Genomic DNA, 116,192 nt, shown 5'->3' with positions numbered 1-116,192 from the left:
TTTCACTCACTTATACATTTAACAATTATGTGTGCTCCAAAAAACAAAACAAAACAAAACAATTAAGTGTGTGCCAGAAACTGCTCACTGGGGATAAAGCAGAGAAGACAAAATTCCTGTGCCCATCAGCTTACATTGTAGAAGAGGAGGACAACAAACGAGTGGCTTTCCAACTTTGTTATCCCCGCCCACAGATGCAACACATTTTACATCCCTTTCCAGTACACCTACACACACACCCCCCGTAAAACTAAATCTCAAGTTTCACAGAGCAGTACTTACCTTGTAGATTGGCAGCTCCTCAAAAGACAACTAGAAAACCAAGCACAACTAACTTTGTTGGACTTGCTGCCATAATGGAGAATGCTACCTTGACAATCTCAGTAGTATCTCAGAATGGGGGGACAAGGAAAGGAAATGTATAGGGTTGGGGTTTGGGCTTGGGTAGTTCAAGCAGGTCTTTCAAGGCAAGAAGTGATTGGGAATCCATGAGACTCTAATAGGCAAGAAAGCTGTTACAAAGCAGGTGGAAAGATTGAATTTTAGAAGGGTATTTTTATTTCCTTTAGTTTATCAGCTATCAATGACTGAGTCAAGGCTATAGAACTTCCTCTTTAGTAATATATCCTTTTTCTAAAAAAATTATTTATTTATCTGAGAGAGAGCACAAGCACGGGGAGCGGCAGGCAGAGTGAGAGGGAGAAGCAGGCTCCCCGCTGAGCAAGGAGCCCGATATGGGGCTGGATGCCAGGACCCTGGGATGATGACCTGAGCCGAAGGCAGATGCTTAACCAACTGAGCCACCCAGGCGCCTTGCCTTTTTTTTTTTTTTTAAAGTAAGTTCCACGCAGAGCTCAAGGTGTGGCTCAAACTCACAACCCTGAGATCAAGACCTGAGCTGAGACTGAGTTGGTCGCCCAACCAAATGAGCCACCCAGGCACCCCATGATAATATAGCTTTAATGAAAAACATCCTCCTAATTTAATTATTTTTATTTTTATTTATTTATTTCAGAGAGAGAGAAAAAGCACGAATGGGAAGGGGGGGCCAGAGGGAGAGGGAGAAGCAGACTCTCCGCTGAGCAGGGAGCCCGATATGGGACTCGATCCCAAGACACTGGGATCATGACCTGAGCCAAAGGCAGACACATAACTGACTGAGCCACCCAGTCACCCCATTCTCCTAGTTTTAAAGAAATGTTAAATGTAATTTCCTTGATATTTATGTACTAAATAAATTATAAATTTTCAATTATTTTTAAAAACGGATTGTTTGGGATTGGGCAAATGTCTTGACATAAATTTTAGGATTAGTGAACACAGCAAAGCAAGGGTTTTAAAGCAAGTCTCGATAAGTAAGACTGCTGTTTGATAGGCAACTTGTTTTCCCGGATGAGCAGCCCCGATGGAATTCCCAGTGTGAGAGCCCATCCTGCAAACTGTCCAGAAAAATAGGTTTGAACAAATTCCTAAACCAAACAATTATTTATTGGTTTATAGCCTTATCTTACTGAGCACAGCATCATTTTTGCTGTATTCTACAGGTCAAAGCAATAGCAAAGAGCACACAGACTCAAGGAAAGGGGAACAGACCCCATCTCTTGATGTAAGGAATATCAAAGAATGTGACCAACTTAAATCTTCCACATTTGAGGGCACCTGGTTGGCTCAGGGAATAGAACATGTGACTCTTAATTCTGGGATTGTGAGTTCAAGCCCCATGCTTGGTGTAGAGATTACTCAAAAAATAAAATCTTTAAAAAAAAAATCCTCCACATTTGGATTATTTAGAAAATAAGGAGTTCCGGGCGCCTGGGTGGCTCAGTTGGTTGGGCGACTGCCTTCGGCTCAGGTCATGATCCAGGAGTCCCCTGGCTCGAGTCCCGCATCAGGCTCCCTGCTCGGCGGAGAGTCTGCTTCTCCCTCTGACCCTCCCCCCTCTCATGTGCTCTCTCTCTCTCTCTCATTCCCTCTGTCTCAAATAAATAAATTTAAAAAAATCTTAAAAAAAAAAAGAAAATAAGGAGTTCCTTCTTCTGAGCTAAAGAAAGAATAGGGATGAGGAGAGGCAGGCCACATGGATTGGCTGATCATTGTCAATTAAACTTTCCTTCTGGGGGCACCTGGGTGGCTCAGTCAGTTAAGTGTCTGCCTTCGGCTCAGGTCATGATCCCAGGGTCCTGGGATCAAGTCCCACATCGGGAGCCCGTTTCTCCCTCTCCCTCTGGCCCTCCCCTTGCTCATGCCCTCTCTCTCTCACTTTCTCAAATAAATAAAATCTTTTAAAAAAAATTTAAAAATGAAATAAGTAAACTTTCCTTCTGGCAGGGAAACCTAAATATAACTTCTCTTGCACTCTTAGTGCCAACCTTGGGTCTTAAAGTTGGGTCCCATTTCCCCAAATACATTTTTCTTTTCTGCAAACCACAACATAACATGAATTAGGCTGGTGTTCCTTAGCTCTATGACTGTATCGACTTTCAAAAAAGTCATATTCCCCCATGTTTTTGTCTCTGAAAAGGTGTTTTCCTGTTTTGGCTAGGAAATGGGGAATATTGGAAAGTGACCAGCATACAGAGCAAAATGGAAATATGCATAGTGATCAGTTTTCTCTAAAGACTGGATATTGAATGAGCCATTTGTAACCAGCTATAATGTCATACCCAGGAAAAAAAGATAAACATAAAAAAAAGGTTAACATAAAAGCAGTTCTTTCCATCTTCATGTTATAGTAAATGGGCAGAGAATGAAGAGCAGCATGACTAGAATAAGCCTAAGAAGATTTGAAAAGCAAAACCGGAAAGACAAGCTGGGAGTTTGATTCAGAATTTGGAAAGTACTCTTCATTTCATCTACTTGGTCTGATGGCCCTGGAGTAGCTGTTTTTCTTCTCATACTGTTGGCTTCTAGAGGATTCTGAGAATCTTCAGATGGCAGCCCAATTGTCAAAAGGTAATGAATGGATAATAAAATGTGATAGATACATACAGAGGAATATTATTCAGCCTTCAAAGGGAAGGAAATTCTGACACATTCTGACACATCCATGACAATGTGGATGCACCTGGAGGACCAAATGTTAAGTGAAATCAGTCATTCACAGAAGGGCAAAATACTACTTGATTCCACTGACATGAGGTACTTAAAGTCAAAATCATGGAGACAGAAAGTAGAATCGTGGTCAGCAGGAACTGGAGGGAGGGGAAGTTAGTGTTTAATGGGTACAGTTTTAGTTTTGCAAGATGAAAAGTATTCTGGAGATGATGGTGGTGATGGTTACACAACTATGTGAATGTACTTAATGCACCAGAATCATACACTTAAAAATAGTTAAAATGGGGCGCCTAGGTGGCTCGGTCAGTTGGGCATCTGCCTTCAGCTTGGGTCATGATCCCAGGGTCCTGGGATGGAGCCCTGAGTTGGGTATCCTGCTCAGTGGGGAGTCTGCTTGTCCCTCTACCTCCCCTCAGCCCCCATTCATGCTCTCTCTCACTTTCTCAAGTAAATAAATAAAATTTTGGGGGCGCCTGGGTGGCTCAGTTGGTTCAGCATCTGCCTTCAGCTCAGGTCATGATCTCCGGGTCCTGGGCTCGAGCCCCACATCAGGCTCCCTGCTCAGCTGGGAGCCTGCTTCTCCCTCTCCTTCTGCCCCTCCTCCCTGCTCATGCGCGTGTGCTCTCTCTCTCAAATAAATAAAATCTTTAAAAACTAAATAAAAACTAAAACTAAAAATAAAAACTGTAGTCCCAGGGCGCCTGGGTGACTCAGTCATTAAGCGTCTGCCTTCGGCTCGGGTCGTGATCCCAGGGTCCTGGGATCAAGCCCTGCGTCGGGCTCCCTGCTCGGCAGGAAGCCTGCTTCTCCCTCTCCCATTCCCCCTGCTTGTGTTCCCTCTCTCTCTGTGTCTCTCTGTGAAATAAATAAATAAAATCTTAAAAAAAAAAAAACTGTGGTCCCTTGGAGTGCCTGGTTGGGTCAGGCGGGAGAGTGTGTGACTCTTGATCTTGTGGTTGTGAGTTCAAGCCCCACAATGGGTATAGAGATCACTTAAAAATAAATCAACTTTAAAAATAAATAAATAAATATGGGGTGCCTAGGTGGCTCAGTTGGTTCAGCATCTGCCTTCAGCTCAGGTCATGATCTCCGGGTCCTGGGATCGAGTCCTGCATCAGGCTTCCTGCTCAGCAGGGACTCTGCTTCTCTCTCTCTCCCCCTCTGCCCCTCCCCACCACTCATTCTGTCTCTCTCTCTCAAATAAATAAAATCTTAAAAAAAAAACAAAACTAATGAAATAAATAAATAAATAAATAGAAACTATTTTCTAACTAAATGGACCAACTTAACCAAAAATAATTTCAAACACCAATGCCCCTTATAGGGAAACTTCAGTCTCCCCAGACTTACTTTTCTCAAAACTGAATTGGACAGCCCTGGTTTTAAAGTTGTCAAAGCTGGATGGGATGCCTGTTTTGATTGGTATTTTGAAGCTTCCTAACATTATCAGGAATCTAAAATCACCTCTCTGCAAAATACAATTTCTAGATTAAGTGAGGCAAACAATTAGAAAAAGACAAAAAGTTTTCTGGGGGACCAAATAAATCCCAATTTCTTATGTTCCCTGGATTAAAGCTGGATGTGAGCCATAGAAAGAGTTTCCTAATGTTACTAAGGACCCCTATAGATTTGCTGAAGAATTTAACATGGTTATTCAAACTTACCAACCTGGTTTCTCAGATTTATATCACTTAGCCCACATGCTAGTTAGTGACAGCCAAGCCAAACATTGGATGAAATTTGCCCATGGGAGCATGCTGAACAGGATTTAGAAAAACAAACCCCTAACTTTTGGTAAAAAAACTAAAAACACATGCTGAAAACTTCCACCAAGCAACTGCAGTAGCTTTCTCTAAGCCTGTTGACTAGAACAAAATTCAAGCTTGCACACAAAAATCTGAGGAACCTGTTTATGACTATTATACTTCAGATTGTTTTCAAAGAAAATTCTGGTCTTCCTTCAGATGTTGAATCCACTTGGGTAGCCTTTAACTCCATATTTATTAATGGGCTGAACCAGGAAATTTCTCTTTTAAAGGACAAGGATGGGGGCGCCTGGGTGGCTCAATCGGTTAAGTGTCTGCCTTAGGCTCAGGTCATGATCCCAGGGTCCTGGGATTGAACGCCGCATTGGGCTCCCTGCTCAGCAGGGAGTCCGCTTCTCCCTCTCCCTCCTCTTGCTTGTGCTCTCTCTGTCTCAAAACAATAAATAAAACTTTAAAAAATAATAATAAAGAACAAAGATTAAATGGGAAACTGTGTCTGCTCCAGACTGAGTCAATTTGGCAAAGCAGCTCACTCGCATGCTAGGTGAGTCACCTAAAAGAAAGACCACTAAAATTGGGCGCCTGGGTGGCTCAGTTGTTAAGCGTCTGCCTTCAGCTCAGGTCATGGTCCCAGGGTCCTGGGATTGAGCCCCACATCGGGCTCCCTGCTCGGCAGGAAGCCTGCTTCTCCCTCTCCCACTCCCCCTGCTTGTGTTCCTGCTCTTGCTCGCTCGCTCTCTGTCAAATAAATAAAATCTTAAAAAAAAAAAAAGAAAGACCACTAAAATTCTTGATTTTGAACTCTGACAAATGGAGTCCCCTAAACAAAACCAAAAACCTCATGGTCTCTGCTGTTATTGCAAAGAGCCAGAACATTGGAAAAAGGATTGTTACAAACTTACGGCACCTTCAGCCCTCCAGCCAGCCTTTCCAATGGCCTCCTAATTCCCAATGATGGGGTTCAGAAGAACTATTGAGGATCTTCCCAATCCTCCCTCCTACTCAGCTTTGAGAAAAAACTCTCCAGATTAGGAATGAATCTCTCTCTGTCCTTATTGACACGAGAGCTACACAGTCAGTGCTTCACGCCACTGATATAAAGCAGGCCCTGGCTCAGAGTACTAAAATAGTTCCAATAGTGGGGATCTCTAATAAACCTCAACAGGTTCCTATTTCTGATCCCATTCCCTTTTGTTTAGGCCTCTTAAGATACCCACCCTTTTCTCCTTAGTTCCTCTCCCCCTATTTTTATGGGACAGAGATTTCTTAGAAAAATATTATGCTGGAATTTCTTTCTCCCAAAAGGGATAAATAATTCTAGAAATTGACAGTAGTAATCAAAATAGCCAACTGGGTGAATTAAAGGACACTTCAACATCTTTTATTTGCTCTATCTCTGACAGCACTATATGTGAGTGGGGGACACTCATCATGTGTCCTTACTGGATAAGCTACCATCCTATTTATGGGCAAAATCTTCAACTGATACTGGTAGAATCCACAGTGCATCTCCCATAGATCACTCAAAACCTCTTCCCAGAACTAGTCAGTACTCTATAAATCAAGAACCCCTTCGAGGTATTAAGCCCATAAGAGAGGATTACAAGATTCAGGGCCTCATTATCCCCTGCACTCACCCCTGTAATACCCCAATTTTACCCGTGAGAAAACCCAATGACTGAGAATGAAGTTTTCTCCAGGCCTTCCGAGTAATAAATAACATTGTTATCCCTTGGCACCTCATTGTTCCTAAGCCCCATCTGCTACTGATATCCATTGCCACTGAAAGTGAAATTTTTGCTGTCATTGATCAACACAGGGCATTTTTTAGTATTCCAGTCGATAAGTATAGTCAATCTCTTTTTGCTTTCACCTGGGAAGAACAGCAATACATCTGCACAGTGATGGCTCAGGGTTTCAGAGAGTTCTTATTTTTCACAAATCTTACAAGCTGATTTGCATGATATAGAGTCTTCTGCAGCATCTACCTTGTACAATGCATAGACTGCTTCTCTGCTCCACTTTTCAAACCTCTTCACAGGAAGACAGTCCACCTGTTAAACTTTCGGCCTTATGGTGCCTGTGTGACTCAGTTGGTTAAGCATCCAACTCTTGATTTCAGCTCAGGTCATGATCTCAGGGTCCTGGGTTCGAGCCCTGCACAGGGCTCCACATTCATCGGGGAGTCTGCTTCTCTCCCTCTCCCTCTGCCCCTCCCCCTGCTCATGCTCTCTCTCTCTCTCTCTCAAATAACAAATCTTTAAAAAATAAAATATAAAAAAATGTTTGGCCTTAAAAGCACATAAAGTCTCCAAAGGAACATTGCAGTTTGCTCAAGCTCAAGTTTGATACTTAGGGCACCTGATCTCAGAACAAGGGTTACATTTGGAACCAGGTAGATTTCAAAGCATCCTGAACTTCCTTAAGCCTAAAACTAAGCGTTAATTATGAGGTTCTCTTGGACTAGCTGGCTTCTCTCAAAACTGGATTCCAAACTTGTCTTACGGCTCAACTTCTATGCGCTTTACTAAGAAACAACAAACCTAAAAAAAAAAGAGAGAGAAAAGAGAAGAAACAACAAACCTTGACCCTATTATTTAGAAAGATTGGGATGACACAACTTTTGGGACTTTAAAGAAAAGTCTAAATAAAGCCCCCTGCCCTTGGCCATCCTATCAGCTCCTATTTCCTTTTTTTTATGTGAGAGGGAAGGACATGCCCTTGGAGTGCTCACCCCAAAACGCAGGGACCATCATCAATCCATATGGCATTATAGGCAACAACTGGACCCTGGGGCTCAGGGACATCCCCCTTGCCTTAGAATCATTCCTGCCACTGCCCTATTAGTTAAGGTGACTGAAGAAATTGCCATGGGATCTTCTTAACCATCCTTGTGCCACCTGCAGCAGAAGCCCTCCTGAATTCTCATCACTCAACACTTTGGGGACAGTCACCTCACCTCCTATGACATCTTCCCACTAACTGTTCCTCCTATAACTCTTCTTGCAACAATAACCTTCACCCTGCTATTCTACTCCTGGCCTCCACAGATGAGACCCCTCATGCCTGCTTAATGCTGAATGATCACCTTTTGCCTCCCCCCTGACAATTTATAGAAAACTCCTCTAGCTGCAGATTTTTCATGGCTTACTGATGGGTCTTTTTTTCAGATTTTTTTTTAAAGTAATCCCTACACCCAACACGGGGGCTCAAACTTACAACCCCAGGATCGAGAGTTGCATGCTCCACTGAGTGAGCTAGCCAGGTGCCCCCTGATGGGTCTTATTTAAAGGATGAAAATGCTAAATATTGTGCTGGGCATGATATTGCAACTCTATTTGATGTCAATGAGGCAGTACATTTGCCTTGGGCTACTTCACCCAATGGACTGTGATACAACTTTACTCAGGCTTGTACCTCAGACAAAAGTAAAAATGCAGACATTTATACTGATAGTTGATATCCCTTTGGGGTAGCTCATGACCTGGGAATGGTATGGAAACAGTGACGTTTCCTTACCTCTAATGGGAATGAAATTTAAAATGGCTCCTATATCCAAAATTTATTAGATGCCACAATTTTGCCAGCTGTTCCAGCTATTAACTCTCCTTGGCGTTGCAGACTCAACTCCCTGGAGGCCAGAAGAAACCACCTCACTGATATTTCCAGCCAAAATTCTGTTTCTCAAGGAAACCGAGAGTCCAACCTCTGCCATGGTCCAGAGGGATGTTCTCTCAAATGACAATTTGAAAAAATTGACAGAAGACACTCAACAATTGGCCCCAGAAAGGAAAAACAATATTGGAAATCTAATAAATGTTGGTTCAATAAAAAGGGAGAACTGGGGTTTGGACCAAATACCACCGCAGCCCTTCAAGAAATTCTAAAATTCCCACTACTTACTACTGTGCTTTAAACCACCGGTCTACTGACAACATGATAGCATTTCTGAACCAATAATGGTGGAGAAATATTAATAAGGCTGCAAAAAGCGCCTACCTCTCTTGTCCCACCTTTCCCAAGTCCAATCCAAGGAAACCTGTTCAATCTGCACCCGGACACTTTGAACTGCCAACGGCCCACTCGAGGTTTGGCGAATCAATTTCATACAGCTCCTCCCATCTCATGGATATAAGTATGTTTCAGTCATGGTTTGTATGTTTCCTCATTGTTCCAAAGTTTTCACATGTAAATGGGCCACTGCCTGGGTGGCTCCGTTGGTTAAGTGTCTGCCTTCAGCTCAGGTTGTGATCTCAGGGTCTGGGATTGAGCCGCATCGGGCTCCCTGCTCAGCGGAGAGTCTGCTTCTCCCTCTCTCTGACCCTCCTCCCCACTTATGCACTCTCTCACTCTCTCTCTCTCTCTCTCTCTCTCTCTGTCTCAAATAAATTAAAAAACACTATACTTAGGGCGCCTGGGTGGCTCAGATGGTTGGGCATTTGCCTTCAGCTCAGGTCATGATCCCAGGGTCTTGGGATCGAGTCCCGCATCGGGCTCCCTGCTCCTTGGGAGCCTGCTTCTCCCTCTGCCCCTCTCCCTCTCTCTCTCTGTCTCTGTCTCTCATGAATAAATAAATAAAATCTAAAAAAAAAAAAATCCATATGAAATCAAATTAAAAAAAAAAACAACACTATACTTATCTGGGAACCCTTCTTGCATTTCATGGTGATCAGCGAACCCATTTTACCAGTCAGGGGCTTCAATAAATCTGTGCTATTCAGCCAGTTTTACAGCACTTTCATTGTGCATGCCATCCTTAATCTTCCAGTTCAGCTGAATGCATTCATGGCACCATTAAGATTCAATTGGCAAAATGTGTAAAAATCCTCCAAATACCTTTTAGGGCACCTGGGTGCCTCAGTAGGTTAAGTGTCTGCCTTTTGCTCGGGTCATGGTCCCGGAGTCCCAGGATCAAGCCCCACTTCTGGCTCCCTGCTCAGTGGGGAGTCTGCCTCTCTCTCTGCCTCTCCCCCAACTCATGCTCACGCTCTCTCTTTCTCTTTCAAATAAATAAATAAAATCTTTAAAAAAAAAGAAATCCTACAAATACATTGGTCACAAGCATTGCTGTTGGTCCTTCTAAGTCTAAGATCCACATTTTTTGGAACTCACTGAGTCTCATCCTTTGAGACAGTCATAGAACATCCAATGTATTTGGTTCCTGCTGCCTTTGAGCCTCAGCTAATAAAGGATATGCTTCAATAGTATAAAAGCCTAATTGCTTCTATTAAAAATAACCATGCTGGGGGGCACCTGGGTGGCTCAGTCATTAAGCGTCTGCCTTCCACTCAGGTCATGATCCCAGGGTCCTGGGATGGAGCCCTGCATGGGGCTCCCTGCTCGGCGGGAAGCCTGTTTCTCCCTCTCCCACACCCTCTGCTTGTGTTCCCTCTCTCGCTGTGTCTCTCTCTGTCAAATAAATAAATAAAATCTTAAAAAAAAAAAAAAAACCCATGCTGGGGTGCCTGGCTGGCTCAGTCGGTAGAGCATGAAACTTTTTTTTTTTTTAAGTAGGCCTCACACCCAGCATGGAGCCCAATGCAGGGCTTGAACTCATGCCCCTGATATGAAGACCTGAGCAGAGATCAAGAGTCGGATGCTTAACCAACTGAGCCACCCAGGCACCCCTAGAGCATGCAACTTTTGATCTCAGGGTCGTGGAGCCTACTTCAAAAAAAAAAAATGCTTTGGTAAAGGAGTCTTATTACAGCGTGCTCAGAAGACGGAGATCTTAAAGCATCACACCTTACAACCCAAAGATTTTATCTATTAAAGACACCTCCAAAAGACTTCTCAACCTCACTGGAAAGACCCCATCAGGTACTGCTAACCAATCTTTATGCCACCAAATTCCAGGAACTAGACTCATGGATTTACATGAGACAGTTAAGGAAAGTACCAAACCCTGACTGGACCTGCACACCATCTGGTGACCTAAAAGTAAGTGTGTCCCAGAATTGAAGACATTTGATCATGGGGTACCTGGCTGGCTCAGTTGGTGGAGTATGCAACTCTTAATCTTGGGGTCTTGGGTTTGAACCCCATGTTGGGTATAGAGATTACTTGAAAAAATGAAATCTTAAAAAAAAAAAAATCTGGTAAGATGACATCTGACAAGATAGTTTTCCCAAAACAACGAGACCAGGCTGGTTACAAGGTTCAGGATTCAAAGAAATCTGTCTTTTTCAACTGGACTATTAGCTGATTCTGGGTTCATTTGGTTGTATTTTTTTTTGAAGATTTTATTTATTCATTTGTTGGGGCACTGCGCTCTTTCTCAAATGAATAAATAAAATCCTTTCTTTTTTAAGACGTCATTTATTTATTTATTTGACACAGAGACTAAGGAAGCTTTCCAACAAGGAGAAAAAGTTTCAAATCTGAGCACCTCATCAGAATCCTAAAATGGCTCCCGTGAGGAAATGGAATGACCCAATGCAGAAAAAAATAAGACAAGATAAGCTCAACATTTAGGAGCATCATGTAGAAGTGTCTTTGCAGGGTGCCTGGGTGGCTCAGTTGGTTGAGTATCTGCCTTCGGCTCAGGTCATGATCCCAGGGTCCTGGGATCGAGTCCCGAGTGGGGAATCCCTGCTCAGTGGGGAGGCTGCTTCTCCCTCTGCCTCTGCTCATGCACTCTCTCTCTCTCTCAAATATATAAAATCATAAAAAAAAAAAAGGTGGGGCGCCTGGGTGGCTCAGTCATTAAGCATCTGCTTTCGGCTCAGGTTGTGATCTCAGGGTCCTGGGATCGAGCCCCACATCAGGCTCCCTGCTCCGCGCGGAAGCCTGCTTCTCCCCCTCCTACTCCCCCTGCTTGTGTTCCCTCTCTTAATGTGTCTCTCTCTGTCAAATAAATAAATAAAATCTTTTAAAAAAAAAGTGTCTTTGCAGCTGTAATTAAGGTTAAGAGTCTCCGGGTGAGATTATTCTAGATTATCTGAGTGGGCTCTAAATCCAGTCACAAATATCCTTATAGGAGAAGGGAAGGTGAGAAGACACATAGAGAAGGTGATGTGAAGGCAGAGACCCAGATTGGGGTGTTATAACCACAGTCCAAGCAAGGAATGCCAAAGATAGCTGGCAGCCGCCCAGAAGCAAGCAGATGCATGGGAGAGATTCTCCCTCAGAGCCTCCGGAAGGAACCCACCCTGCCAATGCCTTGATTTCAGACTTCTAGCTCCAGAACCATGAGAATAAATAAATTGCTGTGGTTTGAAGTTGCGATAATTTGTTAGAGGAGCCCTAGGAAATGAAGAAAGAGGGATTGGAAGGTAGGGATATTTTAGATGGACAGGAAGACTTTTCTGAGGAGGTAACACGTAAGTGAAGTTTTGGATGAAAAGTTGTCAGCCTTTTGAAGAACGGAGGGGAAAGAGATCCAGGTAAAGAGAACATGAAACAGGGGCGCCTGGGTGTCTCAGTCGTTAGGCGTCTGCCTTTGGCTCAGGTCACGATCTCGGGGTCCTGGGATCAAGCCCCGTGTTGGCCTCCCTGCTCGGCGGGAAGCCTGCTTCTCCCTCTCCTTCTCCGCCTGCTTGTGTTCCCTCTCTCACTGTGACTCTGTCAAATAAATAAATAAATAATCTTAAAAAAAAAGGGAGAGAGAGAGAGAACATGAAATGCAATAGCTCTGAGGCAGGACAGGCTTAATATGTGCAGGGAGCCAACAGAAGGCCCAGTGCACCTCGGGGACAGAGAGAACTCTTGCAGTGAAGAACAGAAGGCTGTGAGGAAAGAGCATTCAACAGGAGAAGTTGGTCTAATCCGGGTCGGGGGTCGAGGGAAAGATAGGTAGAGGAACAACTAAGAACCAGCGTTGTGGGGAAGAAGTGAATTCCAGGCTGTTAAGGAGCATGTGCAAAGGCCCTGAAGCAGAAAAAGCAGAGATTTAGAGGAACACATACTCAAAGTGATTTTCCCTGGACCACACGCCAAGCATGCCCAAACTCACCCTCAAATACAACTGAAGAGAGCCCGCATCTCTGTTAGGTTGGCCAGTGATGCGGGTGGCAAAGAATTGCACCAAGAGTAGAGCCACAAGCAGGACAGAGTTTATTCACCCTCCAAGAGAGGAGATGGCCAGACATCCAGAGAAATGTCAGCCCCAGTTCCCATCAGGCTGGGCCCTTTAAGGGGTTTTTAAGGGTGTGAGAGTGTTTCCAGGACGCCCACAGTGGGGGGTGTGGGGAGGTGGATCAACACCTGGCAGGGTAAAGTGGGAGGTGGCAGGTTTTAAAGGGGCTCTGTCCAGGATGTGGGTTGTGGTCAGGCCAGAGAATATGTTTTATAGTTGGGGCCTACTTCCCAAGAATGTAGGGCACCGCTACCTAGAAAAAACAAGAGTCAGGGCCAAGTGCAGACATCTGTGATTATGGCAGGGCAAGGGGAGGAGGGGGAGCACTTTGAAGAGACTCCTTTCAATCTCTAGTCTGTAACTTCTTAGGAGCATAATGTGGCCTCATCTACCTATCGATATTTAAATGTTCATATTCCTCGAAACAGCAATTACGTTGCTAGGAATCTAGTTCGTGTAAAAATTTATACAAGGGGCGCCTGGCTGGCTCAGCCAGTAGAGCCTGAGACTCTTGATCTGCAGGTTGGGAGTTCCAGCCCCACATGGGGTGTAAGGAGTACTTAAAAATAAAGTCTTTAACCAAAAAAAAAAAAAAAAAAAGGAGGGGGTTTCTGGGTAGCTCAGGTGGCTAAGCATCCAACTCTTAACTTCAGATCAGGTCAGGATCTCAGGATCGTGAAATCGAGCCCCGTGAATGGCTCACACCGGCTCACCCGCTGGGAATGGCGGCCTCTTAAGATTCTCCCTCTCCCTCTCCCTCTGCCCCTCCCCTCTCTTAAAAAAAGTTTATGTGAGATATATAAAGATATATACGTATATTTATATGTATATGTATGTATACATACATATATATATACACAAGATATATGTTCATGAATGTGACAGTTAATTTTCTGTGTCAACTTGGCTGGACCAAGGTGCCCAAATACTTGATCAAACATGAGATTAACATTTAAATTGGTGGGCTTTTGGGGCACCTGGGTGGCTCAGTCGGTTAAGCATCCACCTTCGGCTCAGGTCATGATCCCAGGGTCCTGGGATTGAGCCCCACGTTGGGCTCCTGGCTCAACAGGGAGTCTGCTTCTCCCTCTCCCTCTGCCCCTCCCCACCCCCGCTCATGCTCTCTCTCCCCCCCATCTGAAATAAATAAATATTTTTTAAAAATAATAAAATAAATAAAATAAATTGGTGGGCTTTGAGTAAAGCAGATTGCTCTCCATAATGTGAGTGGCCTCCACTATACCTATAGCCACAGGCCAGAATAAAACAAAAAGACTGGCTTCCCCTAAGCAGGAGAGAGTTACCCTAGCAGATGACCTTCAGACTTACTGCAACATCTTCCCTGGGTCTCCAGCCTGACGGCCTGCCCTGTAGATTTTGGATTTGCCAGCCTCCATAATCACATGAGCCAATTCCTTAAAATAAAACTGTCTATATGCATATTTCATTGGTTCTGTTTTTCTGGAGAACTCTGACTAATACAATGCACATTCACTTGAGCCTTGTTTATAATAGTGAGCTATTTCAACATACTAAATGTCCACCAATTGGGAGCTGGTTAAATATCAACCTAAACTGAAATGGAAAGATTTCCATATCATATTTTTATTTTTATTTTTTTAAGATTTTATTTATTCATTCGAGACACAGAGATACAGAGAGAGAGAGAGCGAGAGAAAGCATGAGCAGGGAGAGAGGCAGAGGGAGAGGGAGAAGCAGGCTCCCCACTGAGCCAGGAGCCCGACGTGGGGCTCAATCCCAGGACCCTGGGATCATGACCTGAGCCAAAGGCAGACGCTTAACCATCTAAGCCACCCAGGAGCCCCTCCATATCATATTTTTAAATGAAGAAAGCATGTCACACAACAACTAGTAAAGGATGATTCTATCTATGATTGTAAAAAAGAAAAATAAATCTGTATGTATATAAACATATTTGGTATATATGCAAAAATGTATAAGTAGATAGAAAAGAGCTAGGGGCGCCTGGGTGGCTCGGTCGTTAAGCGTCTGCCTTCAGCTCAGGTCATGATCCCGGGGTCCTGGGATCGAGCCCCGCATCGGGCTCCCCGCTCAGCGGGAAGCCTGCTTCTCCCTCTCCCACTCCCCCTGTTTGTGTTCCCTCTCTCGCTGTGTCTCTCTCTCTCAGATAAATAAATAAAATCTTAAAAAAAAGAGTTATAAAGATATTTACCAAACTAGCAATAAATGTGGCTACCTTGGAGATAGGGTGTGGGTTTGAAGAGGGGGTGGTGAAAAGAAACTTAAATGTATATTCCTTATATTTCTGTATCATTTGAAGCTTTGACAACTATAATATATTCCATATTGCATAAATGACATGATTTTTTTTTTAAGATTTTATTTAGTTATTTGAGAGAGAGAATGGGAGAGAGAGCACAAGATGGGGAAGGGTCAGAGGGAGAAGCAGGGAGCCCAGTGTGGGACTCAATCCCGGGACTCCAGGATCATGACCTGAGCCGAAGGCAGTCGCTTAACCAACTGAGACACCCAGGCGCCCCAGTGACATGATTTTTAAAACCTATAACCATCAAGGCCTATACTCCACCACCTTTTTTTTTTTTTTTAACTAAACTCTACACCCAACATGGGTCTTGAACTCAGGACCCCAAGATCAAGAATCACATGCTCTACCAACTGAGCCAGCCAGGCGCCCCTCTACTACCTTCTTGAAACCCAGCCCTATTTTGCTCTTTGCATCCCTTATTTGGCTTTGTTTCTGCTTTCCAAGCTATAGGAAAGAAGTCCCTCTCTCCCTTCCTCTCTTCTTTCCTTTGGTCTTTGACAAATATTTACTGAGTATGCCTTATGTGCTAAACAATGCACCCGGCGCCATGGTGAGCCAACGAGCCAAGGTCTCTCAGGGAGCTTGCAGGCTGTTCAAGAAACGAGACCTCAGGGAGCATCTGGGTGGCTTAGTCAGTTAAGTGTCTGCCTTCAACCCAGGTCATGATCCCAGAGTCCTGGGATCGAGCCCCGCATCGGGCTCCCTGCTCACCGGGAAGCCTGCTTCTCCCTCTCCCTCTGCTGCTCCCCCTGCTTGTGCTCTCTCTCCCGCTCTCTCAAATAAATAAATAAAATCTTAAAAAAAAAAAAGAAAACAGACCTCACACAGACAGACAAATGAACCAAGCAACTACCAAAGACAATAGAGTTGGAAGGGAAAACAACAGGGCACTCTCTGGCTATGAAAGGGCATAACTGAATGATTTTGAGTAGGATGTTCAAAAACGGTCTCTATGAAATAGAGATTTGAGCTGGATGCTAGCCAGGCAGCAGGTGGACAGTGGGGCAATGGAAAGCCTTCCTAGCAGAGGGGAAACACTGACTGACTATTGCAACTTCCTTGAGGTAAGCAAGAGGAACTGACCAGAAGCCTGTGACGCCGGCCAGTTCTGGGTGAGGGTGGCAGTTTTATAAGATAAAATTGAAGAAATAGACAAGGCCAGGTTGTATGTATTCAGGTAAAGAATTTGGGCTTTATTTCAAGGGCAATGGAAAGCCATTATCAAGTTATAACCAGGGAAGGAAGAAGATCTAATTTACATTTTTTTTACAACCCTCTCCTAAAATCTACCCTACGTAGAAAAAACAAATCATTATTGAAGGATCTTTTAATGAAGATCCAAAAAAATGGAGAGCTAGCCGAATAGAGCCCAGAAATAAACTCATGCATATATAGTCAATTAATTTATGACAAAGGAACCAAGAATGTACAATGGGGAAAGAATAGCCTCTTCATGAAATGTTGTTGGGAAAACTGGACAGCCACATGCGAAAGAATGAAACTGGACCACTATTTTACACCACACAAAAATTAACTCAAAATGGATTAAAGGTTTGAATATTAAGACTTGAAATCATAAAAGTCCTAGAAGAAAACATAAGGAGTAAGGTCCTTGACATCAGTCTTGGCAATGATTTTTTTGGGAGCTGATGCCAAAGGCAAAGGCAACAAAAGCAAAAAGAAACAAGTGGGACTACATCAAATTAAAAAGCTTCTGTAAAACAAAGAAAAACATCAACAAAATGGGAAGGCAACCTATGGAGTGGGAGAAAATATTTGCAAATCATATATCTGAAAAAGGGTTAATGTTCAAAATATATATGAAGAACTCACACAACTCAATGGGAAAAAAATCTAGTTAAAAATGGATAGAGGGCCGCCTGGGTGGTTGTCAGTTAAGCATCCTCCTCTTGATATCAGCTCAAGTCTCCATCTCAGGGTCATGAGTTCAAACCCCACATTGGGCTAGGCATGGAACGCTGGGCATGGAACCTACTTAATTAAAAAAAAAAAATTAAGTAGAGCAAGGCACCTGGCTGGCTTAGTCAGAAGGGCATGTGACTACAACTCCTGATCTCAGAATCATGAGTTAGAGCCCCACATTGGGTGTAAAATTTACTTAAATAAGTATTTTTAAAAATAGGTGGGGGGGGGGTGCCTGGGTGACTCCGTCGGTTAAGCTGAAGCCCCCATGGAAGATGGTATTGGAGGTTCCTCAAAAAATTAAAAATAAGAGGGGTGCCTGGACCGGCTTAGTAAGTTGAGCTTCTGACTCTGGGTTTCAGCTCAGCTTATGATCTCAGGGTATTGGGATCAAGCTCTGCATGCAAGTTGGGCTGCAGAGCTTGGCAGGGAATCTGCTTGAGATTCTCTCCCTTTCTCTTTACCTCCCCCTCTGCCCCTTATGCTCTCCCCACTTGGCTCTTTCTCTCTCTCTAAAATAAATAAAATATTTATTTTTAATTAATAACCCTTTTTAATTAAAAATAGGGACCTGGCTGGTTCAGTTGGTAGCACATACAACTCGGGGTCATGAGTTCAAGCCTCACGTTGGGTTTAGAGCTTACTTTAAAAAAAAAAATTGAGGGGCGCCTGGGTGGCTCAGGCGTTAAGCGTCTGTGGCTCAGGTCATGATCCCAGGGTCCAGGAATCGAGGCCCCATGCTCCGCGGGAAGCCTGCTTCTCCCTCTCCCACTTCCCCTGCTTGTGTTCCCTCTCTCGCTGTGTCTGTCAAATAAATAAAATCTTTAAAAATAAATAAATAAATAAATAAATAAATAAATAAATAAATAAATAAATTGAGGGGCGCCTGGGTGGCTCAGTTGGTTAAGTGTCTGCCTTCGGCTCAGGTCATGATCCTGGGGTCCTGGGATCACATGGGGCTCCCTCCTCAGCAGGGAGCCTACTTCTCCCTCTCCATCTGCCTGTCCCCCTGCTCATGCTCTCTCTCTCACTCTCTCTCTCTCTCAAATAAATAAATAAAACCTTATTTATTTATTTATTTATTTATTTTAAAGATTTTATTTATTTATTCATGAGAGACAGAGGGAGAGAGAGAGGGAGAGAGAGAGAGAGAAAGAAGCAGAGGGAGAAGCAGGCTCCCAAGGAGCAGGGAGCCCGATGTGGGACTCGATCCCAGGACCCTGGTATCATGACCTGAGCTGAAGGCAGACGTTTAACCATCTGAGCCACCCAGGCGCCCAATAAAACCTTTTTTAAAAAATGAAATAGAATAGTATAGAAAATGTGAAGGTATATCACCAAAAGCAGGATAAATATATGTGTCTATGTGTACTGGGTCACGACAAAGCATGGAGAGGAATAGAGAGGGGGAAAATGAAGGCCACTACTTAGAAGAAACCCCTATAGGAGTGCACCAGGAGACATGTACAAGCATTGTTCATTATAGGAATAAGAGAGAAAAGAGAAAGTAGTAATCAAAGTGTCTATCAGTAGTAACAGGAATAAATAAATAATGGATCCTACATTGGATTACTAAGTAGCAAAAGAAATGACTGTCCAGTAGCTACATGCATCAACACAAATGGATCTTAGAATTAGTACTGGTAAATAAGCCAATCAATTCTCAGAGTATTATTCACAACATGACACTATTTTTGTAAAATTTGCAAGCAAAAGCAAATAATAAATTGCTTAGGAATACATATATATGTGGTAAAACTATAAAAGAAAGCATGGGTGGGGTGCCTGGCTGGGTCAGTCAGAAGAGCATGCAACTCTTGATCTCCGGGTTATGAGTTCAAGCCCAACGTTGGGTGTAGAGATTACTTAGATAGATAGATAGATAGATAGATAGATAGATAGATAGATAGATAGATAGATAGATAGATAGAGAAAAGAAAGCAAAGGAATAGTTTTAAAAGAACAATTAAAAACAAAAAACAAAAAACAAGTTCCCAGTAGTGTTGAGGACACTCAGGACATCAAAGGACTTACTACTGTACCATTTCCTAGGTAGTGAGGTGGGCTCAGACAGATTGTTCTTTGGTCATACTTCTTAACCTCCACATGCGGTCCTTCTATATTTTTGTACATATCAAACATTATGTCATTTTAAAAGAGGAAAGTGGTATCTTGGATTGCACTAAGTGATGTGGGAAACAAAGGCAGAAGAAAAATTGTTAAATTTCCTTACTGCCCATTGACAAGTCCTTGAAACAGGCAGAGTAATATTCCTCTAGAGGCTCAACTGCCTGGATATTGATACTTTGCTAAGGGCAAAAGGAAATCTTAGCCCCACCCCCAAGACCCTGTAAGTGTACTTTAACATATAAAAATTCCTTTGGAAACTTCCTTTATCTCTACCCCCCTCAAGATACATGTTGGCAATCATCCCCCAAGCATGTGGCCCACCGATATACATCTGAAGGGTCTCATGACTAAAGTTTTCTTAGATGATAATAAAATGACCCTTTCCCAACAATAGCTAGCCCCCTCAAGGTTCTGGAAACCTTGCTTCCAAAATTCCTTAGAGATTTACGCTATCCCTAGCCCCCTCCCAACTTGAAAGGATATAATGGGCCACTCCTCATGACCCTAGTACGGCTTTCTGCCCACGGGTCCTGTCCCGGGCTTTAATAAAACCACCTTTTTGCACCAAAGATGTCTCAAGAATTCTTTCTTGGCCGTCAGCTTCAAACCCTAATGTCCTTCCTACATCACTAAGGAGAATGGCCAGAGGCAGGGGAGTTCCATAGGGAAAGGGGAGGGTAGGCAGTAGATCGGAGCCATTGCGATGGTCTCTGAGAAATGATGGTGGTGTGGCAATGCACGGAGAAGACAGATTTGAAAAGTGTTTCAGAGGTAGGACGGACTTGCTGATGGGGTGCCCGTAAGGAATGAGGAAGGAAAATCAGTAACAATTGGCCAGTGGAACAGACTCCAAAGACAGACCCTTGCAGATAGAGAAACTCGTTAGAGCACAGCGCTATCCAGGCAGATCAACAAGGAAAAGGATGAGCTATGAGTAAATGGCAACGGAACAACTGGTAGACCACAAGGAAATGAAGAGACGTTGGATATGTCTCTGAACAAGCTAAAGACAAGAAGGAAAGTCAAAACTTGAGAATATTTAGAAGAAAAAGTGAACGGCTCTAAGATCCATTCTGAAGACTGAAAATGGGGGGAAAGAAAGGGCATGAACAACTAGATTTTTGGCTTAAGTAACTGGATGGATAATAAAAACATTAATAGCTAAAACTTCCATAACACTTATTATGAACAGGGTGGGACTTCTCTAAGCATTTTGCATGCTTTATCACGCTCAGCCTTCACACCAGTCCTGTAAGAGAGTTTTTCTTATTGTTATTAACAGAAGCAGAGGAAGCCCGGGTAACTTACCTGAGATCAAGCAGCAGGGAAGTGGCACAGTACTTACTGATCGGCTGCAAAAACTCTGTCCATGGAAGAGTGACAAAACCCGTGTGTAGAGCTCAGCCTGCAGAGGGGTCCCCAAAAGCACTACATGAAGAAAGCCAGATTCTTCTCAGGGCCTTCAACCTCGGAGGCAGGAGTCCCGGGATTTCCTGTCCCCACCTCCGCTCACCTCCCCAGGAGGGCATGCATGCTGATAAGCATAATGAAAAGGTGGAGTGTTATGTTAAAAAAAAAAAAAAGTCCCTGAAAACTGCAATCCCAAACTGCCCCCTCAGAGAGGAGCTAACCATTCCTAGGATGCTCTGACTTAGCGTCATTCCATTTTCTTTTTTTATAATTAACAAAGCTATCAAATGTATATTATGTGGCATTAGGTGTACATTTTCTTATTGTGGTAAAATACACCATTTTAGCTATTTTTAAGGGTACAACTAAGTGGCATTAGGTACACTCACATTGTGAGCAAACATCAAACTTCATTCACATTTAACAGGTCTTGAGCTTTTTTTTTTTTTAAGATTTTATTTATATATTTGACAGAGACAGAGGCAGCAAGAGCAGGAACACAAGCTGGGGGAGTGGGAGAGGGAGAAGCAGGCTCCCCACTGAGCAGGGAGCTCGACGCGGGGCTCGACGCGGGGCTCGATCCCAGGACCCTGGGATCATGACCTGAGCTGAAGGCAGACGCTCAACGACTGAGCCACCCAGGCGCCCAGGTTTTGAGGTTTTGATATGTGCCAGGCAACTATTCTAGGCACTGAAGGACATAAACCTGATCTTCAGCTGAAGGCAGCTCACATCCTAGTTAAAGGCATACAATCAACGTGAAATTAGTAAGTATATAAATGTGATTGTATCGAATATTGACCGGTGCTGGGAAGAAAACAGGACAGGGCAATAATCACGGTTGCTATGAAGCATTTCCTATGTTTCAGCAGTGATTTGAGACCCGAGCAAGGGGTATCTCATTGTACCCACCACTCCAGCCCTTTGGGGATAATGCCTGTCTTCGTTTTGTGGGAAAAAAAGTGAAGCACAGACAGCTTCACATTCCACAGTGAATAACTAGGAAGAGGTGGGGGCCTGAAAATCATGGTAAAAGCTGGAGTGATCCAAGGCCTCTTTAAGGAGGGAACATTGAGCTGACGCCAACATGCAAGAGCAAGCCAAGGGCAAAAGAGCCACAGAGAGGGAATAGCAGTGCAAAGGTCCTGAGACACATGTGCCTCTCAAGGAACAACAAAGAGCCCACGCAACTGGAGCCAACTAAACCAAAGACAGAAGTGAGGGAATGGGGGAGGGGGCGGGGGTGACAGGAAAGTCTTGTGAGAAGTAAGCACGGAGGCTGTCAGGGTCAGAGCCCACCAAGCCAAGCCGTGAGAGTGATCAGTTGTCCTGGTTTGGCCCAGAACAAGTTGATCACCCTAGTAAGTAATATTATTCAAATTTATGCTAAGTGCAAAGAAAAGCAATGGAAAGTTTTACATAAGGGAGGTACAGGACCGGTCTGGCTACAGTCCGGGGGAAGACTAGCAGGACGGGAGGCAGGAGAAAGGAAGACAGTTGAGAGGATCTTGCAATCTTCCAGGCAAGGGTGATGGTGGCCTGGACTTGGGTGGTAGAGGTGGAGGTGAGAAGTGAGAAAATTTGGGATTCATTTTGGAAAAAAAAGTGATGGGACTTGATGGACGGGCTTAAGGAGTGTTGGGGGAGGGGACAGGAGAGAAATCAAAGATGACCCACTGGTTCTTGGCTGAACACCCAGCAGATGCTGGGCTGTTTACTAAAATGGTGAAGATGGATAAACAGCAGGTTTGGGAGAGAATCCAAGTTAATGCATGTCCTCTGAGAGGTCCCCTAGCCCCCAGACTGAGACAGCGAGGGAGGGAAGCTCCAAAGAACCTGGAAGCCCATTCCCTTGCTCTGGGACTGTGGTTCTCCTCTCCGGCACCCCCCCCCCGCCCCCACAAAGCTCACTTTACAAAACAAAGGCCCATCTCCAGCCACTCTGAATTAACAATGGAGCAGGGCCCTGGCAGGGAAAAGACGGGGTGGGGGGGAGGGACAATCAGGACACCATATGTATTATTTTTATTTTTATTTATTACTTTTTTAAAAGATTTTATTTATTTATTTGAGAGAGAGAATGAGATGGAGAGAGAGCATGAGAGGGGGGAGGGTCAGAGGGAGAAGCAGAACCCCTGCTGAGCAGGGAGCCGGCCGTGGGGCTCGATCCCCGGACTCCAGGATCATGACCTGAGCCGAAGGCAGTCGCTTAACCAACTGAGCCACCCAAGCGCCCATATGTATTATTTTTAATTAAAGATCTTTCAGGGCGCCTGGGTGGCTCAGTTGGTTAAGCGACTGCCTTCGGCTCAGGTCATGACCCCGGAGTCCCGGGATCGAGTCCCGCATCGGGCTTCCTGCTCGGCGGGGACTCTGCTTCTCCCTCTGACCCTCTTCCCTCTCGTGCTTTCTATCTCTCGTTCTCTCTCTCTCTCAAATAAATAAAATCTTTTAAAAAAAAGATTTTTTAAAAAGTAATCTCTACAACTCTCAGATCAAAAGTCGCATGCTCTACAGACTGAGCCAGTCAGGTGACCCCAGGACCCCTCATTTGAAATTGGGCACCTCGGAAGCCTCCTAAAACAAGGCACATTAAATCCATCCTACACTCCTGACTTTCTTGTCTTGTACATATTTCTGTTAGAGTGAAGTACTGTTTTGGATACAAGCAATTTTGGCTCCTGTTGATTTTCTCAGGGATTTGCATTGAAAAAGGAAGTAACATTTCTGGCAGAAACAAAGTGTGATTTCACTGATTGATTTTACAATGAAGACTGGTTTGGGCAATTAGAGTAAACGGTGAAGAATGTCTATAAATTAAATAAGTTCGATCAGTTCCTTCCAGCTTCTGATGAAAATATATTTAAGGTGTGTTATAAGATAAAAGCTTTTTTACTTTTCAAAAACCATTAGCAAAAGAATTAGCAAAGAGGTATTTAAATTTCCTAACATTACATTGTTTCCCAGTTGTTTTTGAGTGTGTTAAGCAAGTTGTCTCTAAGTGAAAAAAGACCACATAAAATTAGCTTTTCATGTGATAACTCTTGCTAAAACCTTTTTGATACATTTTCCAGAAACTGAGGAGGTGAGAAGGGTCTAAGGACAGAGTAAGAAATCCTTTTGCAAAAGAAGAAGTTGCCACAGTCCTAAGAAGGACCTAATCTAGTGAAAGAGCAATAAAATATTTTTTGATAATAGGTTATTGATTTAGGAAAGACATTAGGGTTCGAAGCCAATGGCCAAGAAAGAATTCTTGAGACGTCTATGGTGCAAAAGGTGATTTTACAGGACCCTTGGGCAGAAAGTGCTGCACCCGGGTCTTGAGGAGTGGCCCATTATATCCTTTCAAGTTGGGAGGGGGTTAGGGAGAGTGTAAGTCTCTAAGGAATTTTGGAAGCAAGGTTTCCAGGACCTTGAGGGGGCTAGCTATTACAGGGAAAGGGTCTTTTTATTATAGTCTAAGAAAACCCTAGTCATGAGACCCTTTGGATGTATATCAGTGGGCCACATGCTTGGGGGATGATTACTAACATGTCTCTTGGAGGGTTTAGAGATAAAGGAAGTTTCCAAAGGAATTTTTATATGTTAAAGTAGGCTTACAGGATGGGAAGGGCAGGGGGTCGGGCTAGAATTGCCTTTGCCTTTAGAAAAGTGTCAACATGGAGGCAGTGAGTTCTTAGAGAAGGTCACTCTGCCCTTTTCCAGGACTTGTCAATGGGTCTAAGTAGTAAGGAAATTTAATAATTTTTCTTCTGGGGCGCCTGGGTGGCTCAGATGGTTAAGCGTCTGCCTTTGGCTCAGGTCATGATCCCAGCGTCCTGGGATCGGGTCCCGCATCGGGCTCCCTGCTCCGCGGGAAGCCTGCTTCTCCCTCTGCCCCCCTCTCTCTCTCTCTGTCTCTTATGAATAAATAAATAAAATCTTTATTTTTATTTTTTTTAAAGATTTTATTTATTTATTTTAGAGTGAGAGAGAGAGAACAGAGTGAGAGCACAAGCAGGGGGGAGGGACAGAGGGAGAGGGAGAAGCAGACTCTCCGTTGAGCCGGAAGCTTGATGTGGGGCTTGATCCCAGGACCCTGGGATCATGACCTGAGCCGAAGGCAGACGCTCAATGACTGAGCCATCCAGGCGCCCCAATAAATAAAATCTTTAAAAAAATAAATAATTTTTCTTCTGCCTTTGTTTCCCACATCATTCCCCCCTGAACAATTTTGACCCTTAAATCTTTAAGGTTGCTGAGGGTAGAAGGTCTCATCTGTAACTTCTTCCTACTGAATAGAGGCGTAGAGATGTACCTACCTATGGGTCAACATTGGTCAGTTAGGGCTTATACAGATATAGGAGTTAAAAAGGCAGAGGCAGCTGAATCCAAGGGAGACTGCATGTGTGGATCTTCCTGAGTGGAAAGCATCATCTGTTCGCTTGAAGTTATGGCAGCGAAGGAGTCTTGGCACCAAGTGGAGAGACATGGGAGAAAACAGCAAAACATGATTAGTGTAACAAAAAGAAAAAGGAGCCTGAATAAGAGTCCTTTGGTAGTTGACAAAAAATCGTCTTCCAGTCCAGGAGTTTAACCAATCACTAAAGGAAAGAGAAGAGATCATTTAAAGCGCCAATTTGAGGGGCACCTGGGAGGCTCAGTCGGTTAAGCGGCTGCCTTCGGCTCCGGTCATGATCTCAGGGTCCTGTGATTGAGCCCCACATCGGGCTCCTTGCTTAGTGGGGAGTCTGCTTCTTCCTCTCCCTCTGCCCACCTGCCGCTCCCCTACTTGTGCTCTGTCTCTCTCTCTCTCTCTGTGTGTCAAATAAATAGTCTTTTAAAAAATAAAATAAATTAAAGTGCCAATTTGAGTATTCATGTCAGAGTCCCAGAAATATTTTGTGGTAATCTGGAATGTATACATAGCATTTTGTTTTTATAATAGCACACGTTTCCCTTTGGTAACAGTTAAAACATCTAATGCCATTCTATTTTGTAAAACTGCTTTAAGCATTTGCGTTACTTCAGTATTTAGTAGAGAAATGCTATTTTGAATATCACTTAGGGCTTTGACCATGTACTCATTAAGAGCTTCCATGTGCCAAACAACACCCTCCAGTCCCACAGAGGGAACAAAGATGGATGTTAGTTGGTCATACCAATGAGACATAGAACATGTCCAACATCATTTTAAACTTGGAAGGTTGACCGGGTTGAGAACGGTTTTAATAATGCATCCGTGCAACTAGGCAAAACCCAGAGTACAGGGACCTGTCCAGCCTGGGGGAAGCCATGAACACAAGTTAGAGCCGCATAGCAATTAGGGTCCCATTAGGAGATAGTCATATAATTCTGGGCCCCTTTAACTGCAGTCAAGGCATCAAGGGCTATTCAGTTTTGGAGGGGCATCTTTTGAGTTTGTGTAATAAAAGACAGTCCGTTGTTACTTTGTAGGGACACAGGAGTCCAAATCTATCGACAATTTCTCTTAGACTTAATATTTGTTTATTTTGTGCTATGTGCTTGGCTGCACGGTTTATCAAATTGTTTCCTCTAGATCCTAAGGTCATATCGTTTGATGTCCTATGAGGTGAATTACACCTACCTCCTTAGATAGGTATACAGTCTTAAGAAGAGTAATAATTTCAGGCCCCTATTTGATTGGGGAATTATGGCTTGATAATAATCCCCTTCCAAATTGCTCCGTGAGCATGTAAGACTAGAAAAGCATATGTGGAGTCAGAATAAATATTAATTTTTAATGCTTTGGTGATTGCAAAGCACAAGTGAGCACTATAGCATACCCAGCTTTTCTTATTCCTTTTTCCATAAAACTATTGCCATTAGTAAACCAACTGTCATCTGTATTTTCAATAGGGGCATCTTTTAAATCTGGTCGACTAGCATAAACAAGATCAATAACCTCTGAACAGTTATGCTCTATAGAAGGACAATGATCAGGTCCAGGCATAAGGGTAGCTGGGTTTAAAGTTTGGCAGGTTTCAAGTATTATTTCAGGCATATCTCTAAGTGTAGCCTGGTATTTAATAAGTCAGTCTCCCATCATCCATTGGCGGCCTTTGGTTTCTAAGACACTCTGGACCTGATGTGAAGTCATTACACTCAGGGACTGTCCCATAGTGAGCTTTGAGGCTCCTACCAGGAGAACTGTTGTATGCTTGGCTAAAGCCTTTGTTTGCAATTGTACATCAACAGAGGTGGCTTTTAGGATAAATAAGACTAAGGGATAATACCATCAAGAAGCCTTCTTTGTATGAGGTCCAGCCTTAACAATATCTTAATTATGAGGAATCACTGGCAAGTGGGAGAAGACTTGTCTCAGGAGATAAGGGCATCCCTAAGCGCATCATCCACTCTGATCATAGTGAAAGTGGGGTCATCCATTATTTCCACAAGTCCATAGTTAACCCCAGATGGTGGGTATGCTCTGGCTTTTAGGAAAAAATTTCGTCATCCCAGCCACATAGAATGGGTTAAGCTGCTAGTTGAGTTATACAATCATTGGGGAATCGATCCCATTTCTCACTTGTTCAAATAATCATATGGCCATGGGGTCCTGTTACTATCCCCACAAAATAACAAGCAAGAAGATTGTCTACTGTGGTAATTTCTCCGAAGTTTACCTCAAGTTGTCTCTCTTAGGTAACCCACAAACATTTAAGGACAATCAGCTCTAGAATTCAACATCCACAAAGGTGTGTTATTGAAACATAATTTTTCTCTCTACAATAACCCTCATTTTTAATCAGAGATAACCAAATCAGGACTACATTATTTGAAAAACAAGTCCAGTTTTAACAAAGTTGGCCTGATGACTTACATAAGCCAGCAAGAATAGTGAGATCATATAGCTCTTTTAGACTCTGCTTTGCTGGAACTTTTATAAGGAATTTCTAGATTGAACTCTTAGTAGCCTCTCCAGGCCGGAAGCCAAGCCAAGTGCTTGCCATCAGACATGCCTGCAATACCTGTATATGTGGGTGGATTCCTCTTTATGAGGTCTCCAATATATCCTGAGGTTCCTGCACCTGCCAGGAAGTGACATTCTTTACTCACCTGGTGAGGCTGCTGGGAACCTGTAAGCAAGGTATCAGGCCAACAGTTCCAAAGGGCTTTATGGCTCCAGGGTGATAAAGTCAACCTTAGTTCCTTAAAACTGTTTGGTCATATCTGAGTCTATGCATATCTCTCTCAAATATGACATTCCAGTCAAAGCCTTGGTAAAATAACCAACATTTCCAATGGTGTCCTGTTACAAGGAGAGCAGATTTTCATTGAATTTATGCAAATGACTATGATCGCCATGGAAGAAAGAATATTTACTGAGACCTTTTTAATTTCACAGGGTTCAGGTAGAGAGAAAAATTAAATGCTTCAATTTGTTCACAAATGAATACTTTATCACATTTCTGTAAGTGATAGATATCTTTTTTTTTAAGATTTTATTTATTTGTGAGAGAGAGAATGAGAGACAGAGAGCATGAGAGGGAGGAGGGTCAGAGGGAGAAGCAGACTCCTCGCCGAGCAGGGAGCCCGATGTGGGGCTCGATCCCAGGACTCCAGGATCATGACCTGAGCCGAAGGCAGTCGTCCAACCAACTGAGCCACCCAGGCGCCCCATGTAAGTCATAGATATCTTAAGAGAAAGTTTCCTTAATTTGGAAGAGCAAACATTAGAGAACCAGCGATGTTTCAAACAAGAGTCACAAAACTGTAATCATCTCTTTAGTTCATTTAGTCCCATGTTATTAATTCTTGTTCAGTTTGAATGCATCTTTTAGTTAGTTCTGGAAATTCTTACCCATTTCAGTTTTGATCTTAAAGATTTTGAGTACCTGTGGGGCCCTGGGTGGCTCAGTCGTTAAGCGTCTGCCTTCGGCTCAGGTCATGATCCCAGGGTCCTGGGATCGAGCCCCGCATCAGGCTCCCTGCTCGGCGGGAAGCCTGCTTCTCCCTCTCCCACTCCCCCTGCTTGTGTTCCCTGTCTCGCTGTCTCTCTCTGTGTGTCAAATAAATAAATTAAAATCTTAAAAAAAAAAAAAAAGAACCCTCAGATCGGGACCTGAGCCAAAGGCAGACGCTTAACTGACTGAGCCACCCAAGCACCTCACACCAGAATTCTTTTTTTTTTTTTTACCAGAATTCTTTAGATGGCAAATTTATGAACTGGTTAAGCACAAAGCATGTTTACCAACAGACCCAAATATCCTTAGTTTTTTGTAATAAGAAGTCAAAAGCACAAACCTCTATCCAGTAATCAATGCTTTAGCACTGTATCCTATTAGGAAAAGACCTAGATGTCCAAGGAATTTAATCCTATTTACTATCCAAGCAAAACTTTAAAGTTTCCGGTTCCCAAATACTTTGAAAGCTATCTTAATTACCCTTTGAAAACTTTGAGATGGACAAGATTAACCATCCTTTTAAGTCATCTTTTTGCTAACAAACTGCAACAGAGATAATATGTGCTTATTTGACCTTCCCCGAACCTTGATAGAACAAAAGTTCCGCATTTAGTGCCGATAATTTTAAAGACACGTCTCTCTCCGGTGCCTGGGTGGCTCAGTTGGTTAAGCGACTGCCTTCGGCTCAGGTCATGATCCTGGAGTCCTGGGATCGAGTCCCACGTCGGGCTCCCTGCTCAGCAGGGAGTCTGCTTCTCCCTCTGACCCTCTTCCCTCTTGTGCTCTCTGTCTCTCATTCTCTCTCTCAAATAAATAAATAAAATCTTTAAAAAAAATAAAGACACGTCTCTCTTAATTAAACCAACAAGCTTAACTTAGTTTACATACCGAATTATGTTCCACCTGGGTCCTCCCCATTGCCAATCTTTACCTGAGACCCTGGTGGGGAAATCTGGAGTGGGTGGTGTTAGTCCAGGGGGTGCTCTTCTTGATCCTTGACAGTGAGGGAAGACAGAGCCATGGAGCCTGAGGCACGGAGGATGGTACAGAAGCCAGTTAAGCAGGCTGCAGCCCAGGTGGTGCAGAAACAGGAGAAGGGGGAGGGGGAGACAGAAGAGGCGAAGTGCTGCCAGAAGGCAGAGAAAGGGTTCCGGGGTCTAGAGCTCATCAGCTCCAACAGAGGCGCAGACACCGTGTTTTCCTGCCAACAAGTGGGAATAGACAGTCCATGTCGGGCCAGAGAAGACAGGGAATTTCCCCGAAACAAAAGGGAGTTTCTGTAGCTGCTTGGGAATATTCCTTAAAGTCCCCGTGCCGAGGGAGACTAACCACAGTTGGCTCCAGTTATAGCCATTAAGCTGGGAAACAAGTGAGGGAGAAGTCCCCACAACAATTAGGAGGAGGAACAGAGAGAGAGAGAGTCGGAGTCCCCTTTGCTAGGGAGGACCTGTGTTTCCTCCAGCAACCTGGGTTTATTTGGAGGAGGCCTATTTATTAATTTTTTAAAAGATTTTATTTATTTATTTGTCAGAGAGAGACACAGCAAGAGAGGGAACACAAGCAGGGGGAGTGGGAGAGGGAGAAGCAGGCTTCCCGCCAAGCAGGGAGCCTGATGCAGCCCGATCCCAGGACCCTGGGATCATGACCTGAGCCGAAGGCAGACGCTTAACAACTGAGCCACCCAGGCACCCAAGGAGGCCTGTTTAGATAATTATCATCCAATATGTCAGGAGGGGGTTTACTAGCCAGACACATTCAGGCAAACACTTTCTGCCCTGTTTCCTGCAGATGAGATCTAACTGACGGATCCTACTGAGCCCATGCAGTGTTACAAGAGATCAGTCCTTTCCTAAATTTTGCAATCCAATTGTTTCCAGTGGGTTAAAAGACACCCCAAGGGGTGCCTCAGTGGCTCATTCAGTTGAGTGTCCAACTCTTGATTTCAGCTCAGGTCATGATCTCAGTGTCGTGAGATCGAGCCCCGAATCCAGCTCTGCGCTCAGCACAGAGTATGCTTGTCCCTCTCCCTCTCCTCCTCTCTCTCTCTCTCTCTCTCTCGCTCCCTCCCTCTTAAAAAAAAAAAAAGGCACCCAAGGGAGAGTCCTTGGGAACCTAAGAAGCCTAGTACTGAGGCCATGCACCTAGAAAAGTAAAGAAGGTCCATTACCAAATCCTCCCCCAACTCCCAGGTGGCGTCCCACACAGGATATGTCAGAGGTTCCTGTGTGTCAAAAGCGGAGGCGTCCCTCAAACAAAGAATTAGACTCGCTATTGATCACCCTCCTGCCTTCCCCTGAAGACATTACTGCCGTAATAAAAGCCCCGTAGGAGGGATGCTGGCATCGCATCCTAGGCTGTCGAGGGGTGCCTGGTGAATGGACTGAAATACCCATGCCGAGCCGTCACATGGCCTGATGGTTGGGTACTGCCCTGCCATTTTTAACCCATGGAAAACACTAGAAAAGTCTCACAAGGGGGAGATTATCAAATTTTGTAATTTAAGTAGTTAATAGAGGACATTGATGGAAAACAGTAAAGATGGAAATCCATCATGATCTAAGTGACGTTCCAACACTTGTAGTCCTTACAGCCAGCTTCGCTAGGAAAGGATCCCCAGTTGGGTTTTAATTCCATTGGGTACTGGTTTCGGCCGGCTCCCAGTGGAGGTCCTGGGGCCAGAAGCGGCTAAGCCAGGGATGTGAAGGGGATCACATTAGATCAATCAGGAGGAAACCTCACACGGGAGTCTTAAGATTGGCAGCAGTCCTGGTGACTTAGGTGGCTGTCCTGTGCCCAAGACAGACAACTTCGTCTAAGGACGGAATAAAGAGAGGGCATCAAGTTTCTGGGTCTTATTACCATCCTGGCCAGGGTACTACTAGCCAAAAGGCAGGCTTTCTCCTCCCCATAGGGTAGCCACGGGCTAGAGGATTGCAGCCTGAGCAATCAGCATGAAAGTGTTCCAGTAACACCACACTCCTTGAAGAGCCTCTGGAATGAGAGTAAAGGAAGAGGAGAGAAAGTACTCATACCAAGTTTGCACCGCAGCTCAGAAGCTAGATGAGACTAGACTCAAAGCCCCACGTTTCGGGCGCCTGGGTGGCTCAGATGGTTAAGCGTCTGCCTTCGGCTCAGGTCATGATCCTGGGGTCCTGGGATCGAGTCCCGCATCGGGCTCCCCGCTCAGCGGGAAGCCTGCTTCTCCCTCTGCCTCTCTCTCTCTCTCTCTGTCTCTCATGAATAAATAAATAATCTTTAAAAAAAAAAAAAAGCCCCACGTTTCAGGAGCCATATGATGTAGGAAAGACATTAGGGTTCGAAGCCGACGGCCAAGAAAGAATTCTTGAGATGTCTATGGTGCAAAAGGTGATTTTACAGGACCCTTGGGCAGGAAGAGCAGCACCCGGGTCTTGAGGAGTGGCCCATTATATCCTCTCAAGTTGGGAGGGGGTTAGGGAGAGCGTAAGTCTCTAAGGAATTTTGGAAGCAAGGTTTCCAGGACCTTGAAGGGGCTAGCTATTGTTGGGAAAGGGTCATTTATTACTAAGAAAACCTTAGTCATGAGACCCTTCAGATGTATATCGGTGGGCCATATGCTTGGGGGATGACTGCCAACATATATCTTGGGGTTGGGGGTTGGTAGAGATAAAGAAAGTTTCCAAAAGAATTTGTTAAATATGTTAAAATAGACTTACGAGATCCTGGGCAGGAGTGGGGTGCGTGTGGGGGGGTGTCAGGCTAAGATCGCCTTTTGCCCTTAGCAAGGTATTAGGATTGAGGCAGCTGAGCTCCTGGAGGAATGTCATTCTGCCTGTTGTAAGGACTTGTCAGTGGGCTGTGAGTGATAAGGAAATTTAATAGTTTTTCTTCTGCCTGGGTTTCCCACATCAGTTATTATACTTTTTAAAATTTTTTTGAGTTTTATTTATTTAACTAATCTCTGCACCTGACATGGTGCTCAAATTCATGACTCCAAGATCAAGTCACATGCTCTTCTGACTCAGCCAGCCAGGCACCCCTTTTTATTTTTGAAATCTTGGTAAAATACACATAAAATTCTCATCTTAACCATTTGAAAGTATACAGTTCAGTGGCATTAAGAACATCCACACTGTTGTGCAATGACCAACTCTATCCACCTCCAGATACTTTCTGCCTCTATAAACTGGACTACTCTAGGTACCTCATTTATGTGGAAACATACAGTATTTGTTTTTTTGTGATTGGCTTATTTCGGTTAGTGTAGGGTCATCAAGTTTCATCCATGTTATAGCACAAGTCAGAATTTCCTTCTTTTTTAAGGCTGAATAATATTCTGAGTATATATACACATGACATTTTGCTCACTCTTTCCTTTGTCAATGGACACCTGGGTTGTTTCTACCTTTTGGCTATTGTGAATCATTTTTTTAAAAAGATTTTATTTATTTGTTTGAGAGAGAGAGAGAGCAAGGAAGGAGCAGAAGGAGAGAGACAAGCAGACTCCCTACTGAATGCAGAGCCCGACATGGGGTTCAGTCCCACAACCGTGCGGTCATGACCTGAGCCAAAATCAAGAGCCACCTAGGCGCCTCAATTGTGGATCAGTTTTTGGGGAATTGTCATACTGTTTTCCACAGCAACTGCACCATTTTCTATTCCCACCAACAAGGGTTCCAATTTCTCCAAATCCTCAGTGACAGTTATTTGTTTAAATAGTAGCAGGGGCTGGAGGTGGAATGGAGTGGGGTTGAGGATAGGGTACAAATGTCCAGTTATAAGATGAATGAATCCTGGGGATCTGATGTACAGCATGGCAATTATAAGTAATAATACTGTATTGGGGGCTCCTGACTGACTCAGTTAGTGGAGCATGGGACTCTTAATTTCAGGGTCTGAGTTCGAGCCCTATACTGGGTTATTTAAAAAAATAACAATAATAATACTGTGTTGTATACTAGAAATTTCTGAGAGAATAAATCTTTTTTTTTTTTTTTTTTTAGAGAGAGAGTGTGATTGCAGGGGGTTGGGGAGGGAGGGGCAGAGGGAGACGGTGAGAAAGAGACACTTTTTTTTTTTTTTTAAGATTTTATTTATTTATTTGACCAAGAGAAAGAGAGCACAAGCAGGGGGAGCGGCAGGCAGAGGGAGAAGCAGGCTCCCCACGGAGCAGGGAGCCCAATGCGGGGCTCAATCCCAGGACCCTGGGATCATGACCTGAGCCAAAGGCAGATGCCCAACTGACTGAGTCACCCAGGTGCCCCAATTTTTTAAAATAAATAAAAATGTATGAGGGGGCTCCTGGGTGGCTCACTTGGTTAAGCATCTGCCTTCAGCTTGAGGCATAATCTCAGGGTCCCGGATTGAGCCCCACATTGGGCCCCCTGCTCAGCAGAGGAGTCTGCTTCTCCGTCTCCCTCTGTCCCTCTCCCTGCTTGTGCTCTCTCTCAAATAAATAAATAAAATCCTAAAAAAAAAAAAAAAAGTATGAGGATGGGGTGCCTGGCTGGCTCAGTAGGTAGAGCTTGCAACTCTTGGTCTCAGGGTTGTGATTTTGAGCCACACATTGGGTGTAGAGCCTACTTTAAAAATAAATAAAACCTTAAAAAATAAAAGTGTATGAAGAGGCATATGACTTGTCAGAATCATTTTAGAAGGTATAGCCATGGAAAAGGTATGAAGATTATTACTGCAGTTACTTTCAGGAGCCATGGGAAGGTTCTGAACACAAGAATAATGTGATGTTTCAGTATTTCACAAACCACTGCTTGGGACGAGGGTAGAAGGAGGGGAACAGCTGAGATCATTGAAGTAAACCCAGGTTATATGATGGTCTGGACCAGAGTGGGTGTAGTTAGTAGAAGTAGTGAGAAGTGGTTCAAGTTTAAATATGTTGAGGGCAGAGCCAACAAGGTTTGCTAAGTGATCTGATGTACCTTGCTGAAGGAGAGAGAGAAAGGTCGATAGTAACTCCAGCTACAGGGTTGGAGTTGATCAATTTATCTGCTCATCTATAAACTCATCTCTGAAATGGGTTTGATAGACACTCTTGGACTCAGAGCTGTGGTATAGGGTTTAAAGGAGCTACAGCACTCCTGAACTATAAAAGGTGTCATGCCAGACCCCCTAGGAAAATATAACAAACTTTAGCTATTGTCCTGGACTTCCCTCTTCAAAGTGGATCTTCATCTCACCCCTGATGTTTTCAGAAGCTGGTGTTTTATCTTGTTTTTACGCGGAATTCTACTCTTGCAGAGGGCAAGAGTTAGTTGTAGATATCTTTGCATTCCCAGTTTATGTCCCAGTGCCTGAATATGTATTACTTAAGTGCTTGTTGACTATCTTCTTGCCAAATCTCATTGATACGATGTTTTTACAAATCTATTATCCATTGATCTCTCCAATACCTTGGGTTCCAAATTTCTTAACCTGACTATGAGGCCCATTTTCTTCCTCTCCTCCGTTACTGCCTCTTAACCCCCACAATCCATACATGTATTTGCTGGTGACAAGCTAAGAATGTATACCCTTTCAAAGACACGTTCAACATTTTTTGAGCACAGTTGAGAATGAAAGAGGAGAGGCAGCACCCATGAGATAGTCCTTGGTCTTCCTTCTGTTGTCCCAGGCTCTTGCTAGAAACTTGCATACCCCATCAGGCAAACAGAAGACCTGCCGTTACAGCAGGTCTCTTTGGCTTTTTTTTTTTTTAAGATTATTTATTTAAGTAATCTCTGCACTCAGTGTGGGGGCTTGAATTCACAACCCGAGATCAAGAGTCACATGCTCCACCTACTGAGCCAGCCAGGTGCCCCAACAGGTCTCTTTTGAAGGCAAGTTAGCAAAGCTCCCATTTATCACAAGACGTTGTACTTGTCCTGTTCCTCAGTCCGCCTCACTCCTCACCTCCCCAGGATCTTGCCCAGGAGAGCCTATAACAGATATTCAATAACCACTCTAACAGTGCTGGGTGCCAAAGGGAGAGGTGATGAACAAGACTTGGAGATGGAGAAATGGAGCATTGAGCAAGAAGCGAAAATTGATAGTTTGACTTAGGGCTTAAATTTATTTATTTACCCCTCCTTTAGCTCACTGTATGGCACTACCCTGTTAGTTCCTTCATACAACTATCTTTATCTGAAAGCAATTACTTATTTGCATGTTATTTTTTTTTTAAGTAAACTGTACACCTATCACCTAACGCCACACTCAAACTCAGGACCCCAAGATCCAGTTGAATTACTTATTTGCGTGTTTATCCCCTGCTATAATAGGACAGGAATCTCCTCTATCTTGCTCATAACTGTATCCTGATAAAAATACAGTGCCTAGAACATCATGCAATAACTAGTTCTTGAATGAATGAATGACCACAAGGAAATAAACAAGAAGCATTTTGACTAAATATAAATGTAGTCAGTATCTTACAGATTTTGTTTTTAAGTTCTAGGTACTAGGGCTCATACTTTGTTTGCCTTTTTTTTTTTTTTTTTTAATAGTGGCTCTCCTCCCAGGTGCTAGGCACATGCCAAGCTTTATACTTATTGTCTCATTTAATTGCCCAAACCACTCTTGGGAGTAAGCACTCTTTTTTTTTTTTAAGATTTTATTTATTTATTTGAGAGAGAGAATGAAATAGAGAGAGCATGAGAGGGGGGAGGGTCAGAGGGAGAAGCCGACTCCCTGCTGAGCAGGGAGCCTGATGCGGGACTCGATCCTGAGACTCCAGGATCATGATGTGAGCCAAAGGCAGTCGCCTAACCAACTGAGCCACCCAGGCGCCCTTTGTTTGCCTTCTTTATGATTTATGAAAGTTGGTAAATTGGAGGAAATTGGGTAACGCGAGAAAAAAGTAACCAAGGGAGAAATGGGTTGAGTTGGGTTATCAAAGAAAGAGGTACTTTAACCTAAATCCATGATTTGGGCTCTAATTAGTTCTGTACTCCGTTGAGTCCTAGAGGGGCGAGCTAGCTCCTTCCTTTCTGTACTCCTCGTCAGCGATCAGAACATTGCCCGGAATATAAAGGGTGCTCAAATATTTGAGGAATGAAAGAACCAGACAGGAAAAGAAGAATATACTTAATTGAGCTGGCTCGGAGAGGCTGCAGTTCCTCCCCGGGCCAGGAGGCGGCGCCAGCGTTACACCAGCCCGGCCGCCGGCAGTTCTTGGTCCCTCCGGCTGACCGTCCAACGCTAGGCCCCCGAGGCCGGTGCAGTAGCTAACCAATAGAAGACCGTCTTAGTTGTGGGGTCTGGCAGAGATGCCCAATGAACGTAGCGGGTATAGGCAAGGGGCGGTGCGACGGGGAGGGGCGGAGGGAAGCGGTTAGAGGTGGGAGTTGGCGTTGCGGGCCGGGAGGGGCCGTGGAGCTGCGATGCGGAAGGGACCGCGGCGGTGACCGGAGCTGCCGCCCGACATGAACTCGCTGGAGCAGGCGGAAGGTAGAGTGGGTCTTCTGGGTCGCCCGGGCTCCTCCCGGAAGCCGGCGAGGCTCTGAAGGGGCTGGAGTCGCGGAGACCCCGCCCCGGGCAGATGAGGCCGCGAAGGATGGACTGAAGGGGCTGGGACCTCGGGGGCCGCGGGGGCCGGGCCGAGGGGCGGCCGGAGGCGGCCGGACTCCCGATTCCGGCGCGCGCGGCCTCCGGGGGCGCTGGGGGACGTTGCGTCAGCTCTCCCATCCCCCCAGCCCCGACCGGGAGCCCCTCGCCTGGGCTACTTTGTCTTTTATTCATTGGCAAGCATTCTGTGCTTTGTGTATGCTAATTCACTTAATTTTATTTCGATAACCCCGGGAGTTGTATCCTAATTCCTGTTGTGGTTTCTGGTTAACTGCCACAGTAAGGGAGGGCCTCTTGATCTTTTAAAGTTTAGAAGACGCAACTGTGGAATGATAGCCCACCTTGCTCACTCAGGAGCACCTCGGACGCCCCTTTTAGAAGGCCTCCGAGCTTGAGCTCCAGTAGTGCCCCGAAGATCACCTGTAACCCGTTCTGTGGGAGGAAAGGGGAGTGTCCACACCCACCCGTTAGCCGAGTCAGAAATCCAGTAAGACTAGACGGAAAGCGTAGCCATTAATTAAACCTAAGGGCTAGAAATCGGAGTCGGGTCATTGCGGTCAAACAGACCTCGAAGACTTTGATGTTAGGGAATACGTTGTTCTAATAGAAAGTTCTTGGTTCCAACGGAATTAAAACTCGACCTGATTTTGATCCTTTTATTTGCAATCCCCAAAATTCTAGCTTTTGGCGCCGGCTGAGGCTGCTGCTGATTTTCCACATACCATTTTACGAAGCTTCTAAAAGTGAACCAGCCAGTTTCCTTATATGTGAAATTGGAATTAAAGAAACCTAATGTTTTTGTCAAGTGCTTAAAGCTGTCATAGTAAAGGAAGTAAACAGTGCAGTGATACATGTAAGTTGGTGTGTAAGACCTGAAGCAGTTAGAGTATCTAAAATTTCATCTTAATGGATGCAAACTAGTAAGAGTGGCTAATTGGAAAATTGAAATCTTTTTACCTAGATCTCAAGGCTTTTGAGAGGAGACTTACAGAATATATTCATTGTTTGCAACCTGCCACTGGACGTTGGAGAAGTAAGTTCTTGAATGTTTCTTTAAGGCGAAATAAACTGACAGTTGGTACTTTTATCCCTGCCTGGCAATGATTTGCTTTTGTGTAAAATCTTTTACTGACACTCTACTAAACTGTAAGATTTCCTTTTGTTTTGACAATTTTAAAATTTATTTAACTTTGTAAACAACGCGTCCTAAAGAAAAAAAAAACTTTTGTAAGATTTTATTTTTAAGTAATCTCTACACCCAGTGTGGGGCTCGAACTCACAACCCTGAGATCAAGAGTTGCAAGCTCTACCGACTGAGCCAGCTAGGCACCCGGACCAAAGAAATCCTAAAGAAAGGAACTGGTTGTGCTAAAAGAACTATTTCGTGTGGTTGGATTTTCATTTTTCCATTAAAATACATGCACTTCTTTTTATTAAATACTACAGTATTTAACACAACACACATAATAATTTCAGGAGGTTTTTTAGCAGTTTTACAATTTGCCTACAAACTATCGAAATAAAGTTCTGTTGAGGAAAATCATATTTAACACTCGCAAAAGTTATGAAATTACCCTTGGTTGATTTTAGCAGAGCATGATTATGTTGCTTTGCGGCCTATCCTAATAAATTCGCATTATAACTGTTCAAAATATCATGAGTACTACGAAGTATGATTTGAAAGAATGGTGATTATTGCCCTGTGGAAATACTTAGGAAATGCAGATAAATACACAGGGGATGACCTCAGCAAACAAAATGCTTTGCTAACTTATGCTGGGACCAGTCTTAGTCTCTTGGATGTGTGTTACTGAAATTTAATTCCTGCCAAGAGGAAAGTACAACAGCACATGTTGAAAACATGTTTTATTTCAAAGCGTAATTCAGTTTGTGGGACCAGAGAGCACTATTGAAGTTAGGAGTCTTTTTCTATGTCAAGATTTTATTAAATCTGTCTGCAAAGTTTTATTTGTATGCTGTGAGAGTTCTGGTTGGTCAGAATTTACAAGTAATGATATTTTCAGGTTCTTTGGCTTAAGGGAGGAATTACCCCTAAAAACTTATTTCACTGCTACTTGAATATCTTTTAAAATGTATATGATGCTGTGGCATCTTACAGTGAATGTACTTTATTTTTTCTGTGATTCATGGTCTCAGTGCTTAAATATAAATGACATCAGCTTGGTTAATGTACCAGTCAAAAGTTTGTTTATGAGGTCCTTGCCAGTGGGTTTGCTTTTGCTTCATTTTTCAAAAGAAAAATCTGCGTAGTATGATGTATTTCTTATTGGAAATACAGCATTATAAGGAATTGAGTTTAATCTGTTCTGAGCTGAGAGCGTAATTTTGAAGTTTTGATTCTATACTTAAATACCTAAATTAAGATTGTTTTCCTGTGACTTGCCTCTTCTAAAAGTATATCGCCAGGAATTCTAGGTAAAGTTTTATCTAGAATAAAGTTTTATTGCTCTGTGAATCTTGATCTCTGTATTTTAAAACTGTATGTGTCCTAACTGAAGGACAGTACCTTGATATCCAGAATATTAACTAGGTCTTGGTGCCCCTTTATTATTTTCTAGTAGTACCATTTATTCCTTTTTTTATTTATTATTTTTTTCTTTAAGATTTTACTTATTTTTTTAAAACATTTTTTTAAAGATTTTATTTGTCAGAGAGCGAGAGAGCACAAGCAGGGGAAGCTCCAGGCAGAGGGAGAAGCAGGCTCCCCACTGAACAAAGAGCCTGATGTGGGACTCGATCCCAGAACCGTGGGATCATGACCCGAGCCGAAGGCAGATGCTTAACTGACTGAGCCACCCAGGCGTCCCTAAGATTTTATTTTATTTATTTTTTAAATTCTTTTTTTTAAGATTTTATTTATTTATTTGACAGAGAGAGAGACAGTGAGAGCAGGAACACAGGCAGGGGGAGTGGGAGAAGGAGAAGCAGGCTTCCTGCTGAGCAGGCAGCCTGCCGAGGGGCGAGCCCACCGAGGGGCTTGATCCCAGGACCCTGAGATCATGACCTGAGCCAAAGGCAGACACCCAACGACGGAGCCACCCAGGCGCCCCAGCATCCCTAAGATTTTAAAGTAATCTCTACACCCAACGTGGGGCTCGAACCTACAGCCCTGAGAGCAAGAGTCACACACTCCACCAACGAAGCCAGCCATGCACCTCTATGTGTCATTCATTCTTAAGTTTTGTTTAGGATCTATTTAGAATTCCTAAAATAATTTTAGCTTAATGGGGAGAAAAACTTTCTGAGTTCTACCATCAGTAATTCCTACCCTGATCTTCCTTTAAGTCTCTGAAGAAAATCTGGTACTGATCGGTGTGTTCCACGTTCTTGACACCAGCCGTTGTTTAATTCAACAGCAGGCAGTTGTCTGTGAGGCAAAATCCTCTAGTCAGGATTTCTCAGTGCGTTCATAAAAGAGTCATTGTTTGGTTTGTTTATAGTAGAAAATGAGAGGTGTTTTTTGTTTTTTAATTTTATAAGATCTGCAAAATCAGCACAAAGCACATCGAAAGTTCCTACTGCTTTTAATTTCATTTATCTTCGTAAGTTCTGACTAAAGTAATAATGGGGACAATATCATCCTCAGTTACTAAGGTTCATAGTATTTAAGAGAATTCCTCAAGGTCGTACAGCAGGTTTCCTAATTCCTCAGTCTAATGCATTTTCTGTTTAATAAAGTGCTGCATCCTTTGGCTGTCATTGATTAGGAACTGGTGGTATTAGTATAAATTTATTAACAGTTAATTCCTTACTAATTTCGTGTTTCTCTTTTATCAGTGCTTCTTATAGTGGTATCTGTCTGTACAGCTACTGGTGCCTGGAACTGGTTAATAGATCCCGAGACACAAAAGGTAAAAGTTTCGATTTAAAATCTTTACTGGATTAAATGAGATAATGTAGCAGTGCTTTGTTCATTGTAAAGTATTAATCACATGCTACTTATTATTACTAGTAGTGATATTGATCATTATATTAAATATATGTCTTATATTAATTTGCTTAAGAAAAATTTTGATTGTTGTAGATTATCTTTTTTTTTTGAAGATTTTATTTTTTTATTTGACAGAGGGAGACACAGTGAGAGAGGGAACACAAGTGGGGGGAGTGGGAGAGGGAGAAGCAGGCTTCCCGCTGAGCAGGGAGTCTGATGCGGGGCTCGATCCCAGGACCCCGGGATCATGACCTGAGCCGAAGGAAGACCAGCGTCCCAGGCGCCCTAGATTAAGTATCTTTTACAGGGAAAAGGCCTAAGAAATACCCCACTTACACTACTTCTCATTCATTTCTGAACTTCTTACATATCTTTTTACATTTCACATTCACACTTTGTACATATTTCAGTGTAAAAATTGTCTTCTCCGTTGTTCATTTAATATCTTCTGTGCCAGCTTTTAAAAATTATAAAATACCATTTTCTTCCTTTCTGTTTTTAAAGATTTTATTTATTTATTTGAGAGAGAGTGAGAGAGAGAACCCAAGAGGGGGTAGGGTCAGAGGGAGAAGCAGACTCCCCGCTGAGCAGGGAGCCCGACGTGGGACTCGATCCCAGGACTCCGGGATCATGACCTGAGCCGAAGTTAGACGCTTAACCCACTGAGCCACCCAGGCACCCAAAATACCGTTTTCTTCTATGGCTTATCTTGGTAGTACCCTTTGTCATCCCACAAAGCATTTGAAATGATTTTGCAGGAAATATGATAAAAGAGCAAAATTTTAATGTAATAAAACATCAAAATGGGGGGGAAGGTTAGACTAGAGGGTCAAAAATAGGAAGGAAACCAGGTCACAGACAAGGCCATGTGGGCCACCACACTTGCCAGAACTGAGTTATAAATTAGTCTCTGTGTTACCTAATCAATAAAGTCGCAGCTAGTTCCATTATTTTCCCTCTCTGTGAAAAGAACACATGTATGAGTTCCATAAGCTAGCAAAGTTTTTGTTCTCCGCATTTATCTTTAAAAGAAATTCCCTGCCTGAAATTTAATATAGGAAACACTGAGAGAGCTCCCATTGGGCACTGTACAAGAACATCCCTATACCAAATGCAATAAAAGGTTTCATAATGTTATTTCTCAAAGCATCCTTTGATCAAATCTGAGAGCATGTTTCTCAAAATTCTACTTCTTTCTACTAACTTGTGCCTTAATTTCAAACTAAGGTTTTTTTATTGGAGAAGCAGTAGTCTCCAATTTTGCAGTGAAGTTTTTTTTGCCTCAGTGCAGCTTTATTTAGGTAATAATGATGTAAGTTTCTCAAATCTCAGACCCACATCCTTTTTTAAACTATTCATTAGGTAGACTACTTCCAGTAGCTTTATTTATAATCTGTTAGGTTATACAGAAGAAAAACCTAATAGCAAAGCTTTTGTTAGCAGTCCAAATGGCAATTCAGGCAGCCAGGATTTATTTAGCATGTAGTCTCCCTGACTTTATCCATTGGGGTGGAGATATAAAAGAATAGGAGGTAAGGGAGGTTGGTGATGGAATTTTATGTCAATAGAGGGGTTTTTATGGCAGATAGGAAACTCTCTCCTGTGTTCATTTATAAAAGTCATATCTTAAGGCTGTGCTTGGTGCTCATCTTCAGGGGAAGAGTGAGGAGGCTGGCAGGAAGATTGAAAAGGTCTATCTTGGGAATTGAATCTGACTTCTAATTGGGAAAAATATAAGCTGATTTCAGCTAGTTGAGATCTTAATAAAACACAGAATTAAATGTAATTTGAAATAGGCCCAAAACTCTGTAGTTAATGTAATTTTCTAAATTAGGTGAGAATATAACTATTAGCCTAAGGGTTAACTCTTTATTTCAGTATTTAATAACCTCAAAGCTGATAGGGGCTTTAAACAGCAATTGTCTCTAGCAGAAGTTGCAAACTCAAAAGCCAGTGCATGACTATCTGGAAGAACCCAAGGAGAGAAGGAATAGAGCAAGCTGGAAAGTACATGAATGCCTGAATGGTATTTAGATGCAGTTGATTATTGCTATGGAGGAAAGAAGGCCACTTTTGACTGATCTAATTAAAATTAATGCATAAGGCATTATATGTGCTTACACTGTGCAGGCCGCATGAAATCTAGCTGGCCTGTGGGAATTAAACTGTCCTTGAAGGTTTTAAGAAGACATTCCTCTGGAATATTAACCCTTTTTCAGAATTTCATCTGGGAGCTGCTTCTCTCCTGATGTTTTCAGCCTCTTGTTTCTTCATTTGACAAATTTATTTAAAATTTATTTAAAAACAGCTTGCTAGGCCAGCTACCTGGTGCTTTTTGCAAGTTTAGTTCTCCATCTTGAAATATGTATGCATCTCTTGGTATAAGAGTGGAGTATAGATGCCTTTGGATTAATTCTGTTTCTCCCATTTAGTTTCTAGTCCACTTGATTTCTTTTTCAAGACTCTAAACACATCTTTCCTTCTTTAAACTATAGTGCTATTCCCCACTAGTCTGGCTTCAGTGCCCATTCTTGTTCCATTCCTGGATCCTGGACTCCTGTCTCTACGTACTCACATTGTCTTGTTTCCTGCTATCATCTGATTATGCCCAGATCTGAAATTAGCTCTTGGTTTCTCTTAAACGCTCATTTTTTTTAAGATTTATTTCTTTATTTGAGAGAGAGAAAGTGAGCGCATGCAAGCGGGGGGTGGGGGCGGAAGGAGAGAGAGAATCTCAGGCAGATGCCCAGCTGAGTGCGACATGAGGCTCAATCTCACAACCCTGAGAATATGACCTGAGCCGAAACTAAGAGTTGGATGCTCAGCTGACTGAGCCACCCAGGCGCCCCCCCGCTTTTAAAGTTTTATCTAAGTGATCTCTACACCCCATGTGGGGCTCAGACTCACAACCCCAAGATCAAGTGCCCCTAAACTCTTCTTCTTTATAGGTAGCTACTAATCATCTTTCCCTGCTTGAGTGTCCTTTGGCCATTTAAATCTCAGTAGCTTTGATGATCCCAGGGTCCTGGGATCGAACCCCACGTCAGGCTCTCTGCTCAGCGGAGCCTGCTTCTCCCTCTCCCTGCTGCTCCCCCTGCTTGTACTCTCTCTCTCTGTCAAATAAATAAAATATTTTTAAAAAATAAAGAAAGAAAATCTCAGTAGCTTCAGAACCAAACTGACTTTTTGCTTCCACAGAGAGGGGAGGATGATACTGGAGCTGAATCTTGTACGGCCACGTAGGAGAGGAGAGAAGGAATACCTTCGCGTGTGTGTGGGCACAGCAGGAGAGGGTTACACTGGGCCAGGCAATGAATGGCAGAGTCTAGCCGACTCGTACAAGGAAGCTTTTTAACAGAGTAACTAGATCACTTTTGACTTGTGTTTTCATTGACTCTCAGATCAGAGACCTTATCTAAACTCATTCAACAGTATTGATTGAGCACCTATGTTTGCCAAGCACTATTTCAGATACTGGGAGAATAGAGATGCACAGGACTGTGCCTCTACTCTTGTGGAATTTACAGTCTTCTGCTTTTATGTACGTGTGTATGTATGTATGTATGTATGTATGTAATCTTTACACTCAACATGGAGCTCGAACTCATGACCCGGAGAGCAAGAGACATGCTCTACCAACTGAGCCAGTCAGGTGCCCCCAGTCTTGTGCTTTTTATTTATTTTTTATTTTATTTTATTTTATTTTTTTAAAGATTTTATTTATTCATTTGAGAGAGAGAGAGAATGAGAGACAGAGAGCACGAGAGGGAAGAGGGTCAGAGGGAGAAGCAGACCCGCCCGCTGAGCAGGGAGCCTGATGTGGGACTCGATCCCGAGACTCCAGGATCATGACCTGAGCCGAAGGCAGTCGCTTAACCAACTGAGCCACCCAGGCGCCCAGTCTTGTGCTTTTTAAATTGTTTTTTACCAGGAAGTGTTCAGTAGGATGGTTTTTGACTATAAGAATGAGTTTTTAATGGTTCAAGTCTTTGAAATGAATGGAGGGAATATTGCTATATTATCTTGCTACATTAAAGATTTGGAACGTATATTTTTATTTTTATGGAACAACAAAACAGAAGTAGGATCATTTTAAGTTCTTCAAATCCTCATATTTCGGATGACATATTTATGCATAAATGGGGAGGTAAGAATTAGTATTGTTCTGACATTTTGAACGTTTTTATATTTCAAACTCTTCTTTTCCAGGTGTCTTTCTTCACATCATTATGGAATCACCCATTTTTCACCATTAGCTGTATCACTCTAATAGGCTTGTTCTTTGCTGGAATACACAAGAGGGTCGTTGCACCATCAATGTATCCTTTAACAGAATTGATTTTTATTCTCTGAATGAAATTAAAGCACCTTCTTGATCATCTAGGTGTTGTGTTAAAAGCTTATTCTTCATATGATAAATTTTCCTTTGACCACATTTTTTTCAGTATAGCTGCTCGATGTCGAACTGTATTAGCAGAATACAATATGTCTTGTGATGATGTGAGTATCTTTTACATTAGAAAATTATAGAGTGCATGAGAGGACTGACATGTTTTGGCTTAAGTAAAGCAGACATTAATAAATTGTCTACATGGGGCACCTGGGTGGCTCAGTCGGTTAAACGTCTACCTTCCGCTCAGGTCATGATCCTGGAGTCCCGGGATCCAGCCCCACATCGGGCTCCCTGCTCAGTGGGGAGTCTGCTTCTCCCTCGGCCCTTCATCCTGCTTGTGCTCGCTCTCTCAAATAAATAAAATCTTAAAAAAAAATTGCATGGCTTAATAGTGGGAAATGTTCCTTATAGTATTGATCCTAAGAGCCATATTTACATCTCAGAAATTGAGATGCATCTAATAATCTGTAGTATCATACAGTTTAACTGGTAGAGTTGAGAGTATTATATATATATATATATTTTTTTTTTTTTAAACACGTAAGCTCTGTGCCAAGTATGGTGCTTGAACTCATGACCCTGAGATCAAGAGTCACATGCTCTACCACTGAGCCAGCCAGGTGACCCCAGTTTAGTCTTTCTTAATGACATAAAATCATGATGTGTCTTATGATTGAAGCCATCTTAAATTCAATATACGGTGGTTCTTATTGGCCAAAAATGGCTTGTTGGGTGTTGGATTTGTAAACTTATTTATCTCATGGTATTTGGTATGTAGGATTTTTTTTTAAAGATTTTATTTATTTATTTTTGAGAGAGAGGGAACACAAATGGGGGGAGGGGCAGAGGGGGAAGCAGACCCTCTGCTGAGCAGGGAGCCTGATGCAGGACTTGATCCCAGGTCCCCGGGATAATGACCTGAGCTAAAGGCAGGCACTTAATCGACTGAGCCACCCAGGCGCCATTTTTGTAGGATTTTAAATTAGATCTCAAATTAATTGACAGACTATGCGCATATAAACCGACTGTGTTTTTAAAAGTTAATCCTGTATTGACATATTAAGAGTATCTCAGGTTTGATTCACTTATTTATAAGGGTATTTTTACCTTCAAGTTAAAAAACTATCAAATAATACTTAACCCAGTATAGAAAATTAGAATAAAGAGCAAAAAAAAAAAAAAGATACTAAGCCAGGAAGGCCACTGGCTCAGTGAAGAGAATAAAGACTAAACACTTTGATTTTTTTTTTTTTAAATTAGCGGATAAGGATAGTATTTCAAGTCAAAAGGGAAGAAATGGACTAATAGTGTTGAGGCAATTGGCTTTTCATTTGGAAAAAGGTGAATTTAGTTCTCTCCTTTGCATCAGTTAAAAAGACTAGATTCCAAATAAAGTCTTAAATATATTTAAAAAGACATCCCATAATTAAAACAGGAAAATATGTATGAATGTTCTTGGTTTTTTAAGATTTCTATATTAGAATGATAAATAATAAAACACGCACATAGACGAGTTGGGGGAAGGGTAGAGGAAGAGAGAAACCCAAGCAGAGTCCCTGCTCACTGTGGAGCCCAACATGGGGTTCGAGATCGTTACCTGAGCTAAAACCAAAAGTTGGGATATGTAACCCACTGTGCCACCCAGGTGCCCTAGAGAGATGAATATGTTTATGATCTTGGTGTAGAAAAACTTCTTTTTAAGACCCAAAACAAAACGCCATCATGGAAGAGGTTGGATACCTTTAATTGTACCAACATTTGAAAATTTTGTACAGCAAAAGGCAAAAAATGAGCAGTGATTAGAAGAAAGTATTTGTGGGGCGCCTGGCTGGCTCAGTTGGAAGAGCATAGGACTGTTGATCTCGCGGTTGTGAGTTTGAACCCCACGTTGGGTGTAGGGGTTACTGAAAAATATAAATTTAAAAAGAAGAAAGTGTAAGATACCTAATAGAGAATAGAATACAAAATATTTAAAGACTTATTAAAAATCAGTAAAAAAAAAAACGGATGCCTGGGTGGCTCAGTCAGTTAAGCATCTGCCTTCGGCTCAGGTCATGATCCCAGCATCCTGGGATCAAGCCCCCCAGAAGGCTCCCTGCTCAGCGGGGAGTCTGCTTTTCCCTCTCCCCCTGCCTGCCTCTCTGCCTACTTTGTGATCTCTCGCTCTGTGTCAAATAAATAAAATCTTTTTTAAAAAAATCAATAAAAATAGTACATTTGAGATGTGGGAAAAGTGAAGTCATATCATAGAAGTGGGAATATAAATAGCCTCATTTGTAATTGCGGAAATGCACAGTAAACCTGAGTTTTCTTTTTCTTTTGATTTTTTTTTTTTTTAAAGATTTTATTTACTGAGAGAGAATAAGCATGAGTGGGAGGTCCGGTGTGGGGCAATCAGAGGGAGAGGGAGAAGCAGACTTCCTACTGAACAGGGAGCCCATGACAGGGCTCGATCTCATGACCCTGAGATCATGACCTGAGCCCAAGGCAGATGCTTAAGTGACTGACCCACCCAGGCGCCTCTAAAACTGAGTTTTCATTTGTCTTACCTACCTTCACATTGGCAGCCATAGAGTCCAGTACTGTGGTGAAGTAGATGAACCCATGCACTGCTTGTTGAGAATATACACTGGGATAGCCATGGTGGAGGGCAGTTTTCATCATTCTCATAAAATGTAAAATTGGCATGTCTCATGACCTAACCATTCTACTTCTCTCCATCTACCCTCAGTGGGGACCATCACATGCACACAAGGGAGTCAGGTATGAGGTCGTTCATTGCAACATCCTTTGCAGTAGGGAAAAAATGGAAAACAGTTTTATGTTTCCCAACAAGGGGAATGGTGAAATAGGCTGTGGTATAGCCACATCACAGGACCGTAAGTAAATCTGTAAATACGGGCATGCAAGGATCTCCCAGACATGTTAGGTGCAAGACATAAACTACCAAACGATACACTTAGTTTGGTATCTTTTTTTTTTTTTTAAGTTTTTTTCCCCCACTACCATTTTCTTTTTAATTCTAGTATAGTTAATACACAATGTTATATTAGTTTCAGGTGTACCATGTAGTGATTCAGCACTTTGGTACATCACCCTGTGCTCATCATGACAAGTGCACCCCTTAATCCCCATCACCTGTTTCCCCCATCCCTTCAAGCCATCTCCCCTCCTGTAACCATCAGTTTGTTCTCTGCAGTTGAGAGTCTGTTTCTTGATTTGTCTTTTTTTTTCCTTTGCTCGTTTTTGTTTGTTTTTTCTTAAATTGCCCATATGAGTGAAATTATACAGTATTTGTCTTTCTCTGTTTCACTTAGCATTACATTCTCTAGCTTCATCTATGTAGTTGCAGATAGCAAGATTTCATTTTGTTTTTTATGGCTAAATAATACTCCAGCGTGTGTGTGTGTGTGTGTGTGTGTGTGTGTGTGTGTGTGTGTGTGTGTGTGTGTGTGTGTGTGTGTGTGTGTGTGTGTGTGTGTGTGTGTGTGTGTGTGTGTGTGTGTGTGTGTGTGTGTGTGTGTGTGTGTGTGTGTGTGTGTGTGTGTCACATTTTCTTTATCCATAAAAAAGTTTTTTTTTTTTTTAAGATTTTATTTGTTGGGGCGCCTGCGTGGCTCAGTCGTTAAGCGTCTGCCTTCGGCTCAGGTCATGATCCCGGAGTCCCGGGATCGAGCCTCGCATCGTTAAGCGTCTGCCTTCGGCTCAGGTCATGATCCCGGAGTCCCGGGATCGAGCCTCGCATCGCATCGGGCTCCCTGCTCCGCAGGAGGCCCGCTTCTCCCTCTCCCACTCCCCCACTTGTGTTCCCCCTCTCGCTGTGTCTCTCTCTGAAGGAAGTTTATAAAACATAATTGAGCATTAGATACTTATACACTGCTGTGTATAACACAGCACAAGCGGGGGAGTGGGAGAGGGAGAAGCGGGCGTCCCGTGGAGCAGGGAGCCCGACGCGGGGCTCGATCCCGGGACTCCGGGATCATGACCTGAGCCGAAGGCAGACGCTTAATGACTGAGCCACCCAGGTGCCCCAGAAAAGTTTTAATTATGAAAATTTCCAGACAAAAAAAATGAGTATAATGACCTGTGTACCTGTTGGTTAGTGTCAGCAATAGCGAGCTCATGGCCATTCTTATTTCATGTGTACCCCTGCCCACCTTCCTCCATCAGATTATTTTGAAACAAATCCCAAGTAGTGTGTTTTACCTTCAAATATTTTAGCACATTAGAAACACCAGATTTTTTAAAAGATTTATTTATTTATTTTAGGGAGAGAGTGGGGAGGAGAGGCAGAGAGAGAGAATCTCAAGCAGGCTCCCTGCTGAGCACAGAGCCTGACACAGGGCTTGATCTCATGACCCCAAGATGACCCGAGCTGAAACTAAGATTTGGATGCTCAACCGACTGAGCCAGGCAGCTCAGAAACATCAGATTTTTATTTTTTATATATGTGAATGTAAATATGTAGAACACAATCTGGAAGAATTCATCCTAAAACTGGTTTCTTCTGTAAGAGGGCTAGAATTTGAGATAGATGGAAGGAAGGATTTTAGCTTACCTATATTTGAAAAATTTTTAAAATTGTTTGCTTATTTTTAAGTAATCCTATACCCAACATTGGGGCTTAAAGTCACAACCCCAGGATCAAGAGTCATGCTTCACCGACTGAGCCAGCCAGGTGCCCCTGTATTTGATTTTTTAATAATGAGATTACATTAATGTGTTATTCATGTAATTTAAAAGTGTAAAATAGATTTAAACCATGGATAAAACAAATACTGGTCTATTCACACAGTGGAATACTATATATTTTTTATCATCATAACAATATAAAATGGTACAAATTACTGGAACATAGTAACATGGATGAATCTCAGAAACACATTGAGTGAAAGAAGTAGATGCAAAAGAACACACAGTCTATGATTCCATTTGTTTAAAGGCCAGAGACAGGCAAAATTTATGGGAAGAGGTTATGTCTATGTAAGGAGTGGGGCTGCCATTCACCAGAAAGGGGGGTGGAGGAACTTTCTGGGTGGGGGTGATCTGTAGCCTGATCCGGTTGGTGGTTATGGCACACGCGCGCGCGTGTGTGTGTGTGTGAAGATTTTTATTTAGTTAGTGCACGAGCAGGGGGAGGGGCAAAGGGAGAAAGAATCTCAAGCTGACTCCGCACAGAACCTGATGTGGGGCTCAATCTCATGACTCTGAGATCATGACCCGAGCCAAAATCAAGAGTTGGACACCTGAGGGATGCCTGGGTGTCTGTCGGTTAAGCGTCTGCCTTTAGCTCAGGTCATGATCCCAGGACCCTGGGATCGAGTCCTGCATCGGGCTCCTTGCTCAACAGGGACCCTGCTTCTCTCTCTGCCTGCCGCTCCTTCTGCTTGTGTGTTCGCTCTGACAGATAAATAAATAAAATCTTTATTTTAAAAAATTTTTTTCAAGATTTTATTTATTTATTTGACAGACACAGTGAGAGAGGGAGCACAAGCAGGGGGAATGGGAGAGGGAGAAGCAGGCTTCCCGCCGAGCAGGGAGCCCGATGTGGGGCTCGATCCCAGGACGTTGGGATCATGACCTGAGCCAAAGGCAGACGCTTAACTGACTGAGCCACCCAGGCGCCCCTAGAGCTTAATTTGTTTATTTGTTTATTAATTTTTTTAAAAGATTTTATTTGTCAGAGCACAGGTAGGGGGAGTAACAGGCAGAGGGAGAAGCAGGCTCCCTGCTATGCAAGGAGCCTGATGTGGGGCTCCATCCCAGGCTCCTGGGATCATGACCTGAGCCGAAGGCAGACGCTTAACTGACTGAGCCTCCCAGGCACCCCTAGAGCTTACTTTGAAAAAACAAAATAGTTGGCCTTACAAGAGTTGTATCCACTTAACACTGAACATCAGCAGTGTATAAGTATCTAATGCTTAATTATGTTTTATAAACTTCCTTTGACAAGGAGCATGAATTTATACATGTTGGGATTTTATTCATAGGATCGATGGTCAGATTTTTAGGTAGCCAGTGGACAGGGAGTTCGTCAAATAGATTTATTTATTTATCTATTTATTTTTAAAGATTTTATTTATTTATTTGACAGAGACACAGCGAGAGAGGGAACACAAGCAGGGGGAGTGGGAGAGGGAGAAGCAGGCCCCCCCGCCGAGCAGAGAGCCCTACGCGGGGCCCGATCCCAGGACCCTGGGATCATGACCTGAGCCGAAGGCAGACGCCCAACGACTGAGCCACCCAGGCGCCCCCAAAAAGATTGTTTTAAAGTAATGAAGATTTTAGGGACGCCTGGGTGGCTCATTTGGTTAAGCATCTGCCTTCGGCTCAGGTCATGATCCCAGGGCCCTGGGATTGAGCCTCACATCAGGCTCCTTGCTCAGTGGGGATCCTGCTTCTCCCTCTGCCTGCTGCTCTCCCCTGCTCACTCCCTCTCTTTCTAATACAGAAATAAAATCTTAAAAAAAAAAAAATGATTTTAGGAAGAAAGCTCCACACAAAACTTTGAAAACATAACTATTAATTGCTTAACCTTTACTTCATATAGCGGGGTGTTCTGGTACCCTTCAAGGTTTATGGATAGGTGGTGATGTTTTTAATGGAACTGTGTATTGAAAAAACTTTCCCCCCCCCATTTTTACAGACAGGAAAACTCATTTTGAAACCTAGGCCTCATGTTCAGTGACAATCTGCGCTCATTGTTATGGGACCTAAAACAGCCTTTCTTCAAATAAGTGATACAGCAAAAAGCCATAAAGGATTCCTTTTACAGTTGGATCTGTGAAGGTCATAGCAACAACTGACAAGAAGTGTGCAATATTTACCCAGATGATCTCCATGATGACTTGCCTCGTCCGTGCTGGTACCTTTGATTATCTGTTACAGTATTAGTGTCACTTTAGTACTTCAGACCCTGCAGAGACTTTTGCAGATGAAGTATGTCTGTATGTTACTAAGTTAAACTTAGAACCTCATCCAGTTTTTATAATGTATTTTTGCAAACTACTGTAAATAGCAAATCAATGCCAATGTCAAAGAGGGAAGCGTTCTGTGGACTTTGTTCTCCTGCACAGTATCGTAGGGGCATGTTTGCCATCCCCACGGCTCTTTGAACCCAGCTATCTCACATAGCTGTGCCTTTCATTCCCCACCCCTCGGTTTTAATCATAATGCAAGAAAAACATCGGATTGAGTGTAAACTGAGGAAGACTCATCTCCATTATGTTGTGAGAAATTAATAGATGTTCTGAGAAACCATTTTTGTTAAACCAGATAGTGAACTTCAGCCACTCTATGGTAACCATTTCCAGTTTGTTCTTTTCCTTGAATGCTAAATATACTTTATATTTTTTTAATAATTTTAAGAACACTCCAAAAGCTTCTGAACATACAAGTTTAGTTATAAATTATGTACTGCCTGGGAATTTGATAGTCCTCGTTCTAGATCACTGCATCTTCGCCGTGGCGGGCGGGCTGTTACACTGGTGGTGCGTGGGTGTGATCAGCCGCTCTGTCACGGGGGTGACTTGGGAGCAGCGCCCCAAACTACAGTCTACAATTCTCACTGTTCCGAGAGTGTTAATGACATACTGTGTATGCATTTTAGCCACCTGTACTATAATTGCCCTTTATCTTAAACTATTGGGATTGCTGTAAATATTTTAAAGAACTGGAGGTGCCTTTTACCTGTTTATTAGAAGATTTTGAAAAGGTTTAAATTATTTCATGAGCAGTCTTTTAAATTCCACTGGACATAAAGCTGAAAATTCACTCACAGGACAAAAACTTTTTAACAAGGCTACTATTTAACTTAACTGTGTTCATCTTGGCTTTCACCTGTATAAGATTTTATTCTTGAAACTGCAGCAATAAGAAAGACCCTCTGCTCCTAGAAAGTCATCAGAGGGTATTCTATATATTCGGCACTGTTTGATTTTCTGTAAATTTTGTAGGTAAATATGTGCATAAAAATAAATACTTTATATATAATTAGTGATCGGGCTTTTTTCCTTGATTCATGTTAAAAACATGCCACATGTGTCAGATACAGGCTAGTTCCAAATGAGATATCTTACTTTAACTCTTCCTATAAGAGCAAGTTTCAAGTAGCAATTGTAGATCTCCAGTTTATTAAGCTGTGATTACCTTTAATATGTCTTACTTATCATTGTGTAATGACATTTGGCTCCTAATCAGGAAACGCAGGTCTCCTCCATTGTGCTTTACAAATTTGGATTGACTAATTTCTCTAAAAATGTAAAGCAGAAGAAGGATTTTATAGATCCTTAATCCTTTTTGGAATAATCAAGTACTTTGAATATTTAATGAGAGCCTTGAATCTTTTCCCCTAGAAAAATACACCTGTGTGTGTACATATACTTTGCATGCTTTCAAGGATTTCCTTCTTTTTTTCTTAAGATTTTATTTATTCAGGGCATCTGGGTGGCTCAGTCGTTAAGCGTCTGCCTTTGGCTCAGGTCATGATCCCAGGGTCCTGGGATCGAGCCTGCATCAGGCTCCCTGCTTAGCGGGAAGCCTGCTTCTCCCTCTCCCATTCCCCCTGCTTGTGTTCCTTCTCTCTCGCTGTCTGTCTCTCTCTGCCAAATAAATAAATAAAAATCTTAAAAAAAAAAAAGGCTTTATTTATTCCTTTTGAGAGAGAGAGCACAAGCCGGGGGTGGGGAGAGCAGAGGGAGAGGGAGAAGCAGACCCCCCCACCAAGTAGGGAGCCTGATGTGAGACTCAATCCCAGGACCCTGAGATCATGACCTGAGCCGAAGGCAGATGCTTAACCAACTGAGCCACCCAGGCGCCCTGCTTTCAAGGATTTCTTGATGTTAGACTGCTTGGAATCTGTTCACTCCAAGAAAGAAACTTTTGTTCCAAAGATTTTTCATCCCCTTAACTTCTAGCAGAACATTTTCCAAAAAATTCCGGTGTAGTTGAAATGGACAAAGTATCACCCTTTCATGCCCCCTTCCGCACTATCAAAATTGCTGGTTGAGTCCAGCCCCATATTACAGGTGAGGAAGACAGTCTCAGATTTTCAGAGTGCCTTTATTATGGCTCTCCCCAACTTATTAAAGACAGAACTAGCACCAGAATCCAAGTCTCTTTACTCAGATCGAAAAGATGTTTGTGTGTGTGTGTTGAACTTAATTCAGGAGCCATTAGAATGTGATGATTAAGAATGTAGATTCTTGGGGCGCTTGGGTGGCTCAGTTGGTTAAGTGTCAGTCTTTGGCTCAGGTCATGATCTCAGGTTCCTGGGATCGAGCCCCGAGTTGGGCTCCCTGCTCAGCGGGGAGTCTGCTGCTCCCTCTCCCTCTGACCCTCCCCCTCAACTCGTGCCCTCTCAAATTAATAAATAAAATCTTAAAAAAAGACTGTTATTCCAGAATTTCTGGATTTGAATCTCAGATGTACTACTTGCTTGTTTTGTGACTTCAGGCAAATTATGTAACCTTAGTTTCCTCATTTATAAATTGGACATAATGCCAACCATCCAGGTTTATATCAAGTATGCTACAGAGTCTGTACTCTCTAAATCTAGTTGTTAAACTAAATCCTAAAAGAAAACAACTCATTGTTGGAACTTTACCCAGTGTCAACATCTCAGTTGAGATAACCATGCAGAAATTCTGCTTATCTTTTGAATCAAGCAAACTTTTTTTTTTTTAAGCTTTTATTTATTTGACAGAGAGACACAGCAAGAGAGGGAACACAAGCAGGTGGAGTGGGAGAGGGAGAAGCAGGCCTCCTGCCGAGCAGGGAGCCCAGTGTGGGACTTGATCCCAGGACCCTGGGAACATGACCTGAGCCGAAGGCAGACGCTAAACGACTGAGCCACCCAGGTGCCCCAAATCAAGCAAACTCTTGAATAGTGGACTGAATGCAAAGAGAAAGGATTTTTGGCCCCTAATGATTAAGAAACCTAAAATGGTTCTAGGTGTTTTCCATTTAAGCAACCTCACTGAAAACATCAAGGCTTGTGACTCCCCGATAGTGCTGTTTTTTGAAGAGCTCTTTTCTCCTTTAGAACTGGACTCTTGATTGATGTTTTCTTTAAGTTGTGTGGTTTTTTTTTAAGATTTTATTTATTTGAGAGAGACAGTGAGTGAGCGAGAACACAAGCAGAGACAGAGGGAGAGGGAGAAGCAGACTCCCCTCCTGAGCAGGGGGCCCGATGCGGAACTTGATCCCAGGACCCTGAGATCATGACCTGAGCCGAAGGCAGATGCTTAATCGAATGAGCCACCCAGGCGCCCCTAAGTTGTTTTTTTCTTTGTTTTGTTTTGTTTTCTTAAGTAATCTCTAGACCCCATGTGGGGCTTGAACTCAAGACCCTGAGATCAAGAGTAATGTGTTCTGGGGTGCCTGGGTGGCTCAGTCAAGTGTCTGCTTTTTAGCAGACATGAAAAATGTGTGAGGTAGACTCTGCCCTCTCAGCCCCCCACATGCAGACCAATGATCCAGCAGTTACCATGTTTTTTTAAATGCTATGACAGGTTAAGTGTAGATGCCCAGGGGAAGGGGGTCCAGCCTGCACTGGGCTCTCTAAAAAAGTTCTTTCCAAATGGATCTGAAGGGTCACTGGGGGCGCACACACGCAGTTTTTGAGTGTGGCTGGCAGCATGGAGTTGGAGAGGGGTTGTGGCGAGAGATGAGACTGGAAGGGAGTAGGAACCCGGGGTGAGGAGTGCTGCGAGGGCGGTGGGAGGCCACCGAGAGTTTTGAGTAGGGTGGTGAAAACTGGGTTTGCATTTGATGACGACTACTGTGGACTGAAGGGACATGGCCTGGGAGCTGCTGCTACAGTGCAGGGGCTCTTGGACTTGCACACACGTGGGCTCTTGATTTGTGTTCGGCACGGGGGACCAGAGGAGTGAGAGCTTTTGGAAGTCACATGAGTGTGGCCCAGTGGGAGCCAGAGAGGGGTAGCACTTGAGCATGAAGCCCACCACCCTTTCTTGTCCCATGTACCCTGTTACAGAAATAAAGGTTCTGTGATCACCCATTTTGGGAACATCCTCCTCTTGGAGATTCCCCGTGCTCCAAAGTTTATTAAAAGCTTCAAGAAGCCCTGCAGTAGAGAAACGGCTTCTGCCTGTTTCCCTGCCATTTTGTGACCTGTTAGCACTCACTGTGGATACTTGGTTTCTATCTACCAAGCCTCCTGTTGAGTACTCTTGCTGGGTTTAGGGAATAGCAGCCAAATCAGTCCAGCTTCTCCCAGACAACCTAGAACACATCCTTGACTCCTTTGCATCTAGGACGTGGCCATGTGGGGAGGCTGGAAAGCTGCGTTTCTGTTTCAGGGTGCTTAGTGGTGCTTGCTGGTGGTGGCCCCGGTTTCATCAGGCCAGTTGGATGGCATGAGTTTGGGCTTTTTTTTTTTTTTTCTAAGTTTGGTCTTAGACTGGTCTCTGTAGACCTCCCCAAAATTCTCTGAGTTACCCAGTGTCCTTTCAGTGATACGTTTCCTGTTTAATCAAAGTTGGCTTCTCCTACTTGCGACTAAGCCCCTGACCTACACAGAAGCAGTGTTCCAAGGAGCACACTTTGAGGAGTTTGATCTGTGTAGAGGACTCAGGCGCTGCTTCAAACCGAGCATGATGTCGTCTGCCCGGTCAGGGGACTCCAGGCCATGTGTAGTGGAAGAGCCCCAGCGGCAGGTTGACTGGTTTGTAATCCTGGTTCATCCATTAGCCACTTAGGGGCCGGTGACTCATTCTCTCTGAACCTTACTGTCCTCATTTGGGCCTATTCGTAGCTGTCTTGCAGAACTGTAAGGACTAATGAAATAATGTGTGTAAGATCTATAACTTCCTGGGTGTTTTTATTACAAACAGATTTTTATTTTAAGTCCCTATTCTGTCATATGTAGATTTTCAGTACCCAGGAGCCCCTGGCAAGACGTTCAGTGACTATCCGTTGAATGAATGAATCTTGACTTTGGTATTGAAATTGGGTCTGTACATAAGTACACTACAAAAATCACTTTTCTGACATAATTTGCTTATCTAGTTTTGGGAGAGGTTACTTTTTTAAAAAATACTTTTAACTATCTCTACACCCAACATGGGGCTTGAACTCAACCCCAGGATCAGAAGTCACACACTCCACTGACTGAGCCAGCCAGGGACCCCTGGTTTTGGGAAAGGTTCTTTTTTTTTAAAGATTTTATTTATTTATTTGACAGAGACAGAGACACAGCGAAAGCAGGAACACGAGCAGGGGGAGTGGGAGAGGGAGAAGCGGGCTTCCCGCCGAGCAGGGAGCCTCATGTGGGACTCGATCCCAGGACCCTGGGATCATGACCTGAGCAGAAGGCAGACGCTTAATGACTGAGCCACCCAGGCATCCCGTAAATAAAATCTAAAAAAAAAAAAAAAAACAAAAAAACTGGGGCACCTGGGTGGCTCAGATGGTTAGGTGTCTGCCTTTGGTTCAGGTCATGACCTCCAAGTCCTGGGATTGAGCCCCGTGTTGGGCTCCCAGCTTGGTGGGGAGTCTGCTTCTCCCTCTCTCTGCCTCTCTCCCTGCTTGTGCTCTCTCTCTCAAAAGAGTAAATAAAATCTTAAAAATAAAAAAAGACTAAATGCTAAGATTTGCCTTTTTTTTTTCCTAGAGAGGGAGTTGGAGAGGGGGAGAGAATCTTAAGCAAGATCTCACAATCCTGGGGCGCCTGTGTGGCTCAGTCGTTAAGCATCTGCCTTCGGCTCAGGTCATGATCCCAGGGTCCTGGGATCGAGCCCCGCATCGGGCTCCCTGCTCAGCGGGAAGCCTGCTTCTCCCTCTCCCACTCCCCCTGCTTATGTTCCCTCTCTCGCTGTGTCTCTCTCTGCCAAATAAATAAATAAATAAATAAAATCTTTAAAATAAAAAAAGATCTCACAATCCTGAGATCATGACCTGAGCCAAAATTAAGAGCCACCCAGTTGCCCCACCTTTTTTTTTTTTTAAGTAATCTCTACACCCAACGTGGATTCGAACTCATGATCCCAATATTAAGAGTTGCATGCTCCACCAACTGAACCAACCAGGAGCCCTTAAGATTTGTCATTTAAATAACAGTAGGGAAACTAAAATAACTTAGTTTATTATAACTTCATTAACTCAAATGAGAAATATATCCTTGTTAGAAGTTGCTTTTTAAATTTTAAGTTATCAGGGTGCCTAGGTGGCTCAGTCGGTTAAGTGACTGCCTTCGGCTCAGGTCATGATTTCAGGGTCCTGGGATCGAGTCCTGCATCGGGCTCCCTGCTCAGTGGGGAGTCTGCTGCTCTCTCTACACTTCTCCTCTGCTCGTGATCTCTCTCTCTCTCTCCCTCTCTCAAATAAAATCTTTTTAAAAAATAAATTTTAAGTTATCTAAAATTATGTATCAGTATCATTAGACTTATTTTTTTCCCCTGCTCTACCCTGAAGACCATCTTTTAAAAAACCAACAATACACTTAACCTCTTAGGACTGCTTTTACTGCATCCCAAAGGTTTTGGAGTGTCATGTTTTCTCTTCATTTGCTTCTGTGTACTTTTTAATTTCCTGGTTGACCCATTCATTCTTTAGTAGGATATTCTTTAACCTCCATGTATTTGTGATCTTTCCAAAATTTTCTTGTGGTTGACTTAGTTTCATAGTGTTGTGGCCTCAAAATATTCATGGTATGATCTCAATCTTTTTGTACTTGTCGAGGGCTGATTTGTGACCCGGTATGTGATCTATCCCGGAGAATGTTCCATGTGCACTCAAGAAGAATGAGTATTCTGTTGCTTTAGAATGGAATGCTCAGTATATATCTGTGAAGTCCATCTGATCCGGTGTGTCATTCAAAGCCATTGTTTCCTTGTTGATTTTCCACTTAAATGATCTGTCCATTGCTGTAAGTGTGGTGTTAAAGTGCCCTACTATTATTTTATTATTATCAATGAGTTTCTTTCTGTTTGTTATTAATTGATTTATATATTTGATTGTGCCTAAGTTTGGGACATAAATATTTTCAATTGTTAGACCTTCTTGATGGATAGACCCCTTAATTATGATGTAATGCCCTTCTTCATCTCTTGTTACAGTCTTTGGTAGAAAATCTGGTTTGTCTGATACAAGTATGGCTACTCCAGCTTTCTTTTGATGTCCACTAGCATGATAAATGGCTCTCCATCCCCTCACTTTCAATCTGCAGGTGTCTTTGGTTCTAAAATGAGTGTCTTGTAGGCAGCATATAGATGGGTCTTGTTTTTATATCCATTCTGATTTTGGGTGTTTATTTGTGTAAGTTCTTTATATACATTGGATACTAATCTTTTATTGGAAATGTCATTAGCAAATATCTTCTCCCATTCGGTAGGTTGTCTTAATTTTGTTGATTTGTTTCCTTCGCTATGCAGAAGCTTTTTATTTTGATATAGTTTCAGTAGTTTGTTTTTGCTTTTATTTCCATTGCCACAAGAGACATATCTAGAAAAAATGTTTCTCTGGCCAGTGTCAGAAGAATTACTTCCTGTGCTCTCTTCTAGGAATTTTATGGTTTCAGGTCTCACGTTTAGGTCCTTAGTCCATTTTGAGTTTATTTTGCATATGGTGTAAGAAAGTGGTCCAGTTTCCTTCTTTTGCATGTTGTTGTCCAATTTTACCAACAGCATTTGTTGAAGAGACTGTTTTTTCCCCATTGTATATTCTTACCTCTTTTTTTTTTTAAGATCTTATTTATTTATTTGTCAGAGAGAGCACAAGCAGGGGGAACCGCAGGCAGAAGGAGAAGCTGGCTCCCTGCTGAGCAAGAAGCCTGATATGGGACTCTATCCAGAACCCTGGGATCATGACCCGAGCCAAAGGCAGACACCCAACCAACTGAGCCACCCAGGCATCCCTATTCTTACCTCTTTTGTTGAAGATTAATTGACCATATAATTGTGGGTTTGTTTCTGGGATTTCTGTCCTGTTTCATTGATCTATGTGTCTATTTTTGTACCAGTACCATACTGTATTGATCATTATAGCTCTGTAATATAACTTGAAATCTGGAATTTTGCTACCTCCAGCTGTGTTTTTCAGTGAAATCACTATGTATAAATTATATCTGATTACATTTGTAATGCTAACTTATGCTTATAGGACGCTTTTCCCATTAATTATAAAGAGTGACTCCTGCCACGAGCTTTCATAGTAAACAGCATCATCATAATGACCACCACTTCCGTCTTTTCATGTACTAACAACCACATAGGGAAAGGGGAGTCCAACACAAAAGGCCCAGTGAGAGTCCAGCTGGACTGCTGTACAGCATCCTTAGAGAACTCCCAGTCCAGACAAGGGTAGGGGGATAGGGAAGAAGATCCCAGGGAAGAAACTTGAATTGATACATTTGAACATATGGGCAATATTGTTGAGAGACAAAGATGTGGGTAATTTGGAAAAAAATAATGACAGACTGATGGGAAACCAGGATGATGGGGAAAAAAAGGCAATTATTAACTCCACAAAAAATGAAGGATTGTACAAGAAAGAACCTGTGGGTTTTTTGGGTTTTTTGTTTGTTTGTTTTATGGAACACTTAGGTGTTTTATTTTTATTTATTTATTTATTTATTTTATTTAAAAATTTTTTTAAATTTTTTAAATTTTATTTTATTATGTTATGTTAGTCACCATACATTACATCATTAGTTTTTGATGTAGTGATCCACGATCCATTGTTTGCATATTAACACCCAGTGCTCCATGCAGTACGTGCCCTCCTTTATACCCAGCACCGGGCTAACCCAACCCCCCCCCCCAAACACTGTTTCTCAGAGTCCATAGTCTCTCATGGTTCATCTCTCCCTCCGATTTCCCCCCCTTCATTTTTCCCTTCCTTCTCCTAATGTCCTCCAGGCTATTCCTTATGTTCCACAAATAAGTGAAACCATATGATAATTGACTTCCTCTGCTTGACTTATTTCACTTAGCATAATCTCCTCCTGTGGTCTTAGTGTACTTCCTAGTTCAGGAGTGTGCAATGTTTGCATTGTCCTAGCACTTTACACAGCGACTGTTGATTTAATCAAGAATTGTAGGAGGGGGGCCTGGGTGGTTCAGTCAGTTGAGTGTCCGACTCGGCTTCAGCTCAGGTCATGATCTCAGGGTCGTGGGAGCCCTGCGTCTGGCTCTGTGCTCAGCCTGGAGTCTGCTTGTCCCTTTCCCTCCCCCTCCCCTCCTTGCACTCTCTCTTTCTCTCTCTCTAAAAGAATAAACAAAGTCTTCAAAAAAATACATTGAAAAAAGAATTATGGGACAGTTTTGTTGGATAAAGGGAGAAATAAGGGAGGGGGTATAGGAGAGCTAAGTCCTTACCTATTGGGGCAAGAAGTCAAGAAATAATATATATACTGACAAATTAGAAAGCATATTAGCTATCATTTGGGGGAATATGAAGATAATAGGAGAAACAGGTTGAGGGTGTTTACTTCTTTGAGAGGGCTTGGGGTTGGGAAGAAGTAAAGCAGGGACTGCTGTTCTTTTATGACTTTTCAAATCGTGTATGCACATGAAATACTTCCTTTCAGTGAGGTAGCTAAATAAATATGAGTTTCCTAGATGGAGCATTTTACAAGTGGAAAAACAGATATAGGGACCCTTTTGCCTAATTTGGGAACCCTTGTTCTACTCTTAGCCTTTTTTCATGTTTCTCCTTTACCTGGTGTTTCCCATTAAACAAAGATATAGAACAACTGGTTTTGTTGACTTAAAACTTTGATTTCCTCAATTTACTAGCTCTTCAGTAAATACCAGCAATTTCAGTAGGAGACGGACGTCTGGCTGGCTCATTCAGTGGAGCATGTGACTCTTGATTTGGGGTCGTGAGTTCAAGCCCCATGTTGGGTGCAGAGATTACTTCTAAGAAAAAAAATCAGGAGGAGACAATATACTGCAGTTACTACAAGCCAACTCAAGTTTGACTGTGGAGGGTCAGTCTCCTCTTTGTCATTTAAAATCATGTGTTCTTGGGGTGCCTGGGTGGCTCAGTTGGTTAGGCGACTGCCTTTGGCTCTGGTCATGATCCTGGAGTCCCAGGATCGAGTCCCACATCGGGCTCCCTGCTCAGCAGGGAGTCTTCTTCTCCCTCTCATGTGCTCTCTCTCTCATTCTCTCTCTCAAATAAAATATTTTTTAAAAAGCCATCTTTTCACATGCTTGTTGGCCATTTGTATATCTTCTTTAAAAAAAAAACATGCTCTTATGCAAGTAACTCCTCTGTGCCTCAGTTCTCTTGTCTCTAATGTGGGGATATCAACATCCCATGAGCTTGTTGGTGGGTTAAATAGCTTATACACACAAAGCTCTTGGAGCAGTGTCCATTGCAGTGGCTCAATAAATACTGTCAATGAGGGGCGCCTGGGTGGCTCAGTCGGTTAAGCATCTGCCTTCAGCTCAGGTCATGATCCCAGGGTCCTGGGATTGAGCCCCGTGTCGGGCTCCTTGCTTATCGGGGAGTCTGCTTCTCCCTCTCCTTCTGCCTGCCATTCCCCCTGTTTGTGCTCTCTCTCTGACAAATAAATGAAAAAATCTTAAAAAAGAAATCTTTAAAAAAATTTAAATACATACATACATACAGTCAGTGGGACTCTCACTCTCCAAATAGGGAATGGAACCCATTATAATCACCGGTGAATCTAGGGAAGTGATCAAAACAGGGACAAATTCTATAGGCTTTAAAAAAAATAAACTATATTAAGGTTAATTTACAGATAATTCTCTTATTATTATAAAATACAGTTTTAGCTACACAGTTTGATAAATTTCGATCAATGTAGCACCCATGTGACAATCACCATGAACAAGATACAGAACATTTCCCTCACTCCCAAAGGGTCCCTAGTACTACTTCCCAGTCAAATCCTATCCCCAGCCCCTGGCCCTGGGCAACTACTGTCTGGCTTCTATCACTGTGGTTTCTAGAGTTTTCTCTATAGTTTCACTATAAATGAAATTATAGTATAATCATACAGTACAATAGTCTCGTGTCTTGTTTTGTTCAACATGTTTTTGAGATTTTATGTATGCTAGTACATGTACCCATAATTCATTCCCTTTTTGTTCCTTTTTTGTTTCTTCATTTAACTGTTTTTTTTAAACACTCAGCAGATAATCTAGGATTTTTTTTTTTTAAGATTTTATTTGTCAGAGAGAGAGAGAGAGTACAAGTAGAAGGAACGGCAGGCAGAGGGAGAAGCAGGCTCCCCGCCGAGCAAGCAGCCCGATGCAGGACTCCATCCCAGGACTCTGGCATCACAACCTGAGCCGAAGGCAGACGCCCAACTGAGCCACCCAGGCGTCCCTTAACTGGGTTTTTTTTTTAAGATTTTATTTATTTATTTGAGAGAGAGTGCAAACAGGCAGGGGCTGAAATGAGGGGAAAAAGAGGGGGAGGTAGAGAGGGGGAAATGATCTCAAGCAGACTCTTGACTGAGCACAGTGTCACACGGGGCTCCATCGCACAACCCTGAGAGCATGACCTGAGCTGAAACCAAGAGTTGGATGGTTAACCAACTGAGCCACCCAGGTGCCCCTCTTCATTTACCTGTGGTGGGCATTTTAGTTGTTTCCAGTTTGGGACTATTATGAATATTCATGTGCAAGCTGCTATGAATATTCATGTGTAAGTCTTTGTGGATATATTAACTTTTCTTGGGACTACCTTGGGGTGGAATGGCTGGATTATAAACAGTGCTTGACAAGAACCTGTCAAACTGTTTCTAAAGTGGCTGCCATGGTGTTTTTTTGTTTTGTCTTTTAAGATTTTATTTTTAAGTAATCTCTACACCCAACATGGGGCTCTAACTCACAACCCCGAGATCAAGAGTGGCATGCTCCTCCCCCTGAGCCAGCCAGGCACCACTGTGGCTGCCCCGTTTTACATTCCCCCAGCACTGTTTGAGAGTTCCAGTTGCTATACACCTACTGAAATGGCTAAAATGAGAAATACTGAAAATACTGGTTTGGGCAAAGATATAGAACAACTGGTTTTGTTGACTTCTTGGGTAAATAATATGCCCTTAAGATGTTTCTCAGCATTCTGGGACAGGATTGCCTGTTTTGATCATAGCCATTTAAGGTTTATCCCTTTCCAGAGGTTGGGTGGGTTAGATGGGATTTAGGACAATCTGTATTGGGATTAAATCTCACCAAGTAGAAGTGTTCTAACCTAGGTATTTTTCACAGTATTTTTATTTGTTTTGTCTTGTTTTATTTTGAGCCAAACAGCCAACAAGGCAGGCAATAGATTTCAGGGACAAAGATGTAAAATATCCTATAACACAAAATTGATTTGGCTCATTTCAGGCAGTGATCACTAGATATCAGCATTCTTTAAAAAAAAAAAATCCCATACTTTAAAAAAAATGTTTTTTAAGATTTTATTTATTTAGTAGAGAGAGTGAGAGCGCACAAGCAGGGGGAGTGGCAGGCAGAGGGAGAGGGAGAAGCAGACTCCCCACTGAGCAGGGAGCCCGATGCGGGACTCGATCCCAGGACCCTGGGATCGTGACCTTAGCCGAAGGCAGCTGCTTAACGGACTGAGCCACCCAGGCGCCCCCCCCAATATTAATAAAACGGGGCACCTGGCAGGGTCAGTTAGTAGAGCATGCAATTCTTGATCTCAAGGTCAAGTCTTAACCTACGATGGGCGTAGACCTTACTTATAAAAAAAAAATTGGGGGGCGCCTGGGTGGCTCAGTCGTTGGGCGTCTGCCTTCGGCTCGGGTCATGATCCCAGGGTCCTGGGATCGAGCCCCACATCGGGCTCCCTGCTCGGTGGGGAGCCTGCTTCTCCCTCTCCCACTCCCCCTGCTTGTGTTCCCTCTCTCGCTGTGTCTCTCTCTGTCAAATAAATAAATAAAATCTTAAAAAAAAGAAAAATTAGGGACACCTGGGTGGCTCAGTTGTTAAGCGTCTGCCTTCGGCTCAGGTCATGATCCCAGGGTCCTGGGATTGAGCCCTGCATCAGGCTCCCTGCTCAGCGGGTAGCCTCCTTCTCCCACTCCCTCAGCCCCTCCCCCTGCTTGTGCTTGCTCGCTCTCTGTCTCTCTCAAATAAATAAAATCTAAAAATAAATTAAAAGGGGCACCTGAGTGGCTTAGTCAGTTTAGCGTCCATCTCTTGATTTTGGCTGAGCCCCGTGTCGGCTGGTGCTTAGCCGGGAGTCTGCTTGTCTCCTACTCCTTCTCCCTCTCCCCCTGCTCCCACTCCCTCGCTGTTTCTCTCTCAAATAAATAAATCTTAAAAAAAATTTTTTTAATCTCCTAAAACATTAGTTCTCTATTTGAGGAAATTAACCTCCTAGTGCAAAATAAATAATTGAAAGTCTACATCAGCAACAGGTGTATTTTTGTCACTTTTGCTATTGGTTAAATGAGTGAAATGAGAACTTTAAGTCTGAACTTTTTATTTATTTATTTTATTTTTTTTTAGGTTTTATTTATTTGAGAGAGAGCACACACGTGCTCAAGTTGGGGGAGTGGCATAGGGAGAGAAAGAATCTCAAGCTGACTCCCTGCTGTGTATGGAGCCTGATGAAGGGCTCCATCCTCATGACACTGAGATCATGACCAGGGCCTAAATCAGGAGTTGGAAGTTCAATGGACTGAGTCACCCAGGTGCCCCAAGTCTGAACTTTTTAGAGACTATGTATTTCTTCTGCATACTTGCAACCATGATTATTTAGAGTTGACCTAGCTTTGCATGTTATATCCCATTTGACACAGATTCCATAGTCAATTAGGAAACGTTTTATACTACTTGACATGCCATAGAACAGCTGTCAGTCATTTTTTAAAAATTCCTTACCTCCATTTTTACCTGAAAATTGGACAAATCCTGATGTTGATCTGGCATGGAAGGTAATGCAAAAGTAAAAATGTATGATTCCTTAAAAAAAAGAAGAAGAAAAGAAATGTGTGATCGCTGATGGTTTTTTTTTTTAAACCAAAGTGATATTAGCTTAAAATAAACAAAATGAGCCCTCCCTTTCCAACCAGCTGCAGAAAGAGCACACCAATAGTCATTTCCGGGAAGTGGGCACTAGCTTTGTGGGGGCAGCTGGTGGGGCTGCTGAGCCAGTTTCCGGGGACCTGGTGTCCCTGGCACATGCTCATTCTCTCCCAGCGGCGGCTTACGGCAACGATCCGGATACTGAGATGGATCGGGCCAGGAAAGCAGTGCAGCCTGCGAGGACAGCTACAAGCTGATTTCGTCTGTTGACCCACAGTTCCTGAAACTCACCAAAGCAGATGACCAAATCTATTCTGAGTTTCAGGAAAGTTTTGAGAAACTCAGGCCTGATGTGTGGGACTCAGAGGAGCTCAAATGCGAATCAGCTATGAAGAAGTGGAGGTCATTCTGCTTCAGGTTTGACTGGATTGTAGAATACGGTCCTTTGCTGCGACTGGATTGGTCTCAGGGCTACACTGAGGAAAACACCATCTTTGCCCCCGGGATAAAATTTTTTTGCCATTGCAGTTGCTTGGAGGGGCGCCTGGGTGGCTCAGTCGGTTAAGCGTCTGCCTTCGGCTCAGGTCATGATCTCAGGGTCCTGGGATGGAGCCCCATATTGGGCTCCCTGCTCAGTGGGGAGTCTGCTTCTCCCTCTCCCACTCCCCCTGCTTGTGTTCCCTCTCTCGCTGTCTCTCTCTGTCAAAGAAATAAATAAAATCTAAAAAAAAAAAGCTTAAAAAAAAAAAGAAATTGCTTGGAACCGGGAAGGCTATCACAAAGCAATTTACACCAGTGTTCATGATAAGAAGAGGAAGAAGGCAACCATGGCAGAAAGAAAGGAGCTGACAATAGAGGAGCAGAAAGAAAAGGAGACAGAGAAAAAGTCGAAAACCTGGGGTGTCTGGGTGTCTCAGTCAGTTAAGTGTTGAGCATCTGCCTTCGGCTCAGGTCATGATCCCAGGGTCCTGGGATCGAGCCCCGCATCGGGCTCCCTGCTCAGTGGGGAGCCTGCTTCTCCCTCTCTCTTTGCCTGCTGCTCCCTGTGCTTGCGCTCTCTCTCTCTGTCAAATAAATACAGAAAATCTTTAAAAAAAAAAATCCAAAACCAACCAAGGAAAAGAAAAAGAGAAAGAAGCCAACAAAGAAATGAACAAAAATAGGGAAACAGCTATGTAAGGTAGACAAGAAATAGCACTCTAGAAGCAGTGGCTCGGCTAAGTCTACGGATACCATGATGCTTGGCTAAGTCTACGGATACCATGATGCTACTTGCACAGACCCTTGTGGTTAAGTATATGTCCTTGTGCAATGAAAGACCTGCAGAAGGCACATCTTTCTAGCCTCATCATCAAGAGCTACTCTGTTCTCTTGTACACACTGACTTAAAGACTATTATTGGGGTTGACTGTTTCTTGGCATAGGGTTTCTTGGTTCTCACCACTGGTCAAGTGAGAAATTTTATAAATAAATGTCTTTCGGTTCCTAAAAAAAGTAAAAAAATAAAAGGAGTACTGAAATCCTGTAGTAATCATTGGATGACCCAAAGCTAGCCTTGACATGCCCAATTAAAACCAGATGGGAATGTACCAGCTCTTCACTGAAGAGCCAGAACTACCTTGACTGAGACAGGGTTTGCTGAGACCTGAGCAAGAAGAGTAAGAAACTACCAATAGGGAGGAAATGCTGCCCACCCGGGAGCAAAGGAAATATTCTGCAATATTAAATGGGCCTATTTTGAAAAAAAATTTTTTAAGTGGATAGTTTTATGAGTTCTACAAATGTAAGATGATTTTGCTATATGAAACTCTTGTGCTGCAAATAACCTGTGAACAAGATCCAACAATATCTAGATGAATGACACTGACATTACCAACAAAATATCAACGGCTGATCCAGACCCTAAAGCCATGGCAGGAGTCCTAAATCTTACAGCAGAGTCTTCTGGGCATCAAGGGTGGACATTGACCAGTGATAGGTGAGTGGGGGGGGTAACAGGAAACGGGGGCCACACCAAGGAGGGAAGAATTATACTGTATTTCCTTAAAAAATTTTTCATGGCTTAAAAAATTATGCAAATACTATCTGCTCATTCTAGAAACCCCCCCAAAATAAAACAGGCCAAAAATCAGATTTTAAAAAAATTCTCCTTTAATTCCATCCAGAGGCCAACACAGTTAACACTTTGATATGTATACTTTTTTTGTCTGTTTTTAAGATTTTATTTAGTTATTTGTCAGAGAAAGAGAGAGAGAGCACAAGCAGGCGGAGGGGTAGAGGGAGAAGCAGGCTCCCCACTGAGCAAGGAGCCCGACGCGGGGCTCAATCCCAGGACTCCGGGATCATGACATGAGCCAAAGGCAGACGCTTAACGACTGAGCCACCCAGGTGTCCTGATATGTATACTTTCATAGATATTTCCTCTGTGTGTTTTTCCAAAAATGGGTTTATATTATATATGCTGCTTTGTGACCTGCCTCTTCACTTCATAGTACCTGGTGAACACCTTCTTTACCCTATGAATAAACAAAGGATGATGTGCAACATAAAAAACTGACTCAGATAAACATAGTAAGTATGTGCCAGTTCCTTAATGAAGGAACCAGGAGAATGGTAAAGCTGGTTTATTTATTTTTTTAAAGATTTTATTTATTTATTTGACAGAGAGAGAATGAGAGCAGGAACACAAGCAGGGGGAGTGGGAGAGGGAGAAGCAGGCTTCCTGTGGAGCATGGAGCCCGATGTGGGGCTTGATCCCAGGACCCTGGGATCATGACCTGAGCCAAAGGCAGATGCTTAACGACTGAGCCACCCAGGCGCCCCAGTAAAAACAGTTTAAAGGAGAAACAGAAATGTATATATATAGTCAGTGAGGAAACATTTGCTTAACTAAGATTCCTAGATTAGATATCAAACTGGTGATGATCTCCAAGGCAGTGGAATTGTATTGTTTGAGATTATATTTTCTACTGGACAGAAATAATTTGTATCTTGAATGGACAAAATTATTTGCAACTTATTAATCTATCATTCAATATCAAATGTTGAAGAGGCTAGGCCCATAAGTAAGCACTCAACAAAAGTACATTTCTTGGTACAAATTTTTTTTAAAAGATTTTATTTATTTATTTGACAGAGACACAGCGAGAGAGGGAGCACAGGCAGGGGGAGTGGGAGAGGGAGAAGCAGGCTTCCCGTGGAGCAGGGAGCCCGATGCGGGGCTCAATCCCAGGACCCTGGGATCATGACCTGAGCTGAAGGCAGACGCTTAACGACTGAACCACCCAGGCGCCCTGATCAGAGTGTTTTCTTCAGGAGGATTACCTTACAAAATATGAAGGGAGAGAAACAGGAATCTGTGAGAACAGCTAGCTCCTATTTAAAATATATGTGACCGGGCGCCTGGGTGGCTCGGTTGGTTAAGCGACTGCCTTTGGCTCGGGTCATGATCCAGGAGTCCCTGGATCGAGTCTTGCATCGGGCTCCCTGCTTGGCGGAGAGTCTGCTTCTCCCTCTGACCCTCCCCCCTCTCATGTGCTCTCTCTCTCATTCTGTCTCAAATAAATAAATAAAAATCTTTAAAAAAAATAAAATATATGTGACCAATAATTGATTATAAGCATTTTTATTGTCTCAAGGAAAGAGGCTCTACGCAGTCTAATTAAAAAACTCCCTCTCAACAAAGATAATTTGTAGGAAAAAGGGATGGTTGGATAATCATTGCTTGACTGGAGTTTTTTAAGATTTTATTTATTTATTTGACAGCGAGAGAGGGAACACAAGCAGAGGAAGCGGGAGTGGAAGAAGCAGGCTTCCCGCCGAGCAGGGAGCCCAACGCAGGGCTCGATCCCAGGACCCTGGGATCATGACCTGAGCCGAAGGCAGACGCTTAACGACTGAGCCACCCAGGCGCCCCTGCTTGACTGGATTTTTAAAAAAGTGACTGGTTACAGATTATTAGACTAGTTAAAGGTCACCGGGCTCCTCCTAAAACTGCTATCTTTCTGGTTCCCAGAAGGGATCTTAATTAAGTAAAGTTTATCATTCATTTTAACAGAAATGCTCATTTCTCCCAGGAAAGGGTAACGAATGAAAACAGATCATAGACTTCTCCCCTAGCTAAGGTTTTGGACCATTTTTTCTTGCTCATCCCCACAGTGAGAGAAACAGCAGGAATTTTTTTTTTTTTTTTTTTTTTTTTACTCTCCTCCTGTTCCATCTGGGTGGCATGCGCTACTCTTTCCTGACTATGTGGTCTCTATTCATTCGAGAAGTTGCATATGCCTGCGCGCCTCAGTTGGTTGGGTGACTGCCTTCGGCTCAGGTCATAATCCTGGAGTCGTGGGATCGAGTCCCGCATCGGACTCCCCACTCGGCAGGGAGTCTGCGACTCCCTCTGACCCTACCCCCTCTCATGCTCTCTCTGTCTCATTCTTTCTCTCTCAAGTGAATAAATAAAATCTTAAAAAAAAAAAAAGAAATTGCATATGCCTATTCTGTGCCAGATAGGCCTTGTTGGGCCAGTGTTGGGAATACAGTGATCTGTGTAGATAGGCAGTCTTGTCCTCACAGGGTTTAGTGTGCAGTTGGAGAGAGTGTGTGGATGTGTCTGAGTATTATACACAAATAAAGTTAAGGGGCACCTGGATGGCACACGCAGTCAGCTGAGCATCAGACTCTTGGTTTCAGCTCAGGTCAAGATCTCAGGGTCGGGGAGCCTGCTTCTCCCTCTGCCTCTGCCCCTCCCCCTGCTCATACTCTCTCTCTCTCTCTCTCTCTCTCTCTCAAAGTCTTAAAAAAAAGACTCTCTCTACCTCTCCCTCCGCCCCTCCCCCCCGCGCGCTCTCTCTCTCAACTAAATCAATCTTAAAAAAAATTAAATTGTTAACTGTAATTTGGAGCTGTGCTTTGAAGCAAAGGAACAAGATAAGTGCGGTCTCAAGGGAGATCTGTCTCAGACTTTGAAATCAGAGGAGCTACCTATGAAGAAGTGACACTTGCATTCACCAGGATATGGATGGGGACTGAGCCTTTTCAAGGTCCTTAGGCAGAAGAGATCTCGGCCCTATGGAGGGTGGCTAAGGGCCAGAGTATAGGAGGTAATGTGAAATGAAGGTGGAATCTGGCCTTGCTACTTCCTATCTGCTACCTGGTAAGATTTTGATCTTCATTCTAAGAGAAAGGGGAACCACTGAAAGGTTTTAATGGAGGGAGTGAGTATGAGAAGGATGGAAAAAAAATCACTCTAGCTACTCATGGATAGGCAGGGTAGAAAAAGAGAGACCAGAAGCCCCTGTGGTCAAGGTAAGAGAAGACAGTAGCTCGGACTAGGGAGGTGGCAGGACAAAACTGACCAAATAGATGTAGGAAGTAAAACCTACCAATATACATTTGGAGCTCCAAGTTTTCCTTGTACTTAAAAAAAAATTATTTTTTTAAATTTTTTATTGTTATGTTAATCACCATATATTACCTCATTAGTTTTTGATGTAGTGTTCCATGATTCATTGTTTGTTCATAACACCCAGTGCTCCATGCAGAATGTGCCCTCTTTAATACCCATCACCAGGCTAACCCATCCCCCTACCCTCCTCCCCTCTAGAACCCTCAGTTTGTTTTTCAGAGTCCATCGTCTCTCATGGTTCATCTCCCCCTCTGACTTACTCCCCTTCATTCTTCCTCTCCTGCTATCTTCTTCTTTTTCTTTTTTCTTAAAATATGTTGCGTTATTTGTTTCAGAAGTACAGATCTGTGATTCAACAGTCTTGCACAATTCACAGCGCTCACCGTAGCACATACCCTCCCCAATGTCTATCACCCAGCCACTCCATCCCTCCCACCCCCAACCACTCCAGTAACACTCAGTTTGTTTCCTGAGATTACAGTGGTCTTTGATAGGCCACAAAATTTGTACAAACTTAGCTACACCTCTGTGACTATTTTCCAAAATATGCTATAGTAATTAACATTATTTACCTTACTAGACAGTCCACTCTTTGAGGAGGGGGTTACCATGGGGTAGAAGTTTTCTCCCATACAATATTGACCTGAAAGCTATGCATTTTGGGGGTGCTCAATATGTACATGTTTAATTGTAAAGACTACAGAAGGTCTTCCTGTATAATTTCTTCTTAGTGCTATACTATACTTATTCAACTATAATTAATTATTCATATAATTATATGTTTAAGACATCTCTCTCTAAACTGTAAATCCCCTAAGGACAAAGACAAAGGACAGGGACCAAATCTGTTTTGGTTATTGCTTTATTCCATTGCTCAGCACTGTGTCTGGTGCTCAATAAATACTTTTCAAAGAATCATTTTGCCGTTAAAAGTTTCAACCAAACATGGATGCAATATTTATTGTGTGCCAGTGAATGTTCTTAGCACCTTAAACACACTTAACACGTTTAATCCTTATACCAACTCCATTAGGGATATTTTGTTGGTGTTCCCATTTTTACAAATGAGGAAACCAAGGCAGGAAGATTAACTTAGGGAGTCTATCTTATCAAACACTGATGTACATTTGGGCACTGGGGTGGCTTAGGCGGTTGGCCACAGACTCTTGGTTTGGGTTGGGTCCTGATCTCCTGATCTCCAGTAGTGAGATCCAGCCCCCTGTGGTTAGAACACAGTCTGCTTGAGACTCTCCCTCTCCGTCTGCCCCTCCCCCCCAAAAAATAAATCTTTAAAAAAAAAATAGATGTACATTCATTCTAAAATATTAACTGGGTTTTTGACTATGACAGGAGCTGTGCTAGGCCGTAGGGACACAAAAAAATCGTGATTAATAATTTTGAGAACCTACAAATTAAATATGTTAGGTTTGGTGTTAGGCGCTTTATACAATTTTAGGTAAGCCTGACAATAACCTTGCAAGTTAGGTACCCTTAATCGCATTTGATTATTGTGGAAATAAAGGTTTGGCAAGGCTCAGTAACAATAAACGTCACTAGCTGGTGGGAGGTGCACTCGGTGCAGCTGGTGAGAATCAGGAGTCCCATTAAAGTCCTGCCTCCCACTTCCCGAGACAAAACACAGGACTCCGCCCCTCGTCCAGGTCTGGCCCCGCCCATCCGTAATGCGCCTGCGCACTCCCCACGCCAACCCTCTCCTCCCCGCCGACACGCGGCGCGCCTGCGCACTGCTTTCCCATGTGGGCTCGGGCCGTCAGCAGGCTTCCCTGAGCTGGGTACCGAGACCCCATCGGTAACAGGAACTTGCCCCTAGCTCAGCAGCCATCATCGTCCTGCTGCTTCCCCCGCAGCGCACCATCGCCATGGGCAAGAGCCGGACGAAGCGCTTCAAGCGACCTCAGTTCTCCCCTACGGGCGACTGTCAGGCCGAAGCGGCAGGGGCGGCGAACGGGACTGAGGGAGAGGAGGATGACGGGCCGGCGGCGGAGCTGCTAGAAAAGGTGAGGCGGGGGCTCGCGGCGGCCGCGAGGGGCGGGGCTCGCGCCGAGCCCCCGGGCAGCGCGGTGAGCCCCTGCCGCGGCCCCCGCGCCTGCGCTCTGCGCCGCCTCTGACACTTGGTCCCCTCCTGCAGCTCCAGCATCCGAGCGCCGAGGTCCGCGAGTGCGCCTGCGCGGGGCTGGCCCGGCTGGTGCAGCAGCGGCCCGCGCTGCCCGGCTTGGCGCGTCGGGACGCGGTGCGCCGCCTCGGGCCGCTGCTGCTGGACCCCAGCCTGGCGGTGAGGGAGACGGCGGCCGGCGCGCTGAGGTGAGCCGGGAAGGGGGGTGGCGGCGGCCAGCCAGCGCGCCCTTGCGTGCCACGCCCCGTCGCCTGTCACGGTGCACTTGCCTGCGGCAGCTCGGAACATCTAGAACTGCCCAGGGTCTCCCATTTGCAGAGGGGGGATTTGAACTCAGCCTGCAGACTCTAGAGGAACCCACGCCGCCCGGGCCACACGCATTCCGTCTGTCCAGCTGGCTGCTTCAGCTGCAGCAGCCGTCTGTCAGGGATCCTCCCCGCAAGGCCTAACATACTTTACGGCCTCTCCAAAAAGCCTCCAAAGTCCCGAGGTTCTGTGAGCTCTTCCAGTGTGTGTGGCAGGCGTTCTGGGTGCAGGGGGTTTGAGCAGGCAGAACATTGAGCAAGAGCGCCGAGATCCCTGCCTTCACAGAACCCATGTTGATGAGGAGACTGGAGCCTAGGAAACTGGTAAAACAGGTAATAGGAGATAGTGAGAGGTGCGATGGAGAATACCAAGAGGATGATGAGCTGGAGTTGGGAAGTTACTTTAAATTCCGATCTGTAGATGACACTTGACCTGATGCATCAGAGCCAGACATGAAAATCCAGGGGAAAAGCATTCCCGGCAGAGGGAACAGCAAAGAAGTGAGGCAGCAGAGGGCTTGACATGGTTAAAGAACAGAAAGTTTGGGCGCCTGGGTGGCTCAGTTTGAGCGTCTGCCTTCAGCTCAGGTCATGATCTCAGGGTCCTGGGATCGAGTCCAGCATCGGGCTGCTTGCTCAGCGGGGAGCCTGCTTCTCCCTCTGCTTACTGCAGCCCCTCCTTGTGCTCGCTCTCTCTCTCTCTCTGACAAATATATAAGATCTTAAAAAAAAAAAAAACATAAGGGTTAGTGTAGCTGAATGGAGTAGAGGGTGGGTATCATAGGAGGTGAGGTTGGAGTGATGGACAGGGACTTGATAGTGTAGGGCTAAAGGGCCTGTTGTGAGCAGGAGTGGCCTGATCTAATTTACCTTTTGAAAAGGCTCCTCTGATGGCTGTACAGAGAATGGACTGTAGAGGGGGCAAGAGTAGAAGTTAGTATTTGCAGTTCTTGCAGCTCTGTTACATTATGTTTGATTCATTGATTTAGCAAGTGTATTTTGTGTGCCTTCTGTGCACTAGGCAATGGGCTGGATAGGCTGTGGGCATGTGTTAGTGAACAAGACAGACATAATTTCTGTCCTTCATGGATCTTACAGTATTGAGGGAAACAGGCATTAACCAAATTAATCACACGATTGTATAATTACAACCAGTGATAATTACAGAGGGTGCTATGAGAGGATATAACTGGGGGCTCAGGGAAGAAAACCCTAAGGGAGGGATGGGGATTAGCCACATGCTGGAGGAAATTGCATGTAGGAAGCCCTACCCTTTCCCTGAGGCTTACATATCCTGGGCGCTTGGAAGGTTGTGGGGACATCTTCCAATTCATCTCCATATACTCAGTGCCAGGCACAGTGCTGTGCACTCAGAAGGCAAGCAAGCAGTGTCTTCCCAATTAAAATTCAGTTTCGCTAGCGTTCCTTCGGCCTCACTGTCATTCAGCCTTACCCTTGCTGCCCTTGAAGTCTTGATCCCAAGAAAATGTCCCTTCATATCAGATCATGCTGTGATTTGTTTGCATTAAGTAGGAATAGTCTTCTCCCCTCTCCCTTCCCTGTTGCCATGCAGCTGTGTATTGTCTCAGACTTCAAAATTAAGTTGTTACGTGGAACCAGGATCAGAACAGATGGAAATCTGTGGATTGGTTCTGTAGCATCTTGCAGAAATCATAAGCAGTTTCATCTGGAAAACAAGTGTGGGGAGAGGTTAAATTTGAGAGCTTAAAAAAGTGTTTTGTGACATGTGCTCTGAGAAAGTAAAACGTATTTTAAACTTTTTGTGTAGAAACCTCAGTGCTTGTGGAGGTTTTGACGTTTGTGATGACATGGTGACTAAGGATATCATGACCCCTCTGGTTGCACTGCTGAAAGAGGTATGTGGTTTTTAAAGTAGCTTCATGGTACTTTTTTAACTGTAGCTTTTTGTATGCACACTTAGTTGTTTTTTTTTTAGTTCTTTGGTATTATTTCATCTTCCCTCAAAACATTCTATGGGAATTTTGTTTCTTTTCCTAGAAACATTGATTTCTCATGATTAATACCAATTTCTATTTTTTGTCCCTACTATCTTTACTTATATGCTAGTTGGAAAAGACCTTCCTAAAACTATAGACTGATTCCTTTAGACCTTAAATTTTGTAAATAAAAATAATTAGTCTTATATGGATTGCTTATTTTTGTGTCAGTGGTGTTTTATGTACCATTTAATCCTTGGCACCAGTCCTATTTGGAAGGTGGTATTCCTGTTTTGCAGATGAGAAAGCTGAGGCATAATTTGCCATGAAGATTACATTACGTTTTCAAATTTAGTATCATGCCAACCTTACTGCATAATGGGACATACGCATCAGGGCGCCTGGGTGACTCAGTTAAGTGACCGATTCTTGATCTCAGCTCGGGTCTTGATCTCAGGGTCATAAGTTCAAGCCCCACGTCGGGCTCCACGCTGGGCTCTGTGCCCAGCGTGGAGCCTACTTAAAAAAAAAAAAAAAAAAAAAGCAGCAGGTCTCTAAGGTGCTGCTAGTCCACTATTCTGTATTGTTGAGTAACTTTTTTTTAAGATTTTTTAAATTTATTTGGCAGAGAGCAGAGAGCACAAGGAGGGGGAGCAGCAGAGGGAGAGGGAGAAGCAGCCCATCCCCCCACCGCCCGAGCAGGGAACCCAGCGTGGGGCTCTGATCCTACGTCATGGGATCATGACCTGAGCCAAAGGCAGACACCCAACTGAGCCTCCCAGGTGTCCCTTGATGGATAATTTTTACTTAAGTCTTTATAAAGAATATCCAATTTTGATGAGAGGCATCAGTCTTAACTCTGTTTAGAGTGTCGGTTCTGAACTGGTGGTGATTTGCCCCACAGGGGACATCTGGCAATGTCTGGAGACGTTTTTGAGTTGAGGGTAGGTGTTGCTACTGGCATGCAGTGGGTAGAAGCCAAGGATGCTGCTACACATCCTCCAATGCACATGTCAACGCCCACAGCAAAGAATCATTCAGTCCAAAGTGTCAGTGGTGCTGAGATTGAGAAGCCCCGCGGTAGAGGGTGCCGTGGATCATGCTAGAGGGGCAGGACCGCAGGGGTACCGGGCACCAGCTTTACAGCCAGAATACCTGGGTCTGAATCCTAGCTCTGCCATGTACTAAGCTACACCTTCAGCAATCTCCCTGTACCTCAGTTTCCTATTTGTAGTGGATGACTGGGGAGAATGGTTCATCTGCTTCACAGGTGTGTGGTCAGGATCAAATGACTTAATGGAAAGTGCTTAGAGTGGTGCCTTTCTGTGCCCGATTTACTATCTTTATTGCATTAGATGAAATACTTTGTATTGATTTTACATTTTAAAATGTTAAATGCTTTGTATCCAGTTTGTACAATGACTTGTGAACTTTTTTTGCCTGTATTTCTTGCCAGAAGGGAGCAGGAGTGTCGGAAGGGTACTGCTTGTGAGAATTTGATCAGCTCGTTAACCACTATAATTTCTGATGTTTAGTTTTTGTGATTCTTCACTATCATTAGCCTTTTTGTTTAATTATTCTTTGGAACCGGGGTACTAATCATGATATTTGGTTACAGTGTAGTGCTGGCCTGGATTCAAATGAGATGTCTCCACAGGAAAAAAAAGATCAGAACAGAAATTCTATTGAGAACATAGCCAATGAGGCCATGAATGTGCTGTGGAATATATGGTAAGAATCTTTCTAAACACAGCCTCCTGCTACAGCACCACTCAGGCTTTTTCTGTTAAACTGTAGTCTCTCTTCTCCTTGGTGGGGCTGTAAATCCCTGATGTTAATGCTTGGTAGGAGGTGGTCTCAAGTGACCTAAGATCAACCTTCCTTCCTAAGCCCTTTTCCTCATAGCATCACTACAGCTTTGTTTGCTTTATAACTCTTCTCTCCAATCATTGCTGCTGACAGAAATAAGAGGAATCGTGACCATTACCACCTGCTACACCCTAGTTCTCCCCACTACCTGCGCAACCTTAAGCAGTCACTGTGTTAAAGCTGGTCAGGCCACCAAGCAGTAGCTGCTTTGGTCTGGCACTTGGAATGAGATGGGGGCCACAGCCCTCGGCTGGTGCTTTACTCCTCTACCCTGGCACTTGCCATTTGACAGGGAAGTAGATGCCTAAGAAGAGTTCCCTCGGCCCTGGTAGGAAGAAGGCCACACTCTCCATGATTGTGGTGGTGGTAGGGCTGGAGTGGACTTGCAACTAGGAATGGAAATGGCTAGAAACACTACCTGGATTTAGTTTTTCCTACCCTATTTTATGTCCCACCTTTCTAGCAGGGTTCTGCCATAGTTCCTTATTTTCTAGTCAGCAGTGATGATAACTTCTGACCTAAAAGCACAGGTATATCTTAGAACACAGGACTAAGTTGGATCCTGAAAAGCTGCCTACATAGCAGTCTGAACTTGCCTGTGATATCATTTCAAACTAGTGGATGCATTCCACCAGAAAAAGTGGAGAGATCAGGTCTGAGGAAATGACATTTGAGCAAGCCGGTGGGTACATTTTCCTGGGCACCAGATAACTTTAACTTACTTAATTGTTGGACTTAGAAGTTTTAAAAATTTTTCCTTGAAAAGAGCCTGAAAAAATATTCTCCACACTCTCCTGAATGCCTGTGAGCCCTATCTATGTCATTTCCAGTTGTCCTAGCTCTTCACTTTTTTGTTTTATACTTCATATTTTAAGTCCTATATATTTAAGTTGCATACACATGTATATATTTGCAATGACTTTAACGCATGTATGTCTTATCTCCCTGACTATATGTCACTTTACTGTGGACATCTTAAGGGTAGGTTCATAGCAGTGTTGTAGTAACTACTTAGGTAGATAGGCAGGCAGAGAATAGTTTATCTTTAGATAACAGGATTGAATTTCATAATTTAGTCAGCTCTGTTTAATAATCTGGTCAGCTCTATTAGTATGTCATGTATATGTGATATGTATGGAGGGTTACTTTTCTCTGGAAACATGGATCAGATTATTAAATCAGCTGTTTACCCTGTATTTAGTATGTATAACATTCTTAACATTAATTCTGACTTTTTTATTAAAAGGTAGTGTAGTTTGCTTTGTTTTGTTTTTTTAAAGATTTTATTTATTTGACACAGAGAGAGAGACAGCTAGAGAGGGAACACAAGCAGGGGGAGTGGGAGAGGGAGAAGCAGGCTCCCGGCTGAGCAAGGAGCCCGATGCGGGGGCTCGATCCCAGGACCCCAGGATCGTGACCTGAGCCGAAGGCAGATGCTTAACGACTGAGCCACCCAGGCGCCCCAAGGTAGTGTAGTTTCAAATGTATTCTAGTAATTTCTCTTTTGTAGACTGCAAATTCTGCTTGTTGAAATTATAATAGCAGTCTAGAGGGAATAAATAAAATTAGTTTTATTTTCTTTTAAATTAGTGCTTTTTGTGTAAGTATAGAGGCCTTTTATCCTCACTTCAACTTACTTTATGTTGTGGAAGGAACCGTAGGCTGGACCCAAGGAACCACCACTAACAAAATGTGCGATCTGTGGGTAGATCACTTCACCTTTTGGGGCTTGGGTGTCCTTATGTATGAGATGAGGAATAGAAGTTAAATGATTTCTAAGCTCTCTCCCAGCTCCAGCCTCGTATAAGGAAACTGGCATGCAGGTAAAGAGATTGGCTAAAATGTTCTGCTGTGATAGAAATAAAAATACAGATAGCCAGTTTTGTTTATGTACAGTAAATAAGAATGGGCATTGGTTTCTTCATCTATAAAAATGGTGGGTGTTTGACTCCAATTCTTGTTTTATTTTGTTTTTTTATAAAGCCTAATTTATCTTTTCATAAATTTCTGTGGTTGATTTCTTAATGTTAAAATGTGAATAGTAAAATTTTTTTTTCCCCCTTCAATTTAGTGAATGCAGTAGTAGAGCAGTATCTATATTCAACAAAGAAGGGTGTTTGGAGATTGTATTAAAGTATTTAAGTAGGTTTCCCACCAATGTTGACCTGGCTATTTCAGTAGGTAAGTGAAGAAAAAGTGATGATTTATTAAGTATGTGTGGCCTTATTCAAAAATTTTTATTCCAACATAGCATGTTTATTCTATAGGAGTGATTTTTTTTTCTCATTTTATATATAAATGTGTAACTGAGTTCTGTTTGTTCTGAATCTTTTAAAATCTATGATTAATACTTTACTTACTTATACATTTTCCTGCTCTTCACTCTGAAAGGGAGGAAGGTAATTATGTGAGCAGTATATTACCATTCTTAGAACACTTTATTAATTCTTGAAGCTTTCATCTCCCATTTACTGAGAAACAGTAACCCACAGCTACCAGGCCTCTGAGCCAAAGTTAATTGGAATCTAGACTCACTTAACTGTCTTGTACCACTATCTCATACTCCCAGCAGAAAACTGATATCTTGTGCTTTTCTTGAGAGAGGAAAATAAGTGATTGAAATTTCATGTAGGCCTGCTTCCCTTCTGTGGGAAAGGGCAGGCAGAGCTCAGCAGCTTCAGCTGCCTTGACTCCCTCGTGTTCTCGCTGTGTGGTTAGAGAGCCATAGTGGGGAGCCCTTGTCCATTTGGAGAGACAGACTGGAGGGTGGGTGGCCCAGCAGAACTCTGGGGAGAGTGGAGAAATAATTGATGAAAAGCATTTCTTTTCTACCCATTATAATGGCCAGGCATCCAACTGTCCTTTTATTTAATTATGCATTTCTCCTGGCATGAACTGAGTGTGTTCCCCTGACTGATGCTCCTCTTGGCTCTAATGGATACTTTTAAGAGAATAGAAGAAAACAGTGAAATAAATACTACTGGGAAAAATTAAAAAATCAGTTTCTCAAAATGGAATCTTTGGCAGAAGGGTGATTTATGAATAAATGTGGATTTTAAAAACAGTTGAACTAGGAAATTGGTAGGTGGCTTTTAATCTCAGAGGACAGTTTTTCTCACAATTAGGGAAATTCACAAAAGTTAATAGCTTTTAAAAGAAAAACTTCACTTCTATTTTTGTATCTTTAGTCTTGTAGATTTAGTTATTTTTAATTTTTGTCCTGTAATAAACTGTAAAAAAAAATGGGTCAGAGAGCGTCTGCCTTCAGCTTAGGTCATGATCCCAGAGTCCTGGGATCGAGTCCCACATCGGGCTCCTTGCTCAGTGGGGAGTCTGGTTCTCCCTCTCCTTCTGCCGCTGCTTGTGTTCCATCTCTTGCTGTGTCTCTCTCTGTAGAATAAATAAATAAAATCTTTTAAAAAAAATGGGTCAGAATAAAGTAATTTTGCATTGTATAATGTTTTCTTTCTGCATTTAGCTAGATTCGTGATTTTTTAAACAAATGTCTAATTACTTTGGTTTGAAAGTCAAGCAAGGTTTACATACAGTAAAGTGAACTTTCTGAGATTCCATCCTATATATTAATATGGCTTTCTTTGCTCTTGTGTTGACTTTATGGTGGCAACCTCAGTTTCTCTTGGCTTTTTGCTAAAGTGAATTTAATTAGTCTCTTAATGAAAAAGAATTACATTTGGATATATGCGTATATGTGGATTTGTATACACATGTACTTGGGGGAACCAAACTAGATTCCAGCAGTAGCATATATTTTGACTAATTTGGATGGGCATGATTGACTGAAATTTTGAGACCTGGAAAGAAATGGATTTGTTTGGAATACACTAAGAAAAACACATTTGGGCTTGCTTCCTCTTTTGTGCTTCAGAGGTTCTTCTGTCAAAACTGTCAGGCAATCCCAGTTGTTTTGATACTTTCAGTTAATTATTTCTGATATGCGAATTGTAATCCATTGTCTTATTTAACTCAAGGAAGAAGTTAAGCACTAAAGGGATCATATGTCTTTTAATATCATAGTCATCTCTTAATTTACTCATATTTTTTTTAAGATTTTATTTATTTGAGAGAGAGAGAGAGAGTGAGAGAGAGAGAGCCCAAGGGGGGTCGGGTCAGAGGGAGAAGCAGACTCCCTGCTCAGCAGGGAGCCCGATGTGGGACTCGATCCCGGAACTCCGGGATCATGACCTGAGCCGAAGGCAGTTGCTTAACCAACTGAGCCACCCAGGCGCCCAATTTACTCATATTTTTATGTAAAATACTTTTTTTCCTTTTTTTTTAGATTTTTATTTATTTGATACAGAGAGAGACAGCTAGAGAGGGAACACAAGCAGGGGGAGTGGGAGAGGGAGAAGCAGGCTCCTGGCCAAGCAGGGAGCCCGATGCGAGGCTCGATCCCAGGACCCTGGGATCGTGACCTGAGTCAAAGGCAGATGCTTAATGACTGAGCCACCCAGGCGCCCCCCCCCTTTTTTTCTTAAAGAAATATTGTTTCACCAGAAATAGCCCTAACTTTTAAGGTCATGCTGAATTTAAAGGAAGCCAGAATGTCCCCAAGTCCAGAGCTTGTTCTCGATAACAGAACTGCTAAAAGCATTGTCTCTCCCGTAGGCTTTTTGCTACTGGTCCCCAACATGTACAGAAATTGAGGAGAAACCTTAATAAATGTTCATAGTAATTTCACATTGTCACACCATTTAAGAGCCTTTTAAATTGTATTTTGTAAAAGTTTATTTTGTAAAGAATTAGAAATTAAAAAGAAAAAAAATCTTTCATGCACTGTTTGAGAAGCCCCGTTTGCATGTACCAGTCTTGAAGTAAAGCATACTTCCTTTACAGAAGTTATCTGTGTCTGAAGTTGTGAAAGATGCAAATGTTTAGATGGAACCAGAGAGTGTAATGCTTCGTGAAATAAGTCAGAGGAAGACAGATACCATATGATTTCACTCATGTGTGGAATTTAAGAAACAAAAAGGTTGGACATAGAGGAAGGGAAGGAAAAATAAAATAAGATAAAAACAGAGGGTAGCACACCATAAGAGACTGTTCCAGGGTTGCTGGAGGGGAGGCGGGTGGGAGGATGGGGTGACTGGGTGATGGGCATTAAGGTGAGCACTTCATGGAATAAGCACTGGGTTGCACCTGATGAATCATTAAACTCTACCTCTGAAACTAATAATACGGTATTTAACTAAATTGAATTTAAATAAAAATAAAAAAAAGATGCACATGTTTTCTGATGAGTTAAATTGGTGTAAATTAGCCTAGCAGAATTCATTGGTGTCTTAATACTTAATTTTTATCTTTATAGCCTATTGTTTGCAGACAGTAACTGAAGATAACCCAGAGCTGCTGAAATCTTTCAGTGCCCCAGCATTGAGTGTACTGGAATCAGCAATGCTTTCTCCTGTCAGTTCCATGGAGTATATTCTATTAAAGACACTGGTGGCAGGTAAAATTTAGCCGTAGGTGGCAGTGTGCTTTTTTAGTAATTTGTAATGGGCAGAGATGGAGGCCAAAATTCAGTCATTCATTCATTTTCACCACATAATGACCTTCTGTGTTTATGTCTGTTCTGAAAATTGTAATATTTAAGTGGAGATCCTTAATTCAAGAGGTTATGCATAGTTATGGAGCCTTCTAGAACAGGTTTCTTTTCAATTTAGCAAGCTACTGTCTTTGTATAAAGAAGTGCTCTTGTCAGGATCCTTTCTTGTTTACGAACCAGTGAGTTCAGAAATGGACATGACATGACCACCCTCTTTTCTATAAAGCCTGGATTCATACAGCCGCTTTCTTCTAATAGGTATCCTGAGCTTTGTAGAACCCTGTTACAGTACAGTTAATTACAAAGTGAAATTCAGTAACAGTCTGTCACATTTCCCCATTGGCTCTCATTGCAGCTTTAGAAATCTCCCAAAGGGGGAGAAAACATCTCCTGTCTAAAATTCTTTACCCCCAGCTCCTTTCTCCTTGGGATTTCTAAATGTAGAGATAAGAAATAATCTGGTGATCTGTTGAGTAGTGGGTAATTTATATATTTTCTGTATATATCTTCTTCCTGCTCTTCCAGAGGTAATTTATCATGAGAGGTGTTTTTTAGTAGTGAAATATATGTAACATAGACTTTACCATCTTGACCATTCTTGAGTGTATGGTTCAGTAATGTTAGGTACATTCACATTGTTGTGCAACCAATCTCCAGGACTCTTCATCTTGCAAAAGTGAAACTCTGCACACATTGAAAAACTCCCCATTTTCCCATCCTTCCACCCCCAGCAGCCACCATCCTACTTTCTGTCTCTATGAACTTGACTATTTTAGGTGCCTCATCTAAGTGGAATTATATGGTGTTTTTCTTTTTCTGATTGGCTAATTTCATTTATTTTATTATTTAAAAAAATTTTTTTTTTTTAAGCTCTACACCCAGTGTGGGGCTCGAACTTATGACCCCAAGATCAAGAGTTGCATGCTGTACAAGCTATGACTAATGCATTTAGTATAATGTCCTCAGAGTTCATCCATGTTGTAGTGTGTCAGAATTTCCTCCCATTCATGAGCAGATGGGCACTCGGGTCGGTGGCTATTGAGTAATGCTGCTATGAATATGGGTGGACACATATCAGAGTCCCTGCTTTCCATTCTCTTGGGTTCATATCCAGGATGTATTTTTATTTTAACAGTGACTTTTTTTTTTTTTTTTTTTCAGTTAGTCTGTCTGCTTACTTAATGGTAGCTCCTCTTCTGTTTTGATAAGCAAAAAACCAAGAACCTGCTGTCTGGTTTGTCCAGAAACCTTGGAATTTTTGTGCATTTCGTTCCTCTCTTGGAATATAAGAAGCTGCCTAGGAGGGCAGCTCAGGTTAAGATGAAAGAGAGCGAGGCAGCTTCATTTGTCGTTTCAAGTGAAACTTGATCAGTGTTCTCTTGGTCTGTTGCTGTGCAGTGTGTCTGAGAGAGGCATTGTGTGCCAAGGAAGAGAGATGATTGTGCAGGACTGTAATAAAGGGAGCCGCCTCTGTGCAAAGCTTTTTTTTTTTTTGGACATTTAATAAAAACTGAACACAGAGGGTTGGAGATTTTTTTTTTTTTAATTACACCTGAGCTTAAAAGAACCAATCTTGTGGAAACTGTATTTAATAAAAGCTTTCACAGGCAAGTCCTTTGTCCTTACGTGCATTTTCCCCCCAGGCACCATTTGGAACCTAAAGGACATTATTCCATCCAAGAGTCAGGCAGAAATCATAAATGCCATACTGAAGATCTTGTCTGACGTTCTGGACCTGGATGCTGGTGAGACGGTAATTCGAATGCATGAGGCCGAGAAGCAGAGGTTAGAAGCTGCTGCAGAGACGGAGGACGTGCTGGAGAGCACCAGCTGTGGCTCTCTGATGGAAGACGATGAAATGGAAGAGATCCCGCACAAAAGAAAAGTCAGAAGGAAAACCTTCATTTCCGATTTGCTTCCAGTAAGTCAGATTGATACATGCAAGCCTGGATTCATACAGCCGCTTTCTTCTAATAGGTATCCTGAGCTTTGTAGAACCCTGTTACAGTACAGTTAATTACAAAGTGAAATTCAGTAACAGTCCGTCACATTTCCCCATTGGCTCTCATTGCAGCTTTAGAAATCTCCCAAAGGGGGAGAAAACATCTCCTGTCTAAAATGAAACTTTTCTGTCCAGAGGATTTCCAAGAGGGGAGAGACCAGTACTTTTGTAACACTTAAACATGCAGTCATCTTCCTAAGTCCTGTGTCTCCCCTCTTCAGTTACACACTCTCCGCCAGGTTGTCTTCGTTACCGAAGGAGTTTGTACTTTGCTCCAATGATACGTGCATTCTTGTCTCTTTTGTTTTCATATTTATCCTTACCAAAATAGCAGGCTCAGCCCGCGTTAGCCCAGCATTGCTGAGCAGAGAAGGTTGGATGTTTGTGAGAACTGGTGGTTGTTCATGTGTGCCGACACACTTGTGTTGGAGTAAAGGTGAGCAAGCTCAGGGGCGGGGAGCATTTCTGCGGAGCCAGTCCACGGAGATGGAGCCGTGCTTCGGGAAGGTGTTTCCCCCCAGAGAAGGTCAACGAGTAGTTGGGAAGGCAGGGAGGACAATGACTTGGCTTTATTCGTTCAGGTGCACGTTTTCTGTGCTCCTTGTGTGTGCCAGGCACTGTGCCGAATGCTGATGATAGAAAGACGATTAGGACATTTTTCTTGTCTTCAGGGACCTTTTCCGTCTTGGGAGGACAGATGCATAGTTAGGACACATGGCAGTGCTTGTGCTGAGAGCAGGGTTAGGGCTGCGCACAGAGTTTTGAGGGAGTAGTTTGTAGAGCGAGGCATGCCCAATAGACAGCCCTGGTGGGAGAGGAGAGGATGAGGTGGTCAGAGAAGGCTTTTTGGACAGAACACCTAGCTGTCTTAAAGGATGGGATGGGAACAGCGTGAAAAGCAGGTTAGTGTCGTTAAGGGGGCCTGGAGGCTGGGAGATGGGTTAGGCCACTGACAGCATTCTGAAGAAAGATGACGGAGGTCGAACTGCAGGAGCCCTAGCCCTGTCCTCGCAGGCTTTCTGCACTCCAGGTGTGGCCTCTCCTGATCCACAGCAAGTGAACTGAAACTAAGAGCTGTCTTCATTCAGAGTCTTAGGAGTTTTGAGAAGTTTATGCCCAATATAAGATTTCTTTAAATGGAATGTACCTGAAAAGAAATATAACAGTATCCTCCTTTCCTGGATTCACAAAGTCTTGTAAAGCATGAATTGGTGGTATTTTAATGAAATCATAATGTTGTCATGAGAACTACTTTCCCAGCCCCCATGGATAGATAGCCCTTTGGTGCACAGCGTCCTGTTAAGTCCCGGGGTGAATATAAACATGAGAAGGCTGCCCCACCCTTGAGCTGCTTGCAAGTCATAGGGTTGCTTCAAAATCATAGCACCGCTTTTGGCGTGGGCGGGCACATATTTGAACCCCCAGTTTATTGCTTCTGTAGTCTGAGTAAAATTTAAAATCAGTAAAACGAGAGAGACAGAGGCAGAACTGTGTGCTGTAGCCTCCCAAAGGGGTGTCTATAAAGAACCCTAGCAGCATTTTCTCTGCAGCTTGACACCGGAAGGGTGAGTTACAGATCTGAGCAGACGTGTGTGTGTCTCCGCCCCCTCCCCTGGGGGGGAAGGTCAGGATATGACGGATCAGGGCTTGGAGGCTCTGCAGCTGTGGTGTTGCATGGGCTGGCCCAACTGAAAACGTGGACTGTGATTGACCCCACGACTTCCCCCCAGCAGGAGTGGGGAGTACATTTGGGCTGTAAGGGAACTCAAGTGTCTGAAATCCCTTGCAGGGAGGGGGAGAGCGGCGCTCTTGCGTCCTTCCACCGCTCCCCCAGGGACTCCTATAGGGAGAAGGTGGGGACTGAGATCCACATCTACCAAGATTCAGTGCCACCGTATAAAAAGTACTGAAAATCAACCATCATTTAGGCATTTACTTTTCTTCGTATTATTTAAAAATAGAACATTGCTGCTTATAAAATGCGGTGTTTTCTCATAAGGAAAGCTTGCTTTTTAACGTCTGGTAACATAACTGAGTGGACCAGATGATTAACATGATGGTCAGTCAGCCAATGTTTAAGTGCCTGTAGGGTGCCAGTATGTGCCTGGAATACAAATGTAATGTCCGACAACTCTGGTCTTTCCCACTGCCTGGTGGCTGGTGCAGGAGGCCTTCTGAATCAAAGCCTTTAATTTGCGTCATTTAAAGTAAGAAAGTGTAACCACAAATATGTAAAGAGAACCAACCCAAGTTGTCATTTTAACATATGCAGAAGTAGAGGAATCCCTCGCCCAGCTTCCACTGTTACCCAGTGATCAAATTGTAGTCTGTTTTATTTCATCTATTTCCCCACCTCGCATATTTTGGAGCAAATCTCAAATGTCATAACATTTCATCGAGATTGGTTCTTTATGTTCATTTGATGACAATAAGAAGCAGAGAACGGTTCTGATCAGGAGAGTTATAAAGAAGTAGAACTTAACTTCAGGGTTCTTCTGAGCCAGATTTTCATACATCTCTAGGGGATGGGAGCTCAGCAACATCTCTTATTTAGCTTTGAGTCTCTAATAAACTTTTGTTTACTTGACTATCATACACACATAAAGCAGGTAGGAATAGTTTTTATATATCTTCTTCCCAGCAGTAAAAGGAATGCAAATACATTCCTAAGCTACATCTTTTAAATGAGCACTTTGCTTTTAAAATAATTTTTATCAAAAATAGTTATCTTTTAATAATAATTTTATTATTTTAAATTTATTTTATTATTTTATTGTTATTGTTATAGATTTGATTTTTAAATAACCCCTGCGCCCAGTGTGGGCCTTGAACTCACAACCCCGAGATCAAGAGTCTCATGCTGTCCCGACTGAGCCAGCCAGGTGCCCCTATTTATTATTTTTTAATAATAACTTTGAACATGGTTCAATATTGCAGTCAAATTGTTGCACAAGAAGTTGCTGGAGGATTATAAATCAGTATGAACATTCCGGAAAGGAAAATAGGAACATGTCACAGGATCTATAGGTAATCCTTTGACCCAGTAAATCTAAGGAAATGAGAAATCCAGGTAATTTGAAATATTCCAAATTAAATGATAGTGTATCCATTTAATGGAATATTGTACAGGCATTAAAAGACAATTAGAAGCTTGTTGAAAGGGGGAAACATTCAGATGATAAAATATACATTATTTTTAGCCTATGCACTATTCTGGAATATCAGCGTAGCTATTTCACTTTTCATAGGTAACTTGAGAATTTAGGTTATGTAAATTTCTACAACCCATGTTAAGTTCATGTTAATTATTTCCAGAGAATAAAGTTCTCCCCTTTCTTCAGTCTTAAAGAAATGCCTTTTTTTTTTTTTTTTTTTTTTTTAAGATTTTATTTACTTGGGACGCCTGGGTGGCTCAGTCGGTTAAGCATCTGCCTTCGGCTCGGGTCATGATCCCAGGGTCCTGGGATCGAGTCCCGCATCGGGCTCCCTGCTCAGCGGGAGCCTGCTTCTCCCTCTGCCTCTGTCGCTCTCCCTTCTTGTGCTCTCTGTCTCTTTCACTCTGACAAATAAATAAAATCTTTAAAAAAAAAAAGATTGTATTTACTTGTTAGAGATAGTGAGAGAGAGCACAAGCTGGGAGGAGAGGGAGAAGCAGACTCCCTGCTGAGCAGGGAGCCTGATGAGGACCCTGAGATCGTGACCTGAGCCGAAGGCCGAAACTTACCTTAATGAGCCACTCAGGCGCCCCAAAGAAATGCTTTCTTGCAGGGTTCAGAGAAAGCCAGGAAGCCAAGCCTGTCTGCACCTTAGCCAAGCTCTATTGGTCACGTAAGGGCTTGTTAGTAGTTCTTGTTAATGCAGTCTTTTCCAACGAGACGTCTAAGCATCTAAAAGCTGGTTTATTGTGTTTAAGTGGCTGGTCTCTGAAATGAGCTCTTGTGTTAATCTTAGTGTTCTGAGCTACTTCTTAACACATTGGATTAAGTTTCAGGGTGAATTCAGTTCAGAATTCCTGAATATTTATCTTTTCTCTCCAGCTACCTAAAATAACCGTGCAGATAGGTGGAAGCCCAGTTAACGGTGGCCTGCTGCTCAGTGCCAGGAGCAATCATAATGCTTGTTTGTGCTTCAGCACGTTATGACTTTTCTTCTGGCTGCCCCATCCCCCATGCACTCTATTCCAAGGGTAAAAATCATCCAGTAGGCTCTAGCTGAGGACATTCACGTGAAAATACTTTCCCAAACATTGAGAGTTGTTTGTTTGTTTGTTTATTTATTTATTTATTTATTAGCCCACTGACAAGGAACTGAGAGAGACCATAGCATTGTTGACGGCTCAGCAGACTGCTCTGGAAATTATTGTCAACATGTGCTGCAGTGAAGGTTTGTTACCAGTTTATATGTTTAGACATTCTCCCCCTGGACTGAAAGGGCAGCTTCCACGAGGATTTTCTTAAATATTCCAGTTACGTGTGGTTTGCACTCTTCCCAGATCCCTCCGATGATGAGTGGGAAGAGCTTTCTAGCAGTGATGAGAGCGATGCATTTATGGAGAATTCCTTCAGTGAGTGCGGTGGGCAGCTGCTGTCTCCCCTTTGCCTCTCCCATGAGGTTCACACCGCATTCACCAACTACCTCATCCCAAAGAAGGTAGTCTGTTTCAAGTCCAGCCTCATTGTGGAGCATGGGAAGGGCTTGAGAGAGCTATTCACCGTGTATGCAAAAGAGGTTTGCTCGCACTTCCAGACTTTGGGTAATTGGTAAGAAAGAAGCTAGAACTAACAGTAGTGGGAGTACGCTGGAAAGTAGATCCTTCCCAAGCCTAACCATTTCACTTAGAGGCAGTAGGTTGGGACTTGATAAAGAGATTGTGTGTAAAATGATGCTAATCTTTAACCTTTGCTTTACTGCCTTTCTTGAATCTAGATTTTTGAGAAAACTACCTTTCCAAACAGCACTGCAGTTGACATATGTTCTAGGAGTCCCACTTGGAAATCTTTGGTCAGAAAGTAAGAACTTTTCTGTTTTCAGAACTCTTTGTCATTGTTATTACATGAAAGGATGGACCACTAACTAGAAGAAGCTGACTCCCCCCAGATTGAAGAGTTCTGTTCCTGTGCATATTCTCTAGAAAAATGTGTGCATATGTGCACTAAGCCATGAAAATGTGCATAGCAATGTGGTTCCAGTTGCCCCAACCAGGAAACAACCTCAGTGTCCATTGGTGGCAGAGTGGAGAAATAAATTTTGATATAATCACGCAGTAGAATATATACAGCAGTTTAAAAAAAAAAAAATCTGAGCTAGAACATTGAGCAAGAAAGCTAGGCACAAAAGAATATACACTGATTCTGTTTTTACAAAGTTCAGTAACTGGCAACACTTCACTATTTTGTTTTAGGGTACATAGGTGGTAAACCTATGAAGAAGAGCAGGGAACTGTTGACCATAAAAGTCCAGATAGTGGTGACTTTTAGGGGTCGGAGAGGTGGGGCGAGATAGGGAAGGGATAGGTGCGCTGTGAGGGTGTTAGCGGTGTTTCTTATCTTGGGGCACGGTGTTTGCTTTATAAACTATTAAACTCTGTACGTGCATTGAGCACTTTATGTATGTCCTATTTCACAATTCAGAATCGTTTTGCCAATGTCGCCATGCATAAAAATTCTTCTAAATAAATTCCTTATGACTCATAAGTGAGCTGTGCCTCAGGCCCTGAGTGCTCAAGCATTTTGATGAGGTAGATAATCAGGTCACCTTAAGGTTCTTTGTTAATAGCCATACACCTTCTGCGTTCAGATATTCCCAGTCAGAGCCCGAAGCTTAGGTTAAAAGTGAATACTGAATTCTGTTGGGTAACTGTTAGAGAAACAGACTGCATTCTTTGCCTTCCTATCCAGAATGAACACTATTCAGTGCAGAGCCCTCGTGTGTCTCCAGAGTCTTGTATCCCTCCTGGATGTGGACCATCTCGGGGGACCTGCAGCCCTGCAGACACTTGCACAGCATCTGTCCCAGCTGCTTTTTTCTCAGCCAGGTAAACATTTAGGCCTCATTGTGAAAGACTATTTGGATCGAGCAGAGTTTTGAAGGGCGAGGAACTGGACTTCGGCATTGTGTCATGCTTGTCATCCAGCCTGCAGAAACCTTTCCCAAGCACTAAGAGTCAGATTTATAGTTGCCAGTGGCATTGAGTCCAAACAACATACGTAAGCTGGTCTATGGGTTATACTGTTATTTTTTATTAAAAGTGCATCCAGTTATGTCAGGCCAATAAGGTTGAAATCACAAATATAAGTATTAGGCCTGATGAAGATATTTGCTTAATTCTCTAGTCTTTATTTTTCTTCTTAAACATAAAACCATTTGATTTACATTTGATCAGGTAATTCGTACATCTATTACAGAATTCACAAGTTATTAGAGGACGGAAAGCAGAAAGCCTCTCTCCTTTTCCTCATACCATCTAGTTCCTCTCCCTGAGTCAGTCGCTGTTATGGTTTCTTGTGTGTTCTTCCAGAGAAATTCTCAGTATAAAAAGTATGCATGTGTGTTCTTAAGGCAAATGGTAGACTGCCAGACATAGAGTATTGTACCCTGCTTTTTTCTAACATTTCTTTCTTCAAGCACCTTTGCATGGTAAGAGGTGTTACTAAGGTCTCTAATATGGATTAATTTCATTTGTACACAGAAACCTAGAGAGATAATATATGTAGTTAACTATTCTTTCTAAATGGCCTAGCTGTACAAGGGTTAATGCGTGCTCCTCTACCAGGTTTTCATAGTTTGTGATAGTAGAATCTCATTTGACTTGGCCACATTGAATTAATAGCAGCTCAGACCAAACAAAAGAGACTGAGAGGGAGGGAAAAATAGTATTTTATATAGTAAAGTAAAATTCTCCACATTACCTACCCAGCATGCATGTCTGCAGCGAGGGTAATTGAGAGATAAGAATCTGCTGCTCTCAGCTCCTCAATTTCAGAGTGTCTTTAGGGAGTTTTTGAGGGTAAGCTTGAGGATATGTAATACTTGCTTTCTGCACTAACTTTAAAATTTCATCACCAAATAAGCTGTAACTCCACTGTGTAACATTCAGTGTAGTATTTATATCTCATTGTAAACTATTTAACTTTTCTTCTTCTAAGACGCCACGTTAAGTCAAGAGTTGTAACTCTTAGGGGACACATGGCTGGCTCAGACGAAGAGGCAGGTGACTCTTGATCTCAGGGTCCTGAGTTCGAGCCCCACGTTGGGGGTAGAGATTACATACATAAATAAAACTTAAAAAAAGAGTTGAAACTCTTAAAGATCAAAATATGGTCGCTTTTGACTAAATACAAGCTTCTATATAAACATTCATTCAGGAGTTGCTCCCCAGTTCTTTTTTTTTTTTCCTTAAGTGTTTTTTTGTTGTTGTTTTTAAGTAATCGCTACACCCAATGTGGGGCTTGAACTCAATGACCCTGAGATCAAGGGTTGCAGGCTGTAACGACTGAGCCAGCCAGGTGCCCCACTCCTCAGTTCTAGACACCTATTTTTTTTTTCTTAAGATTTTATTTATTTATTTGACAGAGACAGCGAGAGAGGGAACACAAGCAGGGGGAGTGGGAGAGGGAGAAGCAGGCTTCCCGCTGAGCAGGGAGCCCGATGCAGGGCTCGATCCCAGGACCCTGGGATCATGACCTGAGCTGAAGGCAGACGCTTAACTGACTGAGCCACCCAGGCATCCCTATTTTGCACTCTTATCAAGTTAATACAAGGTACCGTGCACTTAATAGTGCATGTTTCAGAAGTTCTAGGTCAGTTTTTAAAAATAAAGTAAATGTTCAGAAACCCATATATAGTTATTGTTCTGTCTCTACCGACCTTCCAGCATTTGTCAGTCAGCAGATACAGTTTTCCAGTGATCTCAGGCTGTGCATTCTTTAGCTGGTGTGATCATGTGAAAACCGTGCCCAGCCACGCCTAAGACAGGATATAGACAAGACTGGGCAAGCTCTGGCTACAGAGGTGGCTTGTTGCTGTGAGCTGGCCCGATAACTATAGCTTTGTATTTGTCTCCCAGCTTTATAAACCAGGCAGAGATCTGGATGGCATGGGGGGGATGGGGCGGTTACTGGAGAAGGGATGTTTTATCTGACTTTTGCTAACATTCCGGCTCCTACCAACCCAGCGGAATGTCCATAGTGGAGGAGGGGGTGGGCTGCTATTGCTCAGACCCAGTCCCTCCACCCCTTCACGTGGGCTCCCTGTAGGTTGCTGGGCCAAATGGGGTTGTGCACAGCCAGGCCCCTACGTGAGCAGGCCTAGCCTGTCACTACTTCCAGGACCTGCCTACCCTGAGGGAATCCTGTCTGCCTGACTGGCCGAACAAATTGCCATTTTTCGGTGGGAGTCCCAGGCAAGGTACCAGAAGCTCCCATCTCCAGCCAGCGTAGAGTTTGTTGCACTTGCCCTAAAGCTCACACGTTCTGTGCCTCTGCTGTACAGAACACACGTGGGTGTGTCTCTCCTGTTTCAGATGGCTCTTTGTGGTCACTGATGCTTGCACATTTACACCTGGATGATCACAGGAAAATGATACCAAGCTCGGCCTTGGAGAAATAATGGAAAGTTTCTCAATTGTGGGAACATATCATTAAACACTTCATGTAAATTCCAAGTTCATGGGTATTGTTGACAGAACCTTTTCTTATCAGAATGAAATTTTCGATAAAGGATAATTGCTTATATTTAGAGATGGTATTCTAAAATTCCTTTGGAACATTGAGATTTATTAAATAACGTAATCTTGTGGGGTCTGTGTGGATAGTGTGAACTGTTACTGGAGAACTTTCTGGAGAGGATGGGGCCAAATTTTTCTAGCTTTTTGTGTTACCATGTTTGGACATTAAATGTGTGAGGATTGTACAACTCTGCCTAACTTGAATGCTAATGTATTTTAATGCTAAAATTAAAAAGTATAAATTAAATTAATTAAATTAAATTAATTAAAATAAATCTTTTTCTGAATAGTTATAAAATTTGTGATACTGACATTTTGTTGTTTTTTTTTTTTAAAGATTTTATTTATTTATTCATGAGAGACAGAGAGAGAGAGAGGCAGAGGGAGAAGCAGGCTCCCAAGGAGCAGGGAGCCCAATGCGGGGCTCAATCCCAGGACCCTGGGATCATGACCTGAGCCGAAGGCAGACGCTTAACCATCTGAGCCACCCAGGCGCCCCTGACATTTGTTTGTGGCTGACATCAGAGATAAAAGGAGAAAGTTGTCAGTAGATTCTGGTCCGTGCATTCCCAGTGCATTAATATCTTTGTCTCCTTCATGAAAAACTATGGATCTTCAAACCATCAAGAAGATTTTAGCAATGTTGTGTTTTCAGATTGGGTCACTCTATCATTTGCTCCATTGCATGGAATCTATAATCACTTAGGGTTCCCTGTTTTCCCACATTTGGGAAAGCAGAAAGCTGTTTTTTCATTATAATTAGGATAATAGTAACACCTGTTCTGGGATATGTTTCCTATTCTATATCAGAACATTAGAAATCAGTCTGAAAAAGTCACCTAAATAAAAATTTGCTGCTTGGCTACTTGTGGGTTGACTTATTTACCTACATTTAGGTGTGCTACAAATTCTTACGTGTTGTACAAAGTTGTTGAGGGGAAAGATGTTTTCAGTCACCTCTTTTTAACTTCTGTTGACATTTACTTAATTTCTTTAACAGTACCACATGTGTTGATCTTTTACTGAGAATTTTTCAGAAAGGCAGGGTAGTTCGAAGCTTCTTTCCCAAATTTGGATAAATGACCATAATGTGAACTCAATAAAAATCATCCGAATGTTTTCCTTAATTTAGGGAGAGTATGAATTACACATAATGTAAAACAGTAACGTGAATTAGATTAGGGTTTTGAATCTAAGGTAGTGGTTATTTTTCTAAGAATGCAAGACCAAAAAAATGCTTCTGAGTGTGTTCTAGTTCGTATTGAATGATTTCTTCATGATACAGTTTCATTGTTTTATGTGCACTTCATGAATTTCTAAGGCTACACTTCATAGCTGTAATCAAATATAAATATAACCTACTTTTTGAATTTTAGTAGTAACAACTTCACACCAATTTTTGAGTGCGTTTTGGGTACTAGGCTTTATGAGTGAGGCATTATTACTCCACCTTCCTGGTAAGGAAGCTGGGATTTAGAGAGATTGAGGAACTCCTTCAGGGGCACTCATTCCTTTCACACATACTTTTTTTTTTTAAGATTTTATGTATTTATTTGACAGAGCACAAGCATGGGGAATGGAAGGCAGAGGGAGAGAAGGAAGCAGGCTCTCTGCTGAGCAGGGAGCCCGATGCGGGCCTTGATCCAGGACCCTGGGGTGGTGACCTGAGCCAAAGGCAGATGCTTAACACTTAACTGACTGAGACACCCAGGCACCCCTAGCCCATACTTATTGACCACTCTATGCCATGCACCAGTCTAGGTCCGAGGGATACAGGTGCGAATGAGATAGGGAAGACCAGAATGCTCAGGAGTTTAGAATCTCAGATGAATAAAGATGTAAATGTAATTTTGTCTGGGAAGAAAAAAATAAAAGCAGAATTGGTCGACATGGTGGCTGGTTCCAAGGGCCTATTAGATGGGTCCACATGGAAAAAAAAAAAGAGATGGGTTCACATGGAAAGGGCTGTCTGAAGAGGTGACATCTGACTAGAGGCCAAAAGGAGAGGTCACATAATGTCAGAGGCAGGATTCCATCCCAGATCTGTCTGATCCTAAAGCTATCCTAGTGTCTGTTCTGTGAAATTTACGGGAATTCCCTACTTCAGTACATAATGTATATCTGATCATGGGAGGCAAAAAATATAATAAGCTTTGATTTAGATTTGTGTGGAAGCTGCCTCATTATCATGCAGGCAGCCCCAAAAGGGGTGCTGGAATCTTCATAGGGCCCCAGGCACCAAGGGGGCAGAAAGCCAAGGTATTTATTGCATCCCCAAACTTTGTGGCTTAAAACAACAATAATCATGTGTTTTCTCATGGTTTCTATAGGTCAGGAATTTAGACAGTGCACAGTGGAGATGGTTTGTCTCTACTCCACAATGTTTAGGCCAGGTGTTCTCGACTAAGGGCAACCCCTGCCTCTGACACTGAACCTCCCCCACCCCCTCCCCGCGGAGCCATTTAGAAATGTCTAGAGGCATTTTTTGTTGTTACAGCTTGGGGGTTGCTGCTGTTACCTAGAGGGTAGAAGCCAGGGATGCTGCTAAATATCCTACAGTGTACAGGGGATCCCAAAGAATTACCTGTCCAAAATGTCCATAGTGGTAGGGTTGAGAAAACTCTACCCTAGGGCTTCTGCTGGAAAACAAGGAGCCAGAATCATCTGCAGTCTTGTTCATATTGATGGTTGGCTCACAGGGGCTGTCAGCCAGAACAAGATGACCTTGCCATGTCACCTAGGCTTCCTTATAACATGGTGGCTGGGTTCCAAGGGCAAGAGTTGAGAGAAGAGAGCAAACACATGTGAGTCAGGTGCGAGTCATGTTGCCTTTCATGAGTTAGCATGTCATGTTCATGTGTCCTGTTGGACACATCTGCCTTCACAGGCAGATGTCACAAAGTACCCCCAGATTCAAGGGGTGGGGAAATAGACCGTTGTGGTTGTTTTTGGACAATATAATCTACCACAGCAAGTCCATCGCTTTCCCTTCCCACCAAAGGGGTAAGAAAGAAAAGAGTAAAAATGAGCAGGAATGGTAAGGGGAAGTTGGGTCAGTAAATACAACCGTAGAAGCCACTGAAACCATGGAGGTATAGTGGCCCAGCCCTACACAAGCAACAGTTCCTGGCTAGGCAGTGGGTTTGCGTTGGCCAGGAAGAACTCTGATTTGGGAGACATCGCCATGTGAGGTCTGCCCAGCACCGTGATGGCAATCTGTGAAAAGCTGAATTCTGTCTACGAAAGCTAGCTCAGGTGTATCTTGTGCTAAAGAGCGAGGTAAATGAAAATCCAGTGCCTAGAAGGCAAGGACTGTCTGTAGAACGCTCCCTTGTTACGGTTATTTCAATTGTGGACATCTTTTCATAGTCAAGTATTCAGTTCACAGGGGGCTGTTAACTAGAAGTCTTGGCTTAACATCAAAAATGTTTTAATTATAATAGCATATATTAACATTTAACATGTGTTTTGATTCTGTTTTTTTTTACAAAATAACTTGTCTTAGACAAATTTATATTTCACTTTTGTGTTTTAGATTTTGCTAAGCATGTTGACTTTCTAGAAGCCATAAGTAGTGCCTTGAGGGCCCTTTTGCAAACAATGGCCTCCAAGAACATTTCTCAGGTAAGATTTTTAAAAAATTTTATATGAAACCTGCAAAGATTCTGTATTATGGAAGCAAAATTCATTACTTAACTGTTTGTAGTTTATTTTATTTTATTTTATTTTATTTTATTTTATTTTATTTTATTTTATTTTATTTTATTTTATTTTATTTTATTTTATTTTTTCTAAAGATTTTATTTATTTGACAGAGAGAGACACAGCGAGAGAGGGAACACAAGCAGGGGGAGTGGGAGAGGGAGAAGCAGTCTTCCTGCGGAGAGAGAGCCCAATGCGGGGCTTGATCCCAGGACCCTGGGATCATGCCCTGAGCCGAAGGCAGATGCTTAACGACTGAGCCACCCAGGCGCCCCTGTTTTTTTTTTAAGTATTTATTTCTATTATAAGAGTAATGTATGATCCTTGTAAAAAGAAAGCAAAAATGCTTAAAATAAAAAGTAAAATATTTTGTTTCTTCCCACCACTGCCACCAACACACACACAGATTTTTTTATCTTGACATACCTGTCATAAATATTTTCTCTGAATGTCATTTGTCTTCTTCTGTAACATTTTACAGAAATTTTCAAGCATGCCCACTGACCCTATACAGTGATCCATTGGCATCTCTGTGATAAGTGCTTTCCCACTTGTTTTCTTTACTTTTTATTAAGGAAATTTTCAGACGTCTCTAAAAGCACAGATAATAGTATCATGAACCACAAGGGTCACAGAGTTGGCAACATCCTGGCTCTTGTTCTCTTCATCTCCCTTACACTTTGGGTTTTGTGTCCTGGACTGCTTTAAAGCAAATCATTTCCTTCACCCATAAGTATTTTATTACATGCTTCATTATGTGTCTGTGATAGAAAATGAACTTCTAAAAAACTTAACTACAGTACCATTACTCCCAAATTAACAGACATTGCTTAATTATCGTTTGATATACAGCCCAAGCTCCGTTTTTTCTGATTGCCACAAATACGTCTTTTTCAGTTGTTTTATTCAAATCAGAATCCAAATGCTTTTGGTTGATACTTTGGTTTAAAAAAATTTTTTTAACGGCTTTAGTGAGATTTAATTCACATACCAACCATACAATTCACCCATTTAAAGTGCACAATTCAGGGGTGCCTGGGTGGCTCAGTTGGTTAAGCTTCTGCCTTCTGCTTGGGTTGTGATCCCAGGGTCCTGGGATCCAGTCCTGCATCAGGCTCCCTGCCCAGTGGGGAGTCTGCTTCTCCCTTTGCCCTTCACCCTGCTCGTGCTCTCTCTCAAATAAATAAAATCTTAAAAAAAATATGCACAATTCAGTGGTTTTTAGTATATTCACAGATTCTTAAATCTCTTAATTTAAAATATTCCCCCCACCAATCCCCCCTTCCCTGTATTGTTTATTCATTGAAGAAGCTGTCATTTGTCCTGTAGAAGATTTCCCATTATGAGATTTGGCTGGTTTCTCATGACTGTATTGTTGACATGTTCCTCTCTTGTCCATATATCCTATAAACTGGGAACTAGGTCTAGAGTCTTTTTCTTTTTTTTAAGATTTATTTATTTATTTTGAGAGAGTGAGAATGAGAGAGAGAGAGAGTACATGAAAGCGGGGAGGGTTAGAGGGAGAAGCAGGCCCCTCGCCGAGCAGGGAGCCCGATGTGGGACTCGATCCCGGGACTCCAGGATCATGACCTGAGCCGAAGGCAGTTGCTTAACCAACTGAGCCACCCAGGCACCTGGTCTAGAGTCTTAATGAGAGTCAGGATCAGATTTTTTGGCAAGAATAATTCACAGTGCTGTATATATTTTTTACTTTTATATCACAAATTATATATTTTCATAAATTAGTGATGTTAAGATTAATCAGTGGATTCAGGGCACCTGGGTGGCTCAGTCGGTAAAGTGGCTGCCTTCGGCTCAGGTCATGATCTCGGGGTCCTTGGATTGAGCCCCTCGTCAGGCTCCGTGCTCAGAAGGGAGTCTGCTTCTCCCTCTCCCTCTGCCCCTCCCCTGACTCATGCGCTCTCTCCCTCTCTCAAGTAAATAAAATCTTTTTTAAATTTTTTTAAAGATTTTACTTATTTATTTGACAGAGACACAGAGAGGGAACACAAGCAGGGGGAATGGGAGAAGCAGGCTTCCCACTGAGCAGGGAGCCTGATGTGGGGCTCGATCCCAGGACCCTATAATCATGACCCTGAGCCGAAGGCAGATGCTTAACAACTGAGCCACCCAGGCGCCCCTAAAATCTTTTTTTTTTTTTAAAGTATTAATCAGTGGATTCACCATTTTATCAGTGGTGCAAAATGGACACATCTTAATTTTGTCATTTCTTTTACGTTTATTAGCTGTGATTCTTCTATAAGTAAGAACTGTCTGTCTCATCAGTTATTTGGTAACTTTGAAATAAAGTTCATACCAAAAAGATAGGATTTTTCCAGAATAATAAATTAGTGCCCTTAGCAATCTCTAAAAGTGATCAGTGAGGTTTTTTTAAAATATCATTGTGAACTTGTGGGGTTATTTTGTTTTGTTTTTAAGATTGATTGATTGATTTGAGAGAGAGAGAGAGCACAAGTGGGAGGGGAGAGGGAGAGAGAACCCCAAGCAGGTACCCCGCTGAGCACAGAGCCCAGCTCGGGGCTCGATCTCACAACCCCTCTAAGACTGTATAGTCAAATTGCTGTGTTTTAAAGTTCCTTGACAAAGTTCTCTCTGTGGCTTGTTATAAAGTTAGCTTCAGCTGTTTTAGCTTTCATATTTTTTTTAGCTTTCCTTTTTTTAAGAAACTTATTTTTTTTGCTTTAGTTTCTATTTTTTAATTATATAAAATACACAGTTTCAGAGTTAAAACTGAAACAAGATATATTCAGGGAACTATATGGTAGATACATACAATGGAATATTATTCAGCTTTAAAAAGGAAATTCTTACACATACTACAGCATGGATGAATTCTTGAAGACATGACACTAAGTGAAATAAACTGAACACAAAAGGACACATATTGTATGATTCCATATACAAGGGACCTAGAATAGTTAAATTCATAAGGACAGAATGTGGAACAGTGGCTGCCAGGAGTTGGGGGAAGGGAGGAGTAGGGACGTACTGTTGAACGGGGCAGTTTCAGTATGGGATGATGAAGAACTTCTGGACATGGGTGGTGGTGATGGCTGGTGGTGGTACAACAGTCTGAAGGTACTTACTGCCACTGAACTGGACACTTACAAATGTTTTCAGCTGCAGGCAAGAGATCGTGGCTAAGAATCGCTTAATAATAAAGGTATTTCAGGGGCACCTGCGTGGCTCAGTCGTTAAGCGTCTGCCTTCAGTTCAGGTCATGACCCCCAGGTCATGATCCCGGGCTCCTGGGCTCTCTGCTCAGCGGGGAGTCTGATCCTCCCCCTGCCCACACCTCCCCACACCCCCACCCTGGCTCATGTTTGCTTTCTCTCTCTCTCTCAAATAAATCTTTCTTTAAAAGGTTAAAATGGCAAGTTTTACGTTATGCATGTTTTACCAAAAACAGTTTTATTTATTTATTTATATTTAGTCTAGCTTCTGTCTCTTTGCCCCTGTTCTTTCGGGTAACCGTCCTTTTTTGTGTGTTTTTTTTTTTTTTAAGATTTTATTTATTTATTTGAGAGAGAGAATGAGAGATAGCACGAGAGGGAAGAGGGTCAGAGGGAGAAGCAGACCCCCTGCTGAGCAAGGAGCCCGATGCGGGACTTGATCCCGGGACTCCAGGATCATGACCTGAGCCGAAGGCAGTTGCTTAACCAACTGAGCCACCCAGGCACCCCTTTTTTGTGTTTTGATTTATCATTCCATTGTTCTTATTTTGAAAACAAGCAAATACGTAGGCATGTGTATTTCACTCCTTTTGTTAAAAGTAGTGCCTCTGCACCTTGCTTTTTCTCCCTTATTAATCATCGTAGTATACAGGTATGTTCCTCATTTCTTTTTTACAGTTTCACATTCTATTACTCCATCGTGTAGGTGTTCCTTATTCATTCAGCCCTGTTGATGGGTGTTCTCATTTCCAGTCCTTTGCTATTACAAATAGAACTGCAGTGAATAGCCTTTTTACAGATGCTTTTTGTGTTTTTGCCATTGTGTCTTCGAGTTAGAGTCCTAGAAGTGGGCTTGCTGAGTTGGAGAATAGATGGATTGGTGATTTTGCTAATTATTGCTGTAGTCCGCTCCTTAGAATTTGAGGCATTTTGAATTTCCTACAGCAGTGCTTGAGAGTGCATGTTTTGCTATAGCTTCAGAAGCAGGGTTGTCAGAATGTTAGATTTTTACCAGTTTGATAGTTGAGACATATCTCAATTTTAATTTGCATTTGTCTTACGATATGAGATTGGTTGTCTCTTTATGTGCTTTAAGGGCCTTTGCATTTTTTTTTCTGTAACTGTTCCTATCTTTTGCCAGTTTTGCTATTGGGTTGGTGGTCTTTTTCTTTGTATATAAGAGTAAATCCTAGGGCCTTGCCCCCAATCCACTGAGGTAGAAACTTTGAGGAGGGGCCCAATGATCTATATTTTAACAAGTTCTCTGGGTGATTGGCATGCACACTAAGTTTGGGGACCCGTGCGCTAAACCATCCTTGCTCCTTCCTTTCTAAAATCTTCCAGTTTTGATTAACATGTCATAAGACCATACCACCCACTTCTCTTGGTTACAGCCATCTACCATGCCCTGGGGCACTCTTTGTTCCTTAAAGATTCCTGCTGTTGGGCTTTATTACTCTTCGCCAGTCCTGTCATGATTCTAGGTAACTTCAAGATCCACATAGATGCTCCCCCCAGTCCCTTGGCTTTGAAGTTCTTGGACCTCCCTTTCTCCAACGGTCTGATCTTCCTTCTCTACCTTAGTCATTCCATGGCCACACCCTGGAGCGGTGCTTCCCAAACTTTATCTTGGTCCACAGTTTAATGAGAATGCCTCTGGTACTTTACTATCAAATACTGTATGTGTGGTTGGCGTCTAGTGTATACTCTGTCGATTTTTTTTCTTTGTATATTTGAGAATTTTTTTCAAGAACATAACTTTTGACCCTCAGTTTCTTTGACATGGGAATGGTAATAATGATGAGAGGGTTAGAAAACCCTATACTATATGGCCTATGGGAATATAAAGTATTTTTATTGATTTTCCATGATCTTCAGCAGTAGCTAACTGGATCAGCCTGGCGTTTAAAGAGAATTATTCCCAGCTCATGCTCAGTTAATGTCTGGGCATTCATATATATTAAGACCATAAATTCTCAGGTTGGCTGTGTATTGGGCGTGAGCATGGAATTTGAGGATTAGAACGACCCTGGCTTTCTCATACTTTACAAGGAGAGGGGACCAGGGACCAGAGATGCTGAGTAACAGTACCAACAGTGGAGTACAGCTGTCCTGCTCCCGTCCAGTTCTCTGCCTTGTCGGTTTGTGCACCTTGGGCAGCTTGCATTTGTGACTCATACTGGTAGTAAAGCAGCACGCTTCAGCATTCCTGGCAGCCTTGTTCTGGCTGGGAGGAATCCCAGGGTTGGTGGGATTGTTTCCATTAGAGTATTTCCTAAGAAACCTGGACATATTAGCTGTTACCTTTAGATTTGGCAGAAGCACTGCAGATGATTCAGAAATGAGTTTGATTTAGAACTGTTCAGTATTTTTATGTATAATATTACCTAATATTTACTAAGTTCTTGATATGCGTTATTTAATCCTTTAGCAACTCTGCATGGTGACTGTTGTCCCCATATCACTGATGGGGAAATGGAGAGACCTTTGTCGGGGGGAGTATCTTACGCAGGATTGCTGAAGGGTAAGGAGAGGAGCCAGGATGTGAACCCAGGATGTCAGATCCCAAGCCCTTAGTCATCACACTGTGATAGCCTGGCAACATGATATTTGAATTCTCTGGTGATACCTGCACCCATGTGTGTGTTCAGATTAGCTTAGAATGAAAATTATCACTACGCAGGAGAAGCACTCTATAATTTAATGGTTTCTACAAGCTCTAATAATTTACTGTAACAGCATATAACATCTCAGGGTAAGTTCTTAACTTGTATAGATTCAGCCAATTTTTATTAAAGCCACATATTCTATGTACATTTTCAAAACATTTTATGATCAGTGTTAAAAAGAAATTAGGATCTCTTTAGTTTGTGTACATCTGACTGAAAGTCGTCTTTTTCTTTTTTAAGATCTTATTTATTTGAGAGAGAGAGAGAGCACAAGTGGGGTGGGAGGGGAGACAGAGAGAGAGGGAGAAGCAGACTCCCCACTGAGCAAGGAACCCAACATGGGGCTCGATCCCAGGACCCCGGGATCATGACCTGACCTGAAGGCAGATGCTTAGCTGACTGAGCTGCCCAGGTGCCTCCCAAAAGTCTTCTTTAAATGAAACTAATAGGAAATGAAGCCCCTCTTCTAGGCTTAACAGCTATGGTAGGTTGAATAATGGCAGTGACATGAACAGGCCTCATCCTCATCAGGATTACCAGCTGTCCTGAGGAGTGATTAGAGTATGAAATAACTTCTCTGTTGTTGACATTCCTGTCAGTCCTGTGGTGCATGCTCTTGGAATTGGTTGAGTTTAACACTTTATTCTTTTTCCTTTTCAACAGTGTATGACTCCCGACCAGCTGATGACGCTATGCACAACCGGCATTCATAGTAGTAATACTGGGGTTAGAGTAAACGTTGTTAGTATTTTAGGAATCACGGGCAGCGTCCTTGCCAAAGAAGATGGAACACTGGACACTCTTAAGGTAAAACTATATGCTTCCAATGTAAAACATTAAATCATTAGAAACGGGGAAGAGTAACTGTTCGTGTGGGATTTTTAAAAACTTCTATGGACATCACAAGAAGAAATTCTGTTGAGAAGTTGCTTACTAAGGTACATTATTAAAATATGCCCTTTGGCTTGATCTGACTATATGAATTAGGTAGGTACTTGAAAAATTGAGTTGTATTTTGCCACTTTATTCCTGAGATACTTTTTCAGATATAAATTTGTCTTCAGTGAAAGGCCAAGTTCAGAATTGTCCCAGGTGCCTCTGCCTTTGCTGTTGCATAAACTGTGTGCATATTATATTCTCCTACTGATGAAGGAACAGCTCACCAGTTGTCTTAGTACACCAGGCTATAGTGCATTCTGAACAATACTGCACAGTCCACTCTATCACTCCATAAATTTTAAGCAGCAAACGCCCTAGAAACTCACTCAGCATATTTGCTTCCAGCACTTTATTTCAGCACAGTTGCTCAAGAACTACACTGCTGGAGACACAGCATCACTGGTAACTAAAAGGACCATGGCAGTAAAATTACCCTTCACTGTGCTAATAATAATTGCTGAAATATTGATTACTAATTAATAGGTAATAAACTGACTATTGGACTTGCTGAGAACTTTTCAACAATGACTAATTTTTTTTTTTTTTTTTAAGTAGGCTCCATGCACAGTGTGGAGCCCGACGTGGGGCTTGAACCCACGACCCTGAGATTAAGACTAGAGCCGAGATCAAGAGTTGAACACTTGGGGCGCCTGGGTGGCTCAGTCCGTTAAGCAGCCGACTCTTGATTTCAGCTCAGGTCATGATCTCGGGATGATGAGATCGAGTCCTGTGTTGGGCTCAGTGCAGAGTCTGCTTCTCTCTCTCCCCGTCTCTTTCTACCCCTCCCCCATTCTCTCTCTCTCTCAAAAAAAAAAAAAAAAAAAAAAAAGAATTGGATGCTTAGCCGGACTGGGCCACACAGGGGCCCCAATGACTGATGTTTTTTAAGAACCTTATTTTGAAAAGATGATACCTGCATGTAACAAAACATTCACAAAAGTAGAAAAGCATATATAATGAAAGACTCATCTCCATTGCTAACTTTCCAGCCCCCCACTTTGACTCTAGAGAGACAGCCGCTGTGACTCCTTTCTTCTCTATTACTCTAGGGATTTTTGATATATAGACACATAATTAAGAGAGAATATCGCCGTGTTGCTGTGTATGTGTACACATATACAGATGTGCATGTGCATGTTTAATCACTTCCTGCCACTTAAGACTATAATTTCCAAGATCCACTTACGAGCAGCAAGTTTTTCTCGGGCATAACATGTGATTTTTAAAATGTTTTTTTGTTTTGTTTTTTGTAAAGATTTTATGTATTCATTTGAGAGAGAGAAAGAGAGCACAAGCAGGGGGAGAGGCAGAGGAAGAGGGTGAAGCAGACTCCCCACTGAGCTGGGAGCCCAACGTGGAGCTCAATCCCAGGACCCTGGGATCATGACCTGAGCTGAAGGCAGACACTTAACCATCTGAGCTACCCAGGTGCCCCTAAAATGTTCTTTTTTTTTTTTTTTTTTAAGATTTTATTTATTTGACAGACAGCGAGAGAGGGAACACAAGCAGGAGTGGGAGAGGCAGAAGCAGGCCTCCCGCTGCGGGGAGAGCCTGATGTGGGACTCGATCCCAGGACCCTGGGATCATGACCTGAGCCGAAGGCAGACACTTAAGGACTGAGCCACCCAGGTGCCCTGCCCCTAAAATGTTTTTATTTAGTCACATTTCCAAGCAAAGTAGAAAGTACAATGAATTTTGTATATTAGTTAAGCATATTTAACAATCGTTACTATTCTATCATATGCACTTCATACAGTTTCTTTGCTGGATATGTTAAAGTATGTTAAAGTTAAAGCTCAGTATTAAAGACATCATGGTATTTTGCCCTGTTGATTCAGTATGCATGTCTTAAAAATAGGGACAGCTTTGGGGTGCCTAGGTGGCTCAGTCGGTTAAGTGTCGGATTCTTGATTTCTGCTCAGGTCATGGTCTCAGGGTCCTGCGATTGAGCCCCTTGTCAGGCTCCCTGCTTGGTGGGGAGTCTACTTCTCGCTCTCCTTCTGCCCCTCACCCCCCACTCTGTTTCTCAAATAAATCTTTAAAAAAAAACCAAGGACAGTTTCTTACATAACCATCATTATCACCTTTATACAATCAATCATCATTGTTAAATATGTCTTTTTTAATTTTAATTTTTAATTTTTTTTTTAAAGATTTATTTGTGAGAGAGCGAGAGAGAACATGAGCACTTAAGCAGGGGGAACAGCAGGCAGAGGGAGAAGCAGACTCCCCACTGAGGAGGGAGCCCAATGCAGGACTCAATCCCAGGACCCTTGGATCGTGACCTCAGCCGAAGGCAGATGCTCAACTGACTGAGCCAGTTAGGCACCCCATGTTTTTTTGTTTTTTTTTTTAAAGATTTTATTTATTTGACAGAGAGAGACACAGCGAGAGAGGGAACACAAGCAGGGGGAGTAGGAGAGGGAGAAGCAGGCTTCTGCCAAGCAGGGAGCCCGATGCGGGGCTCGATCCTAGGACCCTGGGATCATGACCTGAGCCAAAGGCAGACACTTAACGACTGAGGCACCCAGGCGCCCCTGTTTTTTTTTTTTTTTTGAAGGTTTTATTTACTTATTAGCACTAGCTGAGGGTTGGGGGAAGGGAGGACTGGGTGGGGAGGAGCAAAGGGAGAGAGAGAAGCAGACTCCCCACTGAGCGGGGAGCCTGACACAGGCCCCCATCCCAGGACCCTGGGATCAAGACCTGAGTCAAAGGCAGACGCTTAACCGACTGAACCACCCAGGTGCCCCCTCATTGTTTAATATGTCTTCTGCATGATCCATCCTCAAGTATTTCCAGTTGTTCCAAAAACATCTATTTACAGATAGTTTGTTTAAATGAGCATCTAAGTCAAGTCTACATGTTATGTTTGGTTTTGGATCTTCTAAGCTTCTCTCAATCTAGAAACTTCTCTCCCTAGCACTATCTCCCACCACCTGTTTTTTTTTTCTCCCTCTCTCCCTCCCTCCCTTCCTACCTAGCTCTAGGCCCAACATGGGGCTTGAACTCATGACTCTGAGACCAGGAGTTGCATGCTCTACTGATTGAGCCAGCCGGGCACCTCTGCTACCACCTGTTTTTTCCTCAACTCCTGGGGGTGGTTGTCTCACAGTATCCAACCTTCTGGATTTGTCTGATTGCTTCCTTGTGGCGTTAAGCTTGTTTATCCTTTATCCTCTGTATTTTCTGCAAACTGGAAGTTAGATCTAAAGGCTGGATCAGATTCAGATTCAGGTTAATTTTTTTAATAAGACTACTTCATAGGTGACAGTATGTGCTTCGTATTTTATTATAAGTTATTAACTCTAAATACTATCCTAGAGGTTATCTAGAGTACTTAAATTCAGATAAGAAAATAGAGGTCCAGAGTGGGTAATGGACTTTCTAAGAGTCAGCCTGTTATTTATGTCACAGCTAGAGTTTGGACTCACTGTTCTTAGCATTTCCACTCTCCCACTGATAATACCAGATGTGCACATCACCCTTAATAAATAAAGGGTGAAGCAGGACAGCCAAAACAAAGTAAGTTCACCCTTGAACAGTTCCTGACAGATTGGGAATGGCCTGTTCATGAGCTAGCTAATCATCAAAGGATGGTTGGGTGTTAAAGATCATCACAGGGAATCAGAAGGAAATTAAGTGTTCTTTGTTTTTTTAATTGTCCTGGAGTGTTTTTCATATAATTTTATTTTTTCATATAATTTTAAAAGCACATTTTTTTGTTGCAGATATATATCTGTATTTTGACACCACGGGGAAAGCCTTTTTGAAGGAGATAGAGGAGAAATTTTAATTTCCAAAACCAATCTTTCACATATCATTTATGAATTTTAATTGATTTTATTTAGGAATATAAACTCTAATATACTTAATTTATCTTGTTGATATTATACATGGTGTATTTATAAATATATGTGAAGTCTTTAATCTTTAGTTCTTTCAAAGTTTTAATTTGTCTCTGGCATTTCTAAATTTTAAAATACCATGTGTGAATTGTTGCCACATTTAAAGTTAGTACTTATTTTGGAAACTGATGTTAGAATATTGGACAATAACAGTGTGCCTTGTCTACAGACCATTGGGTGCTTTCTGCTTGAAGTTGCCACCAAAGATCCCTCTCTCGTGGTAGCAGGAGAAGCCTTGGATGCTCTCTTCGATGTTTTCGCAGATGGTAAAGAAGCTGAAAGGGCCTCAGTTCAGATTAAATTGTTATCTGCTCTGAAGGAATTCCAGCCAGTCTTCAAAATGAAGGTATGTAGCTGTTTTGTGTGTAAATGCTTAGGTCTCACCATCCTCCAAGAAGGGGGGCCTGTAGTTTCCTCCATGCAATCTCTGTGATTCATAGAGTGCTTCATCCCCGGAACTGAAGAATGCTTGTTGGCTGAGTCAGAGCTCAGGCCTTCCTGTTGAATCACTGTGACTTGGGCCAGAATGGTGTGGGCACGGTCCCCTTTCTAGAAGAGTTCAGTAATGCTCACAGTGCTTGTGGAGAAGCTCCGCAGTCTGTGGCCTACAAAGCACTTTCATATATGTTGTGAATTTATTTTATGTCGTTACAGCTAATACATTACAGCTTGATTTCAATGTTACGAATATTTCCCTTTGGTGCTCTGAAAAAAGGGCAAACTCCAGGCTGGTCTCTGTCGGAGAATGTAGCTCCCTTCATTTACCCTTTTATTTATTTTTTTGTTTCACCAGAATCATCAAAGCTAACTTTGAGTCAAAAAGTAATTTTCAGTAACTTGGTGGCCAGGGGAAGGCACCAGGAATTTTAAAAACAGCCTTGAATCCTATGTCTATAAGTTTAAGTTTACCATTCTCCAATTATCTAAATCTCCATTTCTAGGGGCGCCCAGCTGGCTCAGTCGGTGGAGAATATGACTCTTGATCTCGGGGTCATGAGTTTAAACCCCATGTTGGGCATAGAGTTTACTTAAAAAACAAACCAACAAACAAAATTTCCATTTCTAAATTATGTCATTTTGGGAAATAAAAATGTTTGTATTTTTTGCTTTTAGATTTCAAATTAAACATTTGTTTTTAAATCTTTGCCAAGAGAATAGAGGTTTGGATGAAAACTTAGCTTACTTCTGTTGTTTTCCAATATGTATATCTTTTGTTTTTGTTTTTATTTTAGAGAGAGAGAGAGCCTGGGGAGGAACAGAGAGGGAGAGGGACAAGCTGACTCTGCTGAGTGCAGAGCCAGACATGGGGCTCGATCTCAAAACCCTGAGATCATGACCTGAGCTGAAACCAAGAATTGGAAGCTTAGCTGACTGAGCCACTCAGGCGCCCCCAATATGTATTTCTTTTATCTAACAAGCTTCTAATGCAGAATTGATTTCTCAAGGAGAGAACTCTGTGATAATTTTTTAGGAGAATATGATTGTATCTCTAGTAACTTAAATTTTCTGAAGTTTTTTTTAAGGAATAAATCATTTTCTTTAGAAAACTAGCAACACACACCATAAACATTCCATGACGTAGTTACATCTAAAGTCAGTGTTGGTTTAAGGACATCAGTATTGGTTTGTTTTTAACGTTTTCATGTTTGGGCATCTTATATTTAAAAAATGTAATCATAGTGGCTAACTTTTATTGAGTTAAGATTCACCAATAGGTAACTTAAGTCTAAGGTAAACAATTGAACAGTTTACCCTTAATTATGCTTTGTTCAAGCCTGTAGGTTTTTTTTTTTTTGCTTTTTTTTTTTTAATTGAGATACAGTTGACATATTACATTGTATAGTTTTAGTGGTTCATAGTGATTTGATACATGTACGTATTGGGAAATAATTACTACAGTAAGTTTAGTTAAATCCATTACCACACAGAGTTGGAAATTTTTTTTTTCTTTTGATGAGAACTTCTAAGCTCTACTCTCATAGTAATTTCCAAATATACAATCAGAGTCACCATGATGAACATTACATTCCCATGACCTACTTAGCTTATAACTGGAAGTTTGTGCCTTTTGACTCTCTGTTCACCCATATTTGTCTGTTCTTTAAGAAGTGAGAGATTTTATTCCCTTTATTTTCTGCCTCCTCGGTAACCAAATTGAGTGACGTTTCTCCCACGTAAAGACAGATGTGCATTAGTATTTCCCCCCTTTGTTATCCAAAAGGTAGCCTAATATATTCAGAATTCTGTACTTTGTGTGTTTTCTCTTAACATTATCTCCTAAAGATATTTCCATACCAGTACGTGGTGGGTATCCATAGTGTTCTTAAAGGGTGCAGGCAGGCCCTTGAAACATCTGAAAAAGGAGTCTGCACGGTAAGGAGAAAATATCCCCTATTTCTCTGCAGCTGCAGGGAAAGCAGATATAGTTGAGAATTCAGCCTGCAGAAGCAAATGCTCGGAGAGGAGTTATGTAAACTATGAACCAGCAAAACAACCCCTAACCACTGGGAGGGCTGTTCTGATTGATTTTCCTACTTACTATGCATTGCTATGGTAATGATGTTTCATTAAGTGTTTTTCTTTTCTCAAAGGTATAAAGCTCTAATGAAATTTCTTTGTTAGCCAGAAGGGCAGCTTGTAGTTTTTCATATGTTCTTCTGTGAATGAAGCCACAATTGCATTAAAGACTGTCGGGTATATATTTAGCCCCAAGTTGCATTTCAATATGATACAATGCATTTTGTTGAGGAACTTCTCCAGGGCACTGGCTCTCAGGAATGCCCTGTGATCAGCAGCATCAGAATCACTTGGTAACTTGTTACAAATGCAAATGCCCAGGTCCAACTCCAGACCTACTGAAAATCAGAAATGGTGGGTGGGCCTTGTTTATTAACAAGCTTTCTAGATGATACTGTTGCTAAAATCTGAGAACCGCTGCTCTAGACTAGAGGTGAAGTCTAGTTCACATAGCATAAAACTTAACTGTTTTAAAGTCTACAATTCAGCCGTTCTTGGAACGATCATTTTTAAAAGGTGCATAATCTTAATTTATCTTTAGGGCTCACACACTGTATTCTTTTACCTTGGAAAGCGAAAATCTTTCACCAAATTCTGGCAGCTCTTTGTTCTGAAAAGAATACACCCCAAATCAAATGCTTTCTTATCTAAAGGAATTAGTAATGTATACCAAATCACGTATGATTTTTTGGCAGATACGAAAAGAAGGGAGAGGTAAATACAGTCCAGATCAGCTGTGTGTTCTCGACAATGTGAAGATGAATTTGAGAAGGTTTGTCGCTTATCAAGAAACTGTTGAGAAAAGACTGACTACTTGAACCACTGAAAGAGAGACCAGTTCTCGCCCCAAGTGTTCAGTGCTAAAGAGTACTAAAGTATTTCCTTGGAGTGTATGTGTTTCTAAAAGTCATTTTTTAAATCCCCGTATCCTGTACATTCATTTGAAGTTTTAAAAACTTCAAAACCTGTCAGAAACTCTTTTAAGCCTTGGGATCTCTGTGGCATTTCTAGTATTCTCTAAATTATGTTTCCAGCATGTTTTAATCACTGGAAACATGAAGAATAGAAACAGAAAGGAATCTCAGGTGGTTCTTCGTGAGCAGCAAAGAACCTTCCAAATAATCATGTTTTCCTGGAATTTTGCAGGAAAGGAACATCCAAAGCATTGCTTGGATGCTCTTTTAAGCAAGTATCATTTTATACGTGCTGCCAAAGCTAGCAAGCATCATTTTATATTAGCTAAATCTCTATGAAATATGAAGACAAGCTTTATAAAAGCTTTTTGGTATGAAGTATACCAATTATGTTTCCCTTTTGTGCAAAAGTGAATGAGTTGAATTTGTGTTCCACTATTTAGTAGAATATACTAAGGAATTCATGAGGTCATTGTCAGCCTCTATACAAACAGAGCTGATCACTTACTGCTTTGTAACATCACTCTGTGTTTAATTTGATATGGAATCAGAATTAGAAGGAAATATTTTTTAATAAATAACTTTTTAATTGCAAGCTTTGTGTCTTACAAAGTCTTTTTAAAATACCAGATAGCCCTGTTCTGGGTTTTTCACTTGGTAACGGATATAACTTTGACTATATGTGAGATATTAAAAACAAGACTGAGAGCAGGAATCTCGAGCATTACTCTCAATGTCCTTGCATTAATAGGGTGACAGCTGGAGCGAGGGGTGGGGGAGTTTCAGTACCTCGTTGTCTGAGAGGTTGGGGGGGGGCCTGGACCAGCTCCATTGTCCATGCATTTGCTTGATCAGAAGAGTTATCAGTGAAGATTTTCAAATCTTCCCACAGTTGATCCCAGTTGTCCTGTTAAAAGGCCCAATACCCGGGCCTTTCTCGTCTAGTTAACATCCATCACCTCACACAGTTAAATATTTTTTTCTTGTGATAACTTTCAAGATTTACTCTCTTAAGTAACTTTCAAATATACAATACAGTATTGCTGTCTTCACCATGCTGTATATTACATCCCTTACTTCTTATAACTGAAAGTTTGTGTCTTTTGTCTCCTTTCCCCCATATTGCCATCTCCCCCCAGCCACCCCCCACACGCACCTCAGGCAACCACTAGTATGTTCTTTGTGTCTATGAGCTTGGTTTTTTTTTTTTTGGTTGATTCCCTGTATATGTAAGATCATACACAATTTGATTTTCTCTAACTTATTTCACTTAGCATAATGTCCTCAAGGTCTGTACATATTGTCACAAATAGCAGGATTTCCTTCTGTCTCTTTGTTGCTAAATAGTGTTCCATTGTATGTGTGTGCATGTGTGTACGTGTGTGTGTGTGTGTGTGTGTATACAGACACTATTCTTTATTCATCCATTGGTGGGCACTTAGGTGGTTTCTGTGTCTTGGCTATCATAAATGCTGTGATGAACATGAGGGGTGCAGGTATATTTTTGAGGTAGTGTTTTAGTTTCCTTTGGATATATACGCAGAAGCAGAATTGCTGGGTCATATGGTAGTTCTATTTTTAATTTTTGAGGAATGTCTGTACTGTTTTCATCAGTGGCTGCACCAACTTACATTCCCACCAACAGTGCTGAAGGGTTTTCTTTTCTCCACATCCTCGCCAACACTTGTTATCTCTTGTCTTTCTGATAATAGTGTTTCTTGCTAGGTGTGAAGTGGTATCTCGTTGTGGTTTTGAGAGAAGGATTCTTCCAATGAAGAAAAGTTTCAGAGTTCTCCCTGCTTCAGATTTTTAGAGAATAGAATTGTTTTCAAGAAGAATAAAATTTCCAGTTTTAGCACAGGGCTAGTACGCTCTTGATAAATATTTGTTGAATGAATAAATATTAGTGAGTTTTTGTTTTATTAAGCAACCTCTAAAGCAGTTGTTGAATTCAGAATCGTCCTATAGAATAGTAGAAGGTGAATTCTTACATTGAAAATGCGCCATCCAGGGACACCTGGGTGGCTCAGTTGGTTAAACATCTAACTCTTGACTTCAGCTCAGGTCGTGATCTCAGGAGTTGTGGAATCAGGCCCTGCATCGTGATCGTGATCTGCACTGGGATGGAGCCTGCTTAAGATTCTCTTTCTCCCTCTACCTCTGCCCCTCCCCCTGCCTACTTCCCTTAAAAAAAAAAGAAGAAGAAGAAGAAGAAGAAAATGTGCCATCCAGAAATCCAGAAATTTTAGACTTTTGAGGCATTGATAGTTTAGCTTATATTGCTACATTTAATTTTGCTATTCGAACAACAGGGAAAGATAGGAAAAGATTAAATATACTTTATGACTCTTTACATAATAGCTCAGTAGATCATGCAAATATTACTCATGGCACGTATAATAGAAACTTTTTTTCCTATAAGAATGTAGGGGAAAAAATCTACTTTAAAATGTACTTATTTGGGGGCACCTGGGTGGCTCAGTCGGTTAAGCATCTGCCTTCAGCTCAGGTCCTGATCCCAGGGTCCTGGATCAAGCCCCGCATTGGGCTCTCTGCTCTATTTTAAGTGTTGAAGTATGAACTCATGTGAGATCCTTTGTTTTAGGAGATATTTTTAAGGATTCAACCTACTATGGCATATTTGCCCAAGGAAATAAAAATCACTGCTTTACTTCTCATTTTTTAAACTTTTTGGGGGGAGGGGGCTTTAAGATGGAAACTCATTTTATTTTAAGATAGAATTGACTTTTTTTTTAAGATTTTATTTATTTATTTGACAGAGACACAGCGAGAGAGGGAACACAAGCAGGGGGAGTGGCAGAGGGAGAAGCAGGCTTCCCGCGGAGCAGGGAGCCCGATGCAGGGGCTCGATCCCAGGACCCCGGGATCATGACCTGAGCTGAAGGCAGACGCTTAACAACTGAGCCATCCAGGCGCCCTATGATAGAATTGATTTTGAAATATCAGTCATTTAATTACATTTCCTTATTTGCATTTTATCTTTTGCTCTTATTTAGCCTTTCAAAGAAATACCTTTGAGTTGTCAAGATAAGGGAGGGTCCTTATCTCTTCAGCGGTCCTGTTCCCCCAGTTCTGTTGTAGGCTTGCTTCCTGCCTTTTTGAAATTGCATGGACCGGTATCTGATTGTATTTACCCAATATGTAGCACATGAGCAGTTTTAGAACTCACTTCACAATATACAGAAATTCTTTCTTTTCAGCAACAATAGTAAAATTGCTCATAGTATTTTATTTGTTTTATTTTTTAAAGATTTTATTTATTTATTCATGAAAGACAGAGAGAGAGAGAGAGAGAGGCAGAGGGAGAAGCAGGCTCCCAAGGAGCAGGGAGCCCGATGCGGGACTCGATCCCAGGACCCTGGGATCATGACCTGAGCCGAAGGCAGACGCTTAACCATCTGAGCCACCCAGGCGCCCTCTATAGTATTTTAAACATCCACTTTTGGCAGAGGACTCCCTTTCTCTGCCATTTTATTTTTATAAAATACGGATTTCTCGTACCTAGCTAATCCATACAATCTGTTCCCTCCAAAAGAATGTCTGTCATCATCTCTTACTGCTTCGAAATAAGTCTTCTAAGTAGACCGTGATACCGAAGTGTCTGTTACTAAAGAAATTCTTGTTTTTTTGGATGATTCTGCCAAAGGACTTAGAATGTTGTGGAACCAAAGACATGTCAAGGGTTAGTTTGCATATTTGTGGTGGCATCGAGAGGCCTGTGGCCAAATGGTGTCTTCTTTTTTGGGGCAGCTTCTTCTTAGACCATTCCTGTGGCTGCCCTGGGTCCCTGGTGCCCTGTGGCTACCATTTCCTGTCCACTTGCAGAAACTGATCCTCCTCCTCTCTCCTCAGTCTTGTGACCTTCCCTAGAATTTTATAATAAACTTTATTTTTTGATAGCCATGATGAGTTCTTGCTGGTTATAGCCGAAAAATCCCTGA

The 116,192-nt window shown here is 42.5% G+C and overlaps 2 protein-coding genes and 1 pseudogene across 9 annotated transcripts; all 3 read left to right on the top strand.

Moving 5' to 3' along the window:
* The first annotated feature begins 36,857 nt into the window (after positions 1-36,857).
* Positions 36,858-53,457, top strand: CNEP1R1 (CTD nuclear envelope phosphatase 1 regulatory subunit 1). Of its 4 annotated transcripts, none has more exons than XM_027620005.1 (6): positions 36,858-36,996; positions 38,075-38,146; positions 40,912-40,985; positions 45,275-45,384; positions 45,516-45,565; positions 52,105-53,457. In XM_027620005.1, exons 1-5 carry the CDS (start codon positions 36,972-36,974, stop codon positions 45,559-45,561), a joined length of 327 nt encoding a protein of 108 aa, XP_027475806.1. In that variant the 5' UTR covers positions 36,858-36,971; the 3' UTR covers positions 45,562-45,565; positions 52,105-53,457. The 4 variants fall into 4 exon arrangements, with proteins under 4 accessions (XP_027475806.1, XP_027475805.1, XP_027475804.1 ...); XM_027620004.1 differs by having other exon boundaries at positions 45,511-45,565; XM_027620003.1 differs by lacking the exon at positions 52,105-53,457 and adding an exon at positions 45,706-45,834 and having other exon boundaries at positions 45,511-45,565.
* Positions 53,458-57,073: 3,616 nt separating this feature from the next.
* On the top strand, positions 57,074-67,990 carry LOC113935436 (annotated as a pseudogene).
* Positions 67,991-73,573: 5,583 nt separating this feature from the next.
* HEATR3 (HEAT repeat containing 3) lies at positions 73,574-113,219 on the top strand. 5 transcript variants are annotated; one of them, XM_027619774.2, is made up of 15 exons: positions 73,574-73,852; positions 73,984-74,156; positions 76,063-76,150; positions 77,850-77,962; positions 80,172-80,281; positions 83,427-83,567; positions 85,307-85,584; positions 89,958-90,048; positions 90,158-90,393; positions 90,592-90,674; positions 91,563-91,699; positions 97,926-98,014; positions 104,619-104,762; positions 108,969-109,145; positions 112,012-113,219. In XM_027619774.2, the coding sequence occupies exons 1-15, from the start codon at positions 73,715-73,717 to the stop codon at positions 112,132-112,134; spliced, it is 2,121 nt and encodes a 706-aa protein (XP_027475575.1). In that variant the 5' UTR covers positions 73,574-73,714; the 3' UTR covers positions 112,135-113,219. The 5 variants fall into 5 exon arrangements, 4 of the variants coding, with proteins under 4 accessions (XP_027475575.1, XP_027475577.1, XP_027475579.1 ...); XM_027619775.2 differs by having other exon boundaries at positions 73,575-73,852; positions 90,158-90,315; positions 112,012-113,218; XR_003524275.2 differs by lacking the exons at positions 104,619-104,762; positions 108,969-109,145; positions 112,012-113,219 and adding exons at positions 94,728-94,947; positions 103,718-103,751.
* Positions 113,220-116,192: the final 2,973 nt, after the last annotated feature.

Source organism: Zalophus californianus, chromosome 17, assembly GCF_009762305.2.
Source record: "Zalophus californianus isolate mZalCal1 chromosome 17, mZalCal1.pri.v2, whole genome shotgun sequence".
Lineage (NCBI taxonomy): Eukaryota > Metazoa > Chordata > Mammalia > Carnivora > Otariidae > Zalophus > Zalophus californianus.
The sequence above is the reverse complement of the archived record's forward strand: the minus strand, read 5'-3'. Positions and strand labels throughout refer to the sequence as shown.

Bases quoted from the DNA above. Each gene is read 5' to 3' on its own strand.
- CNEP1R1 (XM_027620003.1), top strand. From the start codon at position 36,972: ATGAACTCGCTGGAGCAGGCGGAAG. The intron at 38,147-40,911 runs GTAAGTTCTTGA...CTCTTTTATCAG, and splicing joins TGCCACTGGACGTTGGAGAA to TGCTTCTTATAGTGGTATCT. The intron at 45,566-45,705 runs GTGAGTATCTTT...CCTTCCGCTCAG, and splicing joins ACAATATGTCTTGTGATGAT to GTCATGATCCTGGAGTCCCG.
- HEATR3 (XM_027619774.2), top strand. From the start codon at position 73,715: ATGGGCAAGAGCCGGACGAAGCGCTTCAAGCGACCTCAGTTCTCCCCT. The intron at 90,394-90,591 runs GTTTGCTCGCAC...TCTTGAATCTAG, and splicing joins TCACCGTGTATGCAAAAGAG to ATTTTTGAGAAAACTACCTT. The intron at 109,146-112,011 runs GTATGTAGCTGT...ATTTTTTGGCAG, and splicing joins AGCCAGTCTTCAAAATGAAG to ATACGAAAAGAAGGGAGAGG.